Consider the following 140,274-nt stretch of genomic DNA (forward strand, 5'->3'; position numbering starts at 1 on the left):
CTTTTTTTTTTTTTTTTTTTTTCCTGCACCAGAGCAGACTGAGGCCATCAATCCACATTAGGGAGGCTCCTGTGGCCACTTGGAATTCCTGAGGGAGGAATTCCAGAAGGAATTCCAGCAGGAGGGATTTCAGAAGGAGGAATTCCAGGAGGAGGAATTCCAGGAGGAGGAATTTCAGGAGGAATTCCATCAGGAGGAATTCCTGCAGGAGGAATTCCAGGAGGAGGGATTTCAGAAGGAGGAATTCCAGGAGGAATTAGGAATTCCTGCAGGAGGAATTTCAGGAGGAATTCCAGCAGGAGGAATTCCTGCAGGAGGAATTAGGAATTCCTGCGGGAGGAATTCCATCAGGAGGAATTTCTGCGGGAAAAATTCCATCAGCAGGAATTCCATCAGCAGGAATTCCATCAGCAGGAATTCCAGCAGGAGGAATTCCAGCAGGAGGAATTCCTGCAGGAGGAATTTCAGGAGGAATTCCAGCAGGAGGAATTCCCACAGGAGGAATTTCAGGAGGAATTCCAGCAGGAGGAATTCCCGCAGGAGGAATTTCAGGAGGAATTCCTGCAGGAGGAATTTCTGCAGGAGGAATTTCAGGAGGAATTCCAGCAGGAGGAATTCCCACAGGAGGAATTTCAGGAGGAATTCCAGCAGGAGGAATTCCCACAGGAGGAATTTCAGGAGGAATTCCAGCAGGAGGAATTAGGAATTCCTGCAGGAGGAATTCCAGCAGGAGGAATTAGGAATTCCTGCAGGAGGAATTCCAGCAGCCCCCAGGAATTCCTGAGGCCGGGATTTGATCCTGGGGGATCCTTTGCCCTCAAGTCCGAGCTGGGTTTTCCTTCTGCTCCTTTCCCTATTTTTTTTTTCCTTTTTCCCTTTTTTTTTTGTGGTTCAGAGCCCTCGTGGTTCACCGGGTGCTTTTACCCCCGAGCCGGGTTTTAATTAAACCCCGCCGCAGGTTCAGGGCCGCTAAACCCAGCTCTAAACCAGTTTTTAGGCTAAACCAAGCTCTGATCCCAAGGATTTGAGGCCAAAAAAATCCCAAAATTCCGCAGGGTGACCCCATCCCTTCATGCCATTCCCGGCGGGATTCCTCCCGCCCGGATCCCGCCCTGCTCTGGGCTTTTCTCCTGGAGCCTCGGGGATTTGGGCACATTCAGCACAATTCCCTGCTTTTCCTGCCTCTGCAGCCAAGCCTGGATCGGGATCTGCCATTCCGGGAGATCAGCTGGGAATTTTTTTTAACCCAGTTGTTTTATTTTTAACCCAATTCCAGGCTGCCAGGCCGATTTGGGGAGGAAAACGCAGAATTCTGGATTTTTTTTTTTAATTTTTTTTTTTTTTTTTTGGGAGGTGGGGGGAACACTGGAAATCGGCGATGGGGACACTGGAAATTTGGGATGGGGACTGGAAATCTGGGATGGGAATGGTGGAAATTTGGGATGGGGACTCTGGAAATTTGGGATGGGGACTGGAAATCTGGGATGGGAATGGTGGAAATCAGGGATGAGGATGCTGGAAATTTGGGATGGGAATGGTGGAAATTTGGGATGGGAACTCTGGAAATTTGGGATGGGGACTCTGGAAATTTGGGATGGGGACTCTGGAAATTTGGGATGCTGTCGCCTCTGGGGCTGCATTTTCCTCCCCAGGGCTTTTCTTTGATTTTAAATCAAATTTTTGGCTCCGGGCCCGGAGTTTTCCTGCCCTGGCAGTGCCGGGCCCTCCCTTCCCTTCTCCCCTTCCCTCCCAAAAAAAAAACCCCAAAAAATCTTGGAATTCCCACCCCAAACCCCCCGGAATTGTGAGGCAGCAAACCCTGCCTCGATTCCTTGCAATTTTCCCAAAATATTTGGATTTTCCAGGGGCAGACTGAGCCACCTCTGGGAATTCCTGGGAATTTTCCCGAATTTTCCCAGGTTCACAAGGAAGAGCCAGGACAAACCCCGGTGGGTTTTGGTGTATTTTTATTTTATTGTGTTTATTTATTTATTCCCTTTATTTGTTTTGGGTGCTGATTCGCTGAGGAATTCGCCTCGGTTTTCCCACAGAAACATCCCAGGGGTTTTTATTTTATTTTATTTTATTTTATTTTATTTTTGTTTTTAATTTTTTTTTTTGTTTCCCCTTTTATCAGCAATTCCCTGTGGGAATGTGCTGCTCCCTGCACAATGGCCTGAAAAATGTGATTTTCTTCTTTTTCTTCTTTTTTTTTTTTCTTTTTCTTCTTTTTCCCTTTCTTTTCCTTATTTTTTCTTTCTCTTTTTTCTTTCTTTCTCTTCTTTTTCTTTTTCCTCCCTTTTCTTGTTTTTTCTTTTTCTTATTTTTTCTTTCTTTTTCTTGTTTTTTCTTCTTATTTTCCTTTCTTTCTTTTTTCCCATTGGGGATTTTTTAGGGTCTTTGGTGATTTTACTTTAGGGTCTTTGGGGGGGGTTTAGGGCATTGGGGATTTTTTTTTTTTAGGGTCTTCGGGGATTTTTTTTAAGGGTCTTTGGTATTTTTTTTAAGGGTCTTTAGGATTTTTTTTAGGGTCTTTGGGGATTTTTTTAGGGCCATTGGGGGATTTTTTTAGGGTCTTCGGGGATTTTTTTTAAGGGTCTTCGGGGATTTTTTTTAAGGGTCTTTGGTAATTTTTTTAAGGGTCTTTAGGATTTTTTTTTAGGGTCTTTGGGGATTTTTTTAGGGCCATTGGGGGATTTTTTTAGGGTCTTCGGGGATTTTTTTTAAGGGTCTTCGGGGATTTTTTTTAAGGGTCTTTGGGATTTTTTTAAGGGTCTTTAGGATTTTTTTTTAGGGTCTTTGGGGATTTTTTTAGGGCCATTGGGGATTTTTTAGGATCTTTGAGGGGGTTTTTTTTAGGGTCTTTGGGGATTTTATTTTAGGGTCTTTGGGGATTTTTTTAGGATCTTTGGGGATTTTATTTTAGGATCTTTGGGGATTTTATTTTAGGATCTTTGGGGATTTTTTTTAGGGTTTTTGAGGTTTTTTTAGGGCCATGGAGTACAGCAGCCTCATCGAGCGCCTCTGGGGCCCGGCTGATTTATGGAGAGCAGAACCAACATCCCTCCCTCAGTGCCGCTTAAATTCTCATTTTAGATCTGCCCTAATTGCTGGGACATGTGGGGACGTGGCCCCGTGTCCCCTGCCAGTGTCCCCAGGGCTGAGGTGGGAAAAGGGGTGGCAGGAGATGCTTTTAAAGCTTTTTATTTCCAACCAAACTTTTCAGACGGTTTTAAAGTTTTTTTTTCCCAACCAAACTTTTCAGTTATTCCGTGCGTGGCTCTGTCACGGCCGGGTGACAGCGATGTCCCCAGGGAGGGTCACTCGTGGGCTCCAGCCCTGCCTCAGTTTCCCTGGAGGGAAAACCCGCGAGCGTCCTTGGTGGAATTGGGGGTGACAGGGACGGGAATTTTGGGTGTCACACACCCTGGGACAGGACTGGGGGTGACAGGGACGGGAATTTCGGGGTGTCACACACCCTGGGACAGGACTGGGGGTGACAGGGACGGGAATTTCGGGGTGTCACACACCCTGGGACAGGACTGGGGGTGACAGGGACGGGAATTTCGGGGTGTCACACAGCCCGGGACAGGGCTGGGGGTGACAGGGACGGGAATTTTGGGTGTCACACACCCTGGGACAGGGCTGGGGGTGACAGGGACGGGAATTTCGGGGTGTCACACAGCCCGGGACAGGGCTGGGGGTGACAGGGACGGGAATTTTGGGGTGTCACACGCCCTGGGACAGGACTGGGGGTGACAGGGACGGGAATTTCGGGGTGTCACACACCCTGGGACAGGACTGGGGGTGACAGGGACGGGAATTTCGGGGTGTCACACAGCCCGGGACAGGACTGGGGGTGACAGGGACGGGAATTTTGGGTGTCACACGCCCTGGGACAGGGCTGGGGGTGACAGGGACGGGAATTTCGGGGTGTCACACACCCTGGGACAGGACTGGGGGTGACAGGGACGGGAATTTTGGGTGTCACACACCCTGGGACAGGGCTGGGGGTGACAGGGACGGGAATTTTGGGTGTCACACACCCTGGGACAGGACTGGGGGTGACAGGGATGGGAATTCCGGGGTGCCACACACCCTGGGACAGGACTGGGGGTGACAGGGACGGGAATTTTGGGTGTCACACACCCTGGGACAGGGCTGGGGGTGACAGGGACGGGAATTTCGGGGTGTCACACACCCTGGGACAGGGCTGGGGACAGCTGCCACTCCCGGGGAGGGGGTGGCGGTGCCGCCTGCGGTCCGTACACCTTTAAAAGTCTCCTCACGTTGCGGCGCTGATTATCCATTAACCGAGGCGAGCTCCTTTTCCTGGGGGCGGCGTTCGCACCGAGCGCTGCCAGCAGGGCGGGCGGGCGGCAGCGCTGCCTTCCTCCCTCCCTTCCTCCCTCCTCTTCCCTCCCTCCTCTCCCCCCTAACCCCCCGCTCCCCTCCTTATCAGCAATTCAGATTGCATGCAAATCTGCAAATCTGCAAATCTGCGCGCTTTCTTCCAGGGCCACGGCGGCGAGAGAGCGCCCGGCGCTTCTCGGCAGCTCCCGAGAGCCAGATCTCCTCCTCCTCCTCCTCCTCCTCCTCCTCCTCCTCCTCCTGGGATTTTCCTCCTTCTCCCCTCCCCTCGCTGCCTCCCTCCCTCCCTCCCTCCCTCCCTCCCTCCCTCTTCTCTTTCTTTCCTCCTTTTCACCTCCTGGAACAAAAGTGGCCCTTTCGGCTGCGCCAGCGCTGCCTGCGAGCCGGGGCCGCTTTGTCTGAGCGCAGAGCCGGGGACATCGGGGCCACCACCGGGGCCACCACCGGGGCCACCACCGGCACCGGCACCATGGGGACAACGCTGGCCGCCGGTGGCCGGGAGCTGCTGGCGCTGCTGGCGCTGGGCACGGCGCTGGGATTGGGATTGGGATTGGGATTGGGATTGGCGAGCTGCCCCGAGCGGGAGCTGGAGCGCAGGGAGGAGGAGGCCAACGTGGTGCTCACGGGCACGGTGGAGGAGATCATGAACGTGGACCCGGTGCACCACACCTACTCCTGCAAGGTAAAACCGCGCCTAAAGGTGGGGAGGGAGGGAGGGAGGGAGGGGAGGGGGGGGGTTCAAACTTTCACCCCGTGTGGTTTTGGAGGGTGAGGAGGGGCTCCTGGAGCTGTGGCCGGGGGGGGGGGGGGGGGGTTAGGGGGGAATCTCCAGAGGTTGCTTTTTATGGGCATTTCCCTCTTGGCTTTGGCCGTGATGCGGAGCTGCCTCCCAACTTTCCGGGAAGGTGCCCGAGCCTCTCCTGCTCGCCGCTGACTTTTGCAGCATCTCGAGTTCCTGCAGCCGAGCTATTGTTTAACCGTACCAACCTGCCCCGGGGCTCCGCGTTTGTGGTTTGTTGGTTTTTCTTCTTTTTTTTTTTTTTTTTTTTTTTTTTTTATCTCCCCCCCCGAAGCGGAGAAACGCTGAAGTCCCGAGCAACCTGAAATCCCATCCGCCCGCTTGACAGAAAACGTGCCGGGTGCCTTAACCCTTGCCGGGGCAGGATTCTTGCTTGCAAGGACACGCTTTTCTCTCGCCTTTTCCTCTTCTCAAAATCCTGCTTTTTTCCTCCTCAAAATCCTGCTTTTTTCCTCCCTGCAATCCCTCTTTTTCTTTTTTTTTTTCCCCTCTTTTTTATTTTTTTTCCCTTTTTTATTTTTTTTCCCTCTTTTTTATTTTTATTTTTTTTTTCTGCCCAGCAGAACCAGGGAGGGCGATGCTTTGGCGACAGAGGGGAAAGGTGAACTTTTTTTTTTTTTTTTTTTTTTTTCCTTTTTCTTCCCCCCCTCTCGCGATGTTCTGGAGCATCCCCCGAGCATCCTTTACCCCCTGCCCGCCCCAGCTGCTGCCCGGCGCCCCCAGACCCATTTTTGCAGCCCCTCCAGGCACCGTCTGCTGGCAGTGTCTGGCACATCCTGGCTGCTCCGCCGAGAATTAATGAGCTGCTGCCAGCAGCGAGGGGCACAGATGGATGTGGCCACCTGGGGCAGGCGCGAGGTTGCCACAGGAGGTGGCCCAGAGGTGCTGGTGACGAGGTAGAAATGCCCCCGGTGAGAAATAAATCAATTTTCTACCACGGCAGAAACGCAGTGGGGCAGAAAAATCATCTTGGAACAGCAGGGCAGGACAGGGGATGGGGGAAAGGGAATGGGATGGGGGAAAGGGAATGGGATGGGGGAAAGGGAATGGGATTGAGGAAAGCTGGAATGGGGGAAAGGAAATGGGATGGGGAAAACTGGGATTGGGAAAAGAAGATGGGATGGGGAAAAAGAAACTGGAATGAGGGAAAAAGAAACTGGGATTGGGAAGTCGCTGCAGTGACAGGAGATTTTTCTGCTCCCAAATCTTCGGGACACCCCAAATCCCAGCCCAAAGATTTTTTTGGGTTTTTTTTTTCCCCCCTGCAAAGACACCAGGAAATGCCATTAAAAAATGACACAGGACGGGCTGGTGGGCAGGGAAAGGGACAGGAAAAATCCTGAATGTCACAGCACTGCCACGACGGGGTGGGATCAATGGGATATTTGGGATATTTGGGATCAAGGGGATATTTGGGATATGGGATATATGGAATATTTGGGATAGGGGATCAATGGGATATATGGGATCAGTGGGGTATATGGGATATTTGGGGTATTTGGGATATATGGGATATTTGGGATACTGGATCAATGGGATGTATGGGATATTTTGGATATGGGATTTATGGGATCAATGGGATTTATGGGATGATGGGATGAGGAAAAGCTGGGATGGGAAATGTGCCTGCTCAGCAGCTGTGCCTTTGCGAGGTGCCAGCCTGGAGCAGGCAGGATTTTGGGATGGGGCTGCCCGGGGTGGTGTCTGTGAAGCACAAACTGAATTCCTGAATTTGGGAAGGGAATCCCTGAGCTGTGCCCGGGACAGGTTTGTGCTGCTTGCTCTGGGATATTTGGGATTTCGCTCCTGCCCATCCCTGGCCTTGAAAGGGCAAAGAAGGGTCAGGGTGGGCTCCTGAGGGGTCATCCCAGCCTTGGAGTCGTGTAAAAGTGAAAGCAGGAAAGCTCCAAGATCCCGAATATCCCAAAGATCCCATAGATCCCAAATATCCCAAATGTCCCAAATGTCCCAAATGTCCCAAATGTCCCAAAGATCCCATAGATCCCAAATATCCCAAATGTCCCAAATGTCCCATTGATCCCAAATGTCCCAAATGTCCCAAATATCCCAAATGTCCCATTGATTCCAAATATCTCAAATGTCCCAAATGTCCCATTGATCCCAAATGTCCCAAATGTCCCATTGATCCCAAATGTCCCAAATATCCCAAATGTCCCATTGATCCCAAATATCTCAAATGTCCCAAATGTCCCATTGATCCCAAATGTCCCAAATGTCCCAAATGTCCCATTGATCCCAAATATCCCATTGATTCCAAATATCCCAAATGTCTCAAATATCCCATTGATCCCATATATCCCAAATATCCCAAATATCCCATTGATCCCACCCCGTCGTGGCAGTGCTGTGACATTCAGGATTTTTCCTGTCCCTTTCCCTGCCCACCAGCCCGTCCTGTGTCATTTTTTAATGGCATTTCCTGGTGTCTTTGCAGGGGGGAAAAAAAAAAAAAAAACCAAAAAAAGTTTTGGGCTGGGATTTGGGATTTGTCCCGAGGATGTGGGAGCAGAAAAATCTCCTGTCACTGCAGAGATTTGGGGATGTGCAGCTCTGCAGCAGCTCTTGGCTTATTGCCCTGCTCAGATCTCCCAAAATCTTGGAATTGTGTGATTTTTTTATTTTTATTTTTTTATTTTTTTTGGCTAGGCCATCCTTGCAAGTTTATTTATTTTATTTTTTTTTAAACCAAACATCGAAATTCCAGCAGCTCTTTGGGATTCAAGTTGATTCTTTTCCTCCTGCTGTCCTTGCACTGCCCCTGGGGGGGAAAGCTGGGAGAAAAAAAAAAAAAAACAAACCAAAAAAAAAAATCAAAAATTTTGTGCTGAGGAAATTTCCTGTTCCCCAAATTCCAGCTGTTATCTCCTGCCAGGCTCTTCCTTATCAACAACAGCGGAAAAAAATCAGGGTTTGGTGGCTGTGGGGAAATCCCAAATAAATATCCCACACCCAAAATCCCAAATATTCCCGGAGCTGGGTGGTCCGGGAGGGGAGAGGGCACGTGGGGAATTTGTGAATTCCTCTCCGGGCCATTGTTCTTCCCGAACCCTCCCAGCTGATAGACCGAGATAAGAACGAGCAAAAATGCGAAATTAATCTTAAATAAACACCCCGGAATAGCTGCTGGGGGAAAGGAGGAACGGGCTGACAGAATTCCCCAAAAAAAACCCAAAAAAACCCCAAAAAACCAACAAAAAAAAGTGGCTGCTGTGTTATTTTTCCAATGGGATTTGACATTCCTGGTTGCAGTTTCTGACTTTTTTTCCCGAAGTTGCTGGAATTGTCCCTTCCTGCCCCAAACTCCCTGAAACTTTATTTTTTTTTTTAATTTTTTTTCTGCGTTTTCTCCATGTTTAGGAAAGGCAGCTGCTATTTTTAGGAGAAATCCAGGTTGTAGGAAGTGTGGGAAAGGATGTGGATCCTGTTCCTGACAATAGAAATATTTTTTTTTTATTTTTTTAATTTTTTATTATTTATTTTTGGGGAGGGGGTTTTGTGGGATTTGCTGAGTCCTGGGGAATGACACACACACAGAAAAAAAATAAAATAAAATAAATAAAGGGGGAGAGGGAAGGGTTCTGGCTTTTATCTCCCAAAAATTCCCCAAATTTTTGTGTTTCCCAAAAAAACCCTGGCAGGAATATCCCTGTACAGGTGATTCCTTATTATGGGATGCACCTCCCTGGCATATTGGAAAATCCTTTCAATTCTGAACCTTTTAAATCTTATTTTTCCCCCTACTTTTAAAACACGCTTTAAACTTGCGGCCGCACTTTTTCCGCGGAACTTTTTTTTTAAAAAAAAAAACCTTAAAAATTCAGGTTTTTTCTACAAAAACAACGCGCTCCAGGGCAGGATCTTCCTCCAAAACAGAATTTTTTCCTCTTTTTTTATTTTTTATTTTTTTTTCCTGCCCCATCCTCGCTGCCGCCGGTGAGTCAGCGGTGACAAATCTTTAATTTCGCGGCTCTGATGAATGGGATGCCCTGCAGGTAATTCCCGGGGCTTTGCTGCCTCGCACATCCATTCATTAAAAGTTGGGAGGAGCTCGCTGTATTCTGATTTTTTTTTTTTTTTTCCTTGCTCTGCCACCAATTAACAGCGATCCCCATCTGCTGCAGAGCTGGGGGACAAGCTGGATTTTTTTTTTTTTAATTATTATTATTATTATTAATTTATTTTTTTAGTTTTTCACCTCGCCGTCTCAAAATCCCGAATTGTGAAATCGCGCCTTTCAGCTCCGGCCTCGGGCTGTGTTTTCTGCTGCTGGAGGAGTTTTTTTATTTTCTTTTATTTTATTTTTCTCTCTTTTTTTCCTCCTTTGTCGGGCTGTGTTTTCTGCTGCTAGAGGAATTATTTTATTTTGGTTTTTTGGGGTTTTTTCTCTTTTTTCCTCCTTTGTCGGGCTGAGTTTTCTGCTGCTGGAGGAGTTATTTTATTTTATTTTATTTTTCTCTCTTTTTTCCTCCTTTCTCGGGCTGTGTTTTTTGCTGCTGGAGGAGTTTTATTTTATTTTATTTTATTCTATTTTATTTTATTTTCCCCTCCTTTCTCGGGCTGTGTTTTTTTGCTGCTGGAGGAGTTTTATTTTATTTTATTTATTTTATTTTATTTTATTTTATTATTTTATTTTCCCCTCCTTTCTCTGGCTGTGTTTTCTGCTGCTGGAGGAGTTTTATTTTATTTTATTTTATTTTATTATTTTATTTTATTTCTCCTCCTCTCTCGGGCTGTGTTTTCTGCTGCTGGAGGAGTTTTATTTTATTTTATTTATTTTATTTTATTATTTTATTTTATTTTCCCCTCCTTTGTCGGGCTGTGTTTTCTGCTGCTGGAGGAGTTTTTATTTTATTTTATTTTATTTTATTTTATTTTATTTTATTTTATTTTATTTTATTTTATTTCCCCTCCTCTCTCGGGCTGTGTTTTCTGCTGCTGGAGGAGTTTTTATTTTATTTTATTTTATTTTATTTTATTTTATTTTATTTTATTTTATTTTATTTCCCCTCCTCTCTCGGGCTGTGTTTTTCACGCTGGTTCGGAGCTCGCCCCGGGGCTGGGGGCGCGGCCGCGGGAAATGCCCGGGCTTGACTGCGGGCACGGCTGGGGAGGAGGAGACTGCGGGGGAGCGGGAGGGGTTTGGGAGCAGCCAGAGGGATTTGGGAACACCAGGAGGGATTTGGGAACACCTGGAGGGGTTTAGGAGCACCAGGAGGGGTTTGGGAGCAGCAGGAGGGATTTGGGAACACCTGGAGGGGTTTGGGAACACCTGGAGGGATTTGGGAACACCTGGAGGGGTTTGGGAGCACCAGGAGGGATTTGGGAGCACCTGGAGGGGTTTGGGAACACCTGGAGGGGTTTGGGAACACCTGGAGGGGTTTGGGAACACCTGGAGGGATTTGGGAGCACCAGGAGGGGTTTGGGAACACCTGGAGGGGTTTGGGAGCACCTGGAGGAGTTTGGGAGCAGCAGGAGGGATTTGGGAACACCTGGAGGGATTTGGGAACACCTGGAGGGGTTTGGGAACACCTGGAGGGGTTTGGGAGCACCTGGAGGGGTTTAGGAGCTCGGGGTCATGGAGGAGCACCAGGAGGGATTTGGGAGCTCTGGGTTGTGGAGGAGCAGCAGGAGGGGTTTGGGGGCAGCCGGAGGGATTTGGGAGCTCAGGATTACGGAGGAGCACCAGGAACGGGCTTGGGAGCACCAGGAGAGGTTTTGGGAGCAGCCAGGAAGGGTTTGGGAACTCGGGGTCATGGAGGAGCACCAGGAGGGGTTTAGGAGCTCGGGGCTGTGGAGGAGCAGCAGAAGGGGTTCAGGAGCAGCAGGAGGGATTTGGGAACACCTGGAGGGGTTTAGGAGCTCGGGGTCACGGAGGGGGAGCAGGAAGGGTTTGGGAGCAGCCAGGAGAGCTTTAGAAGCAGTCGGAGGGATTTGGGAGCTCTGGGCTGTGGAGTAGCACCAGGAGGGATTTGGGAGCTCAGGTTTGTGGAGGAGCACCAGGAGGGGTTTGGGAGCAGCTGGAGGGGTTTGGGAGCTCAGGATTGTGGAAGAGCAGCAGAAGGGATTTGGGAGCACCAGGGAGGGTTTAGGAGCAGCCGGAGGAATTCGGGAGCTCAGGGTCTTGGAGGAGCAGCAGGAGGGATTTGGGAGCTCAGGTTTATGGAGAAGCACCAGGAGGGATTTGGGAGCAGCCAGGAAGGGTTTGGGAGCTCAGGATTGTGGAGGAGCAGCAGAAGGGATTTAGGAGCACCAGGTGGGGTTTTGGGAGCAGCCGGAGGGGTTTGGGAGCTCGGGGTCATGGAGGAGTAGCCGGAGGGATTTGGGAGCTCGGGGCTGTGGAGGAGCACCAGGAGGGATTTGGGAGCAGCCAGGAGAGGTTTGGGAGCTCAGGTTTATGGAGGAGCACCAGGAAGGGTTTAGGAGCAGCAGGAGAGGTTTAGAAGCAGTCGGAGGGATTTGGGAGCTCGGGGTCATGGAGGAGCAGCCAGGAGGGGTTTGGGAGCAGCTGGAGGGGTTTGGGAAGACCTGGAGGGATTTGGGAGCTCTGGGCTGTGGAGGAGCACCAGGAGGGGTTTGGGAGCTCAGGATTATGGAGGAGCACCAGGAGGGATTTGGGAGCTCTGGGTTGTGGAGGAGCACCAGGAGGGGTTTGGGAGCACCAGAAGGGATTTAGGAGCTCGAGGCTGTGCCGTTCACACCTTTCCCCTCTGCTCACCTGAGGCTGCAGGACAGGAGGGGTTTGGGAGCTCTGGGCTGTGGAGGAGCAGCAGGAGGGATTTGTGCACCTCAGCACACACAGTTCCCGAAATTTTGGAATATCACCCCAGATTTTGGAGTTTTGGGGTGGTTCAGCCCAGATGAGGGGATCCCACCTTTGGTTCTGGAGGATAAAATTCAATTTTCTGGATTTTATTTATTTTTATTTTTTATTTTTATTTGTATTTTTATTTGTATTTTTATTTGTATTTTTATTTGTATTTTTATTTGTATTTTTATTTGTATTTTTATTTGTATTTTTTATTTTTAATTTTATTTTTATTTGTATTTTTATTTGTATTTTTTATTTTAAATTTTATTTTTATTTGTATTTTTATTTGTATTTTTTTTAATTTGTATTTTTATTTGTATTTTTAATTTTTATTTGTATTTTTAATTTTTATTTGTATTTGTATTTTTATTTATTAATTTTTAATTTTAATTTTACTGATCTCTGCACACCTGGGAGCAGCTGAGGAATTTGGGGCTCCCCCAGGTGCTGTCACGGCCCCGTTTACACCTGGGCTGCTCCTGCAGCTCAGGTATGCAGCAAAACAGGGCGGGCTGCCCTCGTCGGGATAAGAAATTGAATAATTTATTCCTTTTTTAATTCTTTTTTTTATTACTTCCACCTCAGACCTCCCCAAGCCTCTCGTGTCCTGCTGCGATTTTTCCACCAGCAGCAGAAAATGCGAGATAAACTCGGTTTTTAAGCTCGGTTTTGTGGCTGCAGGGCACAGGCAGTGCTGGGTTTATTTGGATTTTTTTTTTTTTTTTTTTTTTTTCCCCTTTTCCTGCTCTGTGGCTCCTGTGGCCACCGGGAATGTGGGAATGGCCCCGTTCCCGTCCTGCCAGGGACACCCTGCAGGAGTTTGGCACAAGCTCAGAGTGAATTTTGAAGCTTTTTTGGGTCGGGGTTGAAATTCTGGAGTTTGGGTTGCTGGAAAAAAAAAAAAAAGGAGAAAAAATAGAAAAAAAATGGAAAAAATAGGAAAAAAAAGAGAGGAAAAAGTTTAAAAAAAATTTTAAAAGCAAAATTAAAAAAAAGCAAGAAAAAGAGAAAAAAATGAAAAAAAAATGAAAAAAAAGGCAAAAAAGAGAAAAAAAATAAAAAATTTTAGAAAAGGAAAATTTAAAAAAGCAAGAAAAAGAGCAAAAAAATGAAAAAAGAAGACAGAAAAAGAGAAAAAATTTAGAAAAAATTTAAAAAGCAAAATAAAAAAATGCAAAAAAAAGAGCAAAAAAGGCCAAAAAAAAAAAAAAAAAAGAGAAAAAAATTTAGAAAAAATTAAAAAAGCAAAATTTAAAAAAAAGCAAAAAAAAAAAAGGAAAGAAAGAAAAAAGGGGAAAAAAAAAAATTCAGTTTCTGAGTGTGATCAGGGCTCAGAGGATTTGTGTTCCCCAGAGCCCCCAGCGAGGTTCCAGCCCCTGGTTTGGATCTGCAGCCCCAGATCTTGGCTGGGGAGGAATTTGGGAATTTGGGGAAATCTCAGGGTGGGAGCAGCCCCTGGATCCAGGCCCGAGGAGCCACCGGGGCAGGGGCAGGAAAATGGGAATGGATCCTTTACCAGAGGGGTAAAACCTGACTGCCAGGGCCACCAAACCCTGCCAGGGGCCACCAAATCCTGCCAGGGGCCACTAAATCCTGTCAGGGCCACCAAATCCTGTCAGGGCCACCAAACCCTGCCAGGGGCCACCAAATCCTGCCAGGGGCCACCAAACTCTGCCAGGGGCCACCAAACCCTGCCAGGGGCCACCAAACCCTGCCAGGGCCACCAAACCCTGCCAGGGGCCACCAAACCCTGCCAGGGCCACCAAACCCTGCCAGGGGCCACCAAACCCTGCCAGGGGCCACCAAATCCTGCCAGGGGCCACCAAACCCTGCCAGGGCCACCAAATCCTGCCAGGGGCCACCAAACCCTGCCAGGGGCCACCAAATCCTGCCAGGGCCACCAAACCCTGCCAGGGGCCACCAAACCCTGCCAGGGGCCACCAAACCCTGCCAGGGGCCACCAAATCCTGCCAGGGCCACCAATCCTTTTGTCAGGGGCCACCAAATCTTATCAGGGGCCACCAAACCTTGTCAGAGCCACCAAAATGGGAGCCCAGGGAGCAAAAGAGGAGCCCAGAAAGGGAAAATGAGAGCCCAGGGAAAGAAAATGAAAGCCCAGGGGGGAAAATGGGAGCCCAGGGAGGAAAAGAACCCAGAAAGGGAAAATGAGAGCCCAGAAAAGGAAACAGGAGCCCAGGGAAAGAAAATGGAAGCCCAGGGAGCAAAAGAGGAGCCCAGAAAGGAAAATGGGAGCCCAGAGATGGAAAATGAGAGCCCAGAAAGGGAAACAGGAACCAAGGAAGGGAAAATGGGAGCCCAGAAAAGGAAACAGGAGCCCAGAAGGGGAAAATGGAAGCCCAGGGAGGAAAAGAGAGCCCAGGGAAAGAAAATGGAAGCCCAGGGAGGAAAAGAGGAACCTGGGGAGGGAAAATGGGAGCCCAAGGAAGGAAAAGAGAAGCCCAAGAAGAGAAAATGGGAGCCCAGAGATGGAAAATGAGAGCCCAGAGAAGGAAAATGGGAGCCCAGAGATGGAAAATGAGAGCCCAGAGAAGGAAAATGGGAGCCCAGAGATGGAAAATGAGAGCCCAGAGAAGGAAAATGGGAGCCCAGAGAAGGAAAATGAGAGCCCAGAGATGGAAAATGGGAGCCCAGAGATGGAAAATGGGAGCCCAGAGATGGAAAATGGGAGCCCAGAGAAGGAAAATGAGAGCCCAGAGATGGAAAATGGGAGCCCAGAGAAGGAAAATGAGACCCCAGAGATGGAAAATGGGAGCCCAGAGAAGGAAAATGGGAGCCCAGAGAAGGAAAATGGGAGCCCAGAGAAGGAAAATGAGACCCCAGAGAAGGAAAATGAGACCCCAGAGAAGGAAACCAGAACCCCCAAACCCCCCCAAACCCGTCTGACCCCGTCCCCTCCCGTGCCAGGTGCGGGTTTGGCGTTACCTGAAGGGCAAGGACATCGTGACACACGAGATCCTGCAGGACGGGGGCAACAAGGTGGTGATCGGGGGCTTCGGGGACCCGCTCATCTGTGACAACCAGGTGGCCACGGGGGACACGCGCATCTTCTTCGTCAACCCCGCGCCGCGCGCGCTCTGGCCCGCGCACCGCAACGAGCTCATGCTCAACTCCAGCCTCATGCGCATCACCCTGCGCAACCTGGAGGAGGTGGAGCACTGCGTGCAAGGTGAGGGGGTTTATAAGGTTTTTATGGGGTTTTTGTGGGGTTTTTGTGGTGTTTTTTTATGGGGTTTTAATGGGGTTTTGGTTTGAGCTCACGCTCAACTCGAGCCTCATGCGCATCACCCTGCGCAGCCTGGAGGAGGTGGAGCCCTGCGTGCAAGGTGAGAAGCGGTTGTGGGGTTTTCTGGGGGTTTTTGTGGGGTTTTTTTGTGAGGTTTCTATGGGGTTTTAATGGGGTTTTGGTCGAGCTCACGCTCAATTCCAGCCTCGTGCGCATCACCCTGCGCAACCTGGAGGAGGTGGAGCACTGCGTACAAGGTGAGGGGGTTTATAAGGTTTTTATGGGGTTTTCTGGGGTTTTTGTGGGTTTTTTTTGTGAGGTTTCTATGGGGTTTTTATGGGGTTTGGGGTTTTAATGGGGTTTTGGTCGAGCTCACGCTCAACTCCAGCCTCGTGCGCATCACCCTGCGCAGCCTGGAGGAGGTGGAGCCCTGCGTGCAGGGTGAGGGGGTTTATAAGGTTTTTATGGGGTTTTTGTGGGGGTTTTGTGGTGTTTTTTTATGGGGTTTTAATGGGGTTTTGGTCGAGCTGATGCTCAACTCGAGCCTCATGCGCATCACCCTGCGCAGCCTGGAGGAGGTGGAGCACTGCGTGCAAGGTGAGCGGGTTTTGTGGGGTTTTTATGGGATTTTGTGGGGTTTTATGGGGTTTTCTGGGGTTTTCCTGGTGTTTTCGTGGTGTTTTTTTATGGGGTTTTAATGGGGTTTTGGTCGAGCTCATGCTCAATTCCAGCCTCGTGCGCATCACCCTGTGCAGCCTGGAGGAGGTGGAGCACTGCGTGCAAGGTGAGGGGGTTTATAAGGTTTTTATGGGGGTTTTTGTGGGGTTTTTGTGGTGTTTTTATGGGTTTTTTAGGGTGTTTTGCTCATGTTTTCGTGGGATGTTTTAATGGGGTTTTGGTCGAGCTCATGCTCAACTCCAGCCTCATGCGCATCACCCTGCACAGCCTGGAGGAGGTGGAGCCCTGCGTGCAGGGTGAGGGGGTTACGGGGGTTTTATGGGGTTTTTGTGGGGTTTTCTGGGGGTTTTATGGGGTTTTTGTGGGGTTTTTTTGTGAGGTTTCTATGGGGTTTTAATGGGGTTTTGGTCGAGCTCACGCTCAATTCCAGCCTCGTGCGCATCACCCTGCGCAGCCTGGAGGAGGTGGAGCACTGCGTACAAGGTGAGGGGGTTTATAAGGTTTTTATGGGGGTTTTTGTGGGGTTTTATGGGGTTTTTAGGGTGTTTTGCTCATGGTTTTTATGGGATGTTTTAATGGGGTTTTGGTCGAGCTGATGCTCAACTCCAACCTCGTGCGCATCACCCTGCGCAGCCTGGAGGAGGTGGAGCACCGCGTGCAAGGTGATTTAGGATCATCCTGCACTTCCCTGTGTGTTTGGGGTTGGTCACACTGTGCTGTGGCTTCTGTCACAGACTTTGGGGTCAGGGGTTCATGGAGAGGTGATTTAGGATCGTCCTGCAGTTCTCTGTGTGTTTGGGGTGGGGTTTGGCGCTGATTTTGGGGTCAGTGGGAGGTGATTTAGGATCGTCCTGCAGTTCTCTGTGTTTGGGGTTGGGCTGTGAGCTCCTGGGGTCGGTGGTTCATGGAGAGGTGATTTAGGATCCTCCTGCACTTCCCTGTGTGTTTGGGGTTGGTTTTGGGGTCGGTGGTTCATGGAGAGGTGATTTAGGATCGTCCTGCAGTTCTCTGTGTGTTTGGGGTCAGTGGATGATGGACAATGGCCCCAAAACCCCTTTTCCCAGCTGGGAATATTTATAGGGAAATGATCCACAACCCCTTTTCCAGCTAGGAATGCTGCAGAATGACCCATAACTCCTTTTTTTATTTTTATTTGGGAATTCCAACCGGGACAACGACCCCGCTCTTGCCTCAGCATTTTAAGAGAGGCTGCCCTGAGCAGGATTTGGGAGAAAGAAGATTTTTTTTTTTTTTTTAATTATTTTTTTATCCCCAGGATGAAAAACACGGGCTACAAATATCAAATACCTCCAAAAACACAGATTAAAAATTCCATAATATCCTCAGAAAGTGCCGAGGGAGGGAGGATGAGGATGAGTGGGATTTTTTTTTTTTTTTTTTTTTTTTTATTTAATTAAACCTGACCAAATTCAGGGGAGATTTCTCCACCTGAGAGCTGCTCCTGCCCCCCCCGGGAACAATTCCTAAGATCCCAGGCTGGGAATTTAAACCAGGACTGGTTCAAAGCAGAGCTTGCACTCTCTGCTGCACTTTGGAGTTTCCAAACAAACCTTGGAGATTTTTTTGTTGGGTTTTTTTTTTTTTTTTTCAGAAGGAATTGAAGGAATGGAGGCAGCTGAGTGGAAAAACACAAATATTTGGGAGTTTATCCTCGTGCCGGATTTTTTTTGGAAAAATCTGAGCCATCCCAAACTTGTCTGAGAGGGGAGGTCAGGCCAGGGCATCTCTGGGGGACAGCTCAGGTTGGAGCGGGGGCAGAAAATTCGGAGGATTTTGAATTTGGAAAGGTTCCAGGTGAGCTCTGCAAACTGGGAAGGACCCGGAGGGAATTTTGGGGGAGGGGTTTAGGGGACAGGGAGCAGCTCTGGGGCTTTTTGGGGACACAGGGAGCAGCTCTGGGGCTTTTTTGGGTTTTGGGGTTTTGGGGGCACTGCCGTGAACGCAGTTGAGGCTGAAACTTGAATTTAAAATTCTGCTCTGTGGAAAAAAAAACAAAAAAAGAAACCAACACTCAGGAGGTGGGAAAAAGTCACTTTTATAGGAACTGCAGCCAGTCCAGAGCCCTCATTCCCATCTCTGTTTCCTTTCCCATTTTTCTCCTGCGTTTTTGGCCCCGCAGGCACCATTTCCATTCCAGGAATTCCCAGGGCTCCTCTCAGCCCAGGAATCTCAGCAGGATTTTGGGAGAGGTGGCTCAGGCTGTGCTCACCTCCCTCCCCAGCCCTGGAATTCCTCTGAATCCATCCCCTGGCACCTCCTGGAGCTGGCAGGGAAGGAGTTGATGTGTGTTTTTTTCAACTTAAAAAAAAAAAAAAAAAAGATTATTTTTCTTTTTTCTTTTTTTTTTTTTTTTTTTTTTTTTTTCCTTTCCTTCCTCCTCTTCTGGGCTCTGGTTTGCATCAGGGAGAAGCAGAGCAGCATCAACACCTCGGTCCCAGGAGGGGCAGAGAGTTCTGGAGCAGCTGGGAAATGTGGGAAAGGCAGAGGGAGGAGTGGGAAAGGGAAAATGCAGCTCTGGGACAGGCCCAGGGCCCCTTCCTGTGTCCTCATCCACGGCGAGGGGATGGAATCCTGCCAGGATTCCGTGGAAAATGGTCCCGGGTGTCCCTGGGTGTGCTCAGGTGTGTCCAGGTGTGTGGACTGGTCACTCTTTCCCCAGTAGCCCTGACCAGTTTTTGCCCAGTAGCCCTGGACTTTCCAGTTTTCCCCTGCCCAGAATCCCTGGATTTCCCAGAATCCCTGGATTTCCCATTTTTTCTTTGCCCAGAATCCCGGGATTTCCCAGGATCCCTGGATTTCCCATTTTCCCCTTGCTCAGAATCTCTGGATTTCCCATTTTTTTCCTTGCTCAGAATCTCTGGATTTCCCATTTTTTCCTTACCCAGAATCCCTGGATTTCCCATTTTCTCTGCCCATTTTCCCTGGATTTCCCATTTCCCCTCTGCCCAAAATCCCTGGATTCCCCATTTTCTCTGGATTTGCCATTTTCCTCTTCCCCAGAATCTCTGGATGTCCCATTTTCCCCCACCCAGAATCCCTGGATTTTCCATTTTCCCCCTGCCTAGACCCCTGGATTTCCCATTTTCCCTGGATTTCCCATTTCCCCCCTGCCCAAAATCCCCGGATTTCCCATTTATTTATTTCCCCCGGATTTCCCATTTATTTTCCCCGGATTTCCCATTTATTTTCCTCCTGCCCTCTCTCCCAGCCCGTGCTGACTTTGCCCAACCTGTCCTGGCACGGATCCTCTCCCTGCCAGCCTGGAATTCCAGCGGGATCCTGCCCTGCCAGCCTGGAATTCCAGCAATGCATCCCCTGGAGCGCCCCAGGATTTTTGGGATCCTGCCAGAAGCTCCAGGGCGATTCCCGGGAATTCGGGAATTCCGACAATGCCGGAGCTCGCCCGGTGCTGGGAGGGGGAAATTTGGGGAGTTGCCATTGGAACCTCAATTCCAGGGAATTTGGGTCATTTCCAGGGGTGTGAGGGGAAATTCGGGGAGGTGCAAATGCTGCCTTTTCCAGGGAATTTCAGCAATTTCCAGGGATGAAAGGGGAATTTTGGGGAGCCCCATTGTTCCTTTTCCAGGGAATTTGGGCAATTTCAAGGGATGCAAAAGAGGAATTTTGGGGAGGATCCACTGGTTCCTTTTCCAGGGAATTTCAGCAATTTCCAGAGATGTGAGGAGATTATCAGGAAGGCACCAGTGGAGCCTCAATTCCAGGGAATTCGGGTCATTTCAAGGGATAAAAGTGGAATATTCAGGAGTCACCTGCCTTGCCCAGAGCAGCTTTTTTTAGGACAATTTATTTTTTTCCCAGAATCCTGCACTTTGGGCTGTGCTGGGAATGGAAAAAGCTGCCCTGAGGTTTTTCCATGGAATTCTTTCCCACTCCACGTCCAGGATGTGTCCCGTGGCGAGGTTTATTTGGGGTTTTTATTTTGTTTGGGGTTTTTTATTTTATCTCCCGTGGCACATCTTTGTTTTGGAGCCTCTCACTGCAACATCAAAGGCTGGATTTTTCCCACCCACTTACTCGGGAAAATACAGGAGGGTTTTGGGCTGGGTTTGGCTCCAGGGCTGTTTTTTTTTTTTTAGTCCAGAGATAAAAATTTTTTAGTCCAGGGTTGATTTTGGGGTCCAGGTTGATTTTTGGGGCCTAGCTTGTTTTTTGGGTCCAGAGATACTTTTTAGTCCAGGGCTGTTTTCTGGGTCTAGAGATTGGGTTTTTGGGTCCAGGGCTGTTTTTTAGTCCAGGGCTATTTTTTTAGTCCAGGGCTGGTTTTGGGGTCCAGGCTGGTTTTTGGGGTCCAGCTTGTTTTTTGGGTCCAGGGCTGTTTTAATAAATCCAGAGCTGCTCTTTCAGTCCAGGGCTGTTTTTTAGGTCCAGGCTGGTTTTTTTAGCCCAGAGATATTTTTTAGTCCAGGGCTACTTTTTAATTCCAGGTTTGTTTTTGGGTCCAGGGTTTGTTTTTGGGTCCGGGTTTGTTTTTGGGTCCGGGTTTGTTTTTGGGGCCAGGGTTTTTTTTGGGGTCCAGGGTTTGTTTTTGGGTCCAGAGAGACTGGATTCCCTCCATCCCAGATTCTCCTTTTCCACGGAGTTTTTGTCCTTCAGGCCGGGCTTTTCCAACCTGAGAGCACTGAGGGACAGCACTGGGAGTTACTGGGAGCAGTACTGGGAGCACTGGGAATGGCACTGGGGACACTGGGAGTGACTGGAATCACTGGGGTCACTCGGAGCTGTTACTGGGAGTTACTGGGATCGCTGGGAGCAGTTACTGGGATCACTGGGGGCACTGGGAGCTGTTACTGGGAGCTTTTACTGGAGTTACTGGGATCACTGGGAGCTGTTACTGGAGTTACTGGGAGCTGTTACTGGGATCACTGGGAGCTGTTACTGGGATCACTGGGAGCTGTTACTGGGATCACTGGGAGCTGTTACTGGGATCACTGGGAGCTGTTACTGGGATCACTGGGAGCTGTTATTGGAGTTACTGGGGGCACTGGGAGCTGTTACTGGGAGCAGTTACTGGGATCACTGGGAGCTGTTACTGGAGTTACTGGGATCACTGGGAGCAGTTACTGGGAGCACTGGGAGCTGTTACTGGAGTTACTGGGATCACTGGGAGCAGTTCCTGGAGTTACTGGGATCACTGGGAGCAGTTCCTGGAGTTACTGGGATCACTGGGAGCTGTTACTGGAGTTACTGGGAGCACTGGGAGCACTGGGCTCTGCAGTTTCCGCGGCTCCTGCCGCCGCAGCCGAGCTCGGCCCGCGCTGCTCCAGCCCCGGGGGAGGATTTTGGACATTCCAGGCGTGGGAACCCTTTGGAGAAACTCTGGAATCCATCCCGGAGCAGGGCCGGGAAGCAGCAGAGGGGGTTGGGGACCCTCTGGGGACCCTCTGGCCACCCCATCCGCGGTGACAAGATAAAAATTCCCGGCTCCAAGCCCCGCTCCTGGGGCACAATCCCGATTGTCAGCCCGCGCCTTTCGCTCCGGTTTTTTGTTTGTTGTTTTTTTTTTTTCCCCCCCCCGAGAGCTCCGAGCCCGTGACGTGCAGGGGCTCTGCAGGATGGACACAGTGTGTCCGTCTGTCCGTCCGTCTGTCCTTCCATCCATCTCTCTGTCTCTCTCCGTCCGTCCAGGGGCTGATCCCGGCACGGGAGAGGCTGGAATGTGGAGCTGGGACCTGGGAATTGCGGCTGCTGTGACCCCCCCCCGGGGGCTGATCCCGGCATCCGGGGGGTGCTCAGAGGGGTGGGAAAATTCCCAAATTCCCGTCCTGGCTCTGGAATGGGTGGAAATGGGTGGAAAATTGGGAAATTGGCTCAGCTGGGCCCTTCCAGCTGCACTGGAGAGAGCTCAGACTCCTTCAGAGAGCTCAGACTCCTTCAGAGAGCTCAGACTCCTTCAGAGAGTTCAGACTCCTTCAGAGTTCAGACTGAGAGTGGAATTTTGGGGGAATATCGGGGAAGAAATCGTTCCCTGTGAGGGTGAGGAGTTGGCACAGGTCATTCCATGGATTTCCCATCCCTGGAAGTGTCCCAAGCCAGGCTGGAGCGATCTGGGACAATGGGAGGGGTCCAGGCTGTGGGTGGGATGCTCAGAGGGCATTTGGGAAAATTCCCAAATTCCCGTCCTGGCTCTGGAATGGGTGGAAATGGGTGGAAAATTGGGAAATCGGCTCTGCTGGATCCTTCCAGCTGCACCAGAGCCAGGAGCTCAGACTGAGAGTGGAATTTTGGTGGGAAAGAAATCGTTCCCTGTGACAGTGGGGATGGCCTGGCAGGGTCATTCCATGGATTCCCCATCCCAAAGCCAGGCTGGGCTCATCTGGGACAATGGGAGATGTCCCCGAGGGTGGCACAGGATTGAAATCCCTCCCAAGCCATTCCATGGTCCCACAGCTGGTGACACTGGGATGGCTCTGGTGGCTCTGGGATGGATCTGGTGGCACTGGGATGGCTCTGGGGTGGCTCTGGTGACACTGGAATTGCTCTGGGATGGCTCTGGTGGCACTGGGATTGCTCTGAGGTGGCTCTGGTGGCACTGGGATGGCTCTGGTGACACTGGGGTGACACTGGGGTGGCTCTGATGACACTGGGATTGTTCTGAGGTGGCTCTGGTGGCACTGGGATTGCTCTGGGATGGCTCTGGTGGCACTGGGATTGCTCTGGGGTGGCTCTGATGACACTGGGATGGCTCTGATGACACTGGGATGGCTCTGGTAGCACTGGGGTGGCTCTGATGACACTGGGGTGGCTCTGGGGTGGCTCTGGTGGCACTGGGACTGCTCTGGGATCTTGTCCCCCCCTTCCCTCCGGGCACATTCCTGGCCCGTGACTTCAAAGGCTGTTTTTGGATAACAGAGCCCGGCAGCCTTGGCAACGCTGGCACGGCCCTGGCACAGCTGGCACAGCTGGCACGGCCTCCTCCTCCTCCTGTCCTGGCTCTGCTCTGCCCCTCGGGGATTTTGGGGTGACCCCTGCTCCGGGGGGAATTTCAGGTTTTTTGGGTGAATGTCTGGGGGGAATTTCAGGTTTTTGGGATGACTCTCCAGGGTAATTGCAGATTTTTTGGGTGAATCTCTGCTCTGGGGGCTGCGGGTTTTGGGGTGAATGTCTGGGAGAAATTGCAGATTTTTGGGGTGGCTCTCCGGGGTTATTGCAGATTTTTTGGGGTGAATCTCTCTGAGGAATTGCAGGTTTTGGGAGGTCAATCTCTGCTCTGGGGGCTGCAGGATTTGGGATTAATCTCTGGGGGGAATTTCAGGTTTTTTGGGGTGAATCTCCAGGGTAATTGCAGATTTTTTGGGTGAATCTCTGCTCTGGGGGCTGCGGGTTTTGGGGTGAATGTCTGTGAGGAATTGCAGTTTTTTGGGGTGACTCTCTGTAAGGAATTACAGGAATTTTGGGGTCAATCTCTGTGGGGAATTACACGATTTTTGGGGTGAATCTCTGTGGAATTACAGCATTTTTTGGGGTGAATCTCTTCCCTGAGGAGCTGCAGTTTTTGGGGGACCCTTTCCCTGAGTAGAATTTATCTTCCCCCGGTCTGATCCAGCCTCTTATCCTGTTTTTTTCTTTTTTTTTTTTTTTTCCATGTGCTGCCTGGTGTGTCCCCTGTGGAATTTGGATTATTCATTAGGTAAGAACATCATTCCTCTCCTCTTTGGGATGGAAAGTGGGGCAGGGATGCTCTGTGGGATTCCCAGGGTTGTGGAAAAATCCAGATTTTGGAACCCTTGGATTTGCCTGGGCTGGTGGCACGGAAGGGACAGGAGGTCCCTTTTGTCCCCTGCCAGGATAAAATCCCTGGATCAAAATGGATAAAAGTGGATAAAAAATTCCCTGGCAAAAGGGAATGTCAGGGATCGTGTGCTGGAAAGGGCCAGGATAAAATCCCTGGATAAAATCTCTGGATTAAAAAAAAAAAATGGATAAAAAATGGATTTTAAAAAAAATTGGATAAAAAATGGATTTTAAAAAAATGGATAAAAAATGGATTAAAAATTGGATAAAAAATTCCCTGGCAAAAGGGAATTTCAGGGATCACGTGCTGGAAAAGGCCAGGATAAAATCCCTGGATAAAAATGGATTTTAAATAATGGACAAAAATGTATAAAAGTAGAAAAAAATGGATAAAATTGGATAAAAAATTCCCAGGCAAAAGGGAATTTCAGGGATCGTGTGCTGGAAAAGGCCAGGATAAAATCCCTGGATAAAAATGGATTTAAAAAATTGATAAAAAATTCCCTGGCAAAAAGGAATCTCAGGGATCATGTGTTGGAAAGGGCCAGGATAAAATCCCTGGATAAAAATGTTTTTTTAAATAATGGATAAAAATGGATAAAAGTGGATAAAAAATTCCCTGGCAAAAGGGAATTTCAGGGATCGTGTGCTGGAAAGGGCCAGGATAAAATCCCTGGATAAAAATGTTTTTTTAAATAATGGATAAAAATGGATAAAAGTGGATAAAAAATTCCCTGGCAAAAGGGAATTTCAGGGATCGTGTGCTGGAAAAGGCCAGGATAAAATCCCTGGATAAAAATGGATTTTTAAATAACAGATAAAAATGGATAAAATTGGATAAAAAAATTCCCAGGCAAAAGGGAATTTCAGGGATCGTGTGCTGGAAAGGGAGGTGTGAATTTCCTGCCCGGAATTCCCTGATCATTCCCTCCTGGAAAACAAAGCCCACGTGGCTTTGGGATTTATGGAGCCTGCTCCAAATCCTCGGGGTCACTTGGTCAAGTGGGGCAAATTGGGAGAGCTCTGCCCAGGGCTGTGACATTTAATTAATTCCAGGCTCAGTGAGAAACCTGAGCCTGTCCCAGGAGGGCTGGGAAGGGACTGGGAAGCAGAGGGTGCAGGGGGAAAAAAAAAAAAAAAAAAAAGGGTTTTTGGTGGATTTTTGGGTATTTTAATAGCGCTAAAAGCAGCTCCAGCATTTATTTTTTAGTGGTGTTTTTTTTTATGTTTTATGATGGTCGTTCCTTAGGTTATTCCTTAGGTTATTCCTTAGGTTATTCCTTAGGTTATTCCTTAGGTTATTCCTTAGGTTATTCCTTAGGTAATTCTTAAGTTAATAATAATAATAGTAATAATAATAATAATAAGTTAACAATAATGAGTTATTCCTCAGGTTATTTCTCAATTATTCCTTAAGTTATTCCTTAGGTTTTCCCTCAGTTTTTCCCTCAGTTTTTCCCTCAGTTTTTCCCTCAGTTTTTCCCTCAGGTTTTCCCTCAGATTTTCCTCAGTTTTTCCTTCAGTTTTTCCCTCAGTTTTTCCCTCAGTTTTTCCCTCAGTTTTTCCCTCAGTTTTTCCCTCAGGTTTTCCCTCAGTTTTCCCTCAGGTTTTTCCTCAGTTTTTCCCTCAGTTTTTCCTCGGGTTTTTCCTCGGGTTTTTCCCTCAGTTTTTCCCTCAGTTTTTCCCTCAGTTTTTCCCTCAGTTTTTCCCTCAGTTTTTCCCTCAGTTTTTCCCTCAGTTTTCCCTCAGGTTTTCTCTCAGTTTTTCCCTCAGGTTTTCCCTCAGGTTTTCCCTCAGGTTTTCCCTCAGGTTTTCCCTCAGGTTTTCCCTCAGGTTTTCCTCAGTTTATTCCTCCTTTTCCCTCAGTTTTTCCCTCAGTTTTTCCCTCAGTTTTTCCCTCAGTTTTTCCCTCAGTTTTTCCCTCAGTTTTTCCCTCAGTTTTTCCCTCAGTTTTTCCCTCAGTTTTTCCCTCAGTTTTTCCCTCAGTTTTTCCCTCAGTTTTTCCCTCAGTTTTTCCCTCAGTTTTTCCCTCAGGTTTTCCCTCAGGTTTTCCCTCAGTTTTTCCCTCAGTTTTTCCCTCAGTTTTCCCTCAGGTTTTCTCTCAGTTTTTCCCTCAGGTTTTCCCTCAGGTTTTCCCTCAGGTTTTCCCTCAGGTTTTCCCTCAGGTTTTCCCTCAGGTTTTCCCTCAGGTTTTCCCTCAGGTTTTCCCTCAGGTTTTCCCTCAGGTTTTCCCTCAGGTTTTCCCTCAGGTTTTCCCTCAGGTTTTCCTCAGTTTATTCCTCCTTTTCCCTCAGTTTTTCCCTCAGTTTTTCCCTCAGTTTTTCCCTCAGGATTTTCCCTCAGGATTTTCCTCAGTTTTTCCCTCAGTTTTTCCTTAGTTTATTCCTCCTTTTCCCTCAGTTTTCCCTCAGGTTTTTCCTCAGTTTTCCTTCAGGTTTTTCCTCAGTTTTCCTTCAGGTTTTCCCTCAGATTTTCCTCAGTTTTCCCTCAGATTTTCCTCAGTTTTCCCTCAGGTTTCCCTCAGGTTTTTCCTCAATTTATTCCTCGGTTTCCCCTCGGTTTCCCCTCGGTTTTTCCTCATGCAATTCCTTAGGTTATTCCTCAGTTATTCCTCCTTCCTCTCAGATGCTCCAGGGAAGCAGTTTTGGCCTTTTAATGACAATTTGGAGCCTTGCAATATATATATATATATATATATATTTTTTTTTTTTTTTTAATGACATATTCCTAAATCCTTTTCCTGGGAATTGCAGCCGGGACCAGGAGGGAATGGGGATGAGCAGGATGTTCCTTCAGGGTCTCCATCAAACAATTCCCAGGGAATTTCCTCAGGAATTCAATCCCTGGGAAGGCAGGGCAGGCAGCTCTGCCCTGCATGGACAATTCCCCGAGGGGAAAGGGAATGAATTTTAATGGAATCTTGAAAGATTTTTAAATTTTCATGTCCCCGTCAATTATTCAGGAGAGCTGAAAAGCGAATTTAGAGAGCAAAGGAAAAGGGAGAGGCCACTCGGATTTTCCTGCAGGGGATTTTGCGTTTTGCTCCAGCACAGGGAAATGGGAATGTTGGGAAGGCTCTGGTGGGGAGGAGGAGAAGGGATTTTGGCAAAGGGGATGGGTCCGTGCTGGGGATGTGGGGTCACGGAATTCCCAGTGGGAGCTGGTCCCAGGGGGGATTTGGGGGGTCTGGAATGTGGAAAAGTTGATCCCGGGAAGGATTTGGGGGATCTGGAATGTGGAAAAGTTGATCCCAGGAAGGATTTGGGGGGTCTGGAATGTGGAAAAGATGATCCTGGGAGGAATTTGGGGGTCTGGAATTTGGAAAAGTTGATCCCGGGAAGGATTTGGAGGATCTGGAATGTGGAAAAGTTGATCCCGGGAAGGATTTGGAGGATCTGGAATGTGGAAAAGTTGATCCCGGGAAGGATTTGGAGGATCTGGAATGTGGAAAAGTTGATCCCGGGAAGGATTTGGAGGATCTGGAATGTGGAAAAGTTGATCCCGGGAAGGATTTGGAGGATCTGGAATGTGGAAAAGTTGATCCCGGGAAGGATTTGGGGGATCTGGAATGTGGAAAAGTTGATCCCAGGAAGGATTTGGGGGGTCTGGAATGTGGAAAAGATGATCCTGGGAGGAATTTGGGGGTCTGGAATTTGGAAAAGTTGATCCCAGGAAGGATTTGGAGGATCTGGAATGTGGAAAAGTTGATCCCAGGAAGGATTTGGGGGATCTGGAATGTGGAAAAGTTGATCCCAGGAGGGATTTGGAGGATCTGGAATGTGGAAAAGCTGATCCCAGGAGGGATTTGGGGGTCTGGATGTTGGAATGGTGGAGCAGAGATCCATCCTGGATCCATTCCCTATTCCTGGCCTGGGAAGGGTTTTTAGGGATCCAGGGATTTTAGGGATAACCTCAGACCTGAGCCCCCCTCAGTGGGATCAAGGCTGGGAATGTGAGGTCATAGAATTCCCTGGGGGAGCTGATCCCAGGAGGGATTTGGGGGGTCTGAAATGTGGAAAAGTTGATCCCAGGAGGAATTTGGGGGTCTGGAATGTGGAAAAGCTGATCCCAGGAGGAATTTGGGGGTCTGGAATGTGGAAAAGCTGATCCCGGGAGGAATTTGGGGTTCTGGAATGTGGAAAAGTTGATCCCAGGAGGAATTTGGGGTTCTGGAATGTGGAAAAGCTGATCCCAGGAGGGATTTGGAGGATCTGGAATATGGAAAAGCTGATCCCAGGAGGAATTTGGGGGTCTGGAATGTGGAAAAGCTGATCCCAGGAGGAATTTGGGGGTCTGGAATGTGGAAAAGCTGATCCCAGGAGGGATTTGGGGATCTCCACGCTGGAATTCTGGAGCAGGGATCCATCCCGGATCCATCCCCGCTTCCCGACCCGGCAAGGGAAGGGTTTTCAGGGATCCCGGAGGCGCGGCCGTGCCCGTGCCGCTGGCACGGCTCTCCCCGGGCCAAGGCTGGCTGCTGTCCCCATCTGTGCGCGGGGCTGTCGCTGTCCCCAGCAGGCTGCTGTGGCCTTGGCTCCCTCGCGGGTGCCCCAGCGCGGCTCGGGGGGCTCAGCAGCACAAACGGGGCTTTGATTCCCGCGGCCGGGAGCTGCCAGCCCTGGCTCCCTTCCCAGAAAACAGCGCCGGGCTCCGACACAAGCGCGGCTTTGTGCGAGCGCCGGGGGCTGCGGCTGCGCTGGGGACAAGGGGGACAAGGGGGACACGGGCCGAGGAGGAGCCCGGGGGGCTCTGCGGGCTCGCTTTGTGCCGCTCGCACCCCCGAGTGAGGCGGGACCCGCCAGGGCTCTGTGCCCACCCCGGGGATGGGGCGGTGACAGCAGTGACAGCAAAGCCGCCTTTGTGTCCTCGGGGATGCCGGAGGATATCGGGGATGGAGCGGCCCCATAGCCCGAACCCATAACCTGGCACATAGCCTGGCCCCACAACCTGGCCCCATAACTCGACCCCATAACCCAACTCCATAGCCCGACCCCATAACCCGGCCCCATAACGCAGCCTCACAACCTGGCCCCATAAGCCGGCACATAGCTCGCCCCCATAGCCCGGCCCCATAACCCGGCACATAGCCTGGACCCATAGCCCGGCCCCACAGCTTGTCCCCATAACCCTGCCCTATAACCCAGCCTCACAGCCTGGCCCCACAGCCTGTCCCCATAATTCGACCCTATAACCCTGCCCCATAACCCGGCCCCATAGCCCGAACCCCTAACCCAGCCCCATAACCCGGCTCTGCTCCTGGCACCGTGCCCCGACCGGGATTGGGGTCCCCGGGGCTGTTCCGGTGTCGGGAGCAGCTCTGGGGACAGCGGAGGTGACAAAAGGCTGGCTCAGCTTTGTGTCCTCGTATCCCTGACCCTGGAGTGGGATTCTGGTGGGGTTTGGGATGCAGGGAGCTGATTCCCGGGATTTTCTGTCTGCAGTCACTCCCTGGAATGTCCCCTCAGCAGGGCTGGGGACAGCTCAGCCCCTTGGAGGGGATGGATCCAGCCTTGGGGACAGCAGGACAGCAGGGTGGCCCTGGGATCAAATGGGATCAAATCCAGCCCTGGGGACAGCAGGGTGGCCCTGGGATCAAATGGGATCAAATCCAGCCTTGGGGACAGCAGAGTGGCTCTGCTCCTTGAGGAGGGATCAAATTTGGAATAAATTGGGATATATTGCCATAAATTGGGAATTCTGCGGTGGTTTTATGGGAAGGGGTGGAAATTCAGCCCGAGAACAAAGAGGGGATTGAGGGAACAGGTGGAAAATCGCACGTGGTGTGGGAAACTCGTGTGGTGAGGGAAAAGAATGGATCCACGGGGCCTTGGAAAGGTCTTGGATCTCATCCAGTCCCCGGGAAATTGTGAATCCTGCTTTGGTTTGGGGCTCCCTGCTCTGATTCCTTGGATTTGTGCTGTAATCCAAGGAAAACCGGGTGGAACACAGGGGTGGCTCAGGGGTGTCACATCCCCCGAGCTGCGGGGAAGGAATTCCTGGAGTGTCCCGAGCCTCTTTTCCCCCTCTGGAGGCCGGGAAGGTGCCAGGGGCTGAGCTGTGAACTCATTTCACGACTCATTTGGCCGCGGCCAGGCAGGAAAGTGGGATTTAGGCGGAGTTTTTCCAGTTTAATCCGCCGGGATGGTTTCAGATCCCTCAGCCTGCTGCCAGTCCCGGCTGAACAAACTTTCCCTGCCTTTCAATCCCCAAACGTTTGTGCTGCACAAACTTTGCCTTGAGGGCTTTATTTTATTTTATTTAATTTTTTTTTTCCTTGTCCTGCTCCTTCCGAGTGTTTTCGGTGGTGGTGGCAGAGAGGGGAAACCTCAAATCCTCGCGAAGCAATTACCGCTTAATGAGACACTTCCTACACATCTGGTTTCAATCCTGGCGGCGTTTCGGGGACTCGGGGAGGGAGGAAGGCGGGGGAATCCCGGCCTCTTCCTCTCCCTCTCCCTCTTTCCCTGTGGATGCTCCCACGGCGTCTCCCGATCCCCAAAATCCCAAAATTTCTGCTCTGCGGGTAGGTTGTTTGGTGCTGATGCGCTGCCAGTTGATTGAGCCGGGCTGTAACGCGCCTAATTAGTGTGTAATTAACCAAAAGCGTGCCCCAGACTTTCGGAAAAATTCCTGAACTCGCCTGCCAAGCTCGGGGGAAGAGGGAGAAACTTTGCGGGAGGGATTTCAATGTGGAATTGCTGCGAGATGTTTGGGGCTATCCCGACTTTTCCCAACGCCTTGTCCTGGATCCTGGGCACTCCCAATATCCGCCCCCCACCCCATTCCCCTCGCCAGGAAACCGGGCCAGGCTCTTCCTGCCCTGCCCGTGTTTGGTTTAAAGGCACGTCCCACATGCCAGGGGATCTCCGGGCTGAGCTTTTCCCAGGGAACAACGTGCCCGGCTGAGCTTTGGCCCGGGATAAAGCCGGGAGTGACTCAGGAGCAGCCCCGGGGGTGGCTTGGCCAGGCCACACGTGGCTTCCCAGAAGTGCCACTTGTCCCAGACAGCGGCAGTGAGTCAAAGGCACGTCCTGGGTGGCTCAGCAGGGAAGGGAAAAGCAGGGAAAGGAAAAGCAGGGAAAAGCAGCCTGGAATCCCTCAGCACCGTCCTCCTGCCTTCCCTCTTTTCCCGGGAATATTCCCTCTTTTCCCGGGAATATTCCCTTCTCCAATGGCACGTCCTGGGTGGCTCAGGAGGGAAAAGTAGGGAAAGGAAAAACAGGGAAAAGAAAAGCAGGGAAAAGCAGCCTGGAATCCCCCAGCACCGTCCTCCTGCCCTGCCTCTTTTCCCAGGGGTATTCCCTGCTCCAAAGGCACATCCTGGGTGCTTCAGGAGGGAAGGGAAAAACATGGAGAGGAAAATCAGGGAAGGACAGCTGGAATCACCCAGCACCATCCTCCTGCCCTCCCTCATTTCCCAGGAATATTCCCTATTTTCCCAGGAATATTCCCTTCTCCAATGGCACGTCCTGGGTGGCTCACGAGGGAGAAGTAGGGAAAGGAAAAACAGGGAAAAGAAAAGCAGGGAAAAGCAGCCTGGAATCCCCCAGCACCGTCCTCCTGCCCTGCCTCTTTTCCCAGGGGTATTCCCTGCTCCAAAGGCACATCCTGGGTGCTTCAGGAGGGAAGGGAAAAACATGGAGAGGAAAATCAGGGAAGGACAGCTGGAATCACCCAGCACCATCCTCCTGCCCTCCCTCATTTCCCAGGAATATTCCCTATTTTCCCAGGAATATTCCCTTCTCCAATGGCACGTCCTGGGTGGCTCACGAGGGAGAAGTAGGGAAAGGAAAAACAGGGAGAAGAAAAGCAGGGAAAAGCAGCCTGGAATCCCCCAGCACCATCCTCCTGCCCTGCCTCAATTCCCAGGAATATTTTTCATTTCCCAGGAATATTCCCTGCTCCAAGTGTGCTCCTGGCCAGGGAAACTTTCCAGAGCCGAGTGCCTGACCTTGGAACGGAGCCTCCCGCTCTCCTTTCGGGTTTTTGTTTGATTTAATCCGGACTAAAACAAAAATCTCTTCCCCCTCTCCTTGATGTTCACAGCTGTCCCACGGAGCTGCAGCTCCGTGAAGGGGAAAATCAAAGCTGGGGGAATTTTGCAGGAGTTGAAAGGAGGGTCAGGCTCGGGGGTGGCTCGGCTCAATCACACTTTTGTTCTGGGAATCAGAGGGGAACGGGTGAGCCCTGCTGGGATGGGGGCTCTGAGGGCTGGGGAGGTGTGGGAATGGTGTGGGAATGGTGTGGGAATGGTGTGGGGTGTCCATCCGGAGCTGTGGGTGGATGTGGCCGGGCACAGGAATGTTCTGGTGTCCCTGTGAGTGACCCCTGGCTTGAGGTGAAGTGTCCAGTCTGGCTGTGGGGTGTCCTGGGGGACCGGGAATTACAGGATGGATGGGAATGATGTGGGAATTGTGTGGGGTGTCCATCTGGAGTGGAACACGGGGATGTGGCCGGGCACAGGAATGTTCTGGTGTCCCTGTGAGTGACCCCTGGCTTGTGGTCAAGTGTCCAGTCTGGCTGTGGGACATCCCAAGGCCTTTTTAACCCTTCTGGGATCACGTTCCCCACCCTAAAGCGGCACCAGCAGCGCTCCCAGAGCATCCTGATCCTTTTCCCTGCTTCTCTCCCATTCCTTGTGTTCTCCCATCCTTCCCAGATCCTTCCCAGCTGGATCTGGACCAGACACATTTGGGGTTTGGCCCTCCTGGCCCATCCCGGTGCCACAGAGCTGCAATTCCCGTTCCCTGAGGGAATTCCGTGGGAATTCCTGGCCAAGGCAGCTCCATCTCCTCCTTGTCCTGGTTTTCCCTGGATCCGCCCCGGGTTTGGATGTGCTGGGAGGTGACACCGACGCTTTGTCACCCACCGTGAAACCCTGGGGGTCACCAGGACCGGGGGGATGGCTGGGAGGAGTTTGGGAATGACGAGAGAATGGATAACTTTGGGAATGCTGCGGGAATGGATAACTTTGGGAATGCTGCGGGAATGAAGAAATTTGAGAATGCTGCAGGAAGGGAGAAGTTTGGGAATGCCGTGGGAACTGAGAAGTTTGGAAATGTTGCAGGGAGGGAGAAGTCTGGGAATGCCTCGGGAATGCAAAAATTTGGGAATTCCACGGGAATGGAGAGGTTTGGGAATGGATAACTTTGGGAATTCCGAGGGAATAGATAACTTTGGGAATGCCGAGGGAATGGAGCTGTCCCGTTCCTGGCTGTCCCCGTGTCACAGCTCCTCCTCCGCTGGCCTTGGCCGTGTGTCACCTGTCCCACGTGTGTCACCTGTCCCAGGTGTGTCCCTCAGGGGTGTGGTACCGTGCCAGGCACAGGGCTCAGGAGCTCCGGGATTCCCGGAGTCACGGGAGTTCCCCAATTCGCCGGAGGAACAACCCAGGCTCATTAAAATGAGCTGTTAATTAACCCTGGGCCTCCTTTCATCCCCTGCTCCGTTTTCCTCAGCCTCTGTTTTTCCAGCCCAGGTGATGCCTCTGAAAAAGAGGGATCAGGCTGGGATGGGAGAAGGAAACACCTGAAGCTCCAGGTTTAGCTCCTGAGTGTTGTGCTGGTTGTAAAAATCCAGGGAATTTCACGGCCCGTGGAAGTTCTGAGCTTTTGGCTGTGCCTGGGGTGTTCCCCAGGATCTCCTGGAGTGCCAGAGCAGATCCAGGCCAGTCAGGAGTCACTGCTGGGATGTTCCTGTGGGATTTTGGGCACGGTTTTGGTGTTTCCCCCCTGGTTTTGCTGAGCAGGATTTGCTGGGATCAGGGGGATTTGGCTCTTTCCCAGCTTTTCCCAAATTCCTGAGGATTTCAGAGCTCCTCGTGCTGCTCAAACGTGTTCAAACCCACGTGCTTGCAAGGAGGGGATGGGAATGAACTCCTGCAATGAGGATTATTTGGGGAAAAATCGGGATTTTTGGGGATAAACTCAGCCCGTGCCTGTGCTGGTGGCAGAGGTGGCAGTGCCAGCCCTGCTGTCCCTGTGTCCCTGGTCCTTCCCAGCTGGATCTGGAGCACCTGGATGGCCCCAGGGACATCCTGGGATTCCCTTCCAGGACGTGGGGAAAGCACCCGGCTCTGTTCCCTGGGATTCCTCCTGTGAGATTTGGATCGCTGGGAATGGGGGATAAAGAATTCCAAAGAATTCCAGCCTGGATTTGGGGCAGGATCCAGCCTGGATTTGGGGGCAGGATCCAGCCTGGATTTGGGGGCAGGATCCAGCCTGGATTTGGGGGCAGGATCCAGCCTGGATTTTGGGGGCAGGATCCAGCCTGGATTTGGGGCAGGATCCAGCCTGGATTTGGGGGCAGGATCCAGCCTGGAAGGGGCTGGGACAGACACCTGGAAGTGCCCCAGGTGCTGGAGGGGGCTTGGGGCGGAGGAAAGCTCGGGGGCTGCTCCTGTTTTCCTGCTGCTAACTTGATTTCTTCTCTCCTTTTTCTCCTCCTCTGCTTTCTAAAGAACATAGGAAGCTTCTCGCCGGTAAGTGGTGGGGCTGTCACACCAAAAAAACCAACCCCAAATTCTCATTTTCTCCATCCACATCCGCCCGGCTGGTTTAGTTCCTGTCACCCTCATCCCTGGGGATGTGCTGGAGCAATGGGAGCCCCCCCAGGTGCGCTGTCACCTCCGAGGTCACCATTGCTGTTAGATCACAGCTCCTGGCTGTCCCCCGCTCCCTCCCGGGTTTGTCCCCACCCTCAGGGCGGTGACACCGGAGCGCTGAGGGGGTGGCTCTGTGATCTAAGGGCTCCTCACGTAGTGCTCGCCTCATCTTCCTCTCCATCCTTCAGCCTCTCACCTTCACCGGCGGCCTGGGGAGGGCGGGAGGAGCTCTGGGAGCTCGCACTGGGCCAAACTGGGAGGACTGGGATGCTCAAGCGGGGGGGTTTGGGGGGGTGTGTGTGTGTGTTGTCCCGTTGCTCAAATCCAGGGAATTCTTGTCCTGGTCGTGGCTGAGCTGGGGAGCTCAAGCAGAGAATTCCTGGGGAATTTTTAAGGAATTCCTGTCCTGGTCGTGGCTGAGCTGGGGAGCTCAAGCAGAGAATTCCTGGGGAATTTTCAGGGAATTCTTGTCCTGGTCCTGGCTGAGCTGGGGAGCTGCAGGTGTGGGGCCAGCTCTGCCCTGGGGCGAGAGGAGGAGAAAGGATTGAACCCTCAAATTAGGGGTTAGGGCTGATCCTCTCCCCACTTTTCTGCTCACCCCAGGACTTTTAGGATCACTGCCGACCCCAAAGCAGCTTTTTGGGGTGGTGTGGGGTGGGACAAAGCTGTGGGAGCGTGTCCCTCTGCCAGGGCACCCCAAACCCTCTGGGAGCCGCAGGCTGGCGGCTGCGCAGGGAGGAGCACGGGGAAAGTTTTTATTTTATTCCAAGCCGACAGCATCCTCTGCTGGCTGCCGCTTCCCGAGCCTTCCGCTCCTCGTGGATCCCGGGAATCCCGCCTGGTGCCCGGGGAGGGGGCTCTGCCCTGCCCCGGTGCCAGGGGATGCCACTCGGATGGTGGCAGGAGCTGGGGGTGGCAGCTCTTGGCTCTCCCCGAGCGGATGGAAAAGGGTCTGGATTGTTGGGAATGGCAGCCAGCCCTCAAAGGCGCTCTGGGCGCAATCGGGAAATGTTGGAAAGGCTCCGTTTGTCCCCGTTTGTCCCCCCGTTTGTCCCCCTGTTTGTCCCCTCCTCCCGTGAGGGTCCCTGGAGCTGCTCTGGGCTCTGCTCCGCTCCCTCTGGAGCTCGGCTGGGATTGCGGACGGCGGGAAAAAAGATCGGGAAGGGACAGGAGGGGATCGGGAAGGGACAGGACAGGATCGGGAACGGACAGGAGAGGATCGGGAAGGGAAGGGACAGGATCGGGAAGGGACGGGACAGGATCGGGAAGGGCAGCAGGTGGCGATGCGAGCCCGCGGAGGAGCCGGGACACCGCGGCTGCGGCGGCCGGAGCATGGACAGGGACAGGGACATCCTCGGGTTTTGTCACCATCCCTGCCCTGCTGTCCCTCTCTCCCGCTGCTTTTCCCAGCGCCGATCCCGAACGAGCCGGGGCAGGGGAGGCGGTGCCGCTGCAGGTGTGGGATCCCGGATTGGGCTGTGGGATCCCGGGGTTCGGCTGTGCGATCCCGGATTGGGGTGTGGGATCCCGGATTGGGGTGTGGGATCCCGGATTGGGGTGTGGAATCCTGGATTCGGGTGTGGAATCCCGGGGTTCGGCTGTGCGATCCCGGGTTCGGCTGTGAAATCCCGGATTCGGGTGTGAGATCCCGGGGTTCGGCTGTGAAATCCTGGATTTAGGCGTGGAATCCTGGATTCGGGTGTGGAATCCTGGATTCGGGTGTGGAATCCTGGATTCGGGCGTGGAATCCTGGATTCGGGCGTGGAATCCTGGATTCGGGTGTGGAATCCTGGATTCGGGTGTGGAATCCTGGATTCGGGTGTGGAATCCTGGATTCGGGTGTGGAATCCTGGATTCGGGTGTGGAATCCCGGGTTCGGCTGTGAAATCCGAGGTTCGGGTGTGGAATCCCGGATCCCTGCCTCGCTCTGGAAAACCCTCTGGAATTTCCAGCCGGGAATGTGGTCCCAGGTCTCGGTGGGAGACGTGCCCGGGGCAGCCGCTCGGTTTTTGGGGTGCTCGGAGCCTTTGGAATCGCGGGAATCGCGCGGTTTTTCCTCCGGGATGTTTCCCCTCCCCCGGGGTGCCTTTGCCTTTGCTGCGTGTCCCTTTCGGGACCGCGTTTTGTCCTTCCAGACTCTCCAAGCTCTGCGTGCGAACCTCGGTTGGGTTTTTTTTCTGGATTTGGGGGCGAAGCAGAACCACCAGAACCTGCCCCATTTCTGGGTGGGATTTGTGGGGACATGGCAGTGACAGAAGGAGAGCGGGGAAAGGTCTGGGCTGTGTCACCCACCCCATTCCAGAGGCTTTTCCATCCCTTTTCCAGGGATTTTTCCACCCCTGAGCACATCTGGAAGACGCTGCCTGGTCCAGTGTTGGATCGGCTTCCAGACAAAATTATTAAGTGGGGGTAAAAATAAAAAACAAAACAAAAAAAAGCTTTTTCAGAAGAGGCAGCACTCCCTGGAGCGGCAGCGTTGCTTGGGAATGTTTTTTGGGAATATTTCTCGGGAATGGTGTGGATTGACATCCCCACCCCTCCCTGCACACGCCAGCCCCGTCTCCCACCCCCCGCTCCCTCCCCTCCCGCGGAGAGATTTAAAATCTCTTTTTTAAATCTCTTTTTGAAATCTCTTTATAAAATCTATTTATTTCCAAGCGCTGCTCAGCGGGGAGTCAAGCTGGGTCCTGCCAAGTGTTAAATGAAATAATTAAAATTCCCGCTTTTTCTCGCCTTAATTAGCCGGGAAAAGTGTGGGAGGGGATGGGGAAAAGAGAGAGGGAGCGAACGCCTTTCGCAGGCTGCTTCCTCCTCCTCCTCCTCCTCTTCCTCCTCCTCCTCCTCCTCCTCCTCCTCCTCCTCCTCCTCCTCCTCCTCCTCCTCCTCCTCCTCCTCCTCCCCGGAGGAAGCGCAGAACGGCTCTGCAGGCCCTGGGTGCTGTCAGATAAATCCCAATTAATTCCCTGCCAAACGGGATAAATTCCATGTGGGGAATCAGCAACAGCTCGGTGAGGAGGGCGTGATTGACAGCTGTCAATCATCTCCCAAAGCAGCTCAGGGTTGGTTTTTTTTTTTGGGGGGGGGGGGGGGCGTTTTCCAGGCTGGGGGGGTTGGAATCTGGGAGAGCAGAAATGGGAAGGAATTTAAGATGTGGTTGTTTCCCAAGGGATTTCCCAGCGTGAGGGTCCCGCTGCTCCTCCTGGAGCTCCATGACCCGGGAATTTCGGGATAACCCCTCCATGACCCGGGAATTTCGGGATAACCCCTCCGTGACCTGGGAATTTCGGGATAACCCCTCCGTGATCCAGGAATTTCGGGATAACCCCTCCGTGATCCAGGAATTTCGGGATAACCCCTCCGTGACCCAGGAATTTCGGGATAACCCCTCCATGACCCGGGAATTTCGGGATAACCCCTCCGTGACCCGGGAATTTCGGGATAACCCCTCCGTGACCCGGGAATTTCGGGATAACCCCTTCTGGCAGCTCCACGCATTTTTAAAAATTTTATTTTATTTTATTTTTGTTTTATGGCCATTTTGGCTTTTATGGACTTTCTCTTTTTTTCTTTTGCAGTCTTGTTGTTGTTATTTTTCTGGGTTTTTTTTGGGTTTTGGGTTTTTTTGTTGTTCTTTGTTGTTTGGGGTTTTTTTTGTTGTTGTTGGGGTTTTTTTTTGCTTGGCCACCTCTTGCTGGCTTCTCCCGCCTGGCCCCCTCATTCCCCAGGGACACATCCCAAAGTGTCCCAAAGTGTCGAGGGAAGGGCTGGATGTTCCCTGGGGCTGGCAGGGGGAGCAGGTGGCACACGGCGCTGTCACTGTCCCCAGAGGTGTGACCAGTGCCGAGGGTGTGGCAGCCGGACGGGGACACCGAGGGGACAAAGGGATCCTGAAATCATCAAATCCCACCCCAAACCCTGGCCGGGGGCGCGGTGTTTTTGTGTTCCCCAGAGGATGAGGAGCCGCTGTGCCCGTGCTGGGAGCTCCGGGACACAAAAGCTGCTCAGAAGCCCTGAAAGTGGCCCCGCGGTGGCTCCGAGGGGACAGAAAGGGACGCCTGTGCCGCGGCTGATTTGCATGTGAAAACCGGGAGGATGCAAATTCCCTCGGTTCCCTTTGGGAATTGTTCAAAGCCGAGCTTTGGGCCTGATCCTGGATTGCTGCGGTGGCTCCTAAACCTCGCCCGGGGCCAGCAGGGGACAGGGACAGGCACGGGGTGGGGACAGCGGGGCGGGGTGGGGACATCGGGAGGGAATTTGGCACCTGTGGGGACACGGGAATGATGGGGGAGAGGGAGTGGGAACGATGGGGGAGATGGGGTGGGGAGATGGAAGAACTGGGATGGGATTGATGGGGGAACTGGGATGGGGAGATGGAATAACTGGGATGGGATTGATGGGGGAAATGGGATGGGAATGATGCAGTAGAAAGCCCTGGGAGGATGCAGGAGCTGGGATGGGAAGGATTGAGGAGAAGGCCCTGGGAGGATGCAGGAACATCAGAACAATGCAGGAACAGTGGGAGGATGCAGGAGAAGGCCCTGGGAGGGTGCAGGAACAGCAGGACCATGCAGGAACAGTGGGAGGATGCAGGAGAAGGCCCTGGGAGGGTGCAGGAACAGCAGGACCATGCAGGGAGCCAGGCAGGTTTAAAGAGCACCAATCTCCAGGACGTGACTTGGGGTTTCCCCCCCCCCCCACCTCTTTTCTCTGTTTTTCTTCTTCCTTGGAATTTTCCCTTGGGATGCTCCCAGCCCTCAGAGAGGAGCGGGGGGAGCTTTGTGTGGTGGCCAAGGGGCAACCTGTGCCCACCCCACAGGGCCCTGCAGGCTCCTAAAGGACCACCCAGTGTCCCCCCACGTGTCGCCGTGGGTGGATTTTTCCATGTTTGTGTCCCTCGGGCTGCAGGGGGATTGCCAAGGTGAGGGAAGGATTCTTGGAAGGGCTGGGAGGGGAACCTGCCCCAGGCAAAGCTTTTTCTGCCAGGTTGTTGCTTTTTGGAGGGGTGGGAAGGAGGGATCCAGTGGGAATTCCCAGAATCCAGGAATTCTGAGCAGCACCCCCTCCCCCAGACACCCCAGAGGGAGATGGGGGGGAAGCTCCTGGATCCGTGTGGGGGCTGCAGGGGGAAGCTGAACTGGTGCGAACTGGAGGAACTGGGAGCAGCTGCTCTGCACGGAGCTCCCCACGCCCCTCCCCTCATCTCCGCCCTGTCCGTCTGTCCCGGCAGGGGCTGCAGGGTCCCCGCTGCTCCTGCTGGCAGCCCCTCTGCAGCACCCCAGGGACACGGGGAGACCCCAGGAGTCCTCCTGCCCCGTTTTTGGGGGGATAACCCAGCCCCTGGAGGTTCTCTGTGACCCCGGCGCCTTCCTCTTGAGGGCTTTTCTTGCATCCTCCCAGAGCTGCCCAGTTCCTCCCTGGTGAGGAAGAGCTCGGCTGTGGTGGCTGAGGAATGAACCAGCAGGTCCTGGTGGCCTCAAAATGACAGAGAAATGAGCCAGCAGGTCCTGGTGGCCTAAAAACGCATTTCCAATGGCAGGGAACGATTTGGTGAGCCCTGGTGTTGGTGTTCTGCCAGAAATGCTGTCCTGGCACAGCCTCCACCTGAGGGAGAGCAGGGGCAGCTCCTGGATTTGTTTTTTGGGTACCTGGGGCTGTGGCAGAATTCTCACCCCATTGTTAGATTTGTTTTTGGATACCTGGAGCTGTGGCAGGGCTCTCATTTCATTGTTAGATTTGTTTTTTGGGTACCTGGAGCTGTGGCAGGGTTCTCACCCCATTGCTGGATTTATTTTTTGGATACCTGGAGCTGTGGCAGGGCTCTCACCCCATTTTTGGACCTTCCCTTTTATCCCCGAGCTCCCTCTGGCTCTCACCCCGCTCTGCTGGTGGCTCCTTCCCCATCCTGTCCCAGGAGAGCAGGAGCCTCCCGGGAGGGAGCAGCTCCATCCCTGCTCCTTTTTCCCGGCTGATTTTGGGGATCCTGTGCTCAATCCGTGCCCTTCCTTCGCCAACAACATCCTAAAAAAAATTCATAACCTTTTTTTTAATTTTTTTTTTTAATTTCCTGCCGTGCCCGGGGATCTCCCGGCGGGCGGTACCGGGTGAGGTGTGAGCGCTTCCTCCGCCTCCCGACATCTCCAGCGGGCGAGGAAGATGAGGGAGGGGGGAGATTCCACCCCTTCCCACCCTTCCCTGCTCATCCCGGGGGGTCTCGGGGGGGTCCCGTTATCCTGAAGGGGGGGAAGGGAGCGGCTCCTGCGCGACCCCCGCCGCCCCCGCTCTTTGTGCGCGCCGCGCCCCTGCGCCCCCGCTCCCCTTTGTTGGCCACCGAGCGCTCGGAGGAGCTCGCCACGCCTCCCCCCTCGCCGGGGTCGAGCCGAGGGGCGGGCGGAGGGAGGGATGGAAGGATGGAAAGATGGAAAGGATGGAAAGAGGGAGGGGAAAGGGTGGGGGGGAAAAGCTGCGGGGCGTGGGGCGGGCGCTCCGGGCTCGCCGCCGCTCCCTTGTCTGATGCTGCGCCTTCCCTTCCCCGCTCGGGGAGCGCACGGATTGAGGATCCAGCATCCCACCCACCCCCAAACCCACCCGGGCCACCTCCCACCCACCCGGGGCAACTCCCACGCACCCCCAAACCCACCCGGGGCAGCTCCCAGCGCTCCCCCCGCCGCTCCATGCTGAGCTGCGCTCTCTCCGGCCGGGACTGGCATGTCCGAGCGGCGTGAGGCGAGCGGCTGGACCCCAAACGGGAGGGTTCCAGTGGCCAGCGGGGCGAGCTGGGCTCCTTCCCGCTGGCCACAGCGCTGGGAAGGTGCCGGAGAACCGGGCTGGGCTGGGCAGGAGCGGCGAGGAGCGAGGATGGAGCCGCGGAGGAGCTGAGAGGGAGCGGCTGCCTTGGGCTGGAGCGCGGCACGGCTGAGCTGCACCTGGGGCTGCTCCAGGGATTTTGGGCTATTCTCGGAATCCTCGGGCTATTCTCGGAATCCTTGAGCTGCTCCCGGAATTTTAGGCTGCTCCCCGAATTTTGGGCTATTCCCGGAATCCTTGGGCTGCTTCCAGAGTCCTTGAGCTGCTCCTGGAATTTTGGGCTTCACCTGGAATTTTGTGCTTCTCCTGGAATCCTTGGGCTGCTCCCGGATTTTTTGGGCTTCTCCTGGAATTTTTGGGTTGCTCCCACCTGCCAGGACCTGCGGAGGGTCAGAGGCTGCCGGACGCTCCTGGAGGAGCCGCTGGACAGCGGAGGGAGCTCCGTGTTCCCGGAGCGAGGATGTGAGAGGAGATCCCGGAGGATGTGAGAGGATATTCTGGAAGATCTGAGAGGATATTCCCAAGGATTTGAGAGGATATTCTGGAGAATCTGAGAAGATATTTCCAAGGATCTGAGAGGATATTCCAAAGGTTCTGAGAGGATATTCCACAGAATCTGAAAGGATATTCCAGAGGATCTGATATTCCGGAGGATTTGAGAGGATATTCCACAGAATCTGAGAGGATATTCCAGAGGATCCGATATTTCGGAGGATCTGAGAGGATATTCCAGAGGATCTGATTTTCCAGAGGATTTGAGAGGATATTCTGGAGGATCTGGGAGGATATTCCCAAGGACAGGGATATTCCCGAGCCTGGGATCTCTCCTTGTCCCGGTGCCGCCGCCGTGACATTCCCACCTTGTCCTTGTCCTGGTGGGCTCGGGATTTGTCACCATCAGGGGATTTGGAGCCGTCGCCGCCGGGATTTTGTTTTTCTCCCTGCGGGGCAGGTGTGCATTGACACCTGGCGGGCCGGACCCGTGGCTGGCGAGTCCCTTGGCGCCCTCGGGCGAGCCGGAGTTGCCACCGAGACCACCCCCCCCTTTGCCATGGCACCAGCGGGCACCAACTCCTGAAGTTGCCCCCTGCCAGCCACGATGGCAACCTCCACCAAAACTTAGGCTACCAAAACCACCCCGGCACGGGGAGAAGGGTGGGTGGGGGGGGGGGGGGGTGAGGAAAAGGATCCATGTGAGCCTCGTGGCGACTGTTCCGGGCTGGCTGGCCAGCATGACAGCGTGCCAGTACCCCATGGCGCCGGGAGCCCTGGAGAGGGACCGGCTGTACCAGCACAAGGTGTCCCTGGTGGTTCGCTACTTCATGATCCCCTGCAACATCTGCCTCATCCTGCTGGCCACCTCCACGCTGGGATTCGCCGTGCTGCTCTTCCTCAATAACTGTAGGTGGCCCCGCGGAGGGGCGGGGCGGGGAGAGGCGAGGTTGGGCGCGGGTGACGTTTTTGGGGTTCCCAGTTCGGCTTTTCCCGGAGATCCCGGGTCCTTTGGGGGTGATGCAGGGGTTGGTGGATCCCTGCTGGATGTGGCGCAGTTTTCTCTGGTGGGGAAGAGGGAGCGGAGCTGGGAGGGCGGCGGGGAGGGGGGGACAGCAGGGCTCGACCTGCTGCTCATCCCATCCCAAATCCTGCTCCCATCCCATCCCAAATCCTGCTGCTCATCCCATCCCAAATCCTGCTCCCATCCCATCCCAAATCCTGCTGCTCATCCCATCCCAAATCCTGCTGCTCATCCCATCCCAAATCCTGCTGCTCATCCCATCCCATCCCAAATCCTGTTCCCATCCCATCCTATCCCATCCCATCCCAAATCCTGCTGCTCATCCCATCCCATCCCATCCCAAATCCTGCTGCCCATCCCATCCCAAATCCTGCTGCTCCCATCCCATCCCAAATCCTGTGGCTGCTGCTCCTGGTGGTTCCCATCCCAAATCCTGCTGCTGCTGGGGTGATGCTCCAGGGCGATGTGAGGATTTGGGAATGGCTGGTGAGTGCCCAGGGGGTGCTCGGGGACAGGCGGAGCCTTTTTCCCTCAGGAAAAAAACTTTCCTGACCCACAGATCCATTCGTGGAGCTGCCTGGCTGCTCCCTGAGCCCTGCAGGATCATCCCTGGGGGTGAGGAGGATGAGGAGGGATGCAGGATCATCCCTGGGGGTGAGGAAGATGAGGAGGGATGCAGGATCATCCCTGGGGGTGAGGAAGATAAGGAGGGATCTGTCCCTCAGTGCTGTTCCCTTTCTCCAGGGATTTTCCCAGCTGGAAAATCCTGGAAATCCTGCCCTGGCCAAGGAATTCTGCAATTCCTCATCGCCAGCAAACTGCTGGACCTTGGAGCTGATAAATGAGAGGAGGGGGATGTGGCTGCTCCAGGATCCCTGCTCTGAGGAATCATCAAAAGGGTTTTTGGATTTTTTATTAATTCCCTGAGTTTTTTTAATCTGATCCCTGGTGCAGCTGAGTAGATCCCAGCCCTGGCTGTGGATGCATCCAGGTATTTGTGATTTATTCCATCACCCAGGGCTGGCTTGGCCCCTGAACAGCTGCTGTGGGAAAAGCATTTCCACAAATCCTCCAGCCTGCCTTTGGGATCTGCAGCTTTATTTAATTTGGGAATAAATGTTGGGAAAAGCCCACAGATCCTCCAGCCTACCTTTGGGATCTGCAGCTTTATTTAATTTGGGAATAAATGTTGGGAAAAGCCCACAGATCCTCCAGCCTGGCTTTGGGATGTGCAGCTTCTCCTGGTTGGGAATAAATGCTGGGATAACCCCACAAACCCTCCAGCCTGGTTTTGGGATGTGCAGCTTTATTTATTTTGGGAATAAAAGCTGGAAAACACAGGGAGCAGGGCCAGGGAATGGAGCTGGGTCCTCTCTGCTGCCCAAATCCCAAATCCCAAATTTTTGGGTGTTTCTCGTGCAGCATGGGAGGGATTTTGGAGCTGTGGTCACTTCCCTGGCAGCTTTCAGCTCCTGCTGCCCCTTTCTCCCACTTTTGGGAGGCTGCAGCATTCCTGCTCTGGGATAACCTGGGGGATCCGTGTCCAGGTGTGATTTTGGGGTTTTGTGGGGTGACCCACAGCAGGATTGGCCTCAAAACCCCCCTGGAGATGGGGCAGGACAGGCTGAGGCCAATGCCAGCCCTGCCAGGCACCGGGAGCTGCTCCCAAAATCCCATCCCAGAGATGCCACGGCAATACCCAAACCTCCCAAAAACCCAAAACCAGGTTTGGGTGATCGTGATTCCTGTTCCTGCTGGTTTGGGACCTCCTGAGAGATGAAACACCATCCCAAAAGAGGCCTGGGGGGCAGCAGAGGAGGAACCCGTGACAGCTCCGTGGGGTTTTTTTGTTTTTTTTTTTTTGCAGACAAACCCAACAGTTACTTCACGCAGACGCCACCGACGCCACGGGATGGTGAGTGCAGATTTGGGGATTGGGGACAGGAAGAGTTTGGGGACTGGGGGGATTTGGGGACAGGAGGGGTTTGGGGACAGGAAGGGTTTGGGGACAAAAAGAGTTTGGGGACAGGAGGGGTTTGGGGACAGGAAGGGTTTGGGGACAAAAAGAGTTTGGGGACAAGGAAGGTTTGGGGACAGGAGGGGTTTGGGGACAAGGAAGGTTTGGGGACAGGAAGGGTTTGGGGACAGGAAGGGTTTGGGGACAGAAAGAGTTTGGGGACAAGGAAGGTTTGGGGACAGGAGGGATTTGGGGACAGGAAGGGTTTGGGGACAGGAGGGATTTGGGGACAAGGAAGGGTTTGGGGACAGGAGAGGTTTAGGGACAAGGAAGGGTTTGGGGACAGGAGGGATTTGGGGACAGGGAGGGTTTGGGGACAGGGAGACCTTGGGCACAGGAGCAGTTTGGGGACAGGAAGGTCTAGGGACCAGGAGGGGTTTGGGGACAGGAGGGATTTGGGAACAGGAAGGTTTGGGGACAGGAAGGTTTGGGGACAGGGGGGATTTGGGGACAGGAAGGTTTGGGGACAGGAGGGGTTTGGGGACAGGAGGGGTTTGGGGACAGGAAGGGTTTGGGGACACAGGGAAGCCTCTCCTGGGCTGGCTTTTCCCTTTTCCCTCAGGATAAAACTCTCCTGCCCCACAAATCCATTTGGGATTTTAGGCCGAATCCCAATCCGGGCTGGGGCTGCAGGGTTCGGGTGACGAGGGAGGGCGGGTGTCCCTCAGGGCGGGTGTCCCTCAGGGCTCCTTTTTTTCCCGAGGATTTTCCTGCCTGGAAGCTGGAAAAGGTCCCTGGATTTTCCCTGGGCCATCCTTGCCTCGGGATTGCCTCTCCCACTTTTCCTCAGGTTCTGCAGAGGAGGAACTTTGGGGTTTTTTAATTTTATTTTTAACGTTTTTGGGTTTTTTTTTTTAAATGTTTTGGTTTGGGTTTTTTTTTTTTTTCTGAGGTTGTTATCAGCAGCTTCAGGAGCTGCTGGATGCAGGGCAGGCAAGCCCAGGCTGAGATAAAACCATCACAGGAGCTTTGTTCCCTTTAAAAACCAGGCTTAAAATCCCTGCCTTTGCTGGCAGCCTCTTCCCCCACCTTCACGTGCACAGATGAGAGCCCGGCAGCCAATTAATAACCTGCTTGTTGCTTTTATTTTAATTATTTTTTAATTTTTTTTTATTTTTGCCTCCTCTGCTGGGGGTGGGGGAAGGAGGCGTTGGGGGAGGAACGGATGAGAGATTTAAAAAAAAAAAATTAGAAAAAAAAAAAAAATGTGATTAATCTAAAATTGGCCCCGGGGGAAAAACATCTCGAGCAAAAAATAAAAACCCACGTGGGTGGAACTCCTTGCTCAGGGCTCCAAAAAATCTTTAACAGCCCAGCCCAGGCAGATGCCAGGCTTCCAAAAATCCTTTCCACAGGAGGTGGAAAATTCCCAATTTGGGGGAGAAATTTGGGGTTCAGGAGGGGTTTTTGGGGTCTCTGATGGGGGAAGGGGATGGGATTTGTTGGTTTTGTTCATTCCTGGGTTGGGTTTGATTGGATTTGGGCAGCCTTGGGTTGGGAAATGTTGGGATTAGGCTGAGCTTAACTCAGGGATCTCCTGTCCAGGGTTTGTTCTGAGGGTGGGATAAAGGTTTGGATAAAGCTGAAAATGAAGAAAAAAAAAAATTAAGCAAAAATGAACAAAGTGAAATGGAAATGAAACAGAATGAGCAAAGTGAAATGGAAATGAAACAAAATGAACAAAAATCAGGATTTGGGGATTTGGGACGGGGCACAGAATGGGTGAAAATGAGGAAAATTTGGGTTGAGGATTTGGGATTGGGCACAGAACGGGTGAAAATGAGGAAAATCAGGATTTGGGGATTTGGGACAGGGAACAGAATGAGGTGAAAATGAGGAAAATCAGGATTTTGGGGAGCTCCCCGTGGGAGCAGGGCTCAAGCCAAACCCCCCGGGTGTCACTCTGTGCTGTCCCCTCCCCTCTCCCCATCCGAGCTTTTCCTGCCGCGGATTTTTGGGAGAATCCCGAGCGCTCGGGCGGCTCCTCCTCCTCCTCCTCATCCTCCTCATCCTCCTCATCCTCCCCCGGGCTGATGATGATGATGATGATGATGATGAATTATTGATGGGGCAGGGCTGGACAGGAGCCACCAGCCGCTCTCCATGGCAACGGGCACCTCGCTCGGGCGGAATTAATGAATTAATGAATTAATTAATGCCCAGCCCGGCATTCCCGCTGCCCCTTTGGCACAGGGATGTCCCAAAATTTCCCTCGCCATCCTCTGGGATAGGGGGGGGATTCATCCCAGCTCTTCCCTGGGCTGTTCCCAGTTTGAATTCCCAGCCTGGAATGTTTTCCGTGGATCCAGCAGCGTTTTCCTGATTGGTTTTAATGTCCAGCCTGAATATTAATTAATTAAAGCCCCAAAATTTCCCTCGCCATCCTCTGGGATTCCCAGCCTCCCCACCTTGGCTTTTCCCCACCTTATTTTCTGCCTTTTCCCACCTTTTTTCCCGCCTTTTCCCACTTTTTTTTTTTGCCCCTTTCCCCCCTCCCCCGCCTTTTTCCCACCTTTTTTCCTCACCTTTCCCCCCCCCGCCTTTTTTCCCCTGCCCCTTCCCTTCATTTTATTCTCCTTTTTCTTTCTCTCCTTTTTTCCTCCCCTTTTTTCTTGCATTTTTTCTTTCACCTTTTTTCCTTCTCCCTTTTATCCTTCCCTTTTCTCCCCCCTCTTTTTTCCCCCTCCCTTTTTTTCCTTCCCCTTTTTTTCCTTCCCCTTTTTTCCCTTCCCCTTTTTTCCCCTTCCCCATTTTTTCCTCCCTTTTCCTCCCCTCTAACCCCGCTCCCCCTCACCTGGCGATGCTCCCCACCTCCACCCCCTTCCCTCGGGATGAACCCCGCAATTCCCACTCCCCTGCACCCTGGAATTTTTACACCTCATCTGCATTAAAAAAAAAAAAAAAAACCCAAAAAACCAAAATAGACGGAAAGAGCAGGGCAGGGAGAGACTCGGAGCTCTTCATAAAAATGATGAATCCCTTTAGATAGCGGCGGGGAGAGCAGGAGAATCCTTTTCCTTTTGATTCCTTTTGATTCTTTTTGATTCCTTTTGATTTCTTTCGATTCCTTTTGATTTCCCGGGGTTTGTCTCGGGCTGGCTTCGCTGCTGTCGCAGCTCCGGAATCTCCAAGGCAAACGCCTGGGAATTGAAGTGTAAATGAGGAGCCTGATTTCGCCTTTTTTTGCCCTCATTATTTAGGTCAGGCTCTGTTTCTGACGCTGGGGTGCCCTGGGAGGGGATACTGGGGGATACTGGGGGATACTGGGGGATACTGGGGGCAGGGAACACCTCAAGGAATGCCCCATGGAAGGGGAAAATCGGATTTTGGGGAAATATTTCCCCCTCCAGGAAAGTGTGAGGCAGTGGAAAAAATCCCCCAAGGAACAGCCAGGAGCTCCCAGGGATTCGGGGTGGGATTTTTGGGATTTTTGGGGTGGGATTTGGGGATTTTTGGGGTGGGATTTTTAGGGTGTCCCTTTGGATTCTGATCCTTCTGAGTCCCCTCCAGCTCAGGATATTCCAGAATTCCGTGACTCCCGGGTGTTTTCCCTGCCCAGCAGTGCCTGGGGACACAAACCTCTGAGTGTCACCTGCCTGTCCCCACCTGCACCTGGGCCATTCCCAGCTCCTGCCCCATCTGGCTGCTCTGGGAAATGAAATTCCCTCATCCCTGATTTCCTCGGGAGCCTCCGGGCCCGAGGTGTGGCTGCTGTGCATGAGCAGCGATAAACGAAATGATAAAGAAATAAATAGACGGGGATAAAATAGAGAAAGAAAGAAATAAACAGGTGTGGGGGAAGGCGTGGCCCGGTGCCAGGCAGGTGAGGCCGAGTTTTCCTTGCCTTGGCTTCCCTGTCCCTCGCTGGGGAATGACAAACGACTCGGGGGGGTGGAGAATTCCAGGAAAAGCTTTGGATGGAGATTTCGGGAGTGCCGGGGGAGCTGCTCTGTGGTCACCTGGGACAGTGTGGTCACTTGTGTGGTCACCTGGGACAGGGTGGTCACCTGTGTGGGCAGTGTCCCTGTGGTCACCTCTGTGTCCCTGTGCCCCTCATGTGTCCCTGTGCCAACTGGTGTGGTCCCTGTGGTCACCTGTGTGTCCCTGTGGTCACCTGGAGCCCTATGGCCCTCTGCATGTCCCTGTGCCCCCCTTCGTGTCCCTGTGGTCACCTGTGTGTCCCCACGCCCCCTGTGTGTCCCTGTGCCCCTCATGTGTCCCCATGGGCGTGTGTCCCTGTCCCCATGGGAGTGTCCCTGTCCCCATGGGTGTGTGTCCCTGTCCCCATGGGCGTGTCCCTGTCCCCTGTGTGTGTGTGTCCCTGTCCCCATGGGTGTGTGTCCCTGTCCCCATGGGCGTGTCCCTGTCCCCTGTGTGTGTGTGTCCCCGTTCCCGGTGTGTGTGTCCCTGTCCCCATGGGCGTGTCCCTGTCCCCGCAGGCTGCCGGGGGATGCTCTGTGGGTTCGGTGTCCCCTGTGTGTGTGTCCCTGTCCCCATGGGCGTGTCCCTGTCCCCGCAGGCTGCCGGGGGATGCTGTGTGGGTTCGGTGTCCCCATGGGCGTGTCCCTGTCCCCGCAGGCTGCCGGGGGATGCTGTGTGGCTTCGGGGCCGTGTGTGAGCGCAGTCCCTCGGAGCCGGGCCAGGCCCAGTGCGTGTGCAGGAAGGGTCCCTGCGCCCCCGTGGTGGCCCCGGTGTGCGGCTCCGACCACTCCACCTACAGCAACGAGTGCGAGCTGGAGCGGGCACAGTGCAACCTGCAGAGGAGGATCAAGGTCATCAGCAAGGGGCCCTGCGGTGAGTGACGGGGACACGGGGACACGGGGACACAGGGACAGGGACACAGGGAGACAGTGACAGAGTGACAGTTATGGTGACGGGGACACGGTGACACAGGGACACAGTGACAGAGTGACAGTTATGGTGACGGGGACACGGGGACACAGGGACACAGAGACAGTGACACAGTGACATAGTGACAGTTATGGTGACGGGGACACGGTGACACAGGGACAGTTATGGTGATGGTGACAGTGACACAGGGACACAGTGACAGTGACACGGTGACAGAGTGACAGTTATGGTGACGGTGACACGGGGACACGGTGACACAGGGACAGGGACACAGTGACAGAGTGACAGTTATGGTGATGGTGACGGGGACACGGTGACACAGGGACAGTTATGGTGACAGGGACAGTGACACAGGGACACAGTGACAGTGACACGGTGACACAGGGACAGTGACACGGTGACAGTGACATGGTGACACAGTGACACATTGACAGTTATGGTGACAGTGACATGGTGATACAGGGACAGTTATGGTGACGGTGACAGTGCCATGGTGACACGGGGACATAGGGACGGTGACACAGTGACACAGTGACAGTTATGGTGACGGTGACAGTGACACGGTGACAGTGACATGGTGACACAGTGACACAATGACACATTGACAGTTATGGTGACGGTGACAGTGACACGGTGACACGGGGACACAGGGACGGTGACACAGTGACAGTTATGGTGACAATGACACAGTGACACAGTGGAAATGGGGGATATCAGGGATATATATGTGTGTGTATATATATATTTATTTATTTATTTATAGGGGGAGGGTTTCAGGATATATATCAGGAATATCAGGATATAAATGGGGAATATCGGGATATACTGGGATTATTCCATGAGATGAACAGAGCACGGAACTGTGGAATATTGGGATATATTGGGGTTATTCCATGAGATGAATGGAGCACAGAGCTGTGGAATCTCGGGATATCCTGGGATAACTCCACGAGAGGAACAGCAGCACAGAGCTGTGGAATCTCGGGATATCCTGGGATAATTCCACGAGAGGAACGGCAGCACAGAGCTGTGGAATCTCGGGATATCCTGGGATAACTCCACGAGAGGAACAGCAGCACATCCATCCCACGCCGCGCTCTCACCCGTGTCCCCCCCCCCCCTCCTCCATCCCCCCCAGGCTCCAAGGACCCGTGTGCGGAGGTGAGCTGCAGCTTCGGCAGCACCTGTGTCCCCTCCCCCGACGGCCAGGGCGCCCGGTGCGTGTGTCCCTCGTCGTGTGGCAGCGTCCCCGAGAGCCCCGTGTGCGGCAGCGACGGCCGTGACTACCGCAGCCTCTGCCACCTCCACAAACACGCCTGCGACAAGCAGGAGAACGTCTTCAAGAAGTTCGACGGCCCCTGTGGTGAGGGAGGGGTTAAAGGAGCCGGGGGTGAAGGGGTTAAAAAGTTGGGGGTGGTTGGTGGGGGGGATGAGAGGTGAGGAGGGGATGGGGTGGGCAAAGGGGGGTGGGGGGTGGGCAAAGGAGGGTGTGGGTGGGCACGGACTGGGCAGTGAATGGTCAGTCTAGGGGGTAAATGGTCAGACTGGGCAGTGAACGGTCACTCTGGGTGGTAAAAGGTCACTCTGGGCAGTGAATGGTCAGTCTGGGTTGTGAATGGTCAGTTTTGGTAGTAAAAGGTCACTCTGGATAGTAAAAGGTCACTCTGGGCAGTGAATGGTCAGTCTGGGTGGTAAAAGGTCACTCTGGTGTTAAAAGGTCATTTTGGGCAGTAAAAGGTCACCCTAAGCAGTAAAAGGTCACTCTGGGTTGTGAATGGTCAGTCTGGATGGTAAAAGGTCACTCTAGGTGGTAAAAGGTCACTCTGAGCAGTAAATGGTCATTCTGGGTTGTGAATGGTCAGTTTTGGTAGTAAAAGGTCACTCTGGACAGTAAAAGGTCACTCTGGGTTGTGAATGGTCAGTCTGGGTGGTAAAAGGTCACTCTGGTGTTAAAAGGTCATTTTGGGCAGGAAAAGGTCACTGTAGGTACTGAATGGTCACTCTGGGCAGTGAATGGTCACTCTGGGCACCAAAAGGTCATCCCAAACAGCTCCTGGGATTGAAACATCTGGAATCAGAGCATCCCAATGGGATTAAAAACATCTGGAACTAAAGCGTCCCAAACAGCTCCTGGATTGAAATATCTGGAATCAGATCTTGGAATCAGAGCATCCCAAACAGCTCCTGGAATTAAAACATTTGGAATTAAAGCATCCCAAACAGATCCTGGAGAGGTGTGAGGGCAGCTCAGGATGGAGGAAAAGCCCAGTTTAACCCTTTGTTAGGAACCTCAGTGAGGAAAGAGTCCCTAGGGGAATAAAGAAGCTTCGGGGCGCTCTTGGTGCCATGCAGGGCTGGAGCAGAACCTGAAAAGCCCCAATTTAGGCTGGGATTAACTCTGTGCTCGTTTCCCAGACCCTTGCAGGGATGTCTCAGTGAATCAGAGCCGAGTTTACCGGGCAGAGCTGCTGATTTAAACCGGGATTAACTCTGTGCTCTTTTCCCAGACCCTTGCAGGGGTGTGTCGGTGGATCAGGGCCGGGTTTGCCGGGCAGAGCTGCTGATTTAAACCGGGATTAACTCTGTGCTCCTTTCCCAGACCCTTGCAGGGGTGTGTCGGTGGATCAGGGCCGGGTTTGCCGGGCAGAGCTGCTGATTTAAACCGGGATTAACTCTGTGCTCGTTTCCCAGACCCTTGCAGGGGTGTGTCGGTGGATCAGGGCCGGGTTTGCCGGGTGAACCCCCGGACCCGGCGGGTGGAGCTGCTGCCCCGGCCCGAGGGGTGTCCCCCCAGCACGGAGCCCGTGTGCGGTGACGATGGTGTCACCTACAGCAGCGAGTGCGTCCTGGGCCGCTCGGCCGCCATCCGGGGCATGGACATCCAGAAAGTGCGCTCGGGGCAGTGCCAGCCACAGGGTGAGTGCATCGTCATCATCACCTTCCTCATCCTCTTCCTCCTCTTCTTTCTTCCTCCTCTTCTTCTTCCCCTTCCTCCTTTTCATCCTCCTGTTCCTCCTCTTGTTCCTGTTCCTCCTCCTCTTCCTCTTCCCCTTCCCCGTTTTCATCTTCCTCCTCCTGGCTCCTCTCCCTCCTCCTCCTCTGTCAGAGCATCCCCTCGATGCCTAAAGAGGGTACCTGGGCAGAGTTAAAGGAATAAAGTAGGGATTTATTAAAAGGGATTTAAGAAAAAAAGTGTTTAGGTATTAAAAAGGTATTTAGGTAGGTAGATTTATTACAAAGCCTTCCAAGGCATCATTTGACCCAAGGAATCATTTCCCCCATCAGTGTAAACCCTAAACCCCAAAGCAGGACCCTCACCCCCATCAATATAAAAATTAAACCCAAGGCATCATTTAACCCAAGGCATCATTTCCCCTCACTAATACAAACCCTAAACCCCAAGACACGACCCTCACCCCCATCAATATAAAAATTAAACCCCAAAGCAGGACCCTCACCCCCATCAATACAAAATCTTGTTATAAACCCCAAGACACGACCCTCACCCCCATCAACATAAAAACTAAAACCCAAGGCATCATTTAACCCAAGGCATCATTTCCCCTCACCAATAGAAACCTTAAACCCCAAAGCAAGACTCTCACCCCCATCAGTATAAAACCAAACCCCAAGGCATCATTTCCCCTCACCAACATAAACCCTAAACCCCAAGACACGACCCTCACCACCATCAATATAAAAATTAAACCCCAAAGCAAGACCCTCACCCCTACCAATATAAAAACCAAACCCCAAGGCAGGACCCTCACCCCCATCAACATAAAAACTAAAACCCAAGGCATCATTTAACCCAAGGCATCATTTCCCCTCACTAATACAAACCCTAAACCCCAAGACACGACCCTCACCACCATCAACATAAAAACTAAAACCCAAAGCAGGACCCTCACCCCCATCAATATAAAAATTAAACCCAAGGCAGGACCCTCACCCCATCCATCCCCCGTGCCCAGGGTGGGTGTGAGCCCGCTGTTCCTGTCGCTGTCCTTGTCCCCACGCAGACCAGTGCCAGGACGAGTGCCAGTTCCACGCCGTGTGCCTGAACCGGCGCGGGGCCGCTCGCTGCTCCTGTGACCGCATCTCGTGTGACGGCGCCTTCCGGCCGCTGTGCGGGCAGGACGGGCGCAGCTACGGCAGCGACTGCGAGCGGCGCAGGGCGGAGTGCGAGCGCCAGCAGCACATCGGCGTCAGACACAGCGGGCCCTGCGGTGAGGGACAGGGGACACGGCGGGGACACCGCGGGGACACCGGAGAGGATGGTCACAGCGGGGTGGGGAGTGCCCGGATTGTCCCGTAGGGATGGGGGTCCCCAAATCGTCCCACGGGGATGGTGCCCCATAGGGATGGTGGTTCTCAAATTGTCCCACGGGGATGGGGGTCCCTAAATTGTCCCATAGGGACGCTGTCCCATAGGGATGGTGGTCCCCAAATTGTCCCATAGAGATGCTGTCCCATAGGGATGGGGATCCCCAAATTGTCCCACGGGAATGGTGGATCCCAAATTGTCCCACAGGGATGGGGGTCCCCAAATCGTCCCACGGGGATGGTGCCCCATAGGGATGGTGGTTCTCAAATTGTCCCACGGGGATGGGAGTCTCCAGATTGTCCCATGGGGATGGTGGTCTCCAAATTGTCCCATGGGGATGGTGTCTTATGGGGATGTCAGTCCCCAAATTGTCCCAGGGAGCTGGGGAGTGCCCGAATTGTCCCATAGGGATGGGGGTCTCCAGATTGTCCCGTGGGGATGCTGTCCTATGGGAGTGATGGCCCCCAAATCTTCCCGTGAGGGTGCTGGTCCCCAAATTGTCTCACAGGGATGTCAGTCCCCAAATTGACCCGTGGGGCTGCTGTCCCTGGGTCCGTGTTTCTGTCCCTGGGTCCGTGTTTCTGTCCCTGGGTCCGTGTTCCTGTCCCTGGGTCCGTGTTCCTGTCCCTGGGTCCGTGTTCCTGTCCCTGGGTCCGTGTTTTTGTCCCCGGGTCCGTGTTTCTGTCCCTGGGTCCGTGTTTCTGTCCCTGGGTCCGTGTTTCTGTCCCTGGGTCCGTGTTTCTGTCCCTGGGTCCGTGTTTCTGTCCCTGGGTCCGTGTTTCTGTCCCTGGGTCCGTGTTCCTGTCCCCGGGTCCGTGTTTCTGTCCCTGGGTCCGTGTTTGTTTCTGTCCTTGCAGCCAGCCCGGTGTGTGCTGTCGTGTCTCTGTCTGCTGGGTGACACTGGGGACACTCCTCTGTGTCTCAGCTCGCTGTCTGTGACATCCTGCTGGTTTCTCTCACTCCCCGACCCCATTCCCTTCCATCCATGCCATCCATCGCTGCTCCCAGGGTAGTGCCAGTCTCCAAACCCTCCCCTGCCTGCCTGCTGCTCTCAGCTCTCACCAGGATCTCTCCTCTCCTCTCCCCTCTGTGCTGTCTCTGGAGCTCTCACTGTGTCTTTGTCTCGTCTCCAGGAGAATTCCCCATGGACCTTTCCCAGCAGGATGGGATAGGATGGGGCTTTGGATCCTTAGGATGCTGGGAATGCCCAGTTTTAGGATTCTCCCCCAGGAAGTGGAGGAGGTTAAAGCAGCCCCTGCACTGGTTTGGATGAGTTACCAGTTGTTTGTTTTTTCTCTGGAACCGTGTCCTGCTCTTTTCAGCTGATGTTTTATCGGGTGTCAGCTGGGCTGAGCCTCCTGAAGGGATCACAATCCCACCCTGGGGATGTGTTCTGTTGGCTTTGTGCTCCTGCTGGAACCTTTCGAGGCTGCCAGACCCAGCTGCTGGAAAAGAATTTGCCAGGCTCCCAAAATCCCAGAATAATCACAGCTGTTATTTTTGAATCATCCATTTCCCCGTGTTTCTGCTGGGGGAATGGCTGGGAGTCAATTCCCCGACTTTTCCCTGTGGGAAGAGCTGTGATCCCAAGGTGGTGGGGGGGGATTTTTTGGCAGCCCTGGCTCCCTGGTCTCTCTTCAAACCTTCCCCTGTGCCTCCTTGAGAGGCTGAAAATCCCCAGATTTCTGGGATGAGCGGGGAATTCATGCTGCTCCTGTTCCATGGAAGAAGGCCAGGAACAGCAGGATGTGATCCTGGAGCACCTGCCACTCCTCTCTCCATCTCCCTCTCCTTTATTCCTGCTCCCTCCCTTCCAGGCCAGCACACATCTGCTCCCAGGAGCTGCGTCCTGCTGGGATAGGAGCAAAAAAAAAACGGGGGGAATGAATCAAAACCAGGGCTGTGCCTGCCAAAATCTGGGATTGCAGAGTCCCTGTGACAGCTCCAGGCAGCCCTGGAGCCCATCCCCAGGAGGTGGGAGCAGATTTTTTTTATCCCTGTCAGCTCTGGAAAGGAAAAGGAAAAGCTCTGACTCGGTGCTGGGTGCTTTGGGAATGCAGAGGATGCAGGAGCTGACCGAGGGCAGGGAATGGGAAGGGCTGGGCAGGATTTTAACCCTTCACGAGCACCTGTCTGACCGAGCCTGAGCTCTCTGCTGCCTTTTCCAGAGAGGCAAAGCCAAGCAAAACCATCCAAGCCTTGGTTTGAATCCTTCTCGGTGCTGCAGCTGAGAAAGGAGGGATGGGATGAGGCCAGGAGGGATGGGAGGAATGGAGGAAAGGAGGAATGGAGGAATGAAGGAATGGAGGAATGGAAGGAATGAAGGAATGGAGGAATGGAGGGATGGAAGGAATGGAGGAATGAAGTGTGGAGGAATGGAAGGAATGGAGGGATGGAAGAAATGGAGAAATGGAGGAATGAAGGGATGGAAGGAATGGAGGGATGGAAGAAATGGAGAAATGAAGGAATGGAGGAATGGAGGGATGGAAGGAATGGAAGGAATGGAGGGATGGAAGGAATGGAGGAATGAAGGAATGGAGGAATGAAGGAATGGAGGAATGAAGGGATGGAAGGAATGAAGGAATGGAGGAAGGTGTCTGTAGCTGCATCTGTCTTTTCCTCCCTGCCTCTCTCTGCTCTGCTCTCCTCTCTTTTTCTCTCTCTTTCCTGTTTTGTCTGTGTCTTGTGTTTTACAGTGTTGCCTGTGTGGAGGAAGGAATTCTGTCCTGGCCACCCTCCTGCTCCCTGCCCGGACATCTCAGCTGGGAGCTCGGCTCTCCCCTCCTCCAGGGCCAGGGCCCCTCCTGGCCTCCTCTCACTGCTCCCACCTCTCTCTAGTTTGGTCTGAGAGCCCCCCAGGATGGAGAGGTTGCCCTGGGCTTTGTCCCACCCCTCACCCCAAACTCTGCCTGCCGGAGTGGGAATTGCTGGGCTCTTGTGCCATGCTCGCTGTGCCTTCCAGGCAAAGGAGAGTGGGAGCAGAGGTGGGTGCTGGCAGCCCCCCACTCCCCAGCCAGCCCCTCCCTGGGGCTCCTGCATCTCTCTGGATTGATCCTGATTGATTTTCCCCTCTCCTTCTGCTCCCAACTAACCCCCCCCTGCCCCGGCTTCCCCTTTTCTTCCTCCTCCTCTTCCTCCTCCTCCTCCCTGGAGCTCCTGCCTGCCCACGGCTGCAGCGCTTGTCCCCGTGCTGTCCCAGCTCTGTGTCCTGCTTGTCCCTGCCAGGCCTGGGGCCAGGAGCTCCACAGGGATCCCAGCTCCCTCTCCCAGGCTCTTCCCTGGGAGTTTTTTCCCCTGTGGAACAATGGTTGAGCTTTTCCCTGGGAATTCTTCCCCCCTCGAGCTCGCTGGGTGTCCCCAGGCATGGATGGATTGCTGATGGGTTCAGTGCCCCTTCCCTATGGGCACCCCCAGCTGAGCTCAATATTCCCTGGATATTCCCAGAATTTGGGATTCCCAGATCCCAGGTGCCTGTTCAGAACCGTGGAATGGTTTGGGTTGGGAGGATCTGAAATTATCACCCAGCCACAGGCAGGGACACCTCCCACTGGCCCAGGTCGATCCAAGCCTGGTCTGGAGCACTTCCAGGCACAAGGATCACACCCTGGAACCACCCAGGGTTTGGCTTTCCCTGTGCCTCAGTTTCCCTCCCTCCAGGACTCAAAGCAGGTCTGGATTAAAGCCCAGCTCAGCAGGTCCTCGTTGCTCCCACCCGCGGCAAAATTGGTGCCAAACCCCCTCAAGATGTCTGGAGGTGCACGTGAGCTATTCCAGGCTGGGATTTGGGAATTCCATGTGCTGCATCTCCAGGATTTTCCTGCTGGGGAAGGACAGGGAGTGTCAGGGCTGGCCCCTCCCTGTGTCCCATTCCTGTGTTTCCCAAGGCAGGAGGGTGAGCCTGGATCTAAACCTGGGATTATCTTTGCTTCACACCCAGAAAAATGGTGTCCAAAGGGAATTTCCTCATGGAAGCGATGTCCCACTCCCATTTCTGTGTTTCCCTAGGCAGGAGGGTGAGCCTGGATCTAAAGCAGGGATTATCTTTGCTTCAAACACAGAAAAACTGTCCAGAGGGAATTTCCCCATGGAAACGGTGTCTGTGTGTGGAGGGGACAAAAAAAGGAAGTGAACAGATGGGGACAGCACCCCAGGGAGTGACTCCTGCTCCTGGGGAAGGGCTCAGAGCTGCAGGGAAGGTGGGGACAGAGCCAGAGAGGGGCTGGGGTTGTGTCCTTGTGCCTGAACTGTCCCCTCTGCTGTTCCCTTGGCTCCAGGCTGTCATTTGGGAGGTGCCACCACCGTGCTGCTGGCACGGGGACGTGCCCAGGGCCACCCCACAGGGACCTTGGCCAGCTCTGAGCTCCCCTCGCTGCCGGGGCTGTGCTGTGGCTGCTCCTGCTCCACCTCCTCCGGGCTGCACTGTCCTTGTCCCATGTCCTGTGTCCTTGTCCCATGTCCTGTGTCCTTGTCCCATGTCCCTGTGCTGTGTCCTTGTCCTTTTCCTGTGTCCTTGTTCCTGTCCTGTGTCCCTGTCACTGTCCTGTGTCCTTGTCCCGTGTCCCTGTCCTGTGTCCTTGTCCTTTTCCTGTGTCCTTGTCCTTTTCCTGTGTCCCTGTCCTTTTCCTGTGTCCCTGCCCTTGTCCCGTGTCCTTGTCCCTGTCCCTGTCACTGTCCAGCACGGATTAAACCCCTTGCTGTCCTTCCCTTGTCCCAGCACCCCCTGAGGGACACTGGGCAGTGCTAGCTCTGTCCCCAGGCTGCCCATCCCTGACCTCTGCCATGCATGGGGACCGTGCTGAGCTGGGCATGGCAGGGCTGGCATGGAGGGGACAGGGGCTGGGGACAAGCCCAGCACACTCGCCACGGCTCAGTGCCACCGTGGGGGACACTGGGACATCCTGCACATCTGAGTGCCACCGTGGGGACACTGGGACATCCTGCCCTGTTCAGTGCCACCATGGGGGACACTGGGACGTCCTGCACCTCTCTGTGCCACCATGGGGACACTGGGACATCCTGCACATCTGAGTGCCACCATGGGGACACTGTCACATCCCACCCCTCTCTGTGCCACCATGGGGACACTGTCACATCCTGCACCTCTCTGTGCCACCATGGGGACACTGGGACATCCTGCACATCTGAGTGCCACCATGGGGACACTGTCACATCCCACCCCTCTCTGTGCCACCATGGGGACACTGTCACATCCTGCACCTCTCTGTGCCACCATGGGGACACTGTCACATCCTGCCCTGTCCAGTGCCACCATGGGGGACACTGTCACATCCTGCCCTGTTCAGTGCCACCATGGGGGACACTGTCACATCCCACCCCTCCCATTGCCACCACCGAGCCCCGTGTCCCTGTCCCCTGACAGACCTGGGCACACCCAGCCCCTGCCGTGGCGTGGAGTGCTCCTTCGGGGCCACGTGCGTGGTGAAGAACCAGGAGCCCGTGTGCGAGTGCCAGCAGCAGTGCCAGGGCCGCTACGACCCCGTGTGTGGCACCGACCAGCGCACCTACGGCAACGCCTGCGAGCTGCACGCCATGGCCTGCGTGCTGCAGAGCGACATCGGCGTCAGCCACAAGGGGCCCTGCGGTGAGAGACCCCTGGGGGTGTTGCTTTGGGGTTGTTTTGCTGTTGTGGTGTTGTTGTGGTGTTGTTCATGGCCTGCGTGCTGCAGAGCGACATCGGCGTCAGCCACAAGGGGCCCTGCGGTGAGATTCGGGCTGGGATGGTTGTTTTGGTGTAGTTTGGTGGTTTGGTTGTTGTTCTGGTGTTGTTTGGTTGTTGTTTGGTTGTTGTTTGGTTGTTGTTCATGGCCTGCGTGCTGCAGAGGGACATCGGCGTCAGCCACAAGGGGCCCTGCGGTGAGATTCGGGCTGGGATGGTTGTTTTGGGGTTGTTTTAGTTGTTTTGGTGTTGTTCTGGTGTTGTTTGGTTGTTGTTGTTGTTCATGGCCCGCGTGCTGCAGAGCGACATCGGCGTCAGCCACAAGGGGCCCTGCGGTGAGAGACCCCTGGGGGTGTTGCTTTGGGGTTTTTGAGTTGTTTTGGTGTTGTGTTGTTGGTGTTGTTTCTGTTGTTTTTGATGTTGTTTTGTTGGTTTTTTGCTGGTTTTCTTGTTGTTGTGTAGCTGTTGTTGTTGTTTTGTTGTTGTTGTTGTTCATGGCCTGCGTGCTGCAGAGGGACATTGGTGTCAGCCACAAGGGGCCCTGCGGTGAGATTTGGGCTGGGATGGTTGTTTTGGTTGTTGTTCTGGTGTTGTTTGGTTGTTGTTTGGTTGTTGTTTGGTTGTTGTTCATGGCCCGTGTGCTGCAGAGTGACATCAGTGTCAGCCACAAGGGGCCCTGCGGTGAGAGACCCCTGGAGGTGTTGCTTTGGGGTTGTTTGGTTGTTGTTCGGTTGTAGTTCTGTTGTTGTTGGCCTGTGACCTCAAAAGGGACACCAGGATGAAGTACAAGGTGCCCTGTGGTGAGACACCAGCTGGGGCTGTTGTTTGGTTGTTGTTTGTTTGGTTGTTGTCTGTTTGGTTGTTGTTTGTTTGGTTGTTGTTTGTTTGGTTGTTGTTTTGTTGTTGGCCTGTGACCTCACGAGGCACAGAGGAGCAGAGGACAAAGGGCCCTGCAGTGAGAGACCGGCTGGGATTGTTGTTTCGGTGTTGTTCGGTTTTTGTTTTGGTGTTGTTCGGTTGTTGTTGTGGGTCTTGCTGTTGTTTTTGTTGTTGTTTTGTTGTTGTTGGCCTGCGACCTCAAAAGGGACACCAGGATGAAGGACAAGGAGCCGTGTGGTGGGAGACCAGCTGGGATTGTTGTTTGGGGGTTTTGGTGTAGTTTTGTTGTTGTTGTTGTTGTTGGACTGTGACCTCAAAAGGGACACCAAGAGCAGAGGACAAAGGGCCCTGCAGTGAGAGACGAGCTGGGATTGTTGTTTCGGTGTTGTTGTGTTGTTGCTGTTTTGCTGTTGTTCTTTTGTTGTTCTTTTGTTGTTTTGTTGTTGTCCTTTTGTTGTTGTTGTTCATGACCTTTGTGCTCCAGAGGGACACTGGCACCAAGCCCAAGATTTGGGTGGTTGGGGCATTGTTTTCTTGGTGTTGTTTTGGTGTTGTTTTGGTGTTGTTGTTGTTGTTGGCTGTGTCCTCAAAAGGGACACCAGGGTGAAGGACAAAGAGCCCTGAGATGAGGTTTGGCCTGGGGGGGTTGTTTTGTTGTCGTTGTTTTGTTGTTGTTTTGTGTCATGGATGAAAAACCCCCAGGGTGAGATAAAAAACCCCCAGGGTGAGATAAAAACCCCCAGGGTGAGATAAAAACCTCCAGACCTGGATAAAAAACCTGGATAAAAAACCTGGATAAAATCCTCCAGACCTGGATAAAAAACTGGATAAAATCCTCCAGACCTGGATAAAAACCTGGATAAAAAGCTCCAGACCTGGTTAAAAAACTCCAGACCTGGATAAAAACCTCTAATTCAGAATAAAAACCTCTAATTCAGAATAAAAACCTCCAGGCCAACAGCACGAGCCCGAGCAGGGGGTTGGTGCCTCCTCCTCCCCCATGCTAAGGCAGCAGCTGCTGTGTGAACAAGAAAAAAAGCAGGAAAAGCACCTTGGAGCCAAATTCCTGCTGAAAATGACTGGAAGGGAGGAGAGGAGGAATCAGAGAATCCCCAGGAGTCAGGGGATGTGCTGGCTGCTGTCTCCTGAAGGAGGGAGAGCTGCTTGGAAAACGATTTTTATTTTATTTTTATTTTATTTTATTTTATTTTATTTTATTTTATTTTATTTTATTTTATTTTATTTTATTTTATTTTATTTTTATTTTATTTTTATTTTAATTTTATTTTATTCTATTTTATTCTATTTTATTCTATTTTATTCTATTCTATTTTATTTTTATTTTATTTTATTTTTATTTTAATTTTATTTTATTCTATTTTATTCTATTCTATTCTATTCTATTCTATTTTATTCTATTCTATTTTATTCTGTTCTATTTTATTCTATTCTATTTTATTCTATTCTATTCTATTCTATTCTATTTTATTCTATTCTATTTTATTCTATTCTATTCTATTCTATTTTATTCTATTCTATTTTATTCTATTCTATTCTATTCTATTCTATTCTATTCTATTCTATTCTATTCTATTTTCTTTTATTCTATTTTATTATTATTTTATTTTATTTTTATTTTATTTTTTTTACAAAAATCAAGATTTTTTTTCTATGCCCCCAGCCTGGCTGGGAGCATTTCAGGTGTGATGTTAACACCTGAATCCATCAAAACAACCGAGCTGAAGGTGAAATCTTCCCACCACGTCTTCCTGGGGGAATCTGCCACCTGTCTCTCCAAGGATTTATTAGGATTTATTAGGATTTATTAATTTATTGCTGCTGATTGTGCTCTTCAGTGACATTCCAGCCCCTTTTCTCCTGGCCCTGGTGGCTTTTAGGAGCAGCTCTTGCCTTTCTTCATCCCAGCCCCTCCCTGCTGGGGGAGGAGGAGGGAGCAGCCAGCTTTGATTTCTGCTTTTTTTTTTTTTTTTTTTTTTTGGGATTTAGGAAGTTTAGATGGGATTTTGGAGAGGGATTTTGGGAAGGCTCGGATTTTGGGATTGCCTGAGTGATTTTTCCCTTTGGTATCTGGAATAATTTGGTGTTTGGAGGCTCTCCCATGGGTTTGGGCGGTCACACACTGGATTTTGGGACAGCTGGGAGGGGGATTTTGGGGATTTTGGGAAGGTGGCAGGAGGATTTTGGGGATTTTGGGCTGGTGGCAGGGGGATTTTGGGGATTTTGGGAAGGTGGCAGGAGGATTTTGGGGATTTTGGGAAGGTGGCAGGGGGATTTTGGGCATTTTGGGCAGGCTGAGAAGGGAATTTTGCCTGGCAGGGTGGAGAGGTTGCCCTGACAATCTGGGGCTGCCTCACCCCTGGAAATGCCCGGCTTGGAAGTTACCCCTTAAAGTCGGGTTTAAACCCCAAACTGGACAATCCCACCAAAATCGAGCTTAAACCCCAACCCAGACAATCCCAGCATTCTCCAACGATCCAACGCCACCTTCCACGCCCCTTTAACCCCGACTTTCACCGTTTTAACTCGGATTTCCCCCTTTTAACCCCGACTTTCCCCCTTTTAACCCCGACTTTTACCGTTTTAACCCCGATTTCCCCCCTTTTAACCCCGATTTTCGCCGTTCTAACCCCGACTTTTACCCTTTTAACCCCGATTTTCCCCCTTTTAACCCCGACTTTTGCCGTTTTAACCCCGAATTTTACCGTTTTAACCCCGACTTTCCCCCCTTTTTAACCCCGATTTCCCCCCTTTTAACCCCGACTTTCCCCGTTCTAACCCCGACTTTTACCCTTTTAACCCCGACTTTCCCCCTTTTAACCCCGACTTTCCCCCTTTTAACCCCGATTCCCCCCTTTTAACCCCGATTTTTCCCCTTTTAACCCCGACTTTCCCCCTTTTAACCCCGGCTTTTACCGTTTTAACCCCGATTTTCCCTCTTTTAACCCCGATTTTCGCCGTTCTAACCCCGACTTTTACCGTTTTAACCCCGATTTCCCCTTTTTAACCCCGACTTTCGCCGTTCTAACCCCGATTCCCCCCCTTTTAACCCCGATTCCCCCCTTTTTAACCCCGATTCCCCCCCTTTTAACCCCGATTTCCCCCCTTTTAACCCCAATTTTCCCCCTTTTAACCCCGACTTTTCCCCTTTTTAACCCCGACTTTCCCCTTTTTAACCCCGACTTTCCCCTTTTTAACCCCGACTTTCCCCTTTTTAACCCCGACTTTCCCCTTTTTAACCCCGATTTCCCCCCTTTTAACCCCGACTTTCCCCCTTTTAACCCCGATTTTCCCCCTTTTAACCCCGATTTCCCCCTTTTCCCGGCGCAGACCGCTGCGGGCAGTGCCAGTTCGGTGCCATCTGCGAGGCGGAGAGCGGGCGCTGCGTGTGCCCCACCGAGTGCGTGCCCTCGGCTCAGCCCGTGTGCGGCACCGACGGCAACACCTACGGCAGCGAGTGCGAGCTGCACGTCCGAGCCTGCACGCAGCAGAAAAACATCCTGGTGGCCTCGCAGGGCCACTGCAGTGAGTGTCACCGTGTCCCCTCCCCGCCTGGTGGCATCACTCCCCCCCGGTTTGGTCCCAGTGGGTTTGGGATTGCCTGAGGGATTTTTTTTTTTTTTTTTTTTTTTTTTTTTTTTTTTTTTTTGGGTGTGGGATAATTCGGGATTTTGAGGTTCTCCCGTGGGTTTGGGTGCTCACACATTGCCTGAGTGATTTTTTTTTTCACCTTTTTGGGTGTGGGATAATTCGGGATTTTGAGGTTCTCCCATGGGGTTTGGGTGCTCACACATTGCCTGAGTGATTTTTTTTTTTTCACCTTTTTGGGTGTGGGATAATTCGGGATTTTGAGGTTCTCCCATGGGGTTTGGGTGCTCACACATTGCCTGAGCGATTTTCCCTTTTATATTTGGAATAATTTGGGATTTTTAGGCATTTTTTAATCTCATGGGTTTGGGTGCTCACACATTGCCTGAGTGATTTTTTTTTCACCTTTTTGGGTGTGGAATGAGTTGGGATTTTTAGGTTCTCCCATGGGTTTGGGTGCTCACGCATTGCCTGAGCGATTTTCCCTTTTGTATTTGGAATAATTTGGGATTTTTAGGCAGTTTTTTAATCCCATGTGTCTGGGTGATCACACATTGCCTGAGCGATTTTCCCTTTTATATTTGGAATAATTTGGGATTTTCAGGCAGTTTTTTAATCCCATGGGTTTAGGTGCTCACACATCCCTGCCTGAGTGATTTTCCCTTTTCTATGTGGGATAATTCGGGATTTTTAGGTTCTCCCGTGGGTTTGGGTGCTCACACATTGCCTGAGCGATTTTTTTTTCCCTTTTTGGGTGTGGGATGATTTGGGATTTTTAGGTTCTCCTGGCAGCTTTTTAATTTTTTAATCCCATAGGTTTGGGTGCTCACACATTGCCTGAGTGATTTTCCCATTTATATCTGGAATAATTTGGGATTTTGAGGCTCTCCTGGCAGCTTTTTTAACCCCATGTGTTTGGTCACTCACACACATTGCCTGAGTGATTTTCCCTTTTAAATCTGGAATAATTTGATATTTTGATGCAGTTTTTTTAATCCCATGTTTTTGGTCACTCACACACATTGTCTGAGTGATTTTTCCCTTTTAAATCTGGAATAATTTGATATTTTGATGCAGTTTTTTTAATCCCATGTTTTTGGTCACTCACACACATTGCCTGAGTGATTTTTCCCTTTTAAATCTGGAATAATTTGATATTTTGAGCCTCTCCCAGCACCTTTTCAGTCCCACCTGGTTTGATTTCCCCCTCACTGGAAGTGCCCCTCGTGGTTTTTGGGTTTGTTTTTTTTTTTTTTTTTTTTTGAGCCAAAGCAAAGAAATTGGATTAATGTCCGTGGGGCTGAGTCAGGAATTAGGATAAAATCGTGTGAACAGGCAGGAGCAGAGTTGATCTGTGTTTGATCTCTGCCTCCCCTCCATCCCCTGGGCTCCATTCCTCTTTGTTCCTGCCTCTCCTGCCCACTCCCAGCCCACCGAGCTGTCTGGGCTCATTCTTTAATTAATTAAAAGCCCTGCTCGGATTCCTCGTTAGGATAAAAGCTGCGAGGATGATTTGAGAGTCATAAAAAAAAATCCGTGCCCAGCTGGGGCCGGGTGCTCTGGGCTGGAATTCTCGGGGGGTTTGGGGGAGGGTGGTGGTTTGTGTCGTGGGGAAAAAAAAACGTCCAGGGTAGGATAAAAATTTCCAAATTGGGGTAAAAACATCCAGATCGGGATAAAAACCTCAAGGGCAGGGTAAAAATCTCGAGGTTGGGATAAAAACTTCCAAATTGGGGTAAAAACCTCCAGATCGGGATAAAAACCTCAAGGGCAGGATATAAAGCTCCAGGTTGGGATAAAAACCTCCAAACCAGGATAAAAACCCTCCAGACCTGGATAAAAACTTCCAAACCTGGATAAAAACCTCCAAAATGGAATAAAAACTTCCAGGTTGGGATAAAAACCTCCAGGTTGGGATAAAAACCTCCAGACCAGAATAAAAACCTCCAGGGCAAGTGCTGAGCTGAGAGTGGCAGCTGACTCTCAGAATAAATTATTATTATTTTAAATTATTAAATGAGATTTTTTTTTTTTCCTCCAGAAAGAGCTGCCAGGAATCCAAAATTCTCAGGGTGGGCACCTAAATTTTGGGGTTAAACAAAGAAAAATATGACAATAACGTGACAAAAACGTGACAATAACACCCCCAGCCGTGTCACAAAGCGCCGGTGGCCACTGGGGGTGGCTGAGCGTGTCCCTCCCCGTGTCGCAGAGTCGTGTGGCTACTCGGTGTGCTCCTTTGGTAGCCACAGTGTGCCTCCAGACCGGGATAAAAACCCTTTGGATTGGGATAAAACCCTCCAGACCTGGATAAAAATCTCCAAATCAGAATAAAAACCTCCAGGGCAGAATAAAAATCTCCAAATCAGAATAAAAATCTCCAAATCAGAATAAAAACCTCCAGACCATGTGCTGAGCTGAGAGTGGCAGCTGACTCTTAGAATAAATTATTAAATGAGATTTTTTTTTTTCTTCCAGAAAAAGCTGCCAGGAATCCAAAATACTCGGGGTGGGCACCCAAATTTTGGGGTTAAACAAAAATAATGTGACAAAAACGTGACAATAACGTGACAATAACACCCCCAGCCGTGTCACAAAGCGCCGGTGGCCACTGGGGGTGGCTGAGCGTGTCCCTCCCCGTGTCGCAGAGTCGTGTGGCCACTCGGTGTGCTCCTTTGGTAGCCGCTGCGTGGGCGGGCAGTGCCTGTGCCCTCGCTGCCATCGCCAGCCCCCGGCCCCCGTGTGTGGCACCGACGGCGTCACCTACGAGAGCCCCTGCCAGCTGCAGGTGGCCTCGTGCCAGCTGCAGAAGAGCATCGAGGTGGCCAAGATGGGACCCTGTGAGGACGGTAGGTCGGTGGTGCCCGGGAAGGGCTCGGGGAAGTCGGGGGAGAAAGGGGAAAAAAAAAAAAAAAAAAAAAAAAATTAAAATTAAAATAAAAAAAAAAATTATTAAAAATCACCAAAAAATCACCCAAAAAATCACCAAAAAAAATCACCAACCCGCCCCCGCAAAATAACATTAAAAACCCACCAAAAAATCACCAAAAAGCAAATCACCAAAAAAAAACCCCAAAAATACCACCAAAAACATCACCAAAAATCACCAAAAAAAACCCCGCAAAAATACCACCAAAAATCACCAAAAAATCACCCAAAAAATCACCAAAAAGCCCCCCAAAATGCTTAAAAAAATCCCAAAAATACCTCAAAAAAAAACCCCCAAAAAATCACAAAAAACAAAACAAAAAAAAACACCCCAAAACCAAAAAAAAATCCCCAAAAATCTACCATAAACCCCGAAAACCCTGAAAACACCCAAAAAACCCTCCCAAAACCCCCCAACGCCCCCTCCCAAAAAAAACCCCAAAACCCACAAAAAATCTCCAAACCCCCCCCCAAAACCCTAAAAACACCCCCAAAAAAAACCCAAATTCCCCCCCTCAAAAAAACCCCAAAACCCTCAAAAAAATCTCCAAAAACCCCCCAAAAGACTTCCCAAAAAACCACCAAAATTAAAAAAAAAATCTGCCTTTTCCAGGGCACAGGGATCCTTCTCCCACTCCACTCTGGGGCGGGATTTTGGGCTGAAAATTGAAATATTTTGGGATTTGGGATTGGGTCTGGGTGTGTCCCCAAACCAGGACATTTGTCCCCATCCCCTGATGTCCCCCGGGCTCTGTCCCCCCTGGGGGTGCCCGGTGTCACCCTGCCTGTCTGTCCTTGTCCCCAGAGTGTGGCTCGGGGGGCTCTGGCTCGGGGGATGGCAGCGAGTGCGAGCAGGAGCGATGTCGCCAGTTCGGGGGCTGGTGGGACGAGGACGCCGAGGACGAGCCCTGCGTGTGTGACTTCACCTGCCAGGCCGTGCCCCGCAGCCCGGTGAGCCCTGTGCCTGCTGTCCCCTGCTGTCCCCTCCTGTGCCCTGCTGTCCCCTCCTGTCCCTTCTGTGCCTCCTGTCCCCTCCTGTCCCCTGCTGTCCCCTCCTGTGCCCTCCTGTCCCTTCTGTGCCCTCCTGTCCCCTCCTGTGCCCTCCTGTGCCCTGCTGTCCCCTCCTGTCCCCTGCTGTCCCCTCCTGTCCCTTCTGTGCCCTCCTGTCCCCTCCTGTCCTCTCCTGTCCCCTCCTGTCCCTTCTGTCCCCTCCTGTCCCCTCCTGTGCCTGCTGTCCCCTGCTGTCCCTTCTGTGCCCTCCTGTGCCCTGCTGTCCCCTCCTGTCCCTTCCTGTCCCCTCCTGTCCCTGCTGTCCTCTCCTGTCCCTTCCTGTCCTCTCCCGGGCACCCCGGGCCATGCCAGGAATGGGCACCCCGAGCTGTCTCCCCCTCCTGTCCCGTTCTGTCCCTTCCTGTCCCCTTCTGTCCCCTCCTCCTGTCCCCCCCGGCACCCCGGGCGGGGCTCTGAGCTGTCCCCTCGCAGGTTTGTGGCTCTGACGGTGTCACCTACGCCAACGAGTGCGAGCTGAAGAAGACGCGGTGCGAGAAACGCCAGGAGCTCTTTGTCACCAGCCAGGGAGCGTGTCGGGGTGAGTGGCCTGAGGGAAGCCACCCCCCCTCGGTGGCTGTGTCCCCAGGTGTGTCCCCAGGTGTGTCCCCAGGTGTGTCCCCGGGTGTGTCCCTGGGTGAGTGCCCTGAGGGAAGCCACCCCCCCTCGGTGGCTGTGTCCCCAGGTGTGTCCCCGGGTGTGTCCCCAGGTGTGTCCCCAGGTGTGTCCCCGGGTGTGTCCCCTGAAAGAAACCACTCCCCCCAGTGGGTGTGTCCCCAGGTGTCCCTGGGTGTGTCCCCTGAGGAAGCCACTGACCTCTGTGTCCCTGTCCTGATTGTCCCTGTCCTTCTATCCCCTCCCTGCAGCCCTGGCCACCACCCCTGAGTGTCCCTGTCCTCACTGTCCCTGTCCTGAGTGTCCCTGTCCCCTCCCTGCAGCCCTGGCCACCACCCCGCCGCCCCTGCTGGTCGTGCACTGCAGCCACACGGTCTATGGCTGCTGTCCGGACAATGTCACCGTGGCGCTGGGCGTGGGAGCCGCCGGATGTCCCAGTGAGTGCCACCTCGGGGACACCCAGGGACCTTGGGGGAGGCTGCAGGGAGGGTTTGGGGTCCTGGCCCAAGGGGGATGAATTTGGACGCTCATTCAGCCCTCCCGAGTCACCGCTGTGGCCACCGAAATCGTGTCCCCAAGTGCCACCTGCGCAGGTTTTTGGGCATTTCCACATTGGAAACTTGTTTGCCCGCCCCGCTGCTCCCCCCAGGTGTCCCTTCGTGTCCCTTTCCTGCTGTGACAAGGACAGCGCCACCCTGTCTGCCTCATTAATTAATTAATTAACAATCACGCCCTAACGGCTTCCTTCCCGTTTGACGCTCACGAGAGCGGAGCTCTTGACGACAGCGGGGCTGGAGCAGAGGTGGCACACGGTGACAGGGGGGAGGTGACACGGGTGTCGCTGCTGTCCCCTCCCTCAGGCACGTGCCAGTGCAACCCCTATGGCTCGTACGGGGGCTCGTGCGAGCCCGGCTCGGGCCAGTGCTCCTGCAAGCCCGGCGTGGGCGGCCTCAAGTGCGACCGCTGCGAGCCCGGATTCTGGAACTTCCGCGGCATCGTCACCGACGGCAGGAGCGGCTGCACCCGTGAGTGACAGCCAGGGGACACCGGACAGCGTGGGGACACCCTGAGTGACAGGGAGGGGACACCGGGGGGCACACCATGAGTGACACCGTGGGTGACAGGGAGGGGACACCGAGTAACAGGGAGGGGACACCCTGAGTGACACCATAGGTGACAGGGAGGGGACACTGGGGGGGACACCATGAGTGACAGGGATGTCACCCCCTGAGCGTGACAGGGAGGGACACTCCCTGTTTCCCCCATTTCCCACCCCATAACTGTGTTCTTCCCCATTTCCCACCCATAACTGCATTTTCCCCATTTCCCACCCCATAACTGCATTTCCCCCCATTTCCCACCCCATAACTGCATTTCCCCCCATTTCCCACCCCATAACTGCATTTCTCCCCATTTCCCACCCCATAACTGAATTTTCCCCATTCCCACCTATAACTGTATATTTTCCCCCATTTCCCACCCCATAACTGCATTTCCCCCATTTCCCACCCCATAACTGCATTTCCCCCATTTCCCACCCCATAACTGCATATTTCTCCCCATTTCCCACCCCATAACTGTGTTCTTCCCCATTTCCCACCCCATAACTGCATTTCCCCCATTTCCCACCCCATAACTGCATATTTCTCCCCATTTCCCACCCCATAACTGTGTTCTTCCCCATTTCCCACCCCATAACTGCATTTCCCCCCATTTCCCACCCCATAACTGCATTTCCCCCATTTCCCACCCCATAACTGCATTTCCCCTATTTCCCACCCCATAACTGCATATTTCTCCCCATTTCCCACCCCATAACTGTGTTCTTCCCCATTTCCCACCCCATAACTGCATTTCCCACCCCATAACTGCATATTTCCCCCCATTTCCCACCCCATAACTGCATATTTCCCCCCATTTCCCACGCCGTGCCCGCCTGTCCCGTTGCCAGCGTGTCACTGTGACCCCGTGGGCTCGGTGAGGGATGACTGTGAGCAGATGACGGGGCTGTGCTCCTGCAGGACGGGCATCACGGGCATGAAGTGCAACCAGTGCCCCAACGGCAGCAAACTGGGCACCACTGGGTGCCAGGAAGGTCAGGGCACCTGGCTTTGGGTCCTGGGGATTTGGGGATTTTGGGTCCTGGTTATATGGGGTTTTGGTTTCTGTGTAATTGGGATTTTGAGTCCTGATTATTTGGGATTTTGGGTTCCTGATTACTTGATATTTTGGTTTCTGGTTATTCGGGATTTTGGTTTCTGTGTAATTGGGATTTTGGTTTCTGAATCACTGGGATTTTGGGTCCTGGTAATTTGGGATTTTTGGTCCCACATCACTGTGGTTTTGGGTCCTGTTTACTTGGGATTTTGGTTTCTGGGTATTTGGGATTTTGGGTCCTGGTTATTTGGGATTTGGACTCCTGCCTGACTGGGATTTTATCTCCTGTCTAACTGGGATTTATCTCCTCTCTAACTGGGATTTTATGTCCTCTCTGACTGGGACATGTCCCCATTCCCCCTCTGTCCCCACAGACCCCTCAGCCCCTCGCTCCTGCCAGGAGCTGAGCTGTGATTTTGGGGCCTCGTGCGTGGAACTCAACGGCTTCGCCCACTGCGAGTGCCCGTCCCCGCTGTGCTCCGAGGCCAACATGACCAAGGTTTGGGGACAGCGCCTTGGGGGGGGCTTGGGGACACTGGGGATGGCACCTGCACATGGCTCTGCCCCATAAAATCCGGCAGGAATTTGTTCCCTGCTGGGCAAAGGGGACACACGAGTCACTGGTGTCCCCTGGCCCCGCTGGCATCTCCCGCTCTGGGTCACTCTGTGTCCCCAGAGGAGCTCCCCAAAAATGCTGGCAGCACCCAGGGCCGTGTTGGTGGCACTGGGAGGGACCCCGAGGTGCAGCTCTGGTGTCCCCTGTGTCCCCAGGTGTGTGGCTCTGACGGTGTCACCTACGGGGACCAGTGCCAGCTGCAGACCATCGCCTGCAGGCAGGGCCAGCACATCACGGTCAAGCACGTGGGGCAGTGCCACGGTGAGTGTCCCTGTGCCCTGGGTGGGCAGTGTCACCGAGTGTCCCCTGAGTGGACAGTGCCATTGTGTCCCCTGGGCAGTGTCACCGAGTGTCCCCTGGGTGGGCAGTGTCATTGTGTCCCCTGGGCAGTGTCACATTCAGTGTCCCCTGGGCAGTGCCACTGTCACCAGGGCAGTGTCACTGAATGTCCCCTGGGTGGGCAGTGTCACCGAGTGTCCCCTGGGTGGGCAGTGTCACCGAGTGTCCCCTGGGCAGTGCCATGCTCAGTGTCCCCTGGGCAGTGTCACCGAGTGTCCCCTGGGTGTACAGTGCCATTGTGTCCCCTGGGCAGTGTCACTGAGTGTCCTCTGGGCAGTGCCATCGTGTCCCCTGGGCAGTGTCACTGTCACCAGGGCAGTGTCCCCTGGGCAGTGTCACTGAGTGTCCCCAGGGCAGTGTCACACTGAGTGTCACTGAGTGTCATGCTCAGTGTCCTCTGGGCAGTGCCATCCCCGTGTCCTGTGGCTGCCACCCTGTGTGTCACCCCCTGGCACACCAGGTGTCCTTCCCAGTCTGTGTCACCCCCTGGCACACCAGGTGTCCTTCCCAGTCTTTGTCACCCTTTCCCGGTGCCACCTTCCCAGTCTGTGTCACCCCCTGGCACACCAGGTGTCCTTCCCAGTCTTTGTCACCCTTTCCCGGTGCCACCTTCCCCTGCTCACCCCCGTTTCTGCTGCTCCCCACAGAGTCCCTGCCCCACACCAGCTCCCCGGTGCCCCCCACGCCTCTGCCCACGCTGCCCCTGCTGCCCGCGCCCCCCCGGGCCACCCTGCAGACCCCGGAGCCCACGGGGGTGGCCACCAGCTCAGCACCGCTGGAAGCCAAACCCACGGAACGAGGCCACCCCACGACGAGACGTGTGACCACAGCCCGGCCGGCCACCACGCCCTGGGTCACCCACGGGGTGCACAAAGCCACCATCCGCCCGCTGGCCACCGTGCCCGTGGTGGTGGCCACCGGGCAACTGAGCTACGGCGAGTCCGGCAGCGCTGAGGGCAGCGGGGACCAGGACATGGGCACCAGTGGCGACCAAGAGTCCAGCGGGGCGGGGTCTGCCGGTGAGTGCCACCACCCCACCCCACCCCACCCCGGGCTCTGGGGTGTCACCGGGAGGGTGACAGTGCTGGATGTGCCCTGGCTGTCCCCAGGTGAGGAGGAGGAGGAGGAGGAGGAGCTGGATGAAGGCCAGGTGACATCCACGGCTGCCATCGAGAGGGCCACGTGCTACAACTCCCCCCTGGGCTGCTGCTCCGACGGCAAAACCGCGGCTGCGGACGCCGAGGGGAGCAACTGCCCCGGTGAGTGTGGGGCTGGGGGAGGGATCGGGGTCCTTTTGGGGTCAGGAGTTTGGGATGTATCAAGGGGGGATGACACAAAGGTGGATTTGGGGCTGGGAGAGGGATCGGGGTCCTTTTGGGGTCAGGAGTTTGGGATGTATCAAGGGAGGTGACACAAAGGTGGATTTGGGGCTGGGGGAGGGATCGGGGTCCCTTTGGGGTCAGGAGTTTGGGATGTATCAAGGGGGGATGACACAAAGGTGGATTTGGGGCTGGGGGAAGGTTTGGGATCACTTTAGGATCAGGAACTGGGGCCGTGTTTCAGATTTTTCTGGACTGAAATCCTTCCTCCTTCCTGGGGGTCTCCAGTGGGAGATCCCCTTTTCCTCTGGGAAAACCACTTTCCCTTTTATCCCATAAAGGACAGAGCCTGTGTGAAGGGAAAGGGAGAGGGAAAGGAAAAGGGAAATGGAAAAGGAAAGGGGAAAAAGGGAAAGGAAAAGGACCCTCCTGTGTGGCCCCCAGGTGTCCCCTTTGTCCCCAGCCCCGTGTGACTCCCAAGTGTTCCTGTTGTTCCTAGCCTCGTGTGGTCGGTCCCCAGGTGTCCCTGTTGTCCCCAGGTGTCCCTGTGTGGTCCCCAGGTGTCCCCGTTGTCCCCATGTGGCCCCCAAGTGTCCCCTTTGTCCGCAGCCCCATGTGGCTCCCAGGTGTCCTCATGTGTCCCCACTATGTCCCGTGCCAGGTGTCCCCGTTGTCCCCAGGTGTCCTTGTTGTCCCCACGTGTCCCCGTTGTCCCCAGCCCCGTGTCGTCCCAGGTGTCCCCTTTGTCCCCAGATGTCCCCGTTGTCCCCAGCCCCGTGTCGTCCCAGGTGTCCCCGTTATCCCCAGGTGTCCCCGTTGTCCCCAAATGTCCCCATGTGGCCCCACCATGCCCCATGTCAGGTGGCCCCCAGGTGTCCCTGTTGTCCCCGTGTGGCCCCGCAGTGCCCCATGCCAGGTGTCCCCATGTGGCCCCCAGGTGTCCCCATGTGGCCCCCAGGTGTCCCCGTTGTCCCCGTGTGGCCCCGCAGTGCCCCATGCCAGGTGTCCCCGTTGTCCCCAGGTGTCCCCGTTGTCCCTGTGTCCCCGCCGTGCCCCGTGCATGCCCGCAGGTGTCCCCACGTCCCTCTAACGTGTCTCTCTTGTCACCCAGCGGTGCAGGGGCGCTGCTCTCCGCGCCGGAGCTCTCAGGAACCCGTCTGGTAAAAGTTGCCACCTCCAGCCTGGTGTTTGCCATCTGCCCCAGCACTAACCCTCCATGGCTGTGCCCGTCCCCCCCCGACTAACCCGGCACTGGCACTACCCCCCACACTTCCATCCCCCCTCTTTTTTTTTTTTTTTTTTTTTTTTTTTTTTCCAGGGATTCCGGCGTTCCCTCGCCTCCCCCTGCCCAGCTAAAAGGGTTTTGTTTTGTCTTCCCTCCCTCCCTCTCCCAGCCACCAAAGTGTTCCAAGGAGTGCTGATCCTGGAGGAGGTGGAGGGCCAGGAGCTGTTCTACACCCCGGAGATGGCTGATCCCAAATCCGAGCTCTTCGGGGAGACGGCGCGGAGCATCGAGGGCGCCGTGAGTTCCGTGTCCCCTCTCCGGGAACTCTGCTGTTTTGCTCTTCTCCCTCCAAATTATTATCATTTGGAAATTAAAGGGGGGCTCTCAGGCAAAGATATGGGAATGGGAATAGCAGTTCTTTGTAGGAATCGCTGCTTTGGGACGGTCGGGACAAGCTCAGGCGCTCTCTTTATTCCGGTTTTAAAGTTTTGCAGTTTATTTCCTAGGGTGTGGGTTTATATCAGGCCCTGCTGGGAGCTGCAGCCACAGCTCAGAGCAGGGCAGAGAGAGGGAGAGAGCGAGAGTAAAAGAAGAAAGAACGAAGAGAGCAAGAGCATAAGAGAGCGATTTTCCCCTTTACAATACAATAAATCTTTTATGTTGAATATTCTAATTTCCGCTCACCAATCTAATACAAGATACAAATTTCCCTTTCCTCTCCCCACAGCTGGATGAGCTTTTCCGTGGTTCTGATGTCAGGAAAGATTTCAGGAGCATCCGAGTGCGGGACCTGGGCCAGAGCAGCGCTGTCAGGGTCATTGTGGAGGCTCACTTTGATCCAGGTAGGGCCAAATTCCCTGCGGGAATTCGGGCTGGGAAATGTGCAGTGGTGAGGAGGAAAGAACCATCCTAAAATTCAGCGGGGTTGGGGTTTTTTTTTTAATCCTGCAGAATTCCAGTGGGAGCAGAGATGGGAGGAGCTTCACCCTAAGGAAGTTTGGATGGGTTTTCCTTGGGAAAGGAGAAATATTTTCTTTGGGACATGAGGAATATTTGCCTTAAGAAATGAGGGTTGTTTTCTTTAGAAAATGATGATTTTTTTTCCTTGGGAAAGAGGGTTATTTTCCTTGGGAAATGAGTAATATTTTCCTTAGGAAATGATGATTTTTTTCTTTTCTTGGGAAATGAGGATTATTTTCCTTAGGAAAAGAGAATTATTTTCCTTGGGAAAGGAGAATTATTCTCCTTGGGAAAGGAAGGATTTTCCTTAGGAAAGGAGGGTTATTTTCCTTAGGAAATTAAGATTATTTTCCTTGGGAAATGAGTATTTTCCTTGGGAAATTAAGATTATTTTCCTTGGGAAATGAAGATTAATTTCCTTAAGAAAAGAGAATTATTTTCCTTAGGAAATTAAGATTCTTTTCCTTGGGGAAGGATAATTATTTTCCTTGGGGAAGGAGGTATTTGGGGAGGTCAGGGGAAGGAAATTCCCATTGGAATCCTCACTGCTGCTCCCCTCCTTTGCCCTCCTGGCCGGGATCAGCCACGTCCTTCACGGCCACCGACATCCAGGGGGCTCTGCTCAAACAAATCCGAGCTGCCAAGAAAAAAAACCATCCTGGTGAAGAAGCCCCAGACGGAGCACATCAAATTCATGGATTTTGGTGAGATCCCTGCGGGGGCTGTGCCAAAACCTCGCTCGGTTTTTGGGGGGTTTGAAAAAATTCCAAGGTGGGGGGGGGGGGGGGTGGATTTTGCTGGTCTTGGTTTTGGCACCTTCAGGAGCTTCCAGAGGTGGGGGGATGTGGGATTCCAGAGGAATCGTGGGATTTTGGGGGTTGGGAGGGATTTTAAAGGTTATCTGGGATCATGGGCAGGGATTTTCCAATGGCCTTGGACGATTCCAGGGATGGGGCAGCCTCAGTTTCTCTGGGAAAATCCATTCCAGGCCTTCCCCACCCTCTGAGGAAAATCTCAGGAAAGCCATAAAAGGGTTAAAATTCCCCCATTTTCCATGGAATGTGGGCGGTGCCACCCCTGGAGGAAAGGAGCCTGTCCTGGAATGCCAGGGGTGGGGGCCAGGCTGGGATTGCTCCTGCTCCACCCAGAATTCCCAGAATTAGGCACACAGAGCCTGGCAGAGGCACAGCCAGCATCCCAAAATAATCCCAATTTTTGTCCACTTTGAGGCCTCTTAGTGTGCAAATTCCTCCTCTAGGACCAGGCTGGAGACTGCTGTCACAACCCACACCTGACCCCAAAACTGACCCACACCTGGCCCTAAAACTGACCCACACCTGACCCCAAAACTGACCCACACCTGGCCCTAAAACTGACCCACACCTGGCCCTAAAACTGACCCACACCTGACCCCAAAACTGACCAATACCTGACCCCAAAACTGACCCACACCTGACCCTACAACTGACCCACACCTGAACCTAGAACTGACCCACACCTGACCCCAAAACTGACCCACACCTGACCCCAAAACTGACCCACACCTGACCCCAAAACTGACCCACACCTGGCCCTAAAACTAAGTCATACCTGGCCCTAAACTTAACCCACACCTGATCCTAAAACTAACCCACACCTGACCTCAACACTAAACCATACCTGACCCTGACCCTAACCCGCACCTGAACCCAAAACTAACCCACACTTGACCCCAAAACTGACCCACACCTGACCCTAAACTTAAGCCATAACTGACCCTAAACCTGACCCACACCTGACCCTAACCCTGACCCACACCTGGCCCTATCCCACACCTGGCCCTATCCCACAGCTGACCCCACCCCTCTGCTGTGTTCCAGACTGGATCCCCCGGCTCTTCACCACCACTGTCACCACCACCACGGCCACCACCATGGCCCCGGCCACCACCCACAGGGTCCCTGCAGCCACCGTGGCCACCACCCACAGGGTCCCCGCGGCCACCGTGGCCACCACCCGCCGGGTCCCCGCGGCCACCACATCCCTTGGCCACCACCAGGAGCCCACGGGGAGGCCCGGCCCCAAGGAGGTGGCCGTGGGTGGCACCAGGAGGCCCAGTGCCACCAGCGCTGGCAGCAGCAGCAGGAGGAAGCCCACCCGGGTGCCCCCTGGCACCACCCGAGCCCCCCGGCCCTGCGAGTCCCAGCCCTGCCTGCACGGGGGCACCTGCGAGGACGATGGCCGGGACTTCACCTGCAGCTGCCCCGCGGGGAGGGGAGGGGCTGTGTGTGACAAAGGTGCGTGCTGCTCCCCCCAAAAAAAATCCCTCCTTTTGGGGTTTGAAAAGCAGTTCCTGCTCCCCTGCCAAGTGGGGGTGGCACTCTCTGTTGTTCCAGCCTGGATTTGGGCACTTCCAGGGATGCCAAACATTCCCAGCCTTGTGCCAGGCAGGAAAACATTCCTGGCTTTGGGTGAGATAGGGAAACATTCCCAGCTTTGTGATAAGCAGGAAAACATTCCCAGTTTTGTGTGAGATAGGAAAACATTACTGGCTTTGTTCTAGGCAGGAAAACATTCCCAGCCTTGTGCCAAATAGGAAAACATTCCCGGCTTTGTGTAAAGCAGGAAAACATTCCCAGCCTTGTGTGAGATAGGAAAACATTCCCGGCTTTGTTCCAGGCAGGAAAACATTCCCAGCTCTGTGTTAGATGGGAAAACGTTCCCAGTTTTGTGTTGGGGAGGAAAACATTCCCAGCTCTGTGTAAAACGGGAAAACATTCCCAGCTTTGTGATGGGCAAGGAAACATTCCCAGCTTTGTGATGGGCAGGAAAACATTCCCAGCTTTGTGTAAAATAGGAAAACATTCCCAGCTTTGTGATGAGCAGGGAAACATTCCCAGCTTTGTTCCAGGCAGGAAAACATTCCCAGCTTTGTGGTGGGCAAGGAAACGTTCCCAGCTTTGTGCCAGGCTCTCACTGCCGTGTCCTTGTGTCCCCTCCTGTCCCCTCCTGTGCCCTCCTGTCCCCTCCTGTCCCCTGACCCCGCAGCCATCGGGAATTTCGTGCCCAGTTTTGGGGGCCGATCCTTCCTGGCCTTCAGGATGATGAAGGCTTATCACACCGTGAGGATTTCCATGGAATTCCGGGCGCTGGAGCCCAGCGGGCTCCTCCTCTACAACGCCCAAAAACACGGCAAGGATTTCATCTCCCTGGCACTGGTGGGCGGCTTCGTGGAGCTCAGGTGAGGGGTGGGGAATTTACATCCTAAAAGGTCTCAAAGTGGACAAAAATCCGAATTTTTGGGGTTTTTTTTTTGGGGGGGTGTAGCTGGAATACTGAGGGAGCTTTTCTGTCTTTTCAGCAGAGTGAACTCGCTGGTGTCACTTTGAATTTTAAAAAGCTGCAAGGTGTGGGAGGTTTAGGGTTTTTTTAAGAGATCTTTTTTTGGTGGGATTTTGGGAGGTTGGGTTTTTTTTGAGAGTTTTTTTTTGGTGGGGTTTTGGGAGGTTGGGTTTTTTTGAGAGTTTTTTTTTGGTGGGGTTTTGGGAGGTTGGGATTTTTTGAGAGATTTTTTTTAGGTAGGGTTTTGGGAGGTTGGGGGTTTTTTTTAAGAGATTTTTTTTTTGGTGGGGTTTTGGGAGGTTTAGGGGTTTTTTAAAGAGATCTTTTTTTTGGTGGAGTTTTTGGGAGGTTGGGGGTTTTTTTTGAGAGATCTTTTTTTGGTGTTTTTTTTTTTTAACTGTGTGAAGAAATGTGGAGAGGGGGGAGAAAGGAAAGAGAGGAAAGCGCTGGAGTGGATTTTTTTTATATTCCAAAATGTAACGGGATGGGTTTGAATGAGGGCAGAGCAGAGAGAGAGGGATGGAGAGAGGGAGGGGAGGAGAGGAAAAATGAGGAAGGGAGGGAGAGAAAGAGGAAGGGAAGGAAAAAGGGAAGGAGAGAAGGAGAGGGGGAAGGAGGAGAGAAAGGAGAGGGAGAAAAGGAGAAAAGAAAAAAATGAGGGAGGGAGACAAAGACAAGTAGGGAGAGAGAGAAGGAAAGAAAGGAGAGAAAGAAAGAGGGAGAGAGGGAGGGAGAGAAGGAAGGAGAGAAAGAAATAAAGGAAGAGAGAGGGAGAAAAGGAGGGAGAGAAAGAAGTAGAGGGGGAGAGAAGAAGAGAAAGAAGGAGACTGAGAGAAAGGAGAGGGAGAGATGGAGAGAAAGGGAGAAAAGGAGGGAAAGGGAGAGAAAGAAGGGGGAAGAGAGAGGGAGAAAAGGAGAGAGGAAGAGAAGGAGGAGAAGAGGGAGAGAAGGAGGAGAAGAGGGAGAGGTCCCCAGGCGCTCCCCAGTGCCACATCAGCCCTGGCACAGCCCAGCCGGCACCTCTGGGCACAGACTCGCGGTGTTCCCCGCAGGTTTGACACGGGCTCTGGCACGGGCACCGTCACCAGCCGGGTGCGGGTGCAGCCGGGCCGCTGGCACCGGCTGGTTGGTGACCCGGAACCGGCGCAATGGGGCCCTGGCAGTGGATGGCGAGCCCCAGGTGAGCGGGGACAGCCCCCTGGGCACCGACGGGCTCAACCTGGACACCGACCTGTTCATCGGGGGAGCGCCCCCCGAGCACATGGAACGGTGAGGGTGGCACTGGGGATGGAGGGTGACACTGGGGATGGGGGTGACACTGGGGATGGGGGTGGCACTGGGAGAGTGGCACTGGGAATGGGAGGGTGGCACTGGGGAGGGAGGGTCACACTGCCCCGTGAAGGTGACACTGCCACATGAGGATGACACTGGGGATGGGAGGGTGACACTGCTCCATCAGTGTGGCACTGTCCCCTCAGGGTGACACGGCAGGGCTGGCTCCCATCTCAGCCCTGCAGCCCCTCCCACGCTGCCCACCCACCCTGGGCACCCCGTTGGCACTGTCCCCACTGCTCCTTTGGGGACAAACCGTGGCTCTGTGTCCCCTCAGGGTGGCCGAGCGCGCCGCTGTCACGGCGGGGCTGCGGGGCTGCATTCGCCAGCTGGGCATCAACAACCGCCTGTACCAACTGCGCCAGGGCGCGGCGACGTCCTGTACGGCAACGGCGTGGGCGAGTGTGGCACTGACCCCTGCCAGCCCAACCCCTGCCACCACGGCGGCACCTGCCACCCCCAGGAGGCCGAGATGTTCCTCTGCCAGTGCCTCGATGCCTACACGGGTACGGGGATGGGCACCGGGGGGGGGGGGGGTCACCCCTGTCTGGGGGGGTTGTGGGGGGTGAAGTTGGTGAATTCGGGGTGGGGTTGTGGGGGGATAAGGGTCGGGAGTTGGGTGTGCTCGTGCTCCAAAGAATGGGGTCTTTAGGGGCATTAATTGGTGTCCCCCTGGAGGCATTTTAGGGGTTGTGGTGTCCCTCCATCTGTGGGGGAAGTTCTGCACTGGAAGGAGGATTGGCACTGGAATTGTCTTTGGGCACTGGAATCACATTCGGGCACTGGAATTGTCTTTGGACATTGGAATTTGGGCACTTGAATCATCTTTGGGCATTTAAATCATTTTGGGCACTGAAATAATCTTTGGGCATTGGAATAATTTTGGGAACTGGAATCATCTTTGGGCACTGAAATTGTCACGGGGGGTTGGTGACACAGGGGACATTGGGTTGGTGACACTGGGGACAGGAGATTGGTGACACAGGTGACACTGGGGACAGGGGGTTGGTGACACAGGGGACACAGGGTTGGTGACACTGGGGACGGGGGTTGGTGACACAGGGTTGGTGACACAGGGGACACAGGGTTGGTGACACAGGGGACACAGGGTTGGTGACACGCTGCTGTCCCCTCGCAGGCCCCACGTGTGCCTTCGAGAGGAAACCCGTGCGAGCCCTCCCCGTGCCACAGCTCTGCCACCTGCCTGGTGCTGCCCCACGGGGGGCACCTGTGCGCCTGCCCCATGGGGCGCCAGGGCGACTCCTGCGAGCGAGGTGGGGCAGCAGGGCCCACCCTGGCACCAAAGCGGGGAGCCCTGAGCTGCTGTCCCCAGCCTGGGGTGGGCCTCGGGGACAGCTGCAGTGCCAGCTGTCCCTGACGCTGCCCGCTCTGTGCCCAGTGACGGAGCAGGACCAGTCCGTGCCCCTTCATGCCCGAGTTCAACGGCTCCTCCTACCTGGAGCTCAACGGGCTGCAGAGCTTCGTGCCCGACCTGCAGTGAGTGCCGGGGGACGGGGGACAGGGACAGGGACAGGGATGGGATGGGATGGGATGGGATGGGATGGGATGGGGACAGGGATGGGGACAGGGATGGGACAGGGGTGGGGACAGGGATGGGACGGGGATGGGGCAGGGATGGGGACAGGGCAGGGATGGGATGGGATGGGACAGGGACAGGGATGAGGACAGGGATGGGACAGGGGTGGGGACAGGGATGGGACAGGGACAGGGATGGGGCAGGGATGGGGACAGGGACAGGGGCAGGGATGGGGACAGGGCAGGGATGGGGTAGGGATGGGACAGGGACAGGACAGGGATAGGGACAGGGCAGGATGGGGAGAGGGATGGGACAGGGCAGGGACAGGGATGGGATGGGATGGGATGGGATGGGATGGGGGACAGGGATGGGGACAGGGATGGGGGAACAGGGATGGAATGGGACAGGGATGAGGGCCGGGACAAGGGCAAACAGCACCCTGAGCGTGAGGGGACACATTTCTGCCACCCCCCGCTCTCAGGCTGTCTCGGCGTGGCACAGGACATGGGTGGGTGGGTGTGTGGGGTGTGTCCGTGTCCCCCTGTTCTCACGGAGCTGTCGCTGTCGCTCCCCCAGGGACAGGATGTCCATGGAGTTGGTGTTCCTGGCCAAGAAACCCGACGGGATGATTTTCTACAACGGCCAGAAGAGCGATGGCAAAGGGGACTTCGTGTCCCTGGCGCTGCACCAGGGACACCTGGAGTACAGATACGACCTGGGCAAGGGGGCAGCCCTGCTCAGGTGAGCCCTGCCCCACCCCGGGCTGCTGGGGCAGCTCCCCACGCCTCATTTCTAGAGATTTCATCATTTATTAATCCCTGATATAGCAGAGATTTTATCATTAATTGATCTCTGATATAGCAGAGATTTTATCATTTATTAATCCCTGATATAGCAGAAATTTTATCTTTTATTTTTATTTTTATTTTTATTTTTATTTTTATTTTTATTTATTTCTAGATTTATATTTATTTCGATATTTCTATATTTCTATTTCTCTATTCTCTCTATGATGCAATATCCATACCCAGAGCTCTCGGTGGGATTTTTCTTTTCCCTTTTCCCATTTTTTCCCATTATTTTTTTCCCATTATTTTTTCAGGAGCAGGGACGCCGTGCCCCTGCACACGTGGCTCTGGGTATTATATTTATATAATACCTATATTCATATTCATATTTATATTTATATTTATATCTATATCTATATCTATTTCTATTTCTATATTTATTTCTATATTTATATTTATATTTATATCTATATCTATTTCTATATTTATATTTATATTTATATTTATATTTATATTTATATTTATATTTATATTTATATTTATATTTATATTTATTTATACATTTCTATTTCTCTATTCTCTCTATGATACAATATCCATACCCAGAGCTCTCGGTGGGATTTTTCTTTTCCCTTTTCCCACTTTTTCCCAATTTTTCCCCATTTTTCCCGTTATTTTTCAGGAGCAGGGACGCCGTGCCCCTGCACACGTGGCTCCGGGTCGTGCTGGAGCGCAGCGGCCGCAAGGGCGAGCTCCGGATCGCCGGTGGCCACCGGGTCACGGGAGAGTCCCCGGTGAGAGGGGAGGGACCGGCCCCGCTCTGCTCCCGGGAAATTCCCGCATTCCCGACCTGTAAATCGTGGGTTTGAGGGTGGGAAAGTGGAATTTCCGCGGGTTCCTGGGCTTTAAATCCGAGTTTAAGGGTGGAAATTCCCTCATTCCTGGGTTGTAAATCCAGGTTTAAGGGTGGAAAAGTGGAAATTCTCAGGGTTCTGGGCTTTAAATCCGAGTTTAAGGATGGAATTTCTCTCATTCCTGGGGTTTCAATCCTGGTTTGAGGGTGGAATTTCTCCAGTTTCTGGGCTTTAAATTCTGGTTTTGCGGGTGGAGGAGTTCTGCAGCTCCTGAGCTTTAAATCCTGGTTTAAGGGTGGAATTCTCTCATTCCTGAGCTTTAAATCGTGGCTTTAAGGGTGGAAAAGTGGAAATTCTGAGGGTCCTGGGCTTTAAATCCGGGTTTGAGGCTGGAATTTCTCTCATTCCTGGGCTGTAAATCCCGGTTTTCAGGGCGATCTCGGGCTCATGAGTTTTTAAATCGTGGTTTTAAGGGTGGAAAAGTGAAATTTCTCTGGTTCCTGGGCTTTAATTCCTCTCCTCTTTTCTGTCCCCATCCCCTGTCCCTGCATTCCTTGGGATCCCTTCCCAGGAAAAGCCCCGCTCAACTCATCCCTAAATCCACAACAAATTCCAGCCAAAAAAAAAAAAAAAAAAAGAGATTTTTTTTTTTTTTTTTCCTTCCCCTCACTCTCCTTTTGCCAGCTCCTCTCGGTGGCACTGCCACCCCCAGAGCCACCCTGCTGCCATGTCACCCCACTGATATCCCTTTTTTTTTTTTTTTTTTTTTTTTCTCCTTCTTTCTCTCTTTTTCCCTTCTATTTTCCTTTATATTTTTCCCTCCCCTGCTGTCTGGATCCCAGAAATCCCGTAAGGTACAGATAAGTATGAGCCCACCACGCCTCCATCTCATCTGCCATTGGCACCTCGGTCTTTTTTTTTTTCTTTTTTAAAATTTTTTTTGGTGTGTTTTCCATCCCTTTTCCCATCAGGTTTAGGATTCCTGTAGTTTAGAGCTTCTCATTCCCTCTCCTCCTCCATTCCCAGCCGGTTCTTTCCTTTTTATTTCAGCAGCATTTCAATTAATCCAGTCATTTTTTTATGTATTTATTTATTTTTGTTGTTGTTGTTGTTGTTGTTTGTTGTGTTAATCCCACGAACCATTAGTTAGCAATCACCCCCATCCTTGCTGTGTGTGGTTCCATCCTGGAGAATTCCCGGGAATTCCCAGCAAGGAGGGAATTTTCTGCCCCAAAAATCCCAGGCCCTGGGGGGTGTGGGAAAAGCTGATCCCCCAAAATTCCATCCAGGGGAAAAACATTCCCAGTAGCTGCTGGGGGTGGGACCTCGCAGGGCTCGGCATGAGGAGGCTCCACCGATAGAATCATCAATAAAATGATCCAAAAATAAAATTATCTGAAAATAAATCATCCAAAAATAAAATTATCTGAAAATAAATGATCCAAAAATAAAACGATCCGAAAATAAAATATCCTGAAACGAAATGATCCAAAAATAAAATGATCCAAAAATAAAATGATCCAAAAATGAATTATCCAAAAATAAAGTCTCCTGAAACGAAATGATCCAAAAATAAAATGATCCAAAACCAAAATATCCTGAAACGAAATGATCCAAAAATAAATGATCCTGAAACAAAATATCCTAAAATAAATGATCCTAAAATAAATGATCCTAAATCAATGCTCATCCAAGATCCCAAGCTGAGCGAGGCCCATCCAGCCCAGCTCCATCCTGAGCCGGCCCCTGATTGATCCCTGTCCCTGATTGATTGATTATTGATTGATCCCTGTCCCTGATTGATTGATTGATTGATCCCTGTCCCTGATTGATTGATTGATTGATCCCTGTCCCTGATTGATCCCTGTCCCTGATTGATTGATTGATCCCAGTCCTGACTGATTGATCCCTGTCCCTGATTGATTGATCCCTGTCCCTGATTGATTGATCCCTGTCCTTGATTGATTGATCCCTGTCCCTGACTGATTGATCCCTGTCCCTGATTGATTGATTATTGATTGATCCCTGTCCCTGATTGATTGATCCCAGTCCCTGATTGATTGATCCCTGTTCCTGATTGATTGATTGATTGATTGATCCCCGTCCCTGACTGATTGATCCCTGTCCCTGATTGATTGATCCCTGTCCTTGATTGATTGATCCCTGTCCCTGATTGATTGATCCCCGTCCCTGACTGATTGATCCCTGTCCCTGATTGATCCCTGTCCTTGATTGATTGATCCCTGTCCCTGACTGATTGATCCCTGTCCCTGACTGATTGATTATTGATTGATCCCTGTCCCTGATTGATTGATCCCAGTCCCTGATTGATTGATCCCTGTTCCTGATTGATTGATTGATTGATTGATCCCCGTCCCTGACTGATTGATCCCTGTCCCTGATTGATTGATCCCTGTCCTTGATTGATTGATCCCTGTCCCTGATTGATCCCTGTCCCTGACTGATTGATCCCTGTCCCTGATCGATTGATTCCCGTCCCCAATTTATCCCTGATCGATTGATTCCCGTCCCCAATTGATCCCTGATCGATTGATTCCCGTCCCCGATCGATCCCTGATCGATTGATTCCCGCCCCAGGAGCCTCACCAGGTGCTGAACCTGAAGGAGCCGCTGTTCGTGGGGGGAGCCCCCGACCTGTCCCGGCTGGCCCGAGCGGCGGCCATCAGTGAGGGCTTCGAGGGAGCCCTGCAGAGGGTGAGAACTGGGAGCCACTGGGAACCACTGGGAGTGACTGGGACCCACTGGGAGCGACTGGGACCCACTGGGAACCACTGGGAGCGACTGGGACCCACTGGGAACGACTGGGAACGACTGGGAGTGACTGGGAGTGACTGGGAGCGACTGGGAACGACTGGGAACCACTGGGAGTGACTGGGAGCCGCTGGGACCGACTGGGACTGACTGGGACCCACTGGGAACGACTGGGAACGACTGGGAGTGACTGGGAGTGACTGGGAGCGACTGGGAACGACTGGGAACCACTGGGAGTGACTGGGAACGACTGGGAACCACTGGGAGTGACTGGGAACGACTGGGAACCACTGGGAGTGACTGGGAACGACTGGGAGTGACTGGGACCGACTGGGACCGACTGGGACCAACTGGGACAGCCCAGTGTCCAGTGTCCAGCTGGGAGCTGTCACACCTGTCCTGGGATGGGCTTGGGTGGCAAAGTGTCACCAGTGGGGGCCAGAAAGGGAATTTGGGATCATGGGGACACCTGGGATGGATTCCCATTTTTGGGATGGATTCTTGGTTTTGGGATGGGTTCCCACCTTTGGCACTGCCAGGGATGAAAATTCCAGAGTTTCCCAGGAAATCCCTGCCAAAGCAAATCCAGGGATGAGTATCCCAGAGTTTGCCAGGGATGGGAATTCCAGAGTTTGCCAGGGCTGGGAATCCCGGAGTTTTCCAGGGACAGGAATCCCGGAGTTTTCCCAGGACGGGAATCCCGGAGTTTTCCAGGGGTGGGAATCCCGGAGTTTTCCCAGGACGGGAATCCCGGAGTTTTCCAGGGATGGGAATCCCGGAGTTTTCCAGGGACGGGAATCCCGGAGTTTACCAGGGACGGGAATCCCGGAGTTTTCCAGGGACGGGAATTCCGGAGTTTTCCCGGGAATCCCGGAGTTTTCCAGGGACAGGAATCCCGGAGTTTTCCCGGGAATCCCGGAGTTTTCCCGGGACGGGAATCCCGGAGTTTTCCCGGGACGAGAATCCCGAAGTTTTCCCGGGACGGGAATCCCGGAGTTTTCACGGGACGGGAATCCCGGAGTTTTCCCGGGAATCCCGTGCCAGCTGCCGGCCGTTGTTCCCGGCGCAGATCTCTCTCGGGGGGGTGCCGGTGCTGCAGGAGCAGAACATCCGCAGCGCCAGGGACGTGTCCCCGTTCCGGGGCCACCCCTGCAGCCACCGGCCCGGCCCGTGCCACCACGGCGGCTCCTGCCGGCCCGACTTGGGCTCCTACGAGTGCTCGTGCCAGAGGGGCTTCTCGGGGAGCCACTGCGAGAGAGGTGGGGGGCACGGGGGGCTCCGGGGGGCACGGGGGGCTTGGGGTGGCCATGGGGGGTTTGGGGTGGCCATGGGGGATTTGGGGTGGCCATGGGGGGTTTGGGATGGCCATGGGGGGTTTGGAATGGCTTGGGGGGCTTGGGGGGTTTGGGATGGCCATGGGGGATTTGGGATGGCCATGGGGGGTTTGGAATGGAATGGGGGGTTTGGGGTGGCCATGGGGGGTTTGGGATGGCCATGGGGGGTTTGGAATGGCGTGGGGGGGTTGGGGGGTTTGTGATGGCCATGGGGGATTTGGGGTGGCCATGGGAGATTTGGGATGGCCATGGGGGGTTTGGGGTGGCAATTTGGGGTGGCTCAGGGAAGGTGGAGGTGGCCAGGGAGGGTTTGGGGTGGCATGGGGGGTTGGAATGGCATGGGGGATTTTGGATGGGTACAGGGGAGTGGGGTGGGCATGGGGATTTGGAGTGGCTCAGGGAAGGTGGAGGTGGCCCAGAAGGGGTTGGAGGTGGCCCAGGGGGGTTTGGGATGGCCATGGGGGATTTGGGATGGTTCAGGGAAGGTGGAGGTGGCCATGGAGGGTTTGGGATGGCACAGAGGGTTTGGGGTAGCACAGGGAAGGTGGAGGTGGCCATGAGGGGCTGATGGTGGCCAGGGGGTTGGAGGTGGCCATGGGGGGCTGATGGTGGCCCAGGGGGTTGGAGGTGGCCATGGGGGGCTGATGGTGGCCCAGGGGGTTGGAGGTGGCCATGGGGGGCTGATGGTGGCCCAGGGGGTTGGAGGTGGCCATGGGGGGCTGATGGTGGCCCAGGGGGTTGGAGGTGGCCATGAGGGGCTGGATGGGAAGCCTGGGAAGTTTCCTGGTGCAGTCCAGCCCATCGGGCAGGGTTATGATGAAAAGCAGCACAGATCAGGACATTCCTTGAGAGGAAAACCCTGGGAGAGCTGAGCTGGGGAATCATGGAATGCTTTGGGTTGGAAGGGACCTTCAATCCCAAAAAATCCCCAAAAAATCCCCAAAAATCCCAGGCTCTGCAGCCCTCAGAGCTCTGCAGGGCTGGCATTTCCATGGGCACCCAGGGGTGCTGAGTGGGGATTTCCCATCTCCCAGGAATTCCCTGGCTTTTCCCCAGGGCTCCTTTTCCCATTTTTCCCTGTTTTTGCCCCTCAGTGATCATCGAGAAGGCAGCAGGGGATGCTGAGGCCGTGGCCTTCGATGGCCACACGTACCTGGAGTATCACAACGGCGTCACCAAGAGGTACCAGGGCTCAGCCAGGCCCCAAAAACGGGATTTGGGCTGGTTTGGGGAGGGAAAAACGGGATCCAGGAGCTCCAAATTGTTCCTGGTCCTTCCCTCCAATCCAGGGCTGGATATTCCCAATTCTTCCTTCCAAACTGGGGCTGGATGTTCCCAGTCCTTCCTCCAAACTGGGGCTGGATGTTCCCGATTTTTGGGGGGAAGTTTCTGGAAATTTCTCCTTGGGAATTCTTTTCTGGGAATGAGCAGAGCTCTTCCTAAACTCCTCCAGATTGGAAATTTCTCCTTGGGAATTCTTTTTGGGAATGAGCAGAGCTCTCCCTGAACTCCTCCAGGCTGGAAATTTCTCCTTGGGAATTCTTTTTGGGAATGAGCAGAGCTCTCCCTGAACTCCTCCAGGCTGGAAATTTCTCCTTGGGAATTCTTTTTTTGGGAATGAGCAGAGCTCTCCCTGAACTCCTCCAGGCTGGAAATTTCCCCTTCAGGACATTCCTGGCCCGCTGTGTTTTGCTCCGGGGTCCATTCCCACCTCCAGGGCTCCGGGGTGGGATCCTGTGCCCATCTCCCTTCTCCCATTCCCGATTTTCCAGCCCTTCCAGGGGTGGGGTGTCCGTGTGTCTGTGTGTCCCCTCTCTGTCTGTGTGTCTGTCCCCTCTCTGTCTGTCCGTCTGTCCCCTCTCAGTGTCGCTGTTTCTCTGTTTCCAAGCCACCTGAGCAATGAGATCCCGGCGTAAGTACCGCCCTGCCACCCTCACCACGCCCCCATCGTCACCCCAAACCCCGGGCCACGAGCTGGGGGAGGAATTTGGGGCCCCCTCGGGTTGTTTTTTTAATTTTTTTTTTTTTTTTTATGGAAAACTCTTACCTGTGTCACATCCAGATGTTGTGTCCCAGCCCTGCCACACCCAGCTGTTGTCCCCTCTAGCCATGCCTCAATTTAATTTTGAAGCATGATTTTTAACAGGGATCAGCACAGGGAAGGAAAATTCCTGTGGTTTCCTGCTCCAGAAGTGTGAATTTCTACCGGAGATGGAAATTCAAGGGTGCTGATCCTGCCTGGAATTTTTCCAGCGTGGATGTGGCAGCGGGAACCCCCTCAAAACATTTCCAGTGGGGATGAGGGGTCAGGAAAAGGCTCAGGGCAGGGGGCTGGGGAGAAATCCAAACCCCTGGACAGCGTGGAAAATTCCCAGCTCCACGCAGGAGAATTCCCTGCTGTGGGAAGGATTTGGAGGGATCCCATATCCCATATCCCACATCCCACATCCCACATCCTATATCCCACATCCCACATCCCATATCCCACATCCCTCAGGGCTGAGCTGTGCCTGTGCATGGGGAGGGGCTGCAGAGCCATCACCTGCATGTCCATGGCGTTGGGAGGGGCTGGAAAGGGAATTTTTTAGGAATTTTTAGGATTATCCTGAGCATCCTCCTAAGCTGGGCAGCGCTGTGACCTCAAAGCTGTCCCTGTGCCCCTCCCTGAAGCCACATCCCTGCTGCCTTTGTGTCCCTGCAGAGGGAAATGGCCCCATTCCCACCCTTTTCCTGGCCTTTTCCCAATTTTTTCCCAGTTTTTTCCCGGTTTTTTTTTTTTTCCCGGCCAGTTTGGGCTGTGCTGCCCCATCCTTCGAGGGAATTTCTCCCACATCCCCTGCTGGGTTTGGCTGCAGCCCTGCCAGGCTCAGGGACCCTCTGGGCTGCCCAGAAAAGTGAATTTTTCCTCCTCCAAGGCAGGACCAACATTCCCGTGGCTTCCCCAGGCCCCGACGTTCCCGTCCTGGTTTTTACTGGGATATCCATTTTTACATTTCCCATTTATTTCGAGCCCAAAGGGCAGGAGCTCAAACTCGCAGGGACAAAAATCCCCTGGATTTTTCCCCTTTCCCTTTTCCCTGCCCTCCCTGTGCCCCAGGGCTGGCTCAGAGCTTCCAAATATGACAATTCAGAGGTTCCAAATGTGACAATTCCAGAGGTTCCAAATGTGACAATTCCATGTCCCAGAGGGGAGCTCGTCCTGCCTCATCCCAAAGGCAGGACAGGAGGAAACTCCTCAAAGCTGCCTTAGGGGAGGTTTGAGTTAAAAAGGGAAAGGAAAGGAAAGGAAAGGAAAGGAAAGGAAAGGAAAGGAAAGGAAAGGAAAGGAAAAGGAAAAGGAAAAGGAAAGGAAAGGAAAGGAAAAGGAAAGGAAAGGAAAGGAAAGGAAAGGAAAGGAAAGGAAAGGAAAGGAAAGGAAAGGAAAGGAAAGGAAAGGAAAGGAAAGGAAAGGAAAGGAAAGGAGAAGGGAAAAGAGAAGGAAAAGGGAAACGGGAAAAGGGAAGGGAAAAGGAAAAGGGAAAAGGGAAGGGAAAAGGGAAGGGTCTCCTCGCTGCCCTGCGCTTATGGCACGCTCCCCTTTTCTCCCCATCCGAGTCCCGAGGCGCTGGATTCCCCTCGGAGCCCAGGTGAGTGTGCCAGACCGTGCCAGGCTGTGCCAGACCGTGCCAGGCTGTGCCAGGGCCGTGCCAGACCATGCCAGGCTGTGCCAGGCTGTGCCTGCCCCGTGCTGTGCCCGTGCCTCAGCATGTCCCCGTGTCCCCGCGTGTGTCCTGCCTGTCCCTGTCCCCTCTTTTGTCCCTGAGCGATGGGGGGGACAGGCTGGGTGACCCTGGGAGGCCAGCAGGGCCCTGTCCCCTGTCCCCTGTCCCACCCTCCGGATGTCCCCTGCTCTCTGTGTTGTCCCTCTTGTCCGGTCTCTGTGTGTCCAAGAGCCTCGTGCGTGTCCGGAGGCAGAAATGGGGATTCCAGCCTGCCGGGAAATCCCGTCTTTGCTTCATCCCTCCCTCGGGAAAAGGTTTGTGGCCTCCATCCCCTTCCTGTCCCAGTCCCCGGGGTGCCAGGCTGCTGTGTCACAGCTGGCAGGGACTGAGCCTTGTGCTCCCCTCGAGGACAGCAGGTGGGGACAGACCCTTCCCAGGAATCCCAGGAATGGGAGGGAAATTATCCCAAAATCTGCAATTCTTTAGGACCACAGATGGGGGACAGACTGTTCCTATGTAACCCCATCCCCAGGAATGGGATGGATTTTATCCCAAAATCTGTGACCCTTTAGGGCAGCAGGTGGGGACAGACTGTTCCTGTGATCCCAATCCCAGGAATGGGATGGAGTTGATCCCAAAATCTGTGACCCTCAAGCCCAGCAGCTGGGCACAGCTGGGCACAGCTGGGCAGTTTATCCCAGCGGGCTCCCTGGGAGGAGAATGAAAAGGAGGAGGGGGAGGAGGCTGAGGATGAGGATGATGAGGATGATGATGATGATGATGATGAGGCTGAGATGAGGATGAAGATGAGGCTGAGGCTGATGAGGAGGATGATGATGGTGATGAGGCTGAGGATGAGGCTGATGATGCTGATGCTGAGGTTGATGATGATGAAGATGATGATGAGGCTGATGCTGATGATGATGCTGAGGATGATGAGGCTGATGAGGCTGAGGATGAGGATGAAGATGAGGCTGATGATGCTGAGGCTGATACTGATGATGATGATGATGCTGATACTGATGATGATGATGATGCTGATGATGATGATGATGCTGAGATGATGATGATGAGCTGATGATGATAATGATGAGGCTGATGGTGATGATGCTGATGAAGATGCTGAGGATGATGATGATGATGCTGAGGCTGATGATGATGCTGAGATGATGATGCTGAGGCTGATGATGATGCTGAGATGATGATGCTGATGATGATGCTGAGATGATGATGCTGAGGCTGATGCTGATGATGCTGAGGCTGATGATGATGCTGAGATGATGATGCTGATGATGATGCTGAGATGATGATGCTGAGGCTGATGCTGATGATGCTGATGAGGCTGATGATGATGCTGAGGATGATGATGATGAGGCTGATGATGCTGAGATGATGATGATGCTGATGATGATGATGATGATGATGCTGATGATGATGATAATGATGAGGCTGATGATGATGCTGCTGCTGCTGATGATGATGATGATGATGCTGCTGATGATGATGATGCTGAGATGATGATGCTGATGGTGATGATGCTGATGAGGCTGATGATGATGATGATGATGCTGAGGCTGATGATGCTGATGAGGCTGATGATGATGATGCTGATGATGATGATGCTGCTGCTGCTGCTGCCGCCGAGGCCGAAGGTGTGTCCCGGCTCACAGTGGCCGCCCTCCCCGCAGTGAGAAGGCGCTGCAGTCCAACCACTTCGAGCTGAGCATCCGCACCGAGGCCACGCAGGGGCTGCTGCTGTGGAGCGGGCGGGGGCAGCCGCGCTCCGATTACATCGCCCTGGCCATCGTCGATGGCTTCGTGCAGCTCCGCTACGACCTGGGCTCCAAAGGCGTCACCCTGCGCTCCAGCGTGCCCGTCAACACCAACCAGTGGGTGCACATCAGGGCTTCCAGGTGAGGGGGGGAAAAAAAAAAATATGTATGGTAAGAGAACGAGAAAATATGTATGATAGGATGGCAAGAAAATATGTATGATAGGATGGCAAGAAAATATGTATGATAGGATAGCAAGAAAATATGTATGATAGGATAGCAAGAAAATATGTATGATAGGATAGCAAGAAAAGTTAAAAAAAAAACAAAACAGCAAGAAAAAAATTAAAAATTTTTTAAAAAGCAACAAAAAAAAGCACAAAAAAGCACAAAAAAGCCACAAAAAAAGCCACAAAAAAGCCACAAAAACCACAAAAAACCCACAAAAAAAACCAAAAAAAAACCCCAAAAAAACCCAAAACAAACGAACAAAAAAAAAAAAACGCAAAAAAAACCCCCCAAAAAAACAAAAAAAACCCTACCAAAAAACCTCAAAACCCCAAAAAACAAAAAAAAAAACGCAAAAAAAACCACAAAAAAACCCAAAAAACAAAACCAAACAAAAACAACAAAAAAAAAACCACAAAACCCACCCCCAAAAAACCCTAAAAGCCAAAAAACACCCAAAACAAAAAAGAACTAAAAAAAACCCAAAAGCCAAACAAAATCAAAAAGAACCAACAAAAACAAAACAAAAAAAACAAAATAAACCCAAAATAAACAAACAAACCCCAAAGAAACAAACAAACAAAAAAAACCCCCTAAAACCCAAACAAGTTAGGGGTTTTTTGAACCGTTTTTTGTGGGATTTTTTGGGATGTTTTAAAAATTATATTTTTTTTAGATTTAAAAATGTGGATTTTCTCGCCAGCTTTTTTTTCTGGGTTTTGCCCCCCAGGAGTCTCTGGAGTCTCACTGGGTTTGGGGTCATTTTGGGGTGTTTTAGTGCAGATTTTAGGTCTCCCAAAGTCATTTTTAGTGTGATTTTTAGGGATTTTTTGGTCATTTTAAATCAGATTTCCCCCAGCCTTTTCCCAGCTTTCCCCCCTTCCAGAATCCCTGGAATCCTTCCGGTTTGGGTGAGATTCACCATTTTGGGGTGTTTTAGTGCAGATTTGGGGTGTTTCACTGCAGATTTTAGGGCTCCCAAGGGCGTTTTTAGTGTGATTTTTGGATTTTTTTTGTGGGGACAAATCCCATGGGTGTATCCCAGGAATGGGATGGAAATTATCCCAAAATCTGGAATTCTTTAGGGCAGCAGATGGGGACAAACCCCATGAGGAATCCCAATCCCAGGAATTCGATGGATTTTATCCCAAAATCTGAATTCTTTAGGGTAGCAGATGGGACAAACCCCATGAGGGAATCCCAATCCCAGGAATGGGATGGATTTTATCCCAAAATCTGGAATTCTTTAGGGCAGCAGTTGGGGACAAACCCCATAAGGGAATCCCAATCCCAGGAATGGGATGGATTTATTTTATCCCAAAATCTGTGACCCTTTAGGGCAGCAGATGGGACAAACCCCATGAGGGAATCCCAACCCCAGGAATGGGATGGATTTTACCCCAAAATCTGCCCCGCTGGTGCTTCCCAGTGCCGGGATTTGCAGGGATCAGCTCTGGGCTCTCTCTGGGGCTGTTCCTGAATTCCCATTTCTTTTCCTCGGGATCAGGGTGCAGAGGGAAGGATCCCTCCAGGTGGGGAACGAAGCCCCCATCGCTGGCTCCTCTCCCCTCGGGGCCACCCAGCTGGACACGGACGGGGCGCTGTGGCTGGGTGAGTCTGGGCCAGGGGACATTCCCGCCGTGTCCCTCCCTCCCAAAAATCCCTCTGGTGGTGACACCGGGGCAGCAGTGCCAGTCCTTGCCATGGCACCGTGTCCCCTGAGCGAGGGACGGGGAATTCTGATCCCAGGCTGCTGCAGGACATTCCCAGGGAATTCCATGGCAGGGGTGCCCGGAGCCCTGGTGACCCCTCAGGGGGCACAGAGCCCGGGGGTGGCAGTGTGACAGTGCTGGGGCCAGGCAGTGTGTGACAGTGACAGTGACAGTGACAGTGACAGTGACAGTGACAGTGACAGTGACAGCGCTGGGGCCAGGCTGTGTGTGACAGTGACAGTGACAGTGACAGTGACAGCGCTGGGGCCAGGCAGTGTGTGACAGTGACAGTGACAGTGACAGTGACAGTGCTGGGGCCAGGCTGTGAGTGACAGTGACAGTGACAGTGACAGCGCTGGGGCCAGGCTGTGTGTGACAGTGACAGTGACAGCGACAGCGCTGGGGCCAGGCTGTGTGTGACAGTGACAATGACAGTGCTGGGGCCAGGCTGTGTGTGACAGTGACAGTGCTGGGGCCAGGCTGTGTGTGACAGTGACAGTGACAGTGACAGTGCTGGGGCCAGGCTGTGTGTGACAGTGACAGTGCTGGGGCCAGGCTGTGTGTGACAGTGACAGTGACAGCGCTGGGGCCAGGCTGTGTGTGACAGTGACAGTGACAGTGACAGTGCTGGGGCCCTGTTGTGTGTCCCCTGTCCTGAGCTGACCCTGTGCCATTTTTAGAGGTGCTGTCCCCTGTCCACTGTGCTGCCTCGGCTCCATTCCCAGGGATGCTGTCCCCTGTCCCCTATCCCCTGTCCCTGTGCCATCCCCTGTCCCTGTGCTGTCCCTGCTCCATCCCCTGACCCCCTGCTCGGTTCCAGGGATGCTGTCCCCTATCCCCTGTCCCTGTGCCGTCCCCTGTCCCTGTGCCATCCCCTGTCCCTGTGCCATCCCCTGTCCCTGTGCTGTCCCTGCTCCATCCCCTGACCCCCTGTTCGGTTCCAGGGATGCTGTCCCCTATCCCCTGTCCCTGTGCCGTCCCCTGTCCCTGCTCCATCCTCTGTCCTTGTGCTGTCCCCTGACCCTCTGCTCCATTCCCAGGGATGCTGTCCCCTGTCCCCTATCCCCTGTCTCAGTGCTGTCCCTGTGCTGTTCCTGCTCCATCCCCTGACCCCCTGCTCGGTTCCAGGGATCCTGTCCCCTATTCCTGTCCCCTATCCCCTGTCCCTTGTCCCTGTACTGTCCCTGTGCTGTCCCCTGACCCCCTGCTCGGTTCCAGGGATGCTGTCCCCTGTCTCAGTGCTGTCCCTGTGCTGTTCCTGCTCCATCCCCTGACTCCCTGCTCCATTCCCAGGGATCCTATCCCCTATCCTCTATCCCCTATCCCCTGTCCCCTGTCACTGCTCCATCCCCTGACTCCCTGCTCCATTCCCAGGGATCCTATCCCCTATCCTCTATCCCCTATCCCCTGTCCCCTGTCCCTCGTCCCCTGTCACTGCTCCATTCCCAGAGATGCTGTCCCCTGTCCCCTGTCCCTGCTCCATCCCCTGACCCCCTGCTCGGTTCCAGGGATCCTGTCCCCTATCCCCTGTCCCCTGTCCCCTGTCCCTGCTCCATCCCCTGACCCCCTGCTCGGTTCCAGGGATGCTGTCCCCTATCCCCTGTCCCCTGTCCCTTGTCCCTCGTCCCCTGTCACTGCTCCATTCCCAGGGATCCTATCCCCTATCCTCTATCCCCTATCCCCTGTCCCCCGTCCCTCGTCCCCTGTCACTGCTCCATCCCCTGACCCCCTGCTCGGTTCCAGGGATCCTGTCCCCTATCCTCTGTCCCCTGTCCCCTGTCCCTGCTCCATCCCCTGACCCCGTGCTCTGTTCCAGGCGGGCTGGACAAGCCCAGCGTTCCCCCGCGGCTGCCCAAGGCGTTCAGCACGGGTTTCATCGGCTGCATGCGGGACGTGCTGGTGGACAGGAGGGAGCTGCACCTGCTGGAGGACGCGCTCAACCAGCCGCGGATATTGCACTGCTCGGCCAAATAGGCGCCTCCCTGCCTGCCCCCCTCTGCCTACTGCTGTAATTATTTTCTATTTTTGTAAACTTATTGCTTTTTATATTTTTTTTTTTTTTTTGGAGGGGGGGGGGGACAGGGAGGGCAGGAAACTCGGGGGTTTTTTTTTTGTTGTTGGTTTTTTTTTTTTTCTTTGCTTTGGGGTTTTTGAGGTCGCGGCCTGTGCGGGGCTCGGCCTGAGCAAACCTCGAGGAGTGACACAAGAAAAAACTCGCCCACCACAGCGTCCTTCATACTTGAAGCTTTTTGTTTTGGGGTTGTTTTTTCCCCCTCACCACCACCTTTTTTTTTTTTTCCTGGTGTTTTTTTGTTTTTTTTTCTAGGGGAGGTTTCCCAAAAAAAATTTTAAAACAACCCCATTTTCCTGTGGGGGGAAACGCTGCTGGTGCTGGCGAGGCCTTCACGGATTCCCAGGGTGGGGATTGCACCTCTGGCTCTTCCAAACCTTCTCCCACCTGATTTCCTGCTGCCCTCCTTTCTCCCTCTCACTGTAATTTATGTGTGTAAGGATCTCAACAAAACAAAAACAAAAAAAAAACCAACATAAAAGTGCTTTTCTCCTTGGAGCTCTGCTCAAATCAGGGACGGCCCGCACTGGAAGGGAGGGAGCCGGGCCTGGCTCCGCTCTGTGCTTGGATTTTGAGAGGAAGAAAAAAATGGATTTTTTTTTTTTTTTCCCAGCCTTTCTCCTCCTCTTCCTCCTCCTCTTCCTCTCGGGCACGTGCTGTGAAACCTCATCCCCCCACATTTTGTCTTCATCCAGACTTGGCTCGTTTGGAGCTCCTCTCCAAGAGCTGGGAATTCTCTTCCCTCTTCCACAAGGATCAGGAAATTCCCTTTTCCCTCCTCGGAGATTTTTTTTTTAAATTTTTTTTCTTTTTTATGTTTTCCTTCCATGCCTTGCAGCATTTCCCAGCCTGGGAATGCAGAACTGGTGCTGGAGCCTCGAAGAGAATTTGGAATTTTATTTTCTTTTTACCATGGACTTGGAATTTTTGGGTCTTCCACGCTCCTCTGGATGCTGCTGGGAATTCCAATGGGAATGGGAATGGCTCCAACAGGAGTGGGAATGGGGCTGGAAATATTTGGGAGGAATTTAAAGCTTTTTTTTTTTCCAGGGAAGGAAAAAATTTGAGTTCTGAAGTTTCTGGGGGGAATTTAAAACTTTTTTTTCCCAGAAAGGAAAAATTCAGGGGCCAGTTCCAAAGTTTCTGGGAGGAATTTAAAGCATTTTTTTCCAGGGAAGGAAAAATTTTGAGTTCTGAAGTTTCTTTGGGGAATTTAAAGCATTTTTTTCCCAGAAAGGAAAAGTTTTGGGGCCAGTTCTGAATTCCTGGGGGGAATTTAAAATATTTTTTTCCCAGAAAGAAAAAATTTTGGGGCCAGTTCTGAAGTTTTTGGGGTGTGGCAGCAGCCTCTGGATCTCCTGGAATGTGGAGATGGATCCCAGCTCCAGAAAAAAAAAAAAAAAGAAATCCCATTCCCCATTGGGATTCCTTCTCCATGGGCAAGGATTTCCTGGAGTTTTGTGCCCCTTTCCCAGCTTTCCTCAGCTGGAATTTGGAAAAACAAATTCATGGAATTCACCTGCCAGGTTTTTGGGTGGAATGCCAGAATTTGCCAGAATTTGGCTTTTTGGCTTTTTTTTTTTCCCCCCTAAATTTCTATCCCACCCTTTAAAATGGGGGTTTTGGCACCAACTTTAGAGCCAGGAAAATTCAAATTTCTCCTCTCAGGGTGAGCTCTGAACAAAGACAGAACCAAGAGGGAAAAAAAATCTATGGAAAAACCACTTGGGTCTGCTTTTATTTCATTTATTTGATTTTTTTAATTTTTATTTTTATTTTAAATAACAATTCCCAACCTGTGACATTCCTGTGGAAAATCCAGGGTTGAATATTCCCTGGGGGGGGAGGGGGGGGGGGTGGTTCCCTGGGTGCCAAAATTCCCGATTTTTTTGGGGTCCAAATTGGGATTCCTGGTGGGAAATGCTGGGCTGGGATGGGAGGGAGGGATCTGGGAGCCTCCCCAGTCCAAATTTTGGGAATGGGATTCCCAGCTGGATGTTCCAGCTCCAGAGGGATGGAGATGATTTTCAGGAATGAAGTCAAGAAACAGCAAAAAAAAAAAAAAAAAACCAAAAAAAACCACCCCAAAACAAAAGCAAACCGACAACTGAAGAGAAATAAATTTAAAATCTCATTCTGCTTTTGCTTTTGGGGCTTGGAAATGCCTTAAACCAGGATTTTTGTGTCCTCGGGGGGGAGCATTTGGAATTTCCAGCAGCACCCTGGGCTTTATTTTTAATAACATTTACACCACAAAATGTGCAAAAAAACCCCAAAAAAACCAAAAAAACAACAACAAAAAAAAACCACACGTACACACACACAAAAAAAAAAAGGCATCGAGGTTGTTTATTTTCCGGATTTGATTTTTTTTTTTGGGGGGGCTTTTTTTTTTTTTTTTTAATTATTATTATTTTAATTTAAACCCCCGTGGAGAGGGTGAATTCCTGACTTTGGGACCTGCTGGCTGAATTCTGAATTCTGAATTCTGAAGGTAGAGGAGCAGCATGATGATGTAACCCATTACTAACTCGTGTCTTTCGTCAAATCACCCAGAAATAAAGTTTGGAAACAATTAAAGAGGTTTTTAAGGGGCCTGGTGCTTCTTTTATTTCCCCCTGGAATAAGGGAAAATCCTGCTTTGGGTTTTGTTTTTTGGGGTTTTTTTTGGTGCTGTTTGCTGGGCACAGGGGGGTGAAGGAGAGCGGCTCGTAAATTCAATTTTCCCAAAAATTCCTTGATAAAAATATTTCTAGGTTTGATAAAAGCATTTCCAGGTTTGATAAAAATATTTTCAGGTTTGATAAAAGTATTTCCAGGTTTGATAAAAATATTTCCAGGTTTGATAGAGATATTTCCAGGTTTGATAAAAGCATTTTCAGGTTTGATAAAGATATTTCCAGGTTTGAGGAAAATATTTTCAGGTTTGATGAAAATGTTTTCAGGTTTGATGAAAATGTTTCCAGGTTTGATAAAAACTTTTCCGGGCTTGATAAAAATATTTTGGGATCTGAAATCCAATCCCTGAACCCCCAGAGAATTTTGGGATCAGAAACCTCCCCCCAGGATGGGAGAAAAGTGGGAATTTCCAGGATAAAGTGACCTGGAGTTTGCAAGGGAAAAGGAATAACGAGGGGTAATTCTCCACAGGGACACCTCGAATTGTAGAAAACAGAATTGAAGAAATCCAGGTGTGCTCCTGGCACACAATACTGCATTTAAAAAAAAAAAAAAAAAAAAAAGGAATTGGGAATCTGGGAATCACTGGCTCATCCCTGTTTAAATTAAAACAGGATCAGCCACTGGGCTGGGCTCACACTGATACTTTGGGCAAAGCTGTCCCCCCCAGAAAAATGGGATTTTTTTGGCAGCTGGGAGAGGTTGGGGTGAGGTCGTGCTGGGTTTGTGCCTCTCAGAGCCCAGCCCTGGCTATAAAATCCCCTTCCAGGTTGGATTTTGAATAATTTTCTTGGGGAAAAAAAAAAAATTTAAAAATGAGTGGAGGGGGTGTTGTGTCCCGTGGGAATGCTCAGGGGGTGGATTTTGGTTTGGGAGCAGGAGACAGCAGCTCCACCTGCACTGCCAGGGAACCTTCCCAACCTCTGGAATCCAGCTGTTTCACCTTCCCAACCTCTGGAATCCGGGTGTTTCACCTTCCCAACCTCTGGAATCCAGCTGTTTCACCTTCCCAGCCTCTGGAATTCGGGTGTTTCACCTTCCCAGCCTCTGGAATTCGGGTGTTCCCCATCTGTTCATCCGATCCCTCCCCATCCCAGCTCCCTATGGGAATAATCACAGAGCTGCTCCAGTTGACAGGAAGCAAAAAAAAAAAAAAAAAAAAAAAAAAATCCCTTTATTCCCTCAGGAACTCGAGGAACGGGAAGCTCCCGGTGCATTCCCAGCCCTGGATTCCATGGAGTGTTTGGAAGCAGGATGCACGGGGACATTCCATGGGCACACGGGGACATTCCAGGGGGGCACAGGGACATTCCAGGGGCACACGGGGACATTCCAGGGGGGCACGAGGGGACATTCCATGGGCACACGGGGACATTCCAGAGGAAGGGATTTGGGGTCTGCCAGCAATGCCAGGAATGCAGCGGGTCCTGTTTGGCACTGCCACGGTGGGGATGGAGCCCAGCAGATCCAGGAGAGGGATTTTGGCCTGTCCTTCATCCCCATGGAGCCCAGCAGATCCAGGACAGGAGTTTTGTCCCAGATCCTGTCAGGACACCAAGTCCTGTCCCAGTTCCTCATCCCAGAGCACATCCAGGGGCTCAGGCACCACTGGGATGGAAGTTTTATCCCAGATCCTGTCAGGTAAGCAGGTCCTGGCCTGGTTCTTCATCCCTGAGCACATCCAGGGGCTTTGGCACTATTGGAAAGGGAGTTTTGTCAGTTCCTCATCCCTGAGCACATCCAGAGTCTCTGGCACCACAGGAAATGGGGTTTTGTCCCAGATTCCATCAGGAAAGAAGGTCCAGTCCCTGTTCCAATTCCTCAGCAGCTCCAGGAGCTCCTGGCACCACTCGAAGAGGGATTTTATCCCAGATTTTGTCAGAGCAGCAGCTCCTGTCCCTGTTCCCACCCCTGAGCACATCCAGGAGCTCCTGGCACCACTGCAATGGAGATTTTGTCTGTTCCTCATCCCTGAGCACATCCAGGGGCTCAGGCACCACTGGGATGGAAGTTTTATCCCAGATCCTGTCAGGTAAGCAGGTCCTGGCCTGGTTCCTCATCCCTGAGCACATCCAGGGGCTTTGACACTACTGGAAAGGGAGTTTTGTCAGTTCCTCATCCCTGAGCACATCCAGGACCTCCAACACCACAGCACTGAGGATTTTCCCCATTCCCCCACCCCCGAGCAGCCCCAGCAGCTCCGTCCCTACTGCAGGGCCGGCCGTGTGACAGCGGCGGCCGCCGTGGTGGCTTTGGGCGGCAGGTACTCGGGCCTGCTGACGGCCACGGGCCGCGCCAGGCAGCGCAGGTTGCCCGTCTTGAGCGCGCACTGCACGGGCCACAGGATGATGCAGAAGAGGATGATGAGGAGCGCCGAGAGCAGCACGATGCGCTTCCAGTCCTGGCACAGCTCGCAGCGGGACAAGGCGGCCGGCAGCCCCTGAGGAGCCTCCTCGGTGCTCTCGGCCTTGCTCATGGCCACGTCGATGGACACGCAGGCCTCGGGGCTCTGAGGGGACATTCCAGGGGCACAGGGACATTCCAGAGGAAGGGATTTGGGGTCTGCCAGCAATGCCAGGAATGCAGCGGGTCCTGTTTGGCACCGCCACGGTGGGGATGGAGCCCAGCAGATCCAGGAGAGGGATTTTGTCCCAGATCTTTTCAGGACACCAATTCCTGTCTCAATTCCTCATCCTTGAGCAGATCCAAGCGCTCAGGCACCACTGGGATGGAAGTTTTATTCCAGATCCTGTCAGGTAAGCAGGTCCTGGCCTGGTTCTTCATCCCTGAGCACATCCAGGGGCTTTGGCACTATTGGAAAGGGAGATTTCTCAGTTCCTCATCCCTGAGCACATCCAGGTCCTCCAACACCACAGCACTGAGGATTTTCCCCATTCCCCCACCCCCGGGCAGCCCCAGCAGCTCCGTCCCTACTGCAGGGCCGGCCGTGTGACAGCGGCGGCCGCCGTGGTGGCTTTGGGCGGCAGGTACTCGGGCCTGCTGACGGCCACGGGCCGCGCCAGGCAGCGCAGGTTGCCCGTCTTGAGCGCGCACTGCACGGGCCACAGGATGATGCAGAAGAGGATGATGAGGAGCGCCGAGAGCAGCACGATGCGCTTCCAGTCCTGGCACAGCTCGCAGCGGGACAAGGCGGCCGGCAGCCCCTGAGGAGCCTCCTCGGCGCTCTCGGCCTTGCTCATGGCCACGTCGATGGACACGCAGACCTCGGGGCTCTGAGGGGACATTCCAGGGGCACAGGGACATTCCAGAGGAAGGGATTTGGGGTCTGCCAGCAATGCCAGGAATGCAGCGGGTCCTGTTTGGCACCGCCACGGTGGGGATGGAGCCCAGCAGATCCAGGAGAGGGATTTTGTCCCAGATCTTTTCAGGACACCAATTCCTGTCTCAATTCCTCATCCTTGAGCAGATCCAAGCGCTCAGGCACCACTGGGATGGAAGTTTTATTCCAGATCCTGTCAGGTAAGCAGGTCCTGGCCTGGTTCTTCATCCCTGAGCACATCCAGGGGCTTTGGCACTATTGGAAAGGGAGTTTTGTCAGTTCCTCATCCCTGAGCACATCCAGAGTCTCTGGCACCACAGGAAATGGGGTTTTGTCCCAGATTCCATCAGGAAAGAAGGTCCAGTCCCTGTTCCAATTCCTGAGCAGATCCAGGAGCTCCTGGCACCACTCGAAGAGGGATTTTATCCCAGATTTTGTCAGAGCAGCAGCTCCTGTCCCTGTTCCCACCCCTGAGCACATCCAGGAGCTCTGGCACCACGGCAATGGAGATTTTGTCTGTTCCTCATCCCTGAGCACATCCAGGGCCTTTGGCACTATTGGAAAGGGAGATTTCTCAGTTCCTCATCCCTGAGCACATCCAGGGACTTTGGCACTATTGGAAAGGGAGATTTCTCAGTTCCTCATCCCTGAGCACATCCAGGTCCTCCAACACCACAGCACTGAGGATTTTCCCCATTCCCCCACCCCCGAGCAGCCCCAGCAGCTCCGTCCCTACTGCAGGGCCGGCCGTGTGACAGCGGCGGCCGCCGTGGTGGCTTTGGGCGGCAGGTACTCGGGCCTGCTGACGGCCACGGGCCGCGCCAGGCAGCGCAGGTTGCCCGTCTTGAGCGCGCACTGCACGGGCCACAGGATGATGCAGAAGAGGATGATGAGGAGCGCCGAGAGCAGCACGATGCGCTTCCAGTCCTGGCACAGCTCGCAGCGGGACAAGGCGGCCGGCAGCCCCTGAGGAGCCTCCTGGGCGCTCTCGGCCTTGCTCATGGCCACGTCGATGGACACGCAGGCCTCGTCGCCCTCGCCGCCACCGTCGGCGTCGTCTCGGCGGCAGCACAACCGCGTGCCCTCCATCCACAGCTGCCGCTCGTGCTGCAGCTCCGGGGGCAGCGTGGCCAGCAGCTCCTTGCTGGTGGCCAGCCCGGGCGCTCCCTGCTGAGGGATGTGGGTGAGCTGGCGGCAGAAGGGGCACGGCAGGAGCTCCTCGGGCTGGTTGGGCGGCAGAGCCGTGCTCAGCCTGGCCACGCACTCCAGGCAGAAAACGTGCGAGCACTGCAGGCGTTTGGGAGTCTTGAAGGTGTTGTCGTAGGTGTTGAAGCAGATGGAGCACTCGACGGGAGACGCCGGCTTGGGGCTGCCGGGGCTGGCGGAGCTCGGGGAGCCCAGGGGAGAGCGGCCTTTCCTCTTGGCATCCCCTGCCGGCGATGGCACCGACACGGGGCTGATGGGGATGGAGATTTCGGCCGGAGACGCCGGCACCGGGGTGGTGGGAGAGTCCGGGGTGCTGGAGTGCCAGAACTGAGAGAAGCACGACATGATGGAGCCCCCGGACAGGAACAGGGCCCTGGGAGACTCTGCAAGACAAGGGGGAAAATAGGATTTATTTTATTCTATTCTATTGTTTTATTTTATTTTAAACACCATCACCTGCCCCTGGAAAGGAACAGAGCCCTGAGAGACGCTGCAAGAGAAGAAGAAAATAGGATTTATTTTATTCTATTCTAGTCTAGTCTAGTTTATTCTATTATTTTATTTTATTTTATTTTATTTTAAACACCATCACCAGGCCCCGGAGAGGAGCAAAGCCCTGAGAGACTCTGCAAGAGAAGAAAAAAATGGGATCTATTCTATTCCATTCTATTCTATTCTATTCTATTCTATTCTATTCTATTCTATTCTATTCTTTATTTTATTTTAAACACCATCACCAGCCCCCGGAAAGGAACAAGGCCCTGGGAGACTCTGCAAGGGAAGAAGAGCATGGGATTTATTTGATTTGATATTTTATTTTATTTATTTTATTCTATTTATTTTATTTTACTCTATTCTATTCTATTTTATTATATTTTATTCTACTTTATTCTATTTTATTCTATTATTTTATTTTAAACACCATCACCAGCCCCCAGAGAGGAACAGAGTCCTGGGAGACTCTGCAAGACAAGAAGAAAATGGAAATTATTTTATTTTATTTATTTTATATATTTTATTTTATTCTATTCTATTCCATTTTATTCTATTATTTTATTTTAAACACCATCACCAGCCCCCGGAGAGGAACAGAGCCCTGGGACACTCTGGAAGTGAAGAAGAGCACAGCATTTATTTGGTTTTATTTTATTTTATTCTATTCTATTCTATTTTATTCTATTTTATTCTATCTGTTTTTAATTTATTTTAAACACCCTCAGTGACCCTGGGTTATTTCAAGAAACATTTCCAAGCATCCAGACCCAAATTTTGAAGTCCTGAGCCTTCATCCCTCTCGGAATCACTCACTTTTTATTCCCTGATTTTTTTTTTCTCTGTTTTTAAGGAGCCCCAAAAAGAGCAGCAAGGAACCCCTGCAGAGATCCCAAAAAACCCCAAGCTGGAATTGCAGAGTTTGGGAACCACATCCCCACCAAAATTCCTCCTTTTTTTTCCTTTTTTTTCTCTTTTTTTTTTTCTTTTTTTTTTTTTTGGGAGGGGATGGCAGAAAAAAAAAAAAATAATCCAAAACCAGGAGGTTGGACCTACCCCGGGTGGTGCCCCCTGGCACCCGAGCTGGGAGAAGAGCAGAAGATTCCATGAGGGAATCTCTTAATTCTGGGATTAATGGAGCTTGAGCCAGGCCTAAGAGACAGACAACACTTTTCAGCCGGGAGGGGGTTAAAAAAAAAAAAAAAATATATAAATAAGGGGGGGGAAAAATAATTTTTATTTTTTATTTTTGGGGTGGGGGAATGTGATCCCAACTCCTGGGAAATGCTCGGGGTCACCCATAAAGGGCTGGAATTCCAGGAAAAATCCAGGGGGGAAAGGGAGAAAATGGGGATTATTTTAAATTATTATTATTATTATTATTTTCCTGTTAAAAATGGTGAAATTCTCATCCCGGGAGTGCAGCTCTCTGAGCAAGGAGGAAACGGCCCTGGAGGCAGAGCCGGGGGAATTTTCCAACATTTCCTGGTTTGTTTTCCCTTGGGAAAATCGGACCTGGAGCAGAGGCTGCGACTGCACGAGCCCCAATCCCAAAAAATTTGGGGTTAAAAATCAACCCCAAATTTGGGTTATTGAAGGCAGCTCCTATCTGGGAGTTCAGGAGCTCAAATCCCCAAAAAAATTTGGGTTAAAAATGATTCCTGGGCCTTTATTCCACTTGGAATTAAACCCAAAATTTGGGTTATTTTAGGCAACACCTGCATCCAAATCCCAAATTTCAGTTCCTGTCTGGGAGTTCAGGAGCTCAAATCCCAAAAATTTGGTTAAAAATGACTCCTGGGCCTTTATTCCACTTGGAATTAAACACAAAATTTGGGTTATTTTAGGCATCTAAATCCAAAATTTCAGTTCCTGTCTGGGACTGCAGGAGCCCCAATCCCAAAAAATTTGGGTTAAAAATCAACCCCAAATTTGGGTTATTGAAGGCAGTTCCTATCTGGGAGTTCAGGAGCTCAAATCCAAAAAAACTTTGGGTTAAAAAATCAAACCCAAATTTGAGTTATTTTAGGCATCTAAATCCCAAATTTCAGTTCCTGTCTGGGAGTTCAGGAGCTGAAATCCCAAAAATTTGGGTTAAAAATGACCCCTGAGCGTTTGTTCCACTTGGAATTAAACCCAAAATTTGGGATATTTTAGGCATCCAAATTTTGGGTTCCTGTCTGGGAGTTCAGGAGCACAAATCCCAAAAAAAATTTGGGTTAAAAATGATTCCTGGGCCTTTATTCCACTTGGAATTAAACACAAAATTTGGGTTATTTTAGACAACACCTGCACCTAAACCCCAAATTCCAGCTGTTCTTCCCTCTCCAAATCACCCAAAATTTGGATTATTTCAGCTCCACCTGAATCCTGATCCTAAATTCCAGCTCCTGTCCCCGAAAGCAGCAGGAAATTCCTGGTGCCAGCTCAGCTGCTGCATTTCCCGGGAACATTTTTTATTTTAATTTTATTTTTGTAATTTTTCTTTTTTTTTTTTTTTTAATTCGTGTTGCCATCTCTGCTGCTGCATTTCCCGGGAACATTTTTTATTTTAATTTTATTTTCTTAATTTTTCTTTTTTTTTTTTTAATTCCTGTTGCCACCTCAGCTGCTGTATTTCCCAGGAACATTTTTTAATATAAATTTTTTTTTTTTTTTTTAATTCGTGTTGCCACCTCAGCTGCTGCATTTCCCGGGAACATTTTCATTTTTTAATTTTAATTTTAATTTTTTTTAAATTCGTGTTGCCAGCTCAGCTGCTGCATTTCCTAGGAACATTTTTTATTTTAATTTTATTTTTTTAATTTTTCTTTTTTTTTTTAATTCCGGTTGCCACCTCAGCTGCTGCATTTCCCGGGAACATTTTTCATTTTAATTTTTTTTTTTAATTTTATTTTTATTTTTTTTAATTCGTGTTGCCAGCTCAGCTGCTGCATTTCCCGGGAACATTTTTTTGGGATTGAGTCAGGGCTGGATCCTCCCTGCCGGGACATTTGCAGGGCTCAGGCGTTTCCTGTAATTACAGAAACTCCTCATCCTCGACTTTTAAATCTCCATTTCAATCCCATCTCAAATCTTCAAACCGGCCTTTCAATATTCCTCACATTCCACGAGGAAAAAAAATAAAAATAAAAAAAATCTCATTATTTAACGATGAGGAGTTCACCCCTCGCCCTTCAAAACTTCTCTCCTTTAAATCTATTTTTTTTTCCTCCTGAGCTTAAATTTTGTGCATTTTCCAGCGAGTTTTGATGGTTTTTAATCCATTTTAAAATTATTATTACTATTATTATTATTATTATTATTATTATTATTATTATTATTATTATTATTAGTAATTATTTTCCTGGTTACAGATAAATTACAAATCCAAACCGGCCCAGTGGAAAACCTGAGCGAGTTTTTTTTTTCCTTCCTTTTTTAATTAATGTTTTATTAATATTTTTATCAATCTTTCAGTAATATCAACATCAATGCTAATATTTCATTATTATAATAGTAACATTTATTAATATCTTTGATTAAATTTTTAATTAATATTTTAAAATTCAATCTGAAGGAGTTTTTTCCTTTTTCTCTATTATTTTTTTAAAACTGCATCTTCCCTTTTTGCCCAGCTCCACATCCCCTAACTCCGATTTTTTTGAATTTTAATTTTTTTTTTCAATTCCTGGAATTGAAAAAAGGAATTTTCAGGAATTTTCCCAGGAATTTTCAGGAATTCTGAGCAGCACAGCAGTGGCAGAAAGGAAAGGGAGAAGATTTTTTTTTTGGCTCTGATTTCACAACTTGAATTTTGAAATTTGGGAAATTTTTTATTGGTCTGGGCTACGTCAGCAAAATCCTGAGGTAAAAAAAAAACCCCAAAATTTTACCCCAAAATTTGCTTTTAAATCAAAATCTAAATTTCCCCCATCGGCTAAATACGATCATGATGATAAATCTCAATAATTTTTCAATTTGTTTCTATAAATTTCCGATAAATTGAGATTCTGCTCGGTTTTCCTCATTTGGTTCTGCTCATTTTTTTTGGATATTTTGATTTTTGGGCTTTTGGGGTCAGCTGGGATCAAGGTGAGAATTCCTGGAATTCCTTCCTGCGTCGTTTTTAACAGAAATATTTGAGGTTTTGGGGTTTTTTTGTTTTGTTTTGTTTTGTTTGATTTTCTGATTAATTTTTTAATTTTTTTTTTTTTAATTTGGAGCTGGGCTTTTCCACTGGGAAATGAGGAATTAATTCGGGAGAGCGACACGAAGGAAGGAATTCCCAAGTTTTGGTAAATTCTGGGAATCTTTGTAAAGCCATAAAGCACAGAGGGGCCACGTTTAGGATTAGGATTTGTCCTGTCCCAGTGATCCCAGTCCCCAAAATCCCAGTCCCAGTGATCCCAGTCCCCAAAATCCCAGTCCCAGTGATCCCAGTTCCAACAATCCCAATTTTAATTATCCCTATTCCAGTGATCCCAGTCCCAAAATCCCAGTTCCAACAATTCCTATTCCAACAATCCCAGTTCCAACAATCCCAGTTCCAACAATTCCTATTCCAGTGACCCCAGTCCCAGTGATCCCAGTCCCCACAATCCCAGTCCCAGTGATTTCTATTCCAGTGATCCCAGTTCCAACAACCCCAGTTCCAAAAATTCCGTGATTCCCAGTCCCACTGATCCCAGTGATCCCAGTCCCACTGATCCCAGTGATCCCAGTCCCACTGATCCCAGTGATCCCAGTCCCTCTGATCCCAGTGATCCCAGTCCCTCTGATCCCAGTCCCAGTAATCCCAGTTCCAGCACTCCCAGTGATCCCAGTCTCACTGATTCCTATTCCACTGATCCCAGTAATCCCAGTTCCACAAATCCCAGTTCCAGCACTCCCAGTTCCAGTCCCACTGATCCCAGTTCCAACAATTTCTATTCCAGTGATCCCAGCTCCAACAACCCCAGATCCACTGATCCCAGTCCCAGTGATCCCAGTCAGTCCCAGTGATCCCAGTCCCAACAATCCCAGTCCCAGCACTCCCAGTTCCAGTTCCACTGATCCCAGTCCCACTGATCCCAGTCCCAGTAATCCCAGTTCCACTGATCCCAGTCCCAGTGATTCCTATTTCACTGATCCCAGTTCCAGTCCCAGCAATCCCAGTTCCAGCACTCCCAGTTTCAGTTCCACTGATCCCAGTTGCAGTCCCAGTGATTCCTATTCCATGGATCCCAGTCCCACTGATCCCAGTCCCAGTGATCCCAATCCCAGTGATCCCAGTTCCTATTCCAGTGATCCCAGTTCCAGTGATCCCAGTCCCACTGATCCCAGTTCTAACAACCCCAGTTCCAAAAATCCCAGTTCAAGTCCCAACAATTCCAGTCCCAACAATCCCAGTCCCAGTGATCCCAGTGATCCCAGTCAGTCCCAGTGATCCCAGTCCCAGTGATCCCAGTTCCAGTGATCCCAGTGATCCCAGTCAGTCCCACTGATCCCGGTGATCCCAGTCCCACTGATCCCAGTCAGTCCCAGTGATCCCAGTTCCAGTGATCCCAGTTCCAGTGATCCCAGTCCCACTGATCCCAGTCCCACTGATCCCAATCCCAGTGATTCCTATTCCAGTGATCCCAGTCCCACTGATCCCAGTCCCAGTGATCCCAGTCCCACTGATCCCAGTCCCAGTCCCCACGTCCCCCAGCGGGATTTTAACCCTTTCCTTACCTGCTCAGGTGCGATCAGCAGCACAAACCCATCCCAAAATCCCTCCCGGAGGGGACCCTCGGGAAGGCTGGAGCGCGGAATTCCCGCCGGGAGCAGCTCCAGGAGGCGGAAGTGGCGGAGCTGCAGCGCTCAGGTGAGTTCAGGTGAGTTCAGGTGAGTTTGTTTTTTTATACCTTCCTGTGCACAGGTGACTTTTCCTGCTCCACCTGCCCCGATCCCGCTGAATCATTCCCGGTACAAACAAACCTGGAATGCTCCGACAGGCAAAGGGGCTGGGCCTGGGGAAAACAGGGCACAAAATCCTCCCGTGCAGCCGGGAAAATCCAGTTTTCAGGGTTTTTTTTTAATATTTTTTATAATTTATTTTTCTATTCCAGCCTGGGAAATTCTGCTTTTCAAGGGTTTTCAAAATTTTCTGTCATTTTCCAGAATTTAGCCCTCTTTTCCAGCCTGGCAAATCCTATTTTTGAAGGGTTTTTAAAATATTTTCCATAATTTATCTTTCTATTCCAGCCTGGCAAATCCTATTTTTGAGGGTGTTTTTTTTTTACATTTTCCATAATTTATCTTTCTATTCCAGCCTGGAAAATCCTATTTTTCAAGGGGTTTTTTACATTTTCTATAATTTATCCCTCTTTTCCACGCTGGCAAATTCTGCTTTTCAGGGGTTTTCAAAATTTTCTGTCATTTTCCAGAATTTATCCCTCTTTTCCAGCCTGGGAAATCCTATTTTTGAGGGGTTTTTAAAAATATTTTCCAGAATTTATCTCTCTTTTCCAGCCTAGAAAATCCTATTTTTGAAGGGTTTTTTTAATATTTTCCATAATTTATTCCTCTTTTCCAGGCTGGCAAATCCTATTTTTGAAGGGGTTTTGAAAATATTTTTTTATAATTTATCTTTCTCTTCCAGCCTGGGAAATTCGATTATTGAGGAGTTTTTTCTATTTTCCATAATTTATCTTTCTATTCTAGGCTGGGAAATTCGATTTTTGAGGAGTTTTAAAATATTTTTTATAATTTATCTTTCTATTCCAGCCTGGGAAATTCTGCTTTTGAGGGTTTTTTTTTTCCCCATAAATTTCCAGAATTGATCTCTCTTTTCCAAGCTGGAAAATTCTGGTTTTGAGGGATTTTTAAAATTTTCTGTCATTTTCATCATGTTTTCCCTGGATATTTATTGTCAGTGGTTTTTTTCCCTGGATATTCATTTTCTGTATTTTTCCCTGGATATTTATTTCTTGTCAGTGTTTTTTTTTTCTAGATATTTATTTATTTTCAGTGGGGTTTTTTTTCCTGGATATTCATTTTCTGGGTTTTTTTCCCTGGATATTGATTTATTGTTTGTGGGTTTTTTCTGGATATTTATTTATTTTCAGTGGGTTTTTTTTCCTGAATATTCCTTTTCTGTAGTTTTTCCTGAATATTTATTTATTTATTGTCAGGGGTTTTTTTTCCCTGAACATTTCCCTGGATTCCAACACCTGGATGCAACAGCTGCTGGAAAACAAGAAATTAAAAAAAAATAAAATTAAAAAAAAATTAAAAATATTAAATCTATTCCTAATGAATGGGAGCCATTGTTGCCGTTTTAATGAAGAGCAGGTACCGGAATTCCCAATTTTCCCTCGCAGAGCTCTCCCAATATTTTAATATTTTAATATTTTAATATTTTAATATTTTAATATTTTAATTGTGCCGTGACGTGGCTCCGGTTCCGGTGCCATCGGTGCCTGAGTCACTTCCCTCCCCCCCAGTGACGGATTTGGGAATGACTTTGGGAATGGGGCCGTGACGTCACAGCCCAGGGAATGGCCCCGGGGCCACAAACGCTGCGCTGGCAGAACTCCGAATTCCCGATTTTCCTGCATCCATGGGAATCCTCACATCCCAAAAATTCCTCATTTCGCTTTTTCCTGCATCCATGGGAATTCTGACATCCCAAAATTCCTCATTTCTCCTTTTCCAGCTCTGGATCCATGGGAATTCTGACATCCTAAAATTCCTCATTTCTCCTTTTCCTGGATCCCTGGGAATCCTCACATCCCAAAATTCCTCATTCCCGATTTTCCTGGATCCCTGGGAATCCTCACATCCCCAAATTCCTCATTTCTCCTTTTCCAGGTCTGGATCCATGAGAATTCTGATATCCCAAAATTCCTCATTTCTCCTTTTCCTGGATCCATGGGAATCCTCACATCCTAAAATTCCTCATTTCTCCTTTTCCAGATGTGGATCCATGGGAATTCCCAGAGCCAAAAATTCCTCATTCCTGCTTTTCCTCCATCCCTGGGAATTCTCACATCTCAAAATTCCTCATTTCTCCTTTTCCTGGATCCATGGGAATTCTGACATCCCAAAATTCTTCATTCCTGCTTTTCCAGATGTGGATCCATGGGAATTCTGATATCCCAAAAATTCCTCATTCCTACTTTTCCAGGTCTGGATCCCTGGGAATCCTCACATCCCAAAAATTCCTCATTCCCACTTTTCCTGGATCCACGGGAATTCTCATATCCCAAAAATTCCTCATTCCTGCTTTTCCAGATGTGGATCCATGGGAATTCTGATATCCCAAAGATTCCTCATTCCTGCTTTTCCAGGAATCCTCATCCTGTTTTTATTTTATCTTATATTTTATCTTATATTTTATCTTATATTTTATTTCTTTTTGTTTGGTTTGGTTTTGGGGTTTTTTTGGTTGGTTTTTTTTTTTTTTTTGGGTTCAGGATTCCCATGGATCCTGGAAAAGCAGGAATGAATTTTCTTGTGCTCCTGCCCAGATCCCAGGGAATTTTCCTGGATTGAAAAACAAGGATTTTTTTTTTTTTTTTTTGGTGCCGATCCAGGCAAATTAAAAGGAAATTTTTCAATAAATTAATAAAATTTTAATAAATTCCTGGAATGGAACTCAATCCATCCCTGGGAATCTCTTTCTCTTTCTTTGCCATTTGATTTTGGCAGCGTTAAAACTTTAATTCAAATTTAATTTAAAAACCTCCACGTGCCTTGAGTTTCAATGGATCGGGGTTTTTTTATATTTATAATTTTCTAGAATTAATTTTGAAGCTCTGGAGTGATTTCCCACCTCATTTTCTCCCTCCTTCCCTAATTTTTTTTTTTTTAAATACAAATATTTACAAAGGCATGGAAATGAAGCAAGATTGAAACCTCGTTAGTTTAATTGGGATAATTATCATTTTTGATGAATATTTATGGGGTTTTTCACCTCCTACCTCTACAAATATTTGCATTTTGAGGCAATAAAAAAGAAAAATCTGACAAAACCAATCCGTATTTTGTTTATAATTTGCGATTTCCAGTATTAAAAAAATTGAGGGAAGACATCAAAAATTTCCAGGAATCTTTTCTGCGCTAATTAAAGTGGAAAATCAGAATTTCCTCGTGTTCAAACCGGCAAAATAAAGGTGAGGAGCAGCTCCAGATTTATCTAAATGAGGCCTTTTGAAGTTTTATTTATTTATATTTTTTTTTTAGCCAGGAAAAAAAAAAAAAAAAGCCCTGAGGGAAATCAGGAAATTTAAATTGGAAATGCCAAATTTCAAGGGATTTGTGCTCCAAAGAAATGGGAAAACTCTGGGATTGTGGAAGGTGCTGCCCTTCATCCCCATGCAAAATAACAAGGGGTTAAAAGGGGAAATAAATCATTTAAAAAATAGAATTTTTTAGGGGAAATAAACCACATAAAAGGAGATTTTTAGGAGAAATAAACCACATAAAAGGAGATTTATAGGGGAATTAACCACATTAAAAGTAGATTTTGCGGAGGAAATAAACCACAGAAGAAGGAGATTTTCAGGGGAAATAAACCACTGAAGAAGGAGATTTTGGGGACGAAATAAACCACGGGAAAAAAAAAGAGATTTTTGGGGGTTTCCTTTATGGAATTATGGAATTATTGGGCAGGAAGGGATCTTCAATGCCAGCCAGTCCCAGCCCTGTCCAAGCTGGCCTTGGACACTGCCAGGGATCCAGGGGCGGCCACATCTGGGCCAGCTGTTCCCGATTTTTTTTTTTTTTTCTTTTTTCCTCGGGATTTTTGGAATTCCCAGGATTTCGGAGGCCTCGACCCCCGCCGCGTCAGCGTTGCCAGGCAACGCCTAAAATGGCGGCGCAAGCGCGGGGCACGCCGGGAGTTGTAGTTCGGGCACCTCCCCGCCCCCGCGCCTCGCCGGCAGCGCGGGACTCGCTTTCCCAGCAAGCACCGCGGCACCGCGCGAAAACGGCCGGGATAACGCATTCACCTGCGGGGAGCGGGGAACAGGTGGGGCGCGCCGCGGGTGCTGCCGGGATTTGTAGTTCTCGGCGGAGCGGCCTCTCGGCGAAACGGCGAGGCGGGCGGCGGCCGCTGGACTCCAATTCCCAGGGTGCCGCGGGGCGCGGCGGGCAGGGCGGCGGTGGAGGGCGGGGGGTACGAACGGGAACCTCGGCGGTGCCGGGGGGATGCTGAGGGGAGCCCTCAGGTGAGGAGGAGGAGGAGGAAGGAGGAGGAAGAAGAAGGAGCGGGAGGGGGAATGGCGGGCGAGCGGCGAGCCCTGGGTGGGGCCCATTGTTCGTGGAGGGCCGGGGTGGGGCAGCGGTTCCTCATGGAGTCACGGAATTCTCCAGAGAAATCAACACCGGGGAGGGGTCGGGTCGGGGAAGGTTTAATTTTAAGATTTAAAATTAAAATCCCGCCTCGTTCCATCCCCTTACCCAGCTCCTTGCTGCTGCTCCGCTTAGAAAATAATTTTCTCTTTTTTATCTCCCAAGCCTGAAACTTTGAATGTTTTATTTCCTGATAATTCAACTCGGTTTAAGAGAATTTTTTTTCTTTTTTTTTTTGGCCGATTTGAGGTTCTTGGGGGTTGCGGGTATTTGATGTCATTGTTTGATTTTCCTGCCTAAATTTTCTCCCCAATTGTATATCCCAATAATAAAAGGTTTTGGTGAAATATTTCGAGCTGAAAAAAAAAAATATAAAAAACCAAATTGGCCATGGGAACATTTGGGATTGTCGAGCCTGGAGAAAAGAAAACTTTGGGAACTCCCAGGAAAAATGGAAAGGGAATATTTCCAAAAATATGGAGGGACAAGGGGGGGAAATTAATTCCAAATGGTTTTAATTTGAATTTTGGGTTAAAATTTCCCATCCCTGCCACATCCAAGGCCAGGCTGCGACAGCGCAAGGTTTGACTTTAAAAAAAGCCTTAAAATTCAAAATTCACTCTTAAAAATTTAAAATTCTCCTTAAATCCCACCCCGTATCCAAACCGCTTTTTTTTTTCCCTTGCAGAATATTCATTTTTATTTTGATTTTTTTTTTTTTTTTAACGCTGCCAAGAGCAGGAGGTGTCCTCGCAGTAAATATTGATGGATTTTTTTTTTTTGCTCAGGGCAGGTTTAAGGCGGATCTAATTAACGCCGGGTTTTAATTAATGTTCCAAAACCCCAGAGCAAGGGCAGGAGTGAACGAAAGCTGGAAAAACGAGTCCTGCTCGGGCTGGGAGTTAAAAAAAAAAAATAATTTGGGTTTTTTGGGGGGTTTTGGGGTTTTTGAGATTTGGGGTTTTTTGGGGGGGTTTTGAGATTTGGGGGATTTTTTTTGAGGTTTTGTTTGGGGGTTTTTGGGGGTTTTTATTTGGGGGTTTTGAGGTTTTGTTTGGGGTTTTTTTAAATTTTATTTGGGGTTTTGAGGTTTTGTTTGGGGGTTTTGTTTGGGATTTTTGAGGTTTTGTTTTGGGGTTTTGAGGGTTTTTTTTTATTTTATTTGGGGTTTTGAGGTTTTGTTTTGGGGTTTTTGGGGGGTTTTGGGGTTTTTGAGATTTGAGGGGTTTTGGGGGGGTTTTGAGATTTGGGGGATTTTTTTTGAGGTTTTGTTTGGGGTTTTTTGGGGGGGTTTTATTTGGGGGTTTTGAGGTTTTGTTTGGGGGTTTTGTTTGAGATTTTTGAGGTTTTGTTTGGGGTTTTGAGTTTTTTTTTTATTTTATTTGGGGTTTTGAGGTTTTGTTTTGGGGTTTTTGGGGGGTTTTGGGGGTTTTGAGATTTGGGGGATTTTTTTTTGAGGTTTTGTTTGGGGGTTTTGGGGGGTTTTTATTTGGGGGTTTTGAGGTTTTGTTTGGGATTTTTGAGGTTTTGTTTGGGGTTTTTTTAAATTTTATTTGGGGTTTTGAGGTTTTGTTTGAGGTTTGGGGGTTTTTTGGGGGGTTTTGTTTGGGGGTTTTGAGGTTTGGGGGTTTTGAGATTTGGGGTTTTTTGAGGGTTTGTTTGGGGGGTTTTGTTTGGGGGTTTTGAGGTTTTGTTTGGGGGGTTTTGTTTGAGATTTTTGAGGTTTTGTTTTGGGGTTTTGAGGTTTTTTTTATTTTATTTGGGGTTTTGAGGTTTTGTTTGGGGGGATTTTTGTTTGGGGGGTTTTTGTTTGGGGGTTTTTGGGGGGTTTTTGAGATTTGGGGGATTTTTTTTGAGGTTTTTTTTGGGGGGTTTTATTTGGGGGTTTTGAGGTTTTGTTTTGGGGTTTTGAGGGGTTTTTTTATTTTATTTGGGGTTTTGAGGTTTTGTTTGGGGGGTTTGTTTGAGGTTTTGAGGTTTTATGTGAAGTTTTATTTGGGGGTTTTGTTTTTTGGGGGGTTTTGTTTGGGGGGGTTTTTGGGGGAATTTAGTTTGGGGTTTTGTTTTGGGGGTTTGAGGGGTTTTTTTTAATTTTATTTGGGGTTTTGAGGTTTTGTTTGGGGGAAAAATCCCCGCCTTTCTGCTCAGTTTTATCATTTATTCTGATTTAATCCCGATTTCTCTTGATTTTATCCTGATTAATTCCGATTTATCCCGATTTTCTCCTCTTTTATCCCTATTCAATCCCGATTTTCTCCCGATTTCTCCTGAATTTCATCCCGATTTTCTTCTCGATTTTCCTCCTGATTTAATCCCGATTTTTCCTCCTGATTTCATCCCGATTCATCCCGATTTCCTCCTGATTTTTCTCCTGATTTTTCTCCCGATTCCTCCTGATTTCCTCCCGATTGATTTTATTCGCGTTTTATTCGCGTTTTATTCGCGTTTTATTCGCGTTTTATTCGCGTTTTATTCGCAATTTATTCGCGTTTTATTCGCGTTTTATTCGCATTTTATTCGCGTTTTATTCGCGTTTTATTCGCGTTTTATTCGCGTTTTATTCGCATTTTTGTTCGCATTTTTTTTTCTCGTTTTAGGGATGGGAACCCTGGCAGGACTGAGCACATTTGGAGGTTCCAGCTCCTCAAAGTGAATTTTTCACCCCAAATTTATCACCTCGAGGATCTTTATCGAGGTAAGAACAATGGATTTTTTTTTTTTTTTCAATAATAATTTGATTTTATTGTGGTTTTTTTTTTGAAATAAATAATCCTTCCTTATCTCTCTTTTCTTACTGTTTGAATAATCAGGTAGTGACCAAGATCTAAATAATAATTTAATTTTTAATTTCGTTTATTTTAGAATAAATAAAACATTAAAAATCTTTTTTCTTACTCTGAATAATCAAGTAGTATAAGAATAATAATAATAATAAATAGCAGTAATAATAATATTAATTTTTAATAAAAAATTGTATCCAAACCTGGAGGTGCTCTATGGAAGCAGAATTCCAATTTTTTAATAAATAATTTGATTTTTTTTCCTCCAGATTTGTGTTTTCCTGGAATGGAAGTGCCCTAGGATTGCAGAATTCCTTTTTTTTTAATAAATAATTTGATTTTTTTCCCGATTTTCCCCCAGATTTGTGTTTTCCTGGAATGGAGGTGCCCTTTGTGCTTCTCCTCACCAGGCTCGTGGCAGAAGTCGCTGGAAAATCCACGGAAAACTCGGTGGGTGCTCCAGGAATTGAATTGAATTTCATTTTATTTCATTTTATTTTACTTTATTTTATGATATTTTATTTTATTTTCTGGTTTTCTATGATATTTTATATTTTATTTTAAGCTATTTTATTTTATATTTTATTTTGTTTTCTATTTTATGTTATATTTTATTTTTTAATGGTATTTTATTTCTCCTTAATTTTATTTTTTTTTAATTAAAAATATTTTTTTAATTTTTATTTTTCTTTTCCTTTTAAAATTTTATTTCATTTTTTTCTTTTCATTTTGTTTATTTTTATTTGACTTTTCTGGGTTTTATTTATTATTTATTATTATTTTTTAATTATTTTTTATTATTATTTAATTTCATTTTTGGTTTTATCTGATTTTACCTTTTTTATTTTATTTTGGTTTGGGTTTTGGGAACTTCGTTCCTATAAGAAAAATAAAATCGATTTTTATTAAAAAAATTAATGTCAAAAATTAAAAATAAAATTAAAAATAAACCAAGCTCTCCTTTCAAAAAAATAAAAAATAAATCTGGGTGTGTTTGGGGTGGGCGATGCTGGAATTCCCGTGGGGATTTGGGATTTTTGGGGGTGTTTTGATGGTGAAATGTGAATTTTTTTGGGGAATTTTGTGTTGCCCAGGTGCTGGAGCAGGAATGCTGTGTGGGAACGCTGGGATCCAACGGCTCCTCGTGCCCCGGGAGCCAAGGCTGCAGCACAGGTGACAATTCCAGAACACAGCAACACCTGCGGCTACAGCCCGAGGACACTGACACAGAGTGATTGACAGGGAGTGATTAATTACACAGCAACACCTGCGGCTACAGCCCGAGACACGGACACTGAGTGACTGATTGATTACACAGCAACACCTGCGGCTACAGCCCGAGGACACTGACACAGAGTGACTGACAGGGAGTGATTGATTACACAGCAACACCTGCGGCTACAGCCCGAGACACGGACACGGAGGGACTGATTGATTGATTGAGTGATTGATTGATTGATATTGATTGAGAGTGAGTGATATTGATATTGACTGAGAGTGATTGATTGACTGAGAGTGATTGATTGACTGAGAGTGATTGATATTGACTGAGAGTGATTGACTGAGAGTGATTGACTATTGATTGCTAGTGAGTGATTGATTGATTGATATTGATTGAGTGACTGATTGACATTGATTGAGAGTGATTGACATTGATTGAGAGAGTGATTGATTGATATTGATTGAGAGTGATTGATATTGATTGATTGAGATTGATTGAGTGATATTGAGTGATATTGATTGAGAGTGATTGATTCATTGAGAGTGAGAGTGATTGATATTGATTGCTAGTGAGGGATTGATAGTGATTGATAATGAGAGTGATTGATAGTGATTGATATTGATTGAGAGTGATTGAGTGATTGACTGAGAGTGATTGATAGTGAGGGATTGATTGAGTGACTGATAATGAGGGATTGACAGCGATTGATTAAATTGATTGAGAGTGAGTGATAGGGATTGATTGAGAGCGAGTGATTGATTGATAGTGAGTGATAGTGACTGATTAGATTGATTGAGAGTGATTGATTGTGATTGATTAGATTGATTAGATTGAGAGCGATTGATTAGATTGATTGAGAGCAATTGATTCCATGGGCAGAGACCCAGCAGGCCTTGGGAATTCCAGGGGGAAAAATTCCCAGATTTTTATTTTTTTTTCTTTCTTTTTCCCCTTATTATTTTCCTCATAATTTATTTTCCTCATAATTTATTTTCCTCATAATTTATTTCCCTCATTTTTCTTTCTCATTTTTCCCCTTTGGAAAAATTTTATTTTCTTGGGATGAACCTTGGGAATAAACCTTGGGGAAAAAAACTGGGGCCCTGGGAATTCCAGGGGTAAAAAATTCCCAGATTTTTGTTATTCCCCCTAATTTCTTCTCCTTTTTTTCCCCCTTTGGAAAGTTTTATTTTCCTGGGATAAACATTGGGAATGAATTTTGAGGATGAACGTTGGGAATAAACTTTGGAATAAAACTTCTTTAGAGTGGGAAAAGTGGATTCAGGTGCTGTTTGTAATCCAAAAAAAAAGGGAATTTCTGTGGGTGTTCCCCTCCAAAACCTGGGGATTTCCAGGAATTCCAATCCCAGGTTTTTGGGCAGGGTTCAGGAATTCTCAGGAATTTCAGGAATTCCAGTTTTTTCATTCCCTGTTTTTTCCGGGAATTTTCCAGGAATTTTCAGGAATTTTTCCATTCCCGTTTTTTTTTTTTGAGGGTTCAGGAATTTCCAGGAATTCAGGAATTTTTCCATTCCCATTTTTTTTTTTGAGGGCTCAGGAATTTTTCAGGAATTTTCCAGGAATTTTCAGGAATTGTTCCATTCCTGGTTTTTTTTGAGGGTTCAGGAATTTTCCAGGAATTTTTCAGGAATTTTCCAGGAATTTTCAGGAATTTTTCCATTCCCGGTTTTTTTTTGAGGGTTCAGGAATTACCAGGAATTCAGGAATTTTTCCATTCCCGTTTTTTTTTTTTTTTGAGGGCTCAGGAATTTTTCAGGAATTTTTCAGGAATTGTTCCATTCCTGGTTTTTTTTGAGGGTTCAGGAATTTTTCAGGAATTTTCCAGGAATTTTCAGGAATTTTTCCATTCCCGTTTTTTTTTTTTTTGAGGGTTCAGGAATTTCCAGGAATTTCCAGGAATTTTTAGGAATTCACAGGAATTTTCTGGAATTTTCCATTCCCGTTTTTCCCAGGCTGTTTCCGGAGCGAGGACGGCAGCAGCAGCAGCTGCGAGCGCTGCAGGAACGGCAGCGACTGCAGGGACGGTGAGAGCAGCAATTAATCCATTAATTAACCTGTTAATTAACACATTCATTAACGTGGGCCACGGCCTCGGCCACTGCAGGGACAGTGATGGCCGCAATTAATCCATTAATTAATGAGTTAATTAATGTTGGGCACAGCCTCCCAGCGACTGCAGCAACGGTGACCGCATTAATTAACGCATTAATTAACGCATTAATTAACGCATTAATTAACGCATTAATTAACGCATTAATTAACGCATTAATTAACGCATTAATTAACGCATTAATTAACGCATTAATTAACATTGGCTGGGCACAACCCCAGTGACTGCAGGAATGGTGAGTGCCCACTCATTACTGCTCATTAATTAAGTCATTAATTAACTCGTTAATTAACTCTGCTTGGATGGGCACAATGTCAGTGACTGCAGGAACAGTGACCTCGCTAATTAACTCACTAATTAACTCGCTAATTAACTCGCTAAGTCATTAACATTGGCTGGGCACAACCCCAGTGACTGCAGGAACTGCCTGCTCGTTACTGCTCATTAATTAACTCGTTAATTAACTCATTAATTAATTCATTAATTAACTCATTAATTAGCTCGTTAATTGGCATTCATTACAGTGAAATCTCCTCCAAGCTGTGGCAGAAATTTGAGTGAATTTGGATGTCATTAACTCTAATTAGCTCCAATTATTTTGTATTAATGAATTGACTTTAATTAGCGCCAATTATTTGTATTAATGACTTGGGTGGAAAATCCGAATTTTTTTTTTTTTTTTAAATTTTTAAATTTCTTTTATTTTTATTTTTTGTCCCCCCAGGGAGCCGAGGGATGAACCTGAGCACGGCCACGCCCTTCCTGCAGGACGCGGGTGAGAGGGGGGAAAAATTAATTTATTGATTAAAAAAATTAATTTATTGGGTTAAATAATGGATTTATTGGGGAAAAATGGGATTTATTGTGTTAAATGGATTGATTGGGTTAAAAATGGGATTTGTTGATTTAAAATTGATTTATTGAGTTGAAAAATGGATTTTCTTGGGGAAAAATTGATTTATTGGGTTAAAAATTGATTTATTGGGTTAAAAATTGATTTATTGGGTTAAAAATGGATTTATTGGATTTTAAATGGATATATTGGGGAAAAGTATTTATTGATCTTAAAAACTGGATTTATTGGGTTAAAGACGGGATTTATTGGGTTAAAAATTGATTTATTGATTTAAAAATCTGCATTTATTGATTTAAAAAATTTGATTTATTGGAGTGAAAAACGGGATTTATTGATTTAAAAAATGAATTTATTCAGTTAAATTTTTTTTTTTCGTTTTTCTTCTTTTAAAATTTTTTTAATTTTTTATAATTTATTTATTTTAAATTTGAATTTTTTTTTTTTTTTTTTTTTTTTTTTTTATTCCCAGGCTCGGTGGCCGTGGCTCTGTTGGTGGCGCCGTTCGTGCTCAGTTTGTTCCTCATCCTCTCTGTGGCCGCGTTCTTCTGCCTCAGACGGGCCCGGACACTGCCAGGCCTGTGCTACAACAACAAAGGTCCCAAAATAATTAAAATTAATTAATTAATTTAATGATTAAAATTTCTTCTGCCTCAGACTGGCCCGGACACTGCCAGGCCTGTGCTACAACAACAAAGGTCCCAAAATAATTAATTAATTAATTTAATGATTAAAATTTCTTCTGCCTCAGACGGGCCCGGACACTGCCAGGCCTGTGCTACAACAACAAAGGTCACCAAAATAATTAAAATTAATTAATTAATTTAATGATTAAAATTTCTTCTGCCTCAGACGGGCCCGGACACTGCCAGGCCCGTGCTACAACAACAAAGGTCCCAAAATAATTAAAATTAATTAATTAATTTAATGATTAAAATTTCTTCTGCCTCAGACGGGCCCGGACACTGCCAGGCCTGTGCTACAACAATAAAGGTCACCAAATAATTAAAATTAATTAATTAATTTAATGATTAAAATTTCTTCTGCCTCAGACGGGCCCGGACACTGCCAGGCCTGTGCTACAACAACAAAGGTCCCAAAATAATTAAAATTAATTAATTAATTTAATGATTAAAATTTCTTCTGCCTCAGACGGGCCCGGACACTGCCAGGCCTGTGCTACAACAACAAAGGTCACCAAATAATTAAAATTAATTAATTAATTTAATGATTAAAATTTCTTCTGCCTCAGACGGGCCCGCTCACTGCCAGGCCTGTGCTACAACAACAAAGGTCACCAAATAATTAATTAATTAATTTAATGATTAAAATTTCTTCTGCCTCAGACGGGCCCGGACACTGCCAGGCCCGTGCTACAACAACAAAGGTCCCAAAATAATTAAAATTAATTAATTTAATTAGAAAATTTAATAATATAGGGAAAAAATAATACAAAAAAAATTTGATTGTAAAGGGAAAAAAAATTGATTATAAAGGGGAAAAAAACCAAAAAAAAAATTAATTATAAATTCCCATTTTATGGAGAAAATTCCCTTTTTTGTGCCTAAAAATTTCTAATCTTGCCAATCCCACCCCCAATAAATTCTCTGAATTTTGGGATTTTTTTATCATTTTAATTTGAATTTTATGATTAAAAATTCCTTTTTCAATAATAAAATTATTCTACCCATGGCTTTTTTTTTTTTTTAAGAAAATGAACAATTCCAGCTTTCCAAGTAATTAAAATAATTTTAATTTTTTTTTTTTTTATTTTCCTCTTTTAGCTTCTGTTCTGCAGCCAAGTGAAACAGTGAGTGAATTTTCCTTTTATGGGAATATTAAATTAATTAACAATAATTTCCACTTTAATTAAAAATTTCCACTTTAATTAACTACATCCAAACTTTTATTAAACAATTCCTTAATTGTTGAATAAAATCAAATTTTTTTTTTATTCAGTTATTTTTCCTTAAAAAATCCTAATTTTTTTTTTAAAGGAGAAACTTTTATAAAATTCTTTTTTTTCTACATGAATATTATTGGAATTAAAAAAAAATTCTGTTTTTTTTTTTAAAGAAAAACCTGTTTAAAAGTGAATTTTTTTTTTTTTTTTTTTGCCTTTTTCCTTCTGTTCCACAGGCATCCATGATCTCTCCTCCAACTTCTTCAGGTGAGGAATTTTTCTCTGGAATGTTCTAAAATAAAAAAAAAAAAAAAAAAAAAAAATCAAAAAATCCCCAAAAATTTCCGGGGGTGAAGGATGGGATGGGTGGAGGGGATTTGGGATTTTATTCAAATTATTTATGGCTGGGATTTGGGGTGGGGGAAAAAAAAAATAATTTTGGGGGTTTGTGGGTTTTTAATTTGGGTTTTTAATTTGGGTTTTAATTTTGGGTTTTAATTTGGGTTTTAATTTGGGTTTTAATTTGGGTTTTGTGGGTTTTAATTTGGGTTTTAATTTGGGTTTAATTTTGGCTTTTGTGGGTTTTGGGTTTTAATTTTGGGTTTTAGTTTGGGTTTAATTTTGGCTTTTGTGGGTTTTAATTTTGGGTTTTAATTTGGGATTTGTGGGTTTAATTTTGGGTTTTAATTTGGGATTTGTGGGTTTAGTTTTTGCATTTGAGGGTTGAAAATTGAGACTTGAATTTTTTCCTTTAGCTCGAGGTTTGGGGTTGAATTCCCCATTCCCGGATTTTGGGATATTTTTCCCATTTCTCTGACCCCATTCCCAGATTTTGGGATATTTTCCCCCATCCCTGACCCCATTCCCGGATTTTGGGATATTTTCCCCCCTCCCTGACCCCATTCCCGGATTTTGGGATATTTTCCCCCCTCCCTGACCCCATTCCCGGATTTTGGGATATTTTTCCCATTTCTCTGACCCCATTCCCGGATTTTGGGATATTTTCCCCCCTCCCTGACCCCATTCCCGGATTTTGGGATATTTTCCCCCCTCCCTGACCCCATTCCCGGATTTTGGGATATTTTCCCCCATTTCCCTGACCCCATTCCCGGATTTTGGGATATTTTCCCCCCTCCCTGACCCCATTCCCGGATTTTGGGATGTTTCTGTTCCCGGCAGTTCGGAAGCCCCGTTACGTTCGCCGGGATCGCTCCCTGGGCCCGCCCGCGCCTGGCCCCGCCTCCAGCAGGGTCAGCAACGTCTGACTGGGATGGACTGGGATGGACTGGGACACACTGGGATGGACTGGGACGGACTGGGGCACACTGGGACGGACTGGGACACACTGGGACGGACTGGGACACACTGGGACAGCAAGGTCTGACTGGGACACACTGGGACGGACTGGGACACACTGGGACAGCAAGGTCTGACTGGGACACACTGGGACGGACTGGGTCAGCAGGGACAGCAGCGTCTGACTGGGATGGACTGGGACACACTGGGACGGACTGGGATGGACTGGGATGGACTGGGATGGACTGGGACAGAAACATCTGACTGGGACAGACAGGGAGAGCAGGAATGACCTGAGCCAGCCTGGACTGTCCTGGGACAGCAACGTCTGACCTGAGCCAGCCTGGGACACACGGGGACAGCCTGGGACAGCAACGTCTGACTGGGACACACTGGGATGAACTGGGACACACTGGGACAGCAGGAATGACCTGAGCCAGCCTGGACTGTCCTGGGACAGCAACGCCTGACTGGGACAGCAGCGTCTGACCTGAGTGTCCTGAACCCATCCCGGGACAGCAGGGTCAGCAATGCCTGACCCGAGCCAGCCTGGACCATCCCGGGGTGTCCCGTCCCCATCCCGGGGTGTCCCGGGTCAGCAATGTCTGATCTGAATGACCTGAACCGTCCCGGGGTGTCCTGACCCCACTCTGGGGTGTCCCGACCCATCCCGGGATGTTCCAACCCCATTCCCGGGATGTTCTGTCCCCACCCCAGAATGTCCCGACCCCACTCTGGGGTGTCCCGTCCCCACCCCGGGGTGTCCTGACCCTTCTCCCAGCTCCGGGAATTCCCTGGGAGTCGCCGGTCCCGCAGGATTTGTGCCAAATCTCCCCCCGAGCGCGAAGGCGGCGCCGGCTTTTGGGGACATTTTGGGGACTTTGGGGGGTCCTGGCTCTGCTCCAGAGGATGGGGGAGAATTCCCGAGGGATTTGGGGGATTTTTTCCTGTTGGTTGGGGAGAATTCCTGAAGAATTTGGGGGGAGAATTCCTGAAGAATTTGTGGGGAGAATTCCTAAGGAATTTGTGGGATTTTTTTTTTTCCTGTTTGGGGAGAATTCCTGAGGGATTTTCTGAGTTTGTGGGGAGAATCTTTATGGAATTTGGGGGATTTTTCCCATCTGAGAATCCTTGAGGAATTTGGGGGACTTGTGGAGAGAATCCTTAAGGAATTTTGGAGATTTTTCCTGTTGATTGGGGAGAATTCCTGAGGGATTTTGTGAACTTGGGGGGGAGAATCCTTAAGGAATTTGGGGGTTTTTCCAATTTGGGGAGAACCCTTAAGGAATTTGGGGAAATTTTCCTGTTTGGAAAGAATCCTTAAGGAATTTGGGGAGAATCCTTAAGGAGTCTTGATGCATTTGTGTGTTTGGGGAGAATTCCTGAGGAATTCTGTGAACCTGTGGGGAGAATCCTTGGGGAATTTGAGGGAATTTCCCTGTTTGGGGAGAATCCTTAGGGAATTTGAGGGATTTTCCTTGGGATGTGACCCCAGAACTGGAGCTGACATCGCTGCAGACCCCAAAATCCTGGGATTTGGGATGCAGATCCATTCCAGGATCCTGCTTGAAAGCTATAGGACGAGGTGACGGTGATTAATCATGCTAATTAATCATGCTAATTAATGATGAATCCTTAATGATGGCAATAATGAAGGTGCAGAATCCTTTGGAAGCGAATCCCGGGGCGTTTTCCCTCTCTCTTGGTGCTCAATCCAGACCCGATCCCAAATCTGGGAAATTTTTTTAATTTTTTTTTTAAGGAGAATTTTTCCAGCTCAATTCTTGGATGAAGAATTTTCCAAGGATTATCCCTGCTGGCTCTATTTTTTTTTTTTTGTGGAAAAAGAGGGAATTCCTGGATTTGGAGCAGTCAGGGATTTTTGGGATGAGCCAAAGGGATCAGGACAAACTCCTGCCAGTGGAAAAATGGGAATTTTTTTTTTTTTGAGGGGTGAAAATTCCCTGGAATTTGCAGCACAGCTCTGAGCTCCAGAGGAATTCCCAAATTCCAAGCACCAGCTCCCACGGACCTTGTTCCTGCCTGAGGAATTTTGGGAATTTTAAATAGCTGGAAAAGATTTTTTTTTTTTTTTAATTTTTCCTGGCTGGGTCTCCCTCCTGCAGCTTTTCCACCTGAGCCTGAGGGTCCTAAATCCATGGAAAAAATCCCTGGAATTCCAGCTCTGAGTATTTCCAAAAGAAATCCATGGAATCCAAAGGAAATCCATGGAATTCAGAGGAAATCTGGGGAATTCAAAGGAAATCCCAAGGAAATCCATGGAATCCCATGGAATAATCCCAATTTTTTTCTGGGAATTTTGGGTGAGTTTGCTTTTATACTCCTTCAAAGAGTGGGGAGGCTCTTGTGCCAAAAAAAAAAAAAACCAAACCTCTGGAATTCCAGATTTTTCCTCTTTATTCTGATAAATAAAATTATTTTCCTCCTGGCCATGCAATTCCAGGTAAAGGAATTTGCAGGATTTGGGAAATTCCAGTTTGGAATTTTTTCTCATTTCAATTTTTTTTTCTTGTGCTGCTGAGATTTTTTTTTTTTTTTTCCCCAAGTAGAAATCCTGGCTGGAGATTTTATCCTGGAATTCTGAATTCCTGAGGATTTTCTGAATTCCAAAGGGGGAAAAAATTAAAAAAAAAAAAAAAAAGGAGGAACTATGCAAATAATTCCAAAGAATTGCACCTCTGGAATTCCTGTGTGTTAATTCCTGTCCTGCTTAATTACAAAAATTTAATTTATTGAAGGATCAGCTCCTTGTTCTGTCTCTCCTCGTGCAAGATTTGGTTTAATTGTTTAAAAATCGGATTTGTGTCGTTAAAAACTGGATTTGTGTGATTTAAACTCGAGAAATGGAATTCTGGGTGGAATTAAAACCGAGTTTTTCTCAGTGTTTTGCTTTTTTTTTTTTCTTTTTTTTTTTTTTGCCAAGAAAACTTGAAAATCCCAAGATTTTTGCCCAGAAAAATTGGAAATCCCCGTTTGTTTACCCAGGAATTGGGAAAATCCCGAGATTTTTATTCTTTTTTTTTTTTTGGTGTGGTTCAGGTTTGGCATCGCTGTCAACTCCTGGGTGAGGTTTTGGGGTTGGGCTTGGGGTTTGTGGGTTTAGGTTTGGTTTTATGGGTTTAGTTCTGGGTTTGGGTTCAGGTTTGGTTTTTATGGGTTTAGTTTTGGTTTTATGGGTTTAGGGTTCAGGTTTGGGGTCTGATTTTTTGGGTTTTATTTTGGGTCTGGGTTTGGTTTTGTGGGTTTAATTTTGGGTTTCGGTTTTATGGGTTTAGTTTTGGGGTTTGGGTTGAGATTTGGGATTTGGCTTTTTGGGTTTTGTTTTGGGTCTGGGTTTTATGGGTTTAGTTTTGGGTTTGGGGTTGGATTTTGGGTTTGGGGTTCAGGTTTGGTTCTATGGGTTTAGTTCTGGGTTTGGGGTTGAGTTTGTGGATTTAAGTTCGGTTTTATGGATTTAGTTTGGGGGTTGAGTTTTGTGGGTTTAGTTTTGGGTTTGGGTTGAGATTTGGGGTCTGATTTTTTGGGTTTTGTTTTGGGTCTGGGTTTGGTTTTGTGGTTTAATTTTGGGTTTGGTTTTATGGGTTTAGTTTTGGTTTTGTGGGTTTAGTTCTGGGTTTGGGGTTGGATTTTGGGTTTGGGGTTCAGGTTTGGTTTTATGGGTTTAGTTCTGGGTTTGGGTTGAGATTTGGGGTTTGATTTTGTGGGTTTAGTTTTGGGTTTGGAATTTGGTTTTGTGGGTTTAGGTTTGGGGGTTGAGTTTTGGGGTTGAATTTTGGGTTTTGTGGGTTTGGTCTGGGTTTGTTGGGTTGGGTTTGGGGTTTAGTTTTGGGGTTGAGTTTTGTGGGTTTAGTTTTGGGGTTAAGATTTGGTTTTCTGGGATCAATTTGGAGTTTTCTGGGATCAGTTTGGGTTTGGAGTTGAATTTTTTGGGTTTCTCTCCCTTTGCACCCCCAAATTCCGTTCCCAATTCACTGCTTTGGGTTGAAAACAGGAAAATTCTGCTTTAAACTCGCTTTTAATCCCACCCGAGTATTTTGTGTATTTGTATATTTGTAAACAGTGCCAAAATAAAGAGATTTCAACTTTTCTTTTTGGGATTTGAGTTTTTTGGGAGAATTTGAGCTTTTTTGGGTGGGGGTTGAGTATTTTTTCGCTTTTTATTTTGGGTTTTGAGCTTTTTTGGGGTCGTTTTGAGCTTTTTTGGGGGGAAAGGTTGAGATTTTGGGGGGCGTTTTGACTTTTTTTTTTTTTTTGAGCTTTTTTTGGGAAATCCGTGGAAATTCCTGGAGCTGGGAAATCCCTGGAGCTGCGGCCACTGGGGGGGAGTAGAAGGCAAGGAGAGGGAACCGTGCTTGGCCAAGAATTCCTGAAAAATCCTCGGAATCCTCTGGAATTGCTCATCCTGCAGAATCCCTGGGGGGAAAAAAAAACAAAACTGAGTTCCTAAATTGCCTTTGGATGAGAAAATCCCGGGATTTTGACCCCTGGGAGCAGAATTTTCCAATAATTCCTGGGAACAGGTGAAACCTCCTGGAGCTGCTCATTCCATGGAATTCCTGGAAAAAACTTTGGATGAGAAAATCCCAGGATTTTGGGCCAGGGGAGTTGAGCTGGGAGCAGAATTTTCCAAGAATTCCTGGGAAATCCTCGGAATCCTCTGGAATTGCTCATCCCATGGAATTCCTGGGAAAAAAAAAAAAAAAAAAAGAGAGAGTTCCTAAATTGCCTTTGGATCAGAAAATCCCGGGATTTTGACCCCTGGGAGCAGAATTTTCCAATAATTCCCTGGAACAGGTGAATCCTCTGGAATTGCTCATCCCATGGAATTCCTGGAAAAAACCAGAGTTCCTAAATTGCCTTTGGATCAGAAAATCCCGGGATTTTGACCCCTGGGAGCAGAATTTTCCAATAATTCCTGGGAACAGGTGAATCCTCCTGGAGCTGCTCATCCTATGGAATTCCTGGAAAAAACTTTGGATGAGAAAATCCCGGGATTTTGGCGCAGGGAATTGTCCCTTTTCCCGCCTTTTTCCTGCCCTTTTCCCGCCTTTTTCCCGGTTCCAGGTGAATCCTGGAGCTTCTCATCCCACGGAATCCCTGGAAAAAAACCCAGTTCGTTAATCCCGGCTTTAATGAGCCGAGCCCAACCTCTCTTATCTTATCTGGGCCTGATAAACTCCCAACGTTCCCGGGGCGTTGTCCCAAATCCAATAAAAATCCAATTTAAAAAAAAAAATAAATAAAAAAAAAAAAAAAATCGGATTTTATGGTGAGGATGAAAAGCCGCGCTCCTCTGGGAGCTCTTTGCTCGGGCAGGACGAACCCAGCGCCAAAAAAAATTCCTGGGGTAGGAAAAAAGTGTTTCCCCAAGTCCTAAAAAACTTCGAAATTACCTTTATTTTACTTAATTAATGTATTTTATTAATGTAGTTTTGCTTAGAAAATTTTGTGGGGTTGTTGCTCATTTTGAGGGTTAAAAAAATGAAAATCTTCTTGATGAAAAAAGATTAATTTTTTTAAAAAATTCCGATTTTTTTTATATTTATAAGGATATAAATACCATTATTATTATTATTATCATCATCATCATAATCTCTCTGGAATATTCTGATTACTATTATTACTTCATTTCTTATTATGATTCCTTATATATTATTATTCCCTTTTATTTATTATTATTCCATTATTATTATTATTATTATTATTATTATTATTCCCATTTTCTCTGGAATATCCTCATTTATTCTCTATTTCCAGTTCATTATTGAGGACAGAAACTTCCAGCTTGGTGAATTCCACCTCCACGACAGCAAGTGAAATAATCAATATCAAAATAATACAGAAACAAATATAAAATAGTAGAAAGGATAAAAATAAAATGACAAGAAAACGTGGAATTTTTGCTGCTTCCTGACCACATCCAAGGTTTTTTTCCAGCTGTTTTTCCCGCTCCAACGACCCAGAGGTAATTAAAAAGTCGTTTTTAACGAAGTTTTAATTGTGCAGGTGCTCGGGAGCTCCCAGGGTGGAAAAGGGCAGGTGGTGAAAGGAAAAAAAAAAAAAAAAAAAAGGAATAAATTGGAGTTTAACAAGGACAAACACCATAAAAACACCGGGATATTTGTGCTGGGGCTCAGCTGGCGCTGCCAGGAACAAAAAAAAAAAAAAAATTAAAAAAAAAAAAAAACAAAAAAAAAGGAGTTTTCCTACTGGGATTTGGGGTGGGAATAAACATTTCTCACCCTGAAATCAACCTGAGAAGAAAAATGGGAATTTTCCAAGTTTTTTGGATGGAATATTTTGGGTTTTTTTGGCGGGGTTTGCTGAGCGTTCCTCACTCCGGGAAATATCCAAAGAAATATTCCCAAGTAAAATATCCTTTAAAAATCCAAAGTTTTCATGGAATGAGCTGTGAGATTCCTCACAGAAAATAATCCTGGAATATTTTGAGCTGGAAAAGCCTCACAAAAATCCCCCAGCCCCATTTTCCTGCCGGGCTTTTTTTCCACCTCTTTCCTCCATTTCCTCTTCCCAGGTGGGAAAATGCTGGAAAAAATTCAATTTATGCTGAGTTATTTCCATCTCCAATGGTTTAAAAGTTGCTTTTGGAGATGTCTGGGTGAGTTTGATCCCAATTTTCCCAATTTTTTTTTAATTTCCTCAGCGAGCTGAGGGGATTTTGGCCTTTTCCTCAGCCTGGATTTTTTAACATTTCCTGTTTGTTTTAAGATGAATTCTCACAATTTGTGAGGGGAATGTGTCTCAATTCCAACCCTCAAAGAGGTAAAAATAATAAAAATAACAATAAATCGTTGTTTTTACCAATTTCAGTGATCAGAATTTTGAATTACTTTTGTTTCAGCCCCTCTGAGGGGATTTGGGCCTTGTTCCTCAGCCTGGATTTTTTAACATTTCTTTTTTTTTTTTATGGTGAATTCTCACCATTTGTGAGGCGAATGCACTTGAATTTCAACCCTCTAAGAGGTAAAAATAATCAAAATAATAATAATCATAACAATAAATCATTATTTTTACCAATTTCAATGATCAGAATTGTGAATTAATCTTGTTTCAGCCCTTCTGAGGGGATTTGGGCCTTTTTCCTTGGCCTCGGTTTTGTAAAATTTCTTCTTTGTTTCAAGATGAATTCTCACCATTTATGAGGGGAACGTGCCTGAATTTCAAGCCTTGAAGAGGTAAAAATGATAAAAATAACAAAAAAAATCATTCTTTTTACCAATTTCAGTGATCAGAATTGTGAATTAGTTTTGTTTCAGCCCCTTTGAGGGCATTTGGGCCTTTCCCATGACCTCAATTTGTTTCTATTTCCTTTGTGTTTTAAGGTGAGTTCTCTTCATGTGTGAGGGGATTGTGCCTGAATTTCAACCCTCAAAGAGGTAAAAATGATAAAAATAACAATAAAACATAGTTTTTGCCAATTTCTTTGATCAGAATTGTTGATTAGTTTTGTTTCAGCACCTCTGATGGGATTTGGGCCTTTTCCCTTTCACCTTTGTGTTTTAAGGTGAGTTCTCTTCATGTGTGAGGGGAACGTGCCTGAATTTCAACCCTAAAAGTGGTAAAAATTATAAAAATACCAATAAATCGTTATTCTTACCAATTTCAGTGATCAGAATTGTGAATTAATCTTGTTTCAGCCCTTCTGAGGGGATTTGGGCCTTTTTCCTTTCACCTTTGTGTTTTAAGGTGACTTCTCTTCGTTTGTGAGCTGAATTTCAACCTTTAAAGCGGTAAAAATAATCCAAATAAAAAACCAAATTAACTGTTTTTACCAATTTCAGCGATCAGAATTGCGAATTAATTTTCTTTCAGCCCCTCTTGAGGCGACTGCGCTGACCGGGAAAATTCTTTCAATTTTCAAACAAAGCCGAAAACAAACGGAACTCCCAGGATTAAAGTTCCTCAGGATCCCCTCTGCCAGCAAAATTGTGCCAATATTCCCCTAAAAACCGGGAAAATATGAGGGGGGGGGGGGGGGGGGGGGGAAATTAAAAAGGAAAGGGGGGGTGAGAGGGCTGGATTTTCTCAGAAGTGAGGAATTCTCTCCCCAATGAAATAATAAATAACAAACCCAACCGAGCGGAGCCTCGGAGTATTTTCTTCAGCGGGAGCCGAAGTTAAAAATTATTCAGAGTTAAAATTCCTGGCCTGTGAAGCGAAGGCTCGGGCTGTACCAGGCGAAGATTTCCACCAGCATTCCCTCACCGGGCCAAGGCCGAGATAACAGAGCAGGAAAAAAAAATCCCCACTTCCCAGATTCCATCGGCAGCTCCCCATTCCCACCTCCTTTCCCCTTCATTTTATTTCATTTTTGCCTTCATTTTATTTCATTTTCCCTCTTTTTTTTTTTTTTTTCCCCCCCCCCTCCTCTCCTTTTGGGATGAGGATTCGGCCTCTTCCCCCTCGCGGTTTTGTTTTTTTTTTTTATGTTGGAGTTTAAAGGACCGAGAGGTAAGTGTTGGACTTTATCCTCTCCTAAGGAAGGATTATTATTATTTATTTATTTTTAAATTATCTTTTTTTTTTTTTTTTTTTCTTAAGAGGGATTCTTAGATTAGAATCTTTTTTTAGGGCGTTTCTCCAGCAGCAAAATTTTGCAGCATTATGGGGGTGGAGGGAGTGAATTATAACAGGGAAAATTCTTGAGGGTTTACTGAGGGCAAAGTGATTAAAAGAGAGATTTCCCAATTTTCTGGTGTTTCCTAAAAATTCCCAGCCGTGGATGGAGTTGTTTGGGAGGCAGGAAGGGAATTCCCATTGGAAAATAAAAAGGATAAACCATTTATTATTATTTTTTTTTAAACCTGGGTGTATGTTGTGGTTGGTTTGGGATCACGCCCTGGATGTTTTGAAGGGAATGGAAACTTGGAATTTTGGAATTTTCCTGGTTTTTACTCTTCTGAGGGATCCCAGAGCTGGTGGGAAATGTCAGCAGTGGAAAAAAATCAGGGATTTACACCTTGGTGGGAACCTGGAACAATCCCAAATCCCTGCTCTTCTGCACAGCCAAAAAAAAAAAAAAAAAAAAAAAAAATTGGGAATCTTTCTTAAAATGTAGCTGGAGAGAGGGAACTTTATTGAAATCTTGGATTTTTGGGGTTGCTTTGAGTGCAGCTTGTGCAATGATAAATAATAATGATAATAATAATGATAATAATGATGATAATGATAATAATAATGGGGTCTGGCAGCATTGAACGTCATCCAAAAGTCCCTGAAATTACCCAGAGGTTCCCTAAAATCCTCCAAAAATCCTTAAAATCATCCCTAAAATCCCTAAAACCATCCCTAAAATCCTCCCAAAAAAATCCCTAAAACCATCCCTAAAATCCCTAAAAAAATCCCTAAAACCATCCCTAAAATCCTCAAAAAAAATCCCTAAAACCATCCCAAAAATCCCTAAAACCATCCCTAAAATCCCTAAAAAAATCCCTAAAACCATCCCTAAAATCCTCCAGAAAAATCCCTAAAACCATCCCTAAAAATCCCTAAAATCCTCCAGATGTTCCTAAAAATTCCCTAAAAATCCCTAAAAATTTCTGAGGATTCCCTAAAATTCCCCCAAAATTCCCAAAAAATCCCAAAATTCCTCCCCAAATCCAGCTCATCCCCCTCGGGAATCCATGGGGTTAAAAAATCCAGGTTTTAATTTTTTGGGAATTCTGGGATTAAACCCAGCCAGGCTTTCCTGGGCTGAAGCTCAAGATGATTTATTTTTATTTTTTAATTTTTTAAAATTTTTTTTTTTTTTTTCCCCTCTCTCCCATTCCAGTTCCAAAATTTCCCAGAGTTCCGGGTGGAACAAGAAAATCCTGCGGGTTCCTGCCCCGGATCCGGGATGGGTTTCCATGGAAATTCCAGAGGGAAAAAAGGAATTTTTTTTTTTTTCCTTGATTTTTCTTATTGGTTTCAGAGGGAAAAAAAAAAAAATCTGAATTTTTCTCTGTTTTTCTGATCAGTTCCAGAGGAAAAAATCTGGATTTTTTCCATATTTTTATGATCTGTTTCAGAGGAAAATAATCCAAATTTTTCCATATTTTTCTGATCTGTTCCAGAGGAAAAAAATCTGGATTTCTCCATTTTTTTTGATCTGTTTTAGAAGAAAAAGGAAAAAAATCCGATTTTTTTCTGATTTCTGATCAGTTTCAGAGGAAAATAATGCAAATTTTTACATATTTTTCTGAGATGTTCCAGAGGGAAAAATCCGGATTTTTTTTTTCTATTTTTCTGATCAGTTTCGAAGGAAAATAATCCGATTTTTTCCATATTTTTCTGACCAGTCTCAGAGAAAAAAATCCGGATTTTTCCATATTTTTCTGATCAATTTGAGAGGAAAAAAAAATTCCAGATTTTTCCTTCTTTTCCTGCTCAGTTTCCACCCCACATTCCTGACGTTCCTCTGGGACTCTGATCCTGCTGCAGAAAATCCGGATTTTTTTTTTTTTTTTAAATCTCAAACTTTAATTCTATTTGATAATTCACTTATTCCAACGCTTGGATTATTTTGAACACATCCCATTTTATTTTATTTTATTTTATTTTATTTTATTTTATTTTATTTTATTTTATTTTATCCCTCTTGGTGATAAAACCGGGATTTTCCCTGATTATTCCCGAAAATCTCCTTTTTCTGGGGATATTTGGGATGTGAAGCACAAAGGGTTGGGATTTTTTATATTTTAATTTTTTAATTTTTTTTATTTTAATTTTTTTTCCCCCCTTTTGTTTGATGTCGGTGACTCAAACTTGGGGCAAATCCAAGGCAAACAAAAGGAGCGGGCACGGAATTAACCCCGGAATGGCTGGGGTTCCGGGAGAGGGGAGGAGCCAGAAATTCCAAAAAATACCCAAAAATTCCTTAAAACCACCCCAAAATTCCATAAAACCACCCCAAAATTCCATAAAACCACCCCAAAATTCCTTAAAACACCCCAAAATTCCATAAAACCACCCCAAAATTCCATAAATCCACCCCAAAATTCCATAAAACCACCCCAAAATTCCTTAAAACCACCCCAAAATTCCATAAAACCACCCCAAAATTCCATAAATCCACCCCAAAATTCCATAAAACCACCCCAAAATTCCTTAAAACCACCCCAAAATTCCCTAAAACCACCCCAAAATTCCTTAAAATCACCCCAAAATTCCATAAATCCACCCCAAAATTCCATAAAACCATCCAAAAATTCCTTAAAATCACCCAAAAATTTCTCAAAACCACCCCAAAATTCCATAAAACCATTCAGAGTCCTTAAAACCATCCAAAATTTCCTTAAAACCATCCAAAAATTCCATAAAACCACCCCAAAACTCCTTAAAACCACCCCAAAAATTCCTTTAGATCACCCAAAACTTTCTTAAAATCATCCCAAAACAGATGTCACTGTGACGTCACAATGAGTCGCTGTGATGTCACAGTGACGTCACTGTGTTGCCACCATGATGTCACAGTGATGTCACGGTGACGTCACTGTGTTGCCACCATGATGTCACAGCAGTGTCACAGTGATGTCACAGTGATAGCACCGTGATGTCACAGTGACGTCACAGCGCTGTCTCAGTGACGTCACGGTGATGTTGCAGTGGTGTCACAGTGATGTCACTGTGAGTGACCGTGATGTCACAGTGATGTCACATCAGTGTCACCGTGATATCACAGTGACGTCACAGCAATGTCACAGCGCTGTCACTGTGATGTCACTGTGATGTCACAGCACTGTCACAGTGACGTCACAGTGATGTCACAGTGATGTCACAATCTGGGGACTCTAAAGAGAGGCAGGTCGTGTCCCAGCGGTGTCACAGCAATGTCACAGAGGTGTCCCTGCAGTGCCACCCTGGTGTCTCTGGTGTCACAGCCCTGTCCCAGCAGGCCCGTGTGACTCCGGTGTCACCTCAGGGTCACAGGGGGTCACTCCGGTGTCACAGAGGTGTCACCGTGATGTCACAGCAGTGTCACACTGGGCTCTCAGCAGTGTCCCAGCAGGCCCGTGTGACTCCGGTGTCACCTCGGTGTCACAGGGGGTCACAGCAGTGTCACAGCCCTGTCACTGCAGTGTCACATCGATGTCACAGCAGTGTCCCCGCAGTGTCACTCCTCTGTCACCGTGGTGTCCCAGCAGTGTCACCCACGTGTCACAGCCCTGTCCCAGCAGGCCCGTGTCACTCCGGTGTCACCTCGGTGTCACAGGGGGTCACAGCAGTGTCACAGCGGGCCGGTGGCACTCTGGTGTCACTCTGGTGTCACTCTGGTGTCACTCTGGTGTCACGGGGTGTCACTGGGTGTCACTTCAGGGTCACAGGGTGTCACTCCAGTGTCACAGGGTGTCACCCCGCTGTCCCTCCGGTGTCACGGGGTGTCACTCCGGTGTCACTGGGTGTCACTTCAGGGTCACTGGGTGTCACTCCGGTGTCCCTGGGTGTCACAGGGTGTCACTTCAGGGTCACAGGGTGTCCCAGGGTGTCCCAGGGTGTCACCCCGCTGTCCCTGCGGTGTCACCGCGCTGTCCCCGCCCCGCTCCCGCCGTGCCTGGCACTCCCGGCCCGCCCTGGCCCGATAAACCCGGCCCGGTGAGAGCCAGGGAGGGGAGGGGACACCCGGGGAGGGGACACCGGGACACCCCAGACAGGGGACACCGGGACACCCCAGACAGGGGACATTGGGACACCCCGGGAGGGGACATTGGGACACCGGGACACCCCCTCGTGCTCTCTGCCACTCCAAATCCCCAGAAAAGGAATTTTTTAATTTTTTTTTTCTTTTTTTTCTTTTTTTTTTTTTTTTTGAGGTCGTGACCTCCCCTTTTCTGTTGGTTCTTTTTTTTATTATTATTTCTTTTTTTTTTTTTTTTCTTTTATTTTATTCTTTTTTTTTTTTTTTTTTTTTTTTTTCCGGGTTTATTTTTGCAGCTGAGTCACCGAATTGGCAGCGGACACTTCCTGCTGCAAAAAGGGCCCAGCCCGGCCCTGGGGCTTCCCACCCCAAATCTGTGAGGATTCGGGAAAAAAAAAAATTGGGGACTGAAATTTCCCACCCCAAATTCGTGAGGATTCGGGAAAAAAAAAAAATTGGGGACTGAAATTTCCCACCCCAAATCTGAACAAATTTAGGGGAAAATTTGGGTCTGAAATTTCCAACCCCAAATGTGAGGGAATTCAGGGCTGATTTTGGCTCTTTGGATATTTTTTAATGATTTTATTCCTTTTTTCCCCCTCGGAAAAATCTTTTTTTTTCTCCTTTTTACCTTTTTTGTTTGTTTGTTTTCCCTGCTCCTTTCCCTGATATTTTCATCTCTTCAATCTCCCAAATCCCATTTTTCCACTGATGGATTTCTCATCCCAAGAAAAATTCCTGGGGCTATTCTGATCTGCGGGGATTGATTGTTTCCCTCAACATTCCCCCAAAATAAAATAAAATAAAATAAAATAAAATAAAATAATAAAATAAAAAATAAAATATAAAATAAAATAAAATAAAATAATTAAAATAAAATAAATTATAATAGAATAGAATAGGATAAAAGAAAATAAAATGGAATAGAATAGAGTAGAATAGAATAAAATAAAATATAAAATATATAATAAAATAAAATAAGATAAAATAAAATAAAATATAAAATATGTAATAAAATAAAATAAGATAAAATAAAAATAAAATAAAAATAAAATATAAATAAAATCCCAAACCCGAGCTGCAGCTGAAAGAAAATCTTGGAATTTGCATCAATTCCCTCTTCCTCTTTTCCATAAAATCCCACATCTGCATCCTTTGGGATTTGCATGGAAAATTCCCGATTTTTGTTTGCAGGCAGGTGGCCCCGATCCTCTTTAATCCCATATTTAAATCGGGATGGAAATTCAGGGAAAGGAACTGAACCCCTCAGGAAAATTCCCAATTCCAGCAGATTTCTGTGATCCGTGGGTTTGGGCTCACGGTAAAGGAAAATTCTGGAAAAACTTTGGGAATTTTTCACTCCTACCCCAAAACAGGGCTGGGATATCCCTGAAAATTCCCGATTTATTTCCCAAAATATCCTGGAATTGGGAAGGAATTGGAAAAATTGGGGTTGGAATTGTCAGAATTTTTGGGATATCCCTGAGAATTCCCGATTTATTTCCCAAAATATCCAGGAATTGGGATTAAAAAATGACAATTTTCTGATTGAAATCGCGATTTTGAGGATTAAAATTCCGATTTTTAGGATCAAATCCATCCCACGGTTTGATGATTAAAAGGAGGATTTGAGGATTAAAACCATCCCAAGGTTTTAGGATTAAAACGATGATTTTAGGATTAAAATGATGATTTTAGGATCAAAATGATGATTTCAGGATCAAAACGACCCCGTGATTTTATGTTTAAAATTATGATTTTATTATAAAAATGATGACTTTATGATTAAAATGATGATTTTAGGATCAAAACTGCCCCGTGATTTTACATTTTAAATTATGATTTCATGATTAAACCCCCCCAATTTTATAATTAACCCCCCAATTTTATGATTAAAACCCCAATTTTATAATTAAAGCCGTTGTGGGGTTGTGGATTTTTTACCCTTTGAGAGAGAAAAACCCAAAACTCTTCCAGCCCACAGGGGGAGGATCCTGACCTGGATTTTATTTTCCTTTTATTGATTTAATATCAAATTACTGCAGAACGTTGATTTTTTAACCGTTTCCACACTGATTTGGGGTTGGATATTTGGGAATTTGTGAAGTTTTTACCCTTTTTACCTGGATTTTATTTTCCTTTTATTGATTTAATATCGAATTACTGCAGAACGTTGATTTTTTAACCATTTCCACACTGATTTGGGATTTTCCAGAGGGTTTGGGGTTGGATATTTGGGAATTCATGGAATTTTTACCCTTTGAGAGAGGAAAACCCAAAGCTCTTCCAACCCTCAGGTGGAGGATCCTGACCTGGATTTTATTTTCCTTTTATTGATTTAATATCGAATTACTGCAGAAATTTGGAATTTTAACAATTTCCACACTGATTTAGGATTTTCTGGAGAGTTTGGGGTTGGATATTTGGGAATTTCTCTGTGGGGCCGTGGATTTTTTACCCTTTAGGAGAGGCAAGGAACGTGCTCAGTGACACGTGGATTTATGTTCCTTTTATTGATTTAATATCAAATTACCACTACAGAAATTTGAATTTTTTTTCCCCCATTTCCTCCCTCATTTGGGATTTTTCCGGAGGGGATATTTGGGAATTTCTCTGTGGTTCCGTGGATTTTTATGCCTTGCTGGGTGCGGGCTTTGGGGAAGGGAATCCGGAGGTGCCGGGACACGCCGGGGGAGGGGAGGGGAGGGGAGGGCCCCGGGTGCTCACCTGGCACAGGTGACTCAGAGCTGGCCGCACCTGGCACCTCCGCAGCGCCCGGCTCCGCTTCCTGCCCCGCTGGATTCGCTCTGTCACGCCATGGGAAACTCGGGAGAAATCCGGGAGAAATCCTGCCCTGGGATACTGAGAAATCC

The 140,274-nt window shown here is 49.5% G+C and overlaps 3 protein-coding genes across 4 annotated transcripts; 2 read left to right on the plus strand and 1 right to left on the minus strand.

Annotated features, from left to right (window-relative positions):
* Positions 1-4,803: 4,803 nt before the first annotated feature.
* On the plus strand, positions 4,804-99,182 carry AGRN (agrin). Its single transcript, XM_088178572.1, is given in 46 exon segments — positions 4,804-5,053; positions 14,925-15,186; positions 34,154-34,174; positions 44,485-44,532; positions 49,213-49,428; positions 50,624-50,848; positions 52,177-52,401; positions 53,508-53,714; positions 59,193-59,414; positions 63,717-63,911; positions 66,623-66,823; positions 67,708-67,853; positions 68,385-68,490; positions 68,888-69,001; positions 69,425-69,589; positions 70,516-70,659; positions 71,096-71,220; positions 71,493-71,598; positions 72,324-72,695; positions 72,786-72,935; positions 74,390-74,517; positions 74,948-75,062; positions 75,764-75,825; positions 75,827-75,884; positions 77,040-77,456; positions 78,208-78,400; positions 79,554-79,629; positions 79,631-79,770; positions 80,111-80,196; positions 80,199-80,339; positions 80,972-80,994; positions 80,996-81,107; positions 81,233-81,255; positions 81,257-81,330; positions 81,947-82,111; positions 82,841-82,952; positions 83,855-83,866; positions 85,611-85,727; positions 86,854-87,043; positions 88,213-88,300; positions 89,007-89,030; positions 90,713-90,748; positions 92,508-92,732; positions 94,327-94,430; positions 96,348-96,539; positions 99,039-99,182. Coding segments are annotated over 45 exon segments (6,342 nt in total). The 5' UTR covers positions 4,804-4,840; the 3' UTR covers positions 96,506-96,539; positions 99,039-99,182.
* A 4,111-nt stretch (positions 99,183-103,293) lies between these two features.
* RNF223 (ring finger protein 223) lies at positions 103,294-105,367 on the minus strand. The gene is made up of 2 exons (XM_014885759.2): positions 105,316-105,367; positions 103,294-104,150 (listed from the first exon to the last, which is right to left on the minus strand). The coding sequence occupies exons 1-2, from the start codon at positions 105,365-105,367 to the stop codon at positions 103,294-103,296; spliced, it is 909 nt and encodes a 302-aa protein (XP_014741245.1).
* A 9,001-nt stretch (positions 105,368-114,368) lies between these two features.
* Positions 114,369-132,757, plus strand: C25H1orf159 (chromosome 25 C1orf159 homolog). Of its 2 annotated transcripts, none has more exons than XM_088178679.1 (10): positions 114,369-114,434; positions 117,156-117,253; positions 117,700-117,788; positions 118,433-118,511; positions 120,534-120,605; positions 121,416-121,466; positions 122,017-122,142; positions 123,329-123,354; positions 123,684-123,714; positions 130,522-132,757. In XM_088178679.1, exons 1-10 carry the CDS (start codon positions 114,415-114,417, stop codon positions 130,530-130,532), a joined length of 603 nt encoding a protein of 200 aa, XP_088034805.1. In that variant the 5' UTR covers positions 114,369-114,414; the 3' UTR covers positions 130,533-132,757. The 2 variants fall into 2 exon arrangements, with proteins under 2 accessions (XP_088034805.1, XP_088034804.1); XM_088178678.1 differs by lacking the exon at positions 130,522-132,757 and adding an exon at positions 124,627-128,851.
* The last annotated feature ends 7,517 nt before the right edge of the window (positions 132,758-140,274 follow it).

This window comes from Sturnus vulgaris, chromosome 25 (assembly GCF_052056855.1).
Source record: "Sturnus vulgaris isolate bStuVul1 chromosome 25, bStuVul1.hap1, whole genome shotgun sequence".
Classification (NCBI taxonomy): domain Eukaryota; kingdom Metazoa; phylum Chordata; class Aves; order Passeriformes; family Sturnidae; genus Sturnus; species Sturnus vulgaris.

What these genes read in the sequence shown, in the direction of transcription:
- C25H1orf159 (XM_088178678.1), top strand. Translation starts at nt 114,415, where the DNA reads ATGCTGAGGGGAGCCCTCAG. An exon ending in CCTCGAGGATCTTTATCGAG is followed by an intron (nt 117,254 to 117,699) that starts GTAAGAACAATG and finishes ATTTTCCCCCAG; the next exon opens with ATTTGTGTTTTCCTGGAATG. An exon ending in GCCCTTCCTGCAGGACGCGG is followed by an intron (nt 121,467 to 122,016) that starts GTGAGAGGGGGG and finishes TTTTATTCCCAG; the next exon opens with GCTCGGTGGCCGTGGCTCTG.
- RNF223 (XM_014885759.2), bottom strand. Translation starts at nt 105,367, where the DNA reads ATGGAATCTTCTGCTCTTCTCCCAGCTCGGGTGCCAGGGGGCACCACC. An exon ending in GCCAGGGGGCACCACCCGGG is followed by an intron (nt 104,151 to 105,315) that starts GTAGGTCCAACC and finishes CTTGTCTTGCAG; the next exon opens with AGTCTCCCAGGGCCCTGTTC.